Source organism: Salvia hispanica, chromosome 5 (assembly GCF_029641045.1).
Source record: "Salvia hispanica isolate PSC_SH4W2 chromosome 5, Shi_PSC_v1, whole genome shotgun sequence".
Lineage (NCBI taxonomy): Eukaryota > Viridiplantae > Streptophyta > Magnoliopsida > Lamiales > Lamiaceae > Salvia > Salvia hispanica.
In genome coordinates, this window is record NC_142696.1 from 38,427,484 (window position 1) to 38,537,009 (window position 109,526).

The 109,526-nt window shown below is 39.7% G+C and overlaps 11 protein-coding genes and 1 pseudogene across 12 annotated transcripts; 3 read left to right on the top strand and 9 right to left on the bottom strand.

The window, feature by feature from the left end:
- Positions 1 to 8,909: 8,909 nt before the first annotated feature.
- Positions 8,910 to 11,054, bottom strand: LOC125190763 (protein EARLY-RESPONSIVE TO DEHYDRATION 7, chloroplastic-like). Its single transcript, XM_048088153.2, has 4 exons — positions 9,998 to 11,054; positions 9,609 to 9,775; positions 9,323 to 9,407; positions 8,910 to 9,232 (listed from the first exon to the last, which is right to left on the bottom strand). The coding sequence occupies exons 1-4, from the start codon at positions 10,852 to 10,854 to the stop codon at positions 9,040 to 9,042; spliced, it is 1,302 nt and encodes a 433-aa protein (XP_047944110.1). The 5' UTR covers positions 10,855 to 11,054; the 3' UTR covers positions 8,910 to 9,039.
- A 3,469-nt stretch (positions 11,055 to 14,523) lies between these two features.
- On the bottom strand, positions 14,524 to 17,202 carry LOC125187999 (subtilisin-like protease SBT1.6). The gene has a single exon (XM_048084712.2). The coding sequence runs from the start codon at positions 17,144 to 17,146 to the stop codon at positions 14,837 to 14,839; it is 2,310 nt and encodes a 769-aa protein (XP_047940669.1). The 5' UTR covers positions 17,147 to 17,202; the 3' UTR covers positions 14,524 to 14,836.
- An 813-nt stretch (positions 17,203 to 18,015) lies between these two features.
- Positions 18,016 to 18,561, bottom strand: LOC125189384 (uncharacterized). Its single transcript, XM_048086666.1, has one exon. It carries the CDS (start codon positions 18,559 to 18,561, stop codon positions 18,016 to 18,018), a length of 546 nt encoding a protein of 181 aa, XP_047942623.1.
- A 10,472-nt stretch (positions 18,562 to 29,033) lies between these two features.
- Positions 29,034 to 32,633, bottom strand: LOC125188698 (Plasma-membrane choline transporter family protein). Its single transcript, XM_048085702.2, has 3 exons — positions 31,402 to 32,633; positions 30,085 to 30,430; positions 29,034 to 29,464 (listed from the first exon to the last, which is right to left on the bottom strand). The coding sequence occupies exons 1-3, from the start codon at positions 32,535 to 32,537 to the stop codon at positions 29,201 to 29,203; spliced, it is 1,746 nt and encodes a 581-aa protein (XP_047941659.1). The 5' UTR covers positions 32,538 to 32,633; the 3' UTR covers positions 29,034 to 29,200.
- A 4,734-nt stretch (positions 32,634 to 37,367) lies between these two features.
- Positions 37,368 to 40,081, bottom strand: LOC125190939 (peptidyl-prolyl cis-trans isomerase CYP21-1-like). The gene is made up of 7 exons (XM_048088364.2): positions 39,789 to 40,081; positions 38,815 to 38,893; positions 38,506 to 38,553; positions 38,373 to 38,396; positions 38,109 to 38,291; positions 37,939 to 38,014; positions 37,368 to 37,849 (listed from the first exon to the last, which is right to left on the bottom strand). Exons 1-7 carry the CDS (start codon positions 39,885 to 39,887, stop codon positions 37,672 to 37,674), a joined length of 687 nt encoding a protein of 228 aa, XP_047944321.1. The 5' UTR covers positions 39,888 to 40,081; the 3' UTR covers positions 37,368 to 37,671.
- Positions 40,082 to 61,081: 21,000 nt separating this feature from the next.
- Positions 61,082 to 64,119, top strand: CR4 (crinkly4). The gene has a single exon (XM_089058051.1). It carries the CDS (start codon positions 61,191 to 61,193, stop codon positions 63,906 to 63,908), a length of 2,718 nt encoding a protein of 905 aa, XP_088914177.1. The 5' UTR covers positions 61,082 to 61,190; the 3' UTR covers positions 63,909 to 64,119.
- Positions 64,120 to 64,252: 133 nt separating this feature from the next.
- On the top strand, positions 64,253 to 67,080 carry LOC148926794 (endo-1,4-beta-xylanase 5-like). Its single transcript, XM_089058052.1, has 7 exons — positions 64,253 to 64,793; positions 64,896 to 65,049; positions 65,122 to 65,294; positions 65,378 to 65,479; positions 65,559 to 65,705; positions 65,860 to 66,498; positions 66,605 to 67,080. The coding sequence occupies exons 1-7, from the start codon at positions 64,671 to 64,673 to the stop codon at positions 66,938 to 66,940; spliced, it is 1,674 nt and encodes a 557-aa protein (XP_088914178.1). The 5' UTR covers positions 64,253 to 64,670; the 3' UTR covers positions 66,941 to 67,080.
- Positions 67,081 to 67,148: 68 nt separating this feature from the next.
- Positions 67,149 to 69,157, bottom strand: LOC148926795 (Pathogenesis-related thaumatin superfamily protein). The gene is made up of 3 exons (XM_089058053.1): positions 68,773 to 69,157; positions 67,885 to 68,551; positions 67,149 to 67,632 (listed from the first exon to the last, which is right to left on the bottom strand). The coding sequence occupies exons 1-3, from the start codon at positions 68,840 to 68,842 to the stop codon at positions 67,356 to 67,358; spliced, it is 1,014 nt and encodes a 337-aa protein (XP_088914179.1). The 5' UTR covers positions 68,843 to 69,157; the 3' UTR covers positions 67,149 to 67,355.
- A 4,079-nt stretch (positions 69,158 to 73,236) lies between these two features.
- On the bottom strand, positions 73,237 to 74,331 carry LOC148926796 (uncharacterized; annotated as a pseudogene).
- Positions 74,332 to 79,830: 5,499 nt separating this feature from the next.
- On the bottom strand, positions 79,831 to 83,837 carry LOC148926797 (Pathogenesis-related thaumatin superfamily protein). 2 transcript variants are annotated; one of them, XM_089059575.1, is made up of 4 exons: positions 83,498 to 83,836; positions 82,713 to 83,406; positions 80,216 to 80,316; positions 79,831 to 80,116 (listed from the first exon to the last, which is right to left on the bottom strand). In XM_089059575.1, exons 1-4 carry the CDS (start codon positions 83,562 to 83,564, stop codon positions 80,112 to 80,114), a joined length of 867 nt encoding a protein of 288 aa, XP_088915701.1. In that variant the 5' UTR covers positions 83,565 to 83,836; the 3' UTR covers positions 79,831 to 80,111. The 2 variants fall into 2 exon arrangements, with proteins under 2 accessions (XP_088915701.1, XP_088915702.1); XM_089059576.1 differs by lacking the exon at positions 79,831 to 80,116 and having other exon boundaries at positions 80,211 to 80,316; positions 83,498 to 83,837.
- Positions 83,838 to 90,749: 6,912 nt separating this feature from the next.
- On the top strand, positions 90,750 to 93,706 carry LOC148926798 (auxin transporter-like protein 5). The gene is made up of 8 exons (XM_089058754.1): positions 90,750 to 90,981; positions 91,090 to 91,275; positions 91,374 to 91,486; positions 91,577 to 91,760; positions 91,844 to 91,941; positions 92,598 to 92,805; positions 92,884 to 93,141; positions 93,240 to 93,706. Exons 1-8 carry the CDS (start codon positions 90,823 to 90,825, stop codon positions 93,504 to 93,506), a joined length of 1,473 nt encoding a protein of 490 aa, XP_088914880.1. The 5' UTR covers positions 90,750 to 90,822; the 3' UTR covers positions 93,507 to 93,706.
- Positions 93,707 to 94,101: 395 nt separating this feature from the next.
- Positions 94,102 to 95,093, bottom strand: LOC148926799 (cold shock domain-containing protein 4-like). The gene has a single exon (XM_089058755.1). It carries the CDS (start codon positions 95,011 to 95,013, stop codon positions 94,402 to 94,404), a length of 612 nt encoding a protein of 203 aa, XP_088914881.1. The 5' UTR covers positions 95,014 to 95,093; the 3' UTR covers positions 94,102 to 94,401.
- Positions 95,094 to 109,526: the final 14,433 nt, after the last annotated feature.

The following is a 109,526-nucleotide window of genomic DNA, read 5'->3' on the forward strand; positions in this document are numbered from 1 at the left end:
CACTTCTACTTCATTTCTTCGCTAGACTGTTTCCTTCAGCATCTCCTGGATCTAACGATTCTGTCACACACCTGGCTTAGAAACCGTGTTAGACCCAGCAAAATGTAATGCTTTTCACTATATAACCGATGCATGAAATTATCTCCATCCCTCCTTGACTTCTTCCCCAAAGCTCTCCTTGACTTCTTCCTCCAGGTTTGCTTCCTCTAGCTTATTTCCTTGACCATGACCCCAAAAAAATTGAAGACGCCAGACTCCTAGGTCAAGGTTAGAATGTAAGGCATTGGTTTCCTTTGGAGTCTGGTGCTTCGAAAATATTTTTGGAAGATTTTAAATTGTATATACTCCATTTTTTGGATTTTCTTTAGTTAGCAAAGCAATTAAACTATTTACACATTCCCTTTGAGTATCCTCGAGATTCCCTGGTTCAACACATATTTTCAAAAATGTCAACCATTTACTTGACCCAGGAATTCATCGAGAATACCTCCTCGTCCGTCTAGGCGATAGTAGAGAGCGCGTGTAGTGGAACTTCGTCCACCACACACAGCTCAGAATTATCCCTATAGACTTTCACTCTATGACCATTAACAAGAAAAGGGACAGAGTTAGAGGCACTTCCCTGGATCTCCACTGCTCCGTTTGCGCGGAGGCCGACGACGGTATATGGGCCGATCCATTTAGACTTCAATTTCCCTGGCATCAGCTTGAGCCGGGATTGGAAAAGGAGCACCTTCTGTCCCACATGAAGTTCCTTGACTCGGAGATTCTTGTCATGCCATAACTCCGTCCTTTCTTTGTACCACATGGCAGACTCAAATGACTCCAGCCTAAGTTCCTCCAGTTCTTGTAATTGTAACTTCCTCTCTTCTTCGCAAGCTATAGGTTTCATGTTCAACTCTTTCACTGCCCAGTACGCCTTGTGCTCAATACCCACAGGTAAGTGACACATCTTGCCAAACACAAGCCTGTAAAGCGACATTTCGATAGGCATTTTAAAAGCAGTTCTGTAGGCCCACAATGCGTCACCGAGCCTCTTGCTCCAGTCCTTCCTTGACGGATTAACTGTCTTCTCCAATATCGCCTTGATCTCGCGATTAGAAATCTCCGCTTGGCCATTAGACTAGGGGTGGTACGGAGTCGACACTCTATGGTGAACACCATATTTCTTCATCAGAGCCTCGATGGTGCGATTACAGAAATGAGTTCCTTGATCTGAGACGATGGCTCGGGGAACTCCATATCTGTTGAAAATATTGGCCTTCAGAAATTTTGCCACCTCCTTCGATTCACATGTTGTGGTGGCCTTGGCTTCTATCCACTTAGACACATAGTCTACTGCAACCAATATATAAGTGTTCCCACAGGATGATGGGAACGGTCCCATAAAGTCCATTCCCCACACATCGAAAATTTCGCACACGATCACCGGGACCTGAGGCATCTCGTCCCTCCTTGAAATTCCCCCCGTCTGTCGGCATCTCTCGCAACACTGGCAAAACTCAAAGGCATCCCTATTTAACGTCGGCCAATAAAAACTGTTGTCCAGAACCTTCCTTGCTGTCTTCCTTAGTCCAAAGTGACCTCCACATGCCAAAGTGTGGCAATGAATTAGCACATCTTTTTGTTCCCATTTGGGAATGCAGCGTCTAATCACTTGATCTGAGCACATTTTCCACAGGTAGGGGTCGTCCCAAAAGTAATATTTGGCTTCGCTTTTAATTTTCATCCTCTGGGCCCGGGAAACTTCGTCTGAGCTTGGCACCTCTCCCGTGACCAAGTAGTTGGCTAAGTCAGCAAACCACGGTTCTGCGTTAAGTGTACGCTTCCCTTTATCAGATTCTCCTAGACCGGTTAAAGCCAAAACTGCTTTTCAGTCAATTGGTCTAGGAAATTTCTCCAGAAAGTACAAATGTTCCTCAGGGAAGGCATCAGGTATGGCCTCTTCTGTTTCCCCTTGATATATTCTGCTCAAGTGATCGGCTACTCTATTCTCCGTTCCTCTTTTGTCTCTCACTTCCCAGTCAAACTCTTGCAAGAGCAACACCCAACGGATTAACCTCGGCTTAGACTCCTTCTTAGCCAGTAAGTACTTTATTGTTGTGTGATCCGTGAAGACTATAACCCTCGACCCAAGAAGGTAAGGTCGGAATTTTTCAAACGAGTATACGACAGCCAACATTTCCTTCTCCGTGGTGTCATAATTCTTCTAAGCCTGATTCAGCGTCTTGGAAGCATAGAAGATCACATAACTTTTTCCATCAATTTTCTGTCCTAGGACAGCTCCCACAACAAAATCACTGGCGTCGCACATTATCTCAAAAGGATGATTCCAGTCTGGCGCCCTGATAATTGGTGCTGACACTAACCTGTCCTTGAGCAACTGAAATGCCTTTTTGCATCCTTCGTCAAAGACGAATTCCACATCATTGTGCAACAAATGAGTGAGTGGTTGCGCGATTTTCGCGAAATCCTTGATAAACCTCCTATAAAACCCTGCGTGGCCTAGGAAGCCTCTCACCTCTTTTTGGTTCGTAGGGTACGGTAACTTTGATATCACATCTACCTTTGCTTTGTCTACTTGTATCCCTCTCTCAGAAACCACGTGACCCAGGACAATGCCTTCCGTTACCATGAAATGACATTTCTCGAAATTCAATACTAAATGCTTCTCTTGACATCTCTGTAACACTAGATCAAGGCTAGCCAAACAAGTATCAAATGAGTTCCCATATACGGTGAAATCGTCCATGAATATCTCAATGCATACTTCCAGCAGATCCAAAAAAATGCTCATCATACACCGTTGGAAAGTTCCTGGTGCATTACACAATCCAAACGGCATTCTTCGGTATACATAAGTACCAAAGGGGCACGTGAACGTGGTTTTCCCTTGGTCCTCTGGGTTAACGTAGATCTGGAAATAGCCACTGTATCCATCAAGGAAACAAAAATACTGTTTGCCAGCCAGTCTTTCTAACATCTGATCAATGAAAGGTAGGGAGAAATGATCCTTCTTTGTGGCTTCGTTCAACTTCCTGTAGTCGATGCACATCCTTCACCCCGTCACTAGTCTAGTGGGCACCAGCTCGTTCTTTTCATTCTTAACAACCTGTATTCCAGACTTTTTAGGTACCATATGGACAGGATTGGCCCACTCGCTGTCCGGAATGGAGTAGATGATCCCTAGAGCAAGCAATTTTAACACCTCCTTTAGGACCTCCTCTCGCATGTTCGGATTTAGTTTCCGTTGTGCATCTCGATGAGCCTTCGCACCTTCTTCTAGACGAATGTGGTGCATACAAAGATCCGGACTTATTCCTGCCAAATCCGAGAGAGTCCACCCTATTGCTTTCTTGTTTCTTTTGATGACTTCCAACAACCCTTTCTCCTGCTCCTTGGTCTGGTTACTGTTGACTATTACTGGGAATGTCTCATTCTCCTCCAAGTAAGCGTACTTGAGGCCTGGCGGAAGTTTCTTCAGTTCCTTCTTTGTTCCATTCGTCTCCTGGGGCAAGGGATTTTTGTCTGCAATTTCTGGTAATGCCTCCTTCCCAGACCCAGGAGAATTCTCCAGACTAGCCACGTGAGCCGATCCCTTAGATTTGGCTGACTCGGGACTTCTGCAAAACTCCATGATGGCCTCCGTGAGTTCCTCATCTGTCAACTCCGTTGTGTTCATTCTGCACACCATCCTACGACTTCTCTGTCAATTGAATGGCTCAACTCCGAATTGTCAATTTGTTCTTGTATCAATTCCGTCTCAAGATATTCTTGGACCAGGGGGTTAATAACATCAATAGCATACAGATTCTCAACATCTAAAGGCCTTTTCATCCCCTCATCTATGCTGAATGTATATTTTTCCCCATTATAATCCAAGCAAATTGTTCCATCGAAGACATCGATAGTGGTCTTAGCAGTACGCAAAAATGGTCTCCCTAAAAGCACGCCACTAGACTCAGCAGACTCATTATCATTCATCTTGATCACATAAAAATCAGCAGGATATAGAAAATCATGCACTTTAACTATGACATTTTCCAACACACCTTCAGGACAAATGCAAGTTCTATCTGCTAACTGGATCACTACCTTGGTAGCAACCATCCTTACTCCAGTCAATTTCTTATAGATTGAAAGCGGTAAAACATTGATGGACGCCCCTAGATCACACATAGCATGCTCAACCTTGATGTCCCCTACAGAGATGGGTAATGTGAACATACCTAGGTCGGTGCATTTTGAGGGCATCCTTCTCTTTTGTATCACAGCAGACACATTCTCCCCGATCACAATTTTCCCGTCTGGTTTGGTCTTTCCTGCAATGAATTCCTTGATGAACTTGCTGAAAGCAGGCATTTTTAGGGCTTGCAAGAATGGCAGGTTGATTTCCAACTTGCTAAAAATCTCCATGAGATCTTCTGTATCATCCTTCTTTTTCTTTGCTTCCCCTCGGTATGGAAATGGTTTTGCTCGCTTTACTGCATTTGTGGAAGTCCCAGCCTGGGTTTCACCAACTTCCCTGTTCCCTTCCTTGCTCACTGCTTCAGGTTCTGGGTCTAGGAAGAATGGGTCTCTTGGTCGAGGTAGGGATCCCCCTAAATCTCCCTTCTGGAGGTCATCCTGACCAAGGATTTCCCTGGGTCTAGGGCTATCCCCTTGATGCGTCTGACGTTTTTCCCCTACACTATCCTGCATAAGTACCTCCTCGTCAATTTCCAAAGTCGGTCCCTCATAACCCCGCCCAGATCTCAAGGTGATTTGACTAATGTTTGCTCGGTCTGGTGGTTTGACCGTGGCAGGAAGTTTCCTTTCATTTCCCCGCATCTCATTCAAGGAAACTGCGATCTGGGACAGTTGCTTTGCCATCATGTCCATGGCGGCTTTATGTTCAGACTGAGCGTCTTGCAATTTGTGCACCACGTCATTGTTGGATTGCAGGTTATTCTGCATGAACTGCTGTGAATTCACTAGGTCGTGGACCATGTCATCCAAACTCCTTTGTGGCCTGGAGTTGAATTGATTAAAATTCGGTCCTTGACCTTGGTTCTGACGATAGTTCCCTTGATTCCCTTGATGGTTGTTGTACTGGTTGCTTGACCCGTGATTCCCTTGATGATTCGGTTGGGAATTCTGGTAATTCCCCTGGTTATTTCTCTGGTGAGGTGGCACATAGGAGCTCCGTGGATTGTTCTGATTCTTATTTCCCCAATTAGTATGGTCCTGATTCCTGTACCCCAGTTGCAATTGCCCCTCTTGACCTTTCCCTGACCAGTTGGACTGCCTCTCCGGAGGGTGTGCATAATTCGTGAGCTGAAGTGGGGATGACTGACCTTGATCATGGTCAGTCCATCTAAAGTTTGGGTGAGTCCTCCATGGAGCATCCCTCTGTCTTCCTTGGTTCCAACTTTCGTCTGGATTCCAACTTCCCATCGAATTTGCTTGAACTTGGCATTCCCCTTCACAGGGCTGACTGTAATACGGCTGAAGTTGCCTTTCTTCTGGACCAGGGGGTTTCTCATTTTCTGCTGAAGCATGCGGATTGTATTTCTCAATTGCATTCAGCAATGCTTTCTCCAGTTTATCGATCCTGTCTTCCACCTTCTTGTCATCTTGTTCCGTTACTGCATTGGCTGACCCTCTCCTCAATATGCTTCGCGGGTCCTTCTTCGCCTCAATCAACCTTCCCGAAGTTTCTCTAGCTTCACTTGCTTTATTCTTGGTAAGGTTTCCCCCGCTCGAGGAATTCATCAAGTCCTTTGATTCAGGATTTGCACCTTCGTAAAACAGATAGTAGGTCTCCGCTTCTATCATCCTGTGGTTCGGACAAGCATCCAGCAATCCCTTGAACCGGGACCAATAAGAACTCAGAGACTCATCATATTCCTACTTGCACTCCTGAATCTCCTTCTTCAAGGCATTCGTCTTGTTGGAAGGGAAAAAATAATCCAAGAATTTCAGCTTGAAATCTTTCCATGTGTTAATCGAGTCTGGCGAAAAAGCCTCAGTAGCCAAGTATTGGCTTCCCCTTTGAGGGCAAACGGGATTGCACGTAAACGGTAGTCCTCCTCAGTCGCCTCGTTAGGTCTCTTTTGAATGCTGCACAACTTACTGAAATCGTTTAGGAATTCGTAAGGACATTCGTTCCTTCGTCCAGAGAATGTGGGCAAAACTCCGAGTACATTTGTCTTGATATCAATAGACCTCCGGCGCGGGTTTGAGACTATGGCATGGGCCGGCTCACCGTCTAGATGCGCGGTGAGCGAGCCTATTTTCGGATTGGGGTCCACTATGTGTGCCATATTCACGTCCTCCTCTTCCTCAGTCTCGGATTGCTCAGTTTCGGTGGACGACTTCGGATCCTCTTCTCCTGATGAGTTCCACTCCTTCTCACTTTCTGATTCGAACGGAAATGGGTCCCTCGTCCTTAAACCTGATCTGGTGGTGATGGTAGACGTAGATTCCTTGACTCGCCACTTGTATTGGCCGCTCCCTGACCCAGATGAGCTCGCCCAACTTCCAGAATGGAAGCCTGCGTTCATAAACTGTCAAGGAGAACAAAATAACAGAAATTAAAATATTTACACCAAATCCTTAAACGCAATAACAATAAACGTCATCCTTCCCCGACAACGGCGCCATTTGAAGAGACGACACAACTAGTGTGTGGGTGGTCACTGTGTGCACAGAAAAAAATAACATGTTCCTAGGTCCAGCAAATCCGCTAGATCACACGGTCTAGGAACTCGTTGGTCGTCGGACACACAGAGCACTCCTTCAAAAACCCTCAACCACTTTACTAAAACCTAGCACAGGGAAGTAGGGATCGATCCCACAGAGATGGATGCGTAATAATCATGCTCAAGGATTAGGGGATTGTTTTTTGGTTGGCTGCTGCCACGCATTTTTTTGGGTTGAGGAAATTAAACTTAAACTTTGGATTTTAAACTGCTACGCTAACAGCTAGATCTAGGCGAAACAACAAAAGCATGCATGAAAACTAAACCGAACAATCACTAGATCTGAGAAACTACTCTAATTACCTAGATCTGGAAAATAAACTGACGGTGGGGACCATAACTGAAAAAACAGAGTACGGACGAAAAGCTGGAAAAACAACTAATTAAGGTACTAACTAACAGCGACATCATCTTCTCCAACCAATTTGCGTAAAAACTCAGAAGAAAACAGCATGAGCGAAATCGGAACAGAGCAGACTGGGTTTAAACAATTTTAATGAAGAACAATTAAGAACTAAACAGATCTACGGATGCTAGACGAAGCAAAACAGAAAGCAAACAGAAAACTCAAAATCCATGCATAACTTGACTTCCCCTGTTCAGATCCAACCTCGGACGCTAAATCCACTCCGCATCCAAGCATCCGACACAAACTCCAGCCAAAAGAAACATTTCATAACTTCAGATTTAACCAACAACCTCCGATCAACAATAACACCACAGATCTACAGCCAAATTCCCAGATCGAGCACTAAAGTAACAAAAACAGAGATCAACATGCAACTTGCCGATATAAAAACTCTCAACAGCAGGATCAACGTAGATCAACACGAAATAACACAATTATAACGAAAACTAAAAAGTGCATAGATAATCAGTAACATCAACAGCCAAATCGACTTCCAAAAGTGAAGTTCGAACGAAATAGAGTGCAAAAGAACTGAAAGTAAATCGATTGTATCTTCGCCCTCACGCGGACGGTGTTACGACGGAATCTCTCTGAAGAATTAACCCTTTGAAACCTAAAACTACCTCAGAACTCCCATTTCCCAAGTGTGTGTTGTGTGAGAGCTAAGAGTGAACGAAAAGAGTTTTTTTTTTTGTGTGTTGCATGCTCCTCTATTTATAGGCGTTGAAGTGGGGCCCAGAGAGGTATAGATAGACTTTGTTGCCCTCAGCTATTGACTCCCTTCTTCAAGCCTTCTTTTCCTTAGATTATGCTCACTTCTACTTCATTTCTTCGCTAGACTGTTTCCTTCAGCATCTCCTGAATCTAGCGATTCTGTCACACACCTGGCTTAGAAACCGTGTTAGACCCAGCAAAATATAATGCTTTTCACTATATAACCGATGCATGAAATTAGACTTATCAGGGTCCCACCTTCCACTAACTCATTCCACTCTTATTTCATTTAAAACTAATATATATAAGTGGGATCTCTATTCCACAACTTTTTTCCACATCCTTTTCTTAATATTCCTTAAAACCCGTTCTGTCCATAACTGGAACTCCTAATGGCGGACGGAGGGAATAAATTCTTGTGCTAAAACTTATTTGAATTTCTAGTAGGCCGAACGTATGTGAAGGCCCACAAAATACAAATCCTACAAGTGCCATTGATAAAGTAGAAAATAAGTTTTGGAGTATTTTTTTGGTAACTACCCTAACTTTATTGGGCTTTTAAATAAAATTGACTTAATACCGAGCTTTTCACCCAACTATAATTACATGCAGTATTAGGATTACTACTGTTGATGTTTAATTGGGCCTGATTCCGGAAAACCTAAACAGTACTAGTAATTAATTATATAATATTTTGATATTTTCTCAATTCTAGTGACGAATATTTCCAGATGGTAGTACATGTCTGAATTTGTTAACATGATGTTTATATCATAAAAATTTAAGAGTTGACTGACTAAGTATATTAAACTATATATACTATTTAAGTAGCCAAACATTTTATTCGCATAATATTATCTGTCTACCTTTTCATACATAAATTTTATATTATAATCGTCATTAAATTGCAAGATTGACTAATAATTTACCATACTCAGTAGTTTTCTAGCAAGATTAATAATTGACCATACTTAGTAGTACTAGGTTTTTCTATTTTCACTTGTTTTTCCAGAGACAGGTCAACATGTAACAAGAAAGCAAGATTCATGACAAGAAACACCTCTCCATTACTATGTAAAACAAGATCATACACATACATGGCATACATTTTTTATCCTAGCAAAGTAGAAAATCCATGGATCAAAAGCATATCAAGTAACATAACATGTCTGATCATTTCTTCTGTTTATCCTTCAACTTAGCAGCATTAGCCTCGGCGGCAGCAGCCTTGACAAAAGCTGAAGGTTTCAAGGCGCTTTTCGGGTTGAGAGCTTTCCTTAACTTGAACACAGCCCATGCCGTCCCAATGGCGTGGCCTGCAGCGCCCAGCCCATCATGGGTTGCCTCCGCTGCCTGCTCTCCATATCTGCAATCAATTTCAAACCATCAACACCTCTCCTATTGCAATACAATACAAACTAATACAGTCTGCTATTTTAGACAGTAAAAAGTTTACTTTTGTGAGACGAGCTTTGTTGTAACGACTGATGTAGTCGACATCACATTCTTCCCAGAAACCTCCACGGCGTCAAAAACCTTATCTGTAATCAACACACAAAAGGGTAAATTAAGACATACTAAAAGGGAGTATATAATATCACAACTCATAAGTAAGTTAACCACAACTTCCATTTCTCTGAAATATCACATTACAAATTACAACTATTGCTATCTCTTCATCTCTATCATAGAGATACTCAAAGATATAGATAAGAAAAGCAAGAGAGAGAGAATGAACATACTGAATCCATCCAAGGAAGCAAGAATGATCTCTCCAGGAAGAAGGCTGAAGAATTTCTTCCCCACTGCAGAATTCACAACTGAACTAGTAAAGAAACCAGAGACCTTCACAACCCCCGAGAGCAGCCCAGTTGCAACCTTCTCCGACATCTTCGTCATCTGCTTCACCCTGCCAACCATGATCAACTTCATCACCAAGCAATACACACTTGTACATACAGCATTACTATCAGTACCACAAGTACACAATCCCCAAAATCCCAAATATTTCAACAATAAGCAATACAGAGAATTGAATGCAAAGCATTATACACAAAATCAATCTTGAAAATCCTTTTTTTTAATTAAATTCAAAGATTAAAGAATTGAAATGGAAGAAAGAAACTAGTACCTCTTTAATCTCCTCAAAGCTTGAGGGCTAATCTCAGAGCTTGAGGCTTTCCCCATTCTCTTAGTCAAGAATTCATTCCCCCATTTGAGCCTATCGACAGTGACATCTCCACACCACAAAATCCCCCTCACCAGCTGCCCCGACCCGGCCGCGATCAGCTTCGCCACGCTCCCGCTGTACTCCTCCACATTCGGCGCCAGCGTGGTCCAATACGCGGCGGCGCTCTTCTCCACCTCCTCCTTCTTCTCCCCCTTCATCTCCTCCGGCGACACCTCCCGCGCCACCGCCCCCCACCACCCCTGCTCCACCACCGCCGCCGCCTTCTCCACCTTAAACGCGCTGAATTTCTCCAGCACCGCGTCCAGCTCCCTCACCTTCCCCTCCTGCCCCTTCGCTGCAATCGTCAACCCGTAATTCAACAGATCTTCGCCGTCGTTGGCAGCGGCGGGGACTCTGAGGCTGAAGAAGTAATGCGAATCGTCGAGCTTGACCGCGGCCTCGTCCCGCGCGAGGGGCCACTGGATCTGATCCCCGACGCGGGCGAGCGCGGCAACGGCGTTGCCGCCCTGGAGGAGCTGCACCACCGAGAAATCGCCGGAAGCGAGCTCGACGCTGCGTTCCTTGTCGATTAAGTGGACGATTGAACCAGGGATCGAGACGAGGACTTGCTCCAAGGAGTCGAATTCAGCGGGGGCGGCTTTTTCATCGTCCGTTTCTGGGAATAGGTTTTCGGCTAATTCGTGCATCTGGATTGTTGGATACATGGATGAGGAAGTGTTTTTGGGGATGAATTGAGAGTTGGATTCTGGATTGGTTTGATCAACTTGAGGGTAGAGAGAAGTGCGCGACGAAGACATAGTATTAGTTGGGATATTTGAGAATTCTGCTTAATTTTGTGGGCTAATTCTTCAATTGAGTTTGAGTTTGAGTTTATATTTGTGGAAATCTTAGGTATTAAGAGAAGTAATGGGAAGTCGGTGAGGAAGAGGGAGACACGAAACACACGCAGTCGCCGCGGCGGTGCACTGCTACTGCTTAACGGTTTACTAATTTGTTTCTATTCAAAGTATTTGCATTTTTTAACCAAAACTCAAGAAAAATAGTAAATATTACTCCACCAATGGTATCTGGATTATATTTAATGCTTTAACAAGTTAGATTAGTGTAAGAAGTTAATTGACTAAAAAGGTTAGATAAGGTCAAATGAATACGAAGTTAAATTAGTGTAACTTTTTTATTCACTTATTCAAATAAGTTGTTTGAATTATCTAACCCAACTCTATTTACAGCTCATATGTAATTTGATAATTGTATATTAATAAGCTGACTACACATAAAATAATTAAGTAAGTAAAAAAAAATGGTGAAAAGATATAGTATCAAATGAAATTAAGTCTTTCACGTAGACTTCTTATGATATTTATTTTTATGAGATAGTGGAAAGCATTTGTTTAAAGACTTTTTTTCTAGTTTCACTTTGTAGTTTAAAAATACAGAGAAATCGGTATCATGAGCAAAAATAATAGAAATGGTTTGTGTTGTTGTTTATTGGTGCTTGTCTTAATATCATGGAATCCGTTGAATCTATTTTGTTTTTCTAACAAGAAAGTGAGAAGCAAAATATATTACAACTATTACTGAATGTGGAAGTACTCCTAATTAAGGAAGAGTGTGTGTGAAAAAAATAAAATACTAGTAGTAGATTACTTAGAGGACAGTCGAAGTAAACAACGTGTGAGCACACATACATATTGCATTTGCATTAAATATTTGTCTGGGAAATTGTAAACATTTGACCAGGCGAATCTCAACTCTCAAGATAGACTTGTTTTTAATAATAAAAAATATATTTTACTATAAATTAGGGTGTATAATTATCATGGTATTTATTTGTGATTTTGTAATTATTAATTATGATTATTTACCGTCTGATTACGGTATGCTATTGGTTTTTAATATATTTTTTCAATCACTATAGTTAATAGTATGTCATTTTGGATTAGTGTATACTATGTTAAGCTTCAGGTTTTCAAAATACTGGTCATCATATATACTATATGATAAATTCAATTAAAATAATAAATTTTATGATGATTTACAATTACGAGTGAGACTTGAAAATTATTGCGATATAAAATACGAAAAATGAATCCTTAGTCCTGGCTCCAAGAAAATATTAAAACGGTGGTAAAATCAAATGCTTCCACCATCGAAGTGAAAATTAAATGTTTGGTATGTTCAAATGCAGGAAATTGTTATGTGACATTAACCCAAGATAATCCACTTCAGCTCAAAATCTTAATGATAGTAAAGGATGTTTATGCTAAATGAAAATGGCCCAATTATAATATAAAATCATTGGCCCATTATAAAAAGTTAGTACTACTCCATTTACAAATGTTAGCAACATTATAATCGAGTTTGTGATTGATGTTCAACCCAATCTGTTCCGAAGCCCAGCCCGATTTCAGATAACTGATAGTATGAGGTATAGTTGCAGGCCCGAAAACATGAAAACAAATTACAGTATCTAACTCTTTCATATAGCAATTTATTGCCATATATGTTACGTGAGCATCATTCTTATATGATTCACATTTAAAGTTATTTTTTATTTTATAAAATTAGATTAAAATTCAATCTGTTAATTTATTCATTTATGTGAAGTTATAGAAAAAAACATATAAATTGAGTATTAATTTTTATGAATTTTATAAAATTAAAAATATCATTAATATTTTTTAATATATGAAATTTAAAATAACAATTATAAACGTGCATCATACAATAATGGTGCTCAAATCAGATATGTAATATATAATTTCTCTAACAAAATACAGGAAAAATTGTATGTTACCGTTTTGAGATAGACTCATGATTTAGTGACATATTTGTAACCTTTATTAGCATATCTAACTAAAAATATGTCATTAGATATGAGTTTGGATTCAAATGTTGACGCATCTCATGATAAGATAGCTAAGCACGAGACTATTTCTTCTGAACTAAGGTCCGAGTCGAACTCGAACTCGAACTCATGCTTTGTTTGATTTTGAATTGATAGAAGTGCATTCCTAGTAGAAGGGCAACATCTTTAGCATGAACGACATATGTAGTTGGTAAAGTCATACTATAAAGATAGTAACGTGGCATGATTATATTAAATTGTCCCTACTAATCACACACTAGTTTAGTTTAATTTTATTTGGTGAAAATGCTTTTCTGATTCAAACTTAGAATCTAAGGGGCTTTAAGTAGGTAAGATCATGTCTGCTGCATTTTAAAGCATATGGTACATATATAGTTGAATACTGTCTTATTATGGCCACAAATTTTGTTAGATATTACAATAGAGAATATCTAATATCCCTTAATTACATATTGAGTACCACAAGAAGGTCCACTTTCGATTTTATGTATGAAAAAATAAAGTGATGCACTACTAAATTTTCACTAATTAATTGAAGTTAAACTCCAAAAATATTTATCCATACAGGCCGGAATCAATATTCAGTACTCTGTTTGACCAAGAATAATAATCATTGGAAAATTTTGTAATATTTGATGTTCAATTATGGCTAAAAAGTTGTAAAAATAGATATATACACTTTTTATGACACAAGTTAAAGTTATATATTTGGAATATTCTAAAAAAAGAACACTAAGTCCAATAGGAGTGAGTGGATTAACTAATTTAACAATACACGAATATAAGTATTAAATTAAGAACTTCGCATAATTAAATCTCGAGGAAGGGAATATAATGCATAAATTCATTGGATGCTGACTTCAAACACTTGTGCTTTTTCAATAATGCTTTGCTAAATGCCCTTATCATTTAACCCCTCTTTGGCCCCCTATAAAGCAAGTGGTAGTACCTTCCTTTAATTATGATGTTGGATCACAACTCACAAGTTCACAAGGCATCTTAATGTGACCTATCATACAGAGGGAATAGAAAACTTAAAGAAAAATGAAAGTTGAGTTGAGGTAGTACTATCAATTTGTTAATTATTAGTACTATTACTATATTATTAAAAGCCAAGAAAAAAAATGATCAGAATTTTGAAGTGCAAAATCCCTAGTCAAGTTGGGAAATTTTGTGTCCAATCAATGTATTTTGATGGAATACAGAACTTCCAAATCGAATTTTGTAGTAGTAAAATGAAACCAAAGATTTGCAATCCATCAACTGAATCACGTCACATTATGTTACTCTTAGGTTAGTAATTAATGATTCTTGCCATAGATGCATTTGGCCTATCACAGATTAGTTATCCTAGATAAAGCAATTTCAAGATATCTTTATCCTTTTAGTATGTGATACTTGAAGCAACATTAAAATAAAGAAAGTGTAAAATTAAAGAAAGGAGAGATCCAAAGCTCTTTATGATATTATTAGATGGTATGCTATGTGCTTAAAGCATTGTGTAGTCCCTTTTGAGGTCGAAATCTTCCCATTCACAACATATACTTTGTTGGTAAGAAATTGTAATATTATCACATTTCAAAGAAAAGAACAAACCTACAAAATCATTGCAGAGTCATAGATATATAATCCTTGAATGTAAAAACCATCAAAGAGCAAGAACTACTCAATTCTAGCACAATAAGATGATCCCAAAACAAAACATATCATCTATAATCACATCACACATTCTAATCAACTCAAACAACTTCTTAAGTTCAAAAAACCAAAAACAAAATTTACAGGCAAATATTAAAACATCACACTAAAACCAACCACCTCCCCCTTTCTTACAAGAGTGAAATTCCACCTTCAAAGATCATGCCTATGATCAAGATTTCTCACAAGAGTGAAATCCCATAATTTTGATTTCACAAAGGTTCGATTTGAGTGACAACAATGGGGCTTCTCACCACATGCTTCCCATCCATCCAAGAAAGAGCCCCAAACACAGCACCCGAATCATCCAACACCAAATTCTTGCTATCAATAGTTACAGTAACATAGTAACCTAGCTTCTTCACCGTCTCCGAAAACACAAGCTTCCATGGCTTCACGCTAACCCTAACGCCCTTCGGAGGCTCGATTTTAACTCTATACACCGCGTTCGCCTCCTCCCCAACATTCGTCACCATTCTAAAGAACGTCTTGCTCGAAACCCCACTCTCCCCGCTCGGGAACAGAGCCGCGATTGAGGGGTAGTTCAGATTCCCGGGCGACGGCTTCCTCATCGGACAATTCACCGGCGTCCGGGTGATCACCTGAATCGTCTTCGGCCCATACTCGATCGCACACAAGAAATTGACGTAATCCTCATTTGTCATATCGTACACCAATCCGGGATCCATAGCCCGATCAAGATTCATATGGCCAGCACCAAAGTCGTAGGGCGTGGCGTGTTTATTGCTCGATTCATCGAGCATTGGGTTGCCGGAGTTGTCAGTCAAACTCGCCGTTGTCATCATTGCTGACCGGATGGCGGCCGGACTCCAATCAGGGTGGGCCGATTTCAGCAAGGCCGCTGCACCGCTCACATGAGGGCAAGACATGGAGGTCCCCGAGAGGATGTTGAACTCGGACCTCCGGTTGTCGGAGTCCAGCCCGGTTGGGCCGACGGCGTCGGTCCAGGCCGCGAGAATGTTCACTCCTGGGGCGATCAAATCGGGCTTGAGAATCTCCGGGTTCAGCCCGTTCGGCCCACGGGACGAAAACGAGGCCACAACCGGAGCCGGCTTGATTCCGATGACCGTGCCACGGAAGCTGATCGTGGCGGTGGCCGCTGGATTCGAAGCTAAGTAAGTCTTAATCTCGTCGCCCTCGGTGGAGCCCACGGCGCAAGCCGGGATTAAATGGGCGTCGCCGACTAAACCCTCACCGTTGGATACTCCGTTGGTGAGAATCATTCCGACGCCGCCGGCCTTCTTAACGACCAACCCCTTGGCCACGCGAGGGTTGCTGCCGCGGTCGCAGATGACGATTTTCCCCCTAACTTCGATTGGATCGAGTGAATTTTCCATGCAAAGTGAAGCAGAGAGCACTCCTGATTTACCAGGGTAAATTAATGGATGCATTTTGCCGTTGAGCGGCACACCGGAGTAGAGAGAAACACCAGAGAATTTTCTCCCATCGCTGAGGATGACGTCAGCGGGGAAATCACGATCAATTGTACCGGCGCCGACGGTGGTAAGCCAGGGGGCGAGGTTAGTCACCGACATTCCGTTAGGGCCCTCGTTTCCAGCTGAGGAAGAGACGAAAATGCCCCTTGAAACGGCGCCGTATGCTCCAATTGCGATTGGATCCAGATAATAAGGGGAGGATATCCCCTCGCCGCCGCCGATTGAGATTGAAATTACATCCACGCCGTCGTTCACAGCGGCGTCGAACGCTGCAAGGATATCGGAATCGAAGCATCCCGCCTCCTTCCAGCACACCTTGTAGACAGCGAGGCGCGCCTTCGGCGCGACTCCTTTCGCGATTCCGGCGGCGTAACCCTCCATACTCGCTTTGAAAGCATATCTCCCCGCCGCGGTGGAGGCGGTGTGCGTTCCATGGCCGTCGGCGTCTCTCGGCGACCTGAATTCGACCGTCTCGTTGATTCCACCGACAAATCCCCCAAATCCGGACGCCGCTTGGTGACCTTTGTCAAAAAACCTAGCTCCGACGATTTTCCGATTGCAATTCCTCCGGTTAAACCTCACACCAGCTTGGCACGTGCCTCTCCACCGCTTCGGCACGGGGCCTAGGTTCAGATCGGAGAAGCTCCTCCTCTCCGGCCAAATTCCGGTGTCGAAAACCCCAATTATCACATCCGAGCCGTAATCGGACTCCGACCACAGTCCGCGCTGGTTCCGGAGGCCGACGAACTGCGGCGAGCGCGTTGTGTGGAGGTGGCGGCGCTTGTCCTCGAATGCGGAGAGGACGGAGGGGTGCTTGAGGACGGAGGAGGCCTGGAAGTGAGTCAGCACGGCGGAGAAGCCGTGGAAAACGGTGTCGTATACGTGGAGAATGGCTGCGGGTTCAGTGAACTCCGCTGTGTACCAATGGTAGTGAGTTGGAAAAACGGACGGCTTCGATGAGCTGTCGACTCGGATGATGTAAGTTTTAGCCGTCTGGTCGGCGTAGATTTGGGTGAGGAGGAGCAAAGAGAGACAGAGAGTGAGATTTATGGCAGTGGAAGCCATTGATTTTAGAGAGAGAGTGAGGCAGTGGGATTTTGAACGAGTTGAAGACCAATAATGCGTGATGTATAAAAGAGAGGGAGAGAGAGAATCATTGTCTTAAATCGAATTAAGTTTTTAATTAATATATGAAATTAGCCGTTAATTCGGATATTTTAGGAGATTAATTAATGATTAATTCTACTTTGTGTGGGGAATGTGACATAATTTTGTTGTGGCCAGGACTGACTTTAGTCAGCAGATATTGCTGCGGACGAGGCGGCCTTTTTTTTTTTTTTGGGGGGGAAAAATATAAAAGGCCCGAATTTAGGCTAATAATTTTTGAAATGACAGAATACAAAAATGATTAATTCTTTTGTAATTATATTTTGGTCGTATTGTAGTAGGAGTATATTTAATTTTTAAAACAGCGGATTTGTTTAAATTTGTTCCAATATTGATGGAGGTATTGTTACTGAGAGCATCCACAGTAGCCGAGGACACTTCTTGGACAAGCCACTTTTTTTTTTCCTAAGCCACTTCTGATTTGTCAACGGCTAAAAAAAAAAGTTTTCACAGCAATAGTAAACACTTTTTTTTGCCACATTTCATTTTATTTTATTTTGGTCCACAGCATTTCCCGTTGGCTACAAATCTGATTTCTGGTCCCTCCCCCCGGCACTCATCATTGAAGAGAGGCTATGACTGAATAACGTAGATGTCGTTGTTCGAACCTGCAACACCGAAATACGCATGTCAGATCCGTAAACGGTAGTCAGCAACGGCTTCCAGAATCATCGATGGATGTTTGCTTTTGAAACCAGTTGTGAATTGGCCTTTCCACGCCATTGGGCAGTTTTTCCACTCCCAATGCATGCAGTTGATGCTCCCCATCATCCCTGGGAACTGTGCACCGCTCCGTGCATATCTAGTAGTCTTTGGCACTCATCAGATGTTGGCTTTCGTAGTAACTCCGGACCAAAGACATTTTGGATGCCCTTACAGAACTGTCGGAGCACTTCTAGGCTAGTCGTCTCACCCATCTGTAGGTATTCGTCGAACATATCAGCCGGTCCGTCATAGTCAAGCTGCCTAATTGCAGCGGTGCATTTCTGAAAAGTAGACAGCCCAATCCGGCCAGTGCAATCACTCCGGAGGGTGAAGCACCTGTACCGCGCCGCCAATGTCGTCGCTATATGGGTGAAGAGCGGTCGCGACATTCTGAAACGCCGACGGAAAATCTCTGATGAGTAACGGGGGTTATCGCCAAAGTAGTCTGCCATCAGCCGTTGATGCGCTCCGGAATGGTCTCGTGTGATTGTACGACGATGGTGAATCGCACGAGGGAGCGCCACCGCCGCCTCCACACCCTCGTTGTCGGCTTCCTTCTGCACCTCTTGAATCAGAGAATCCCACGTGTCATTCCACAAATCATCCATTTTTAAATAGCAATAGAATCCACAAAATTTAGAGAGACAAAGTAGGAATAAAGAATTTGAATGGTGTGAAAATAACGAGGAGAATGGGGTGTATTTATAGGCAATTAAAACAAAATTAAAAAAAATGAAAAAAAAATTGGAAAGTGTCCGCCGCGGCGAATGCGCCGCACAATAGACAGCTGCGCCTATCGGCGCGCCGCCTCCCCACCGCTGCGTCCTCGGCGTTTGCTCGCCGATGGCCTTTCCGCGGCCTCATACCCGGCTAAGCCGGGGCGCCCGCTTCTTCCACTATACATCGCCGCGCCGTCGACGACTTCGGGGCGGGCGGCGCGCCGCCCCTACTGTGGATGCTCTAAGAGCATCCACAATGGGGTGGAGGATAGGCCAGACGATGCATCCTCCGCCATTGCAGGGGTCCGGACGATGCGTCCTCCATCCTCCGCGTCCTGTGCATCATCCACGGACTATGCACACATTTTTGCATCCTCCGGACTATCCTCCGCCCCATTGCAGGGGGTAAGAAGGATAGTCCGGACTATGCACACATTTTTTATTTTTATTTTTTTTTTGTATTTTCTTCTATATATATCACTAATTTTTTTTACTTCATTTCACACTTTTCACTCCGTTCTCTTCCCCATCTCAATTTCTCTCTAAATTCAATAATAAATTCCGACGATGATCCATTTTTGCAAGCATAAAAAATAAAAAATAAATATTGACAATAGGATTTGCCTTTAATTTGTGGTGTTTTTATATTTATTCTTGCTAATTGATATGTTTGCAAACATAAAAAAATAAAAAGCAAATACTAGTACAAAATAGGAGTTAAAACTATAGGGCAGACTTTAGGGTGCCCCACTGCAAGTGGAAGGGTAGGAGGATAGAATGATGATATGGAGGAGCATAGGGCGGGGTTTGGGGCGGACTATGGATGCCCTAATATGTTGGTAATACTACTTGTATATACATTATAATTATTGCTAATATTTTTTTAAAAATTAATGATTCTATTTACGATTTTTGTATAATGTGTGTCAAAGAAATAACATTATTGGTAGTATCAGCATAATTTTTGTGTTTTTGGTTATGTAATGAGTACTGTGATTAGAGTTTACGTTGCTCCTATGGCTTGATGGAGCTGACATAATTACTTCCACAGTTTCACTCAAATTTTTCACTTTTTATTTTTAGTTTATCACACTCAAAATATTCACTTTTATATTAATAAATAAATATTTATCTTCCATCTCCTACTTAAAATATCCAATTACTTAAAATATCTGCTTAATAATGTAGACATCTTAAATATGACAGAGGGAGAGGGAGTATATTGATTAACAATTTTAAATTGAATCGCATCAGCATCAATTAATTCGAGTGATTAATGTGTGCGGTTTGTTTTTAAAATAGGAACTTCGAGTTGTATCAATCAATCAATCGGTTATTTTATGTACATAGTCAATTAAATGTAGAATAGACTGTAATTTTATTAATGATAGATAGTCAATTTTAATTTTAGAATAGACTGTAATTTTATTAATGATAGTCTAGATAGTCAATTTTAATTTTAATTTAGCGGAATAGAGTGTGCATCTCAATTCGCATTGCAATGTGATAAATGTTAGTAGTAGTAGTAGTAGATTATTATAGGCTCGGAATATTATTTAATGCAAATTAAAATTTTCAAAGGGGCTGAAGACTCTGCACGTGATTAAAGTAGAAAAGAAAGTCTTAATAATAGACATGTAAAGCAAAAAAGAAATTGTCTTGAAAAAGGATAAAAGCACGCATTAATTTATGCCCCTTATTTTTTTGTAAAGTGGATGCAAGTTAGAGTGATGCATGGTTAAATTAAATCAGAATCGTTAATAACCTAGCTAATTGATATAGTTAATGGTTTGAAATTGGAACCACGGATTAGGTGGTCTGATTACTAAACACTACTTGAGCTCAAGGTGCAAATGCCCAACTTCAAAAATAAAAATAATTTAAAATTGTTTATACATGTTCTTAAAATTTCATCATATATTTTTGTTCCAATTTTTAGCTCAGCTCCAGCTGATTTCCGTTCCGCAAATTTCAAACCACGGATGAGTGATTATTAAATATAATTAATACATTCGAGTATAAGCCGAAGATTTAAAATATAAAAAATGAAAGCTTTGATCAATAGTATCAGGAATTATTTTCATGATTAGTAAAATTGGAGTAGGAAATTTTCTTTTATAGTGGGACCCGTTTTATTATTATTTTTTTTTTAAAAGAAAAGATGAATCATTGCATATATTAACATAAGTACTATAAAAATATGTTAAATCTATAGTGTGTTAGTATCTTTTAAGGTCAAAAATTGTAAAAGAAAATATGAAAGTTTAATCAAATTCTGGTCAATTTTATAATTTTTAATATAATTACTTTATATTACTATAATTTTGATATATTTTTTAATTATCTCATCAATTTAGATTTGGAGAATAATTATGTATGATTTGTATGCTGGAATCTAATTTTTTTTTCACAAATTCGTATATTACTCACTAGAGTTATTGACTTTCATATGAAAAATATAAAATATTGTTATAAGGGTCGGCTAAAGTATTTCAGTTTCTAAATCATAGTACATAATTTTTCTCTAAATCTAAAATTAAGAGATAACTAAAAAAAAGTATAGTAATTTATTGTTTTTAAAAATTATGGGATTGGCCAGAATTAAACAATATATCATGACTTTGATGACAATTCCTCCTTTTCTAAAAAAAGGCAATGTGAAATTATTTAGACTTAGTACTTTAATCCTTTTTATCGAGGAGAGAAATTTAAAGTATGGATAAATTAAATTTAATTCAAGAATATATTTATACCCCTTCCCTATTCAGCAACTGATTCAATTATTTTGAACATTTAATAAAGGTGTGCTGTTGTCACAAAATTAAGCATTAATTCGATCAGTGTAGAAATAGATACAAATTTAATGTATTAATAAGGTTGAAAATGGCCAATTTATTATGATATGCTTGGAATATTATTTCAACATCTGGAGTTATTGCTGGCGTTACCGTGTCATCATTCTGGTAATTCTCACGTCTAACTTTATTGAATTTGAAAACTATCTACACAGAAAAAGACCAAATAATTTCATCAATAAATATCTAAAATATCTATGTTACTCCCCAATAAATCAGAATCTAATTGTACCGTCGCCGACAATTTATAATGGTTACTTTATAGTTTATACTGGCAGAGAAGCTAACTTTTGTAACAAAGAAGGCAATATTAAACCATTTGTAAAAATATTTCCATCCACTATACTTGCATAGATTTTAAGTACAATATTTGCATGAAAATCACTAGTGATATTAACTTTTTGAATACGGTTTTATCGCGGGTTAACTTGACAATACTTGTGCAAATTTTATTGAGAGCCTTTTTTTTTATCCTTTCACCTAATTAACTTCACATATTGCTAAGTATGCATTGTAATAGTTGGTTAGTTTTACCCATTTATATTTAACTATTTCACGAATGCACATCAAAAGTCTCTAAAATAAATAAATGGTAAAACGAGATCAACTTAGAAGGTGTTGATAATAATAAAACTTGCGTTTCCGGGTCCGGCCATAGATGCTTAGATCAATGGCGGACGCAAGAATTTTACACTGAAGATTCCAAACAACATAACCCAAGAAAAATGAGTAATAAAAAAATTAAACAAGAAAAATTGGAAAAGATAAATTTTTACACTTACAGGATTCAAACTCAGGCCAACAAGAACTCAAGATTTATAGCCCAACTACACAACCACTTGAACTACTATTATAATTGAGAATTTCACATGTACTCCCTCCGTCTCAGATTAAGAGTCACTTTTTGCCATAAAAGTCCGTCCCAGTTTAAGAGTCACTTTTAGAATTTTCCATATTTGGTCATACAATTTTACCCCATTCTTCATCAAAATTACATAAAAATGTCATTATCTACATTAAAATAAATCAATACAAAAATCAAAAGTCAAAAGGGACCCACGTTCAACTAACTCCACCATCTCACTTCATTTATTACACACTCTACCATCTCACTTCATTTATTACACACTCCACTATCTCACTTTATTTATTACACACTTCAACTCTTTCTTAAAATCCGAACCATAACAATAAGTGACTCCAAATGTGGGACGGAGGGAGTAATATATACAGTACTTGCATAATATGAAAATTGGTGGGGTTTCTAGTGGCTCCCACCTTAACATGTAGGTCCGCCTCTAAGTTAGATGGAAGTAGAATTTGGAATAAGATGAAATCGAATTAAGTTTCTAACTGCATTCTCAATTCATGATGTTCCCACGAAGCCAAAGCAAAACATAGAATAGTTTTATACTAACCTTTAAATAATGTGCATTAAATCAAAGTTTGCAATTTGTAGGCCTGCGTAAACTATGTATGTGATGCCATGCTGTCTCTATTGATTTATAACTAAAAACTAATGTGAGTATCATTATCATTAAACAAATTTATTACGCACAACAATTTGGTTGGTGTTGAGATATTTTTCTAATTAATTGCAGCAATCTTGGACCTTGGCTAATAGGCAAGATTAAAAAAAATAATAATAAATACTACTACTATGGAATGATAGAAATTCAATTAAGTCCACTTAGGGCATCCACAATGGGACGCCCTAAGCGACGCCTAGGGATGTCAATTTAGCCCGAACCCGATGGGCTAGCCCGAATAGACCGGTAAATTTACAGGGTTAGGGCCGAAAATCTATAAACCGATAGGAAATCGGGCTAATCGGGCTAGCCCTATCGGTCTGCCGGGCTGCCGGGCCAGCCCATTGGGCTATGCATAAAAATTCTAAAAATTAAATATGTGAGTTTTAATGATTTTCTTACTCTTCCACTTTCAATTGATTAGTATTTAAATCACCGTTTCTATTATTTCACTTTCACGCATTATACACTATTCTCTTCCCCTCTTTTTTTCTATTTGTTATATGTATACATTTGTTTAAAATTAAAAAAATACTTTTTGTGCTATGTTTATCAACATCGTGGGTGTAATATGTCAGTACGAATAAGATGTACTGTACTACCAATTTATTTACATAATAATATAATGTGTATATGGATAATGGAGATGTATTTGGTTTATAGTTACTGCAAATGAGAATCATGAGATGGCTTATATAGCATATACATTATGATTTATGTGTATGTGAATATAATATGGGAGTATCTTAGATTTTTTAGCTATCGCTTACTGGAGAACAAAATTAATATGGGAATCATGAGATGCCTTATATACATTATTTGGTTAGGCATTATTTCAGCTTTATGCTATTTAGACATAAAAGGAATTTAAATAGTCAATAATAGCTTTATGCTATTTAGACAGAAAAAGAATTTAAATAGTCAATAAATTCTATCCTTTTTTAGTTTAATACTCCAGTAATTACTTTATTACTAAACATATGTCATTGACTGCATCTTAATGATATTTTGGACATTTTAGTTAATGTATAATTATTAATTACGCTATAATTTTGTGCTAAATATATGTGATGAATTGATTCTATATTATTACTTGATTAGTGATTAATTTATGTTAATTATATTTTTATGTTGCAGATTTATATATATATATATAGATAATATAATATATTGATTTATTATAAAAATATAGATATAGATTTCTTAAAATCTAAATTAGTGTTATAGTTAATTATTTGCTTTAAATTTGATTAGCCCGCAGGGCTAGCCCGAAACCCGAAGGTTTAGGGTTAGGTCTGAAAATTTAGAACCCGATAAAATCTCAGCCCGATAAGCCCGCATCCGATAAACTCGGAGTCCGAATAGGGATGGCCCGAAACCCGTTGGGCTGGCCCGATTGACATCCCTAGCGACGCCCTAAGCACCGCTACGTCAGCATTTTATCCTCCTCCTATTCCACCTGCAGTGGAGCGGACTATAGCCCGCCCTAAGCGACGCCCTAAGCATTTTACTTCTATTTTGTATTTATATTTTTATGTTTGCAAATGTAAAAAATAAAAATAAACATATAAAAACAACACAATTAAAGGAAAATTCTAAATTTACTTAATTAAAAAAAAGTTACAAAATAAGAAATAAAAAAAAAGCACTAAATACAAAAAAGGAGGCTAGTCTAGAGAAGTCCCAACTTGCGGCTGAGGCCATCGATCATCCGCTGGATGCCCTCGATTTGAGCCGGGTTGGTCGCCTGCATGAGGGCGGTGTGCGCGTCCAACAACGTCCGGTAGTCGGAGGAGGCCGCCAAATCCGCGTACGCATGGGCCGCAGTCGAAGTCGCGGACAGCGTCGAACTCGGGGCCTGGTCAGGCGGCGCGGCGGAGGATGATGTGGCTTGCCCTTGCCCTTGGCAGCCTTGACGCCAGGGGGACGCCGGGAGGACATCGGTGTGCCGGAACTCTCATCATCGAACACCGGACTGTTGAGGTCCATTGGAGACGCGCCGCTATCGCTACTTGTATAATCAGCGAGGGTGAGCTTCGACGCCCTCCTCCTCGCTGCCGTCGATTGGGGAATCACATCACCAACGAACTTTTGCTTGTCCCTCAACAGCACCCAGGACTGGTAGTGATTGAAATTGCCGTACAATGAAATGTACGACTGCATCGCTTTGTCCCGCACATCCGCGAGACTCTCTCCACTGGCCTGCTCCCTCTCGCACTTCTCGTACTCCCCCGCGAACAAATTTACCTGCTTCTTTATTTGATCTCAGTGCTTGCGGAGCTGCTCCCCGTGGCGCTTGTACGCGTAAGCCGGCTTGGCCGCGTTGTATTTCTCGGCGATGCGCTCCCAATACGTAGTCACCTTCTGGTTGTTGGCGTACACCGGATCCTCCGAAACATCAATCCAACATCTCGTCAAGATGATGGATTCGGGGTCGGAGTAGTTCGTCATTCCCGGGGCGAACTCTTCACACACCTCCGTCGTAGGCAACTTCTGGGCAGACGCCACGGCGGCGGCGACGGAGGGGCAGTGGGGAGAAGGCTCCATGTCGGACAGCTCGTACGAATCGGTGCTGAAGTCGGGATCGTACTCGGCGTTGGTGTCGAATGGCCGGTATTCGTCGGGTTCTGTACCCGGCCATCGTGCACCATCGAACATCGGACTATTCGGATAATCTCCGGAATCCATTTTGCTTGAAATGTAGAAAATGTAGTGAATTTGAGAGTGAAGAGTGAAGTGAAAAAATGAAGTGAAAAATGAAGTGAAATGAGAGGAATATATAGGTTTTGAAAATTTAATAAAATTAAAAAAAAAACGGAAACGCGTCGCATCGTCCGCGTCGTCCACAGTGGCAGACGATGGGTATCCTCCGATCGTCTGCGGATGATAGATAATCCATCGTCCACGATGCTGCAGTGGCGGATGATGCATCGTCCACCCCATTGCAGATGCCCTTATCATTTCTAAATCGACTCCAATCTTGGATCTTTTAAATCGTACTTGTGGTAATTAATTCATCTCTCTATCTCTATGTAGTTAATTTTATAGTACTTTATATTTATAAAAAGGTAATTCAGTATGACTAGTTCTCTTATCTCATGCTAAGAAGTAAGAACGATACCATTTTAAATTTTTAATGATCGGTTGAATTTGGCACATGACTCACATGACATTCCCAACAAATATAGCAACTTCATTTAATAGATTCATTTTCATGAAACAATATCCTAAACTTTTGTTTATAAACTGTCAGATTGGAGTACTTAGATTTATTAGAATTCTCACCCACATGCCACAACAAACTTGCGAGCTCAAACTAAACTAGCAAGACAACATCATTTTCATTAATTGAAAATTGCTACGTTAACATTTCTTACCAACGCGTTAATTTTAATTTCGACAAAAATAGAGTTGGATGTAAAAAAATTCAACGTCAGGTATTTAGATTTTTTTTAAAATATTTAAGAACAACGATACAAAATTTTATATTACTAGAAAATTATATTATTGTATAGAAACAACATTGTTTATTTTGCTTAGTCGAATTTGGTTTCGCATAAGCGCTTTCAAATACTCTTGTAAATTACTTATCAAACAATTGATTTTTCTGATTTTGCAACCGATTAGGATCTTCATATTGACATGATTTGATGATGTTCTACTTACATGCCATTATCGGACGTCAATCAAAAAGGCGTTCAATTATAGGTAGTGAAACGGTGTCGTATCAGTTTCATCCCATTTCTCATTTTTTTTCTCGTTTCTCACTTCCATTTTATTTTTTCTTAATATAAAGTCTAATTCAAACAAATGAAATTATTTTATTTAGTATAATATAGCGTTGTTTTGCTGCCTAATGTAACATCGTTTTGATTGACGTCCGACAATGCTACGTAAATATATCATCAAACTATCTATGTAGGAATCTTGATTTATTGTAAAATCAGACCAACTTAAATTTTGATTGCAAAATTAGAACAATCAATAATTTAATAATTTCCATAAAAAATTTAAACTTATATGCAAAACTAAAATTCTGGAGTTTACACGTAAACTATTTATTTAAAAGGTGTCTTATTGTTACAAATAAAGGGCCACTCACCTGCAAAATTCATGTGGACGACAATAATGGGCCTACTTTAAGCTCTCATTTTGAGATGATATTGGGCCCGTTCATTTTTATAGTATTGATTTTTTGCCGGTTATGATAATACCTAACTTACATAGTCATAGTTTTTTGTCTTCTTATTAAATATATTCCAAAATTAATTGTGACTATGGTCTCTTGTCAATGTACTTCAGTTTTTATTTATTTTTCCTTCGTGGAAAAGGAGAGATTCAATCAATCGTTTTATGTTTTCGGATGAGAAAAAATTCTCATGAATATAAAATTTTGTTGTTAATGATGTTGGTTAACTATTCTCTTGAATATAATATTTTGTTGTTGATGATGTTGGTTAATTATTTTGCATAATAATCAACATATGTGTGGATAAAACTTAAGATTGAGATACATAATAAACCATCACATGAGTTGATCTCTGCCCAAATTCGTAAACCCCAAATAATTTTGGATCTACAAATGCACTTCGGCCTAACCAATCAATTTTGACGCCTTTTGCTCTATTTAATCCAAAATTCGACTCAATATCGATCAATAGGGAGTATTAGCATTGATTTAAGGTAAAAAAAAAGAAGGTGGTTTTATTGTATGTTGAATCACAAAATTTCATCAAATTTTGATATGCTTCGAAATTTAAATGAGAAGTGATGTAGTTTTAAAAATTCAGAAGTTCTTTGAGATCAAAGAAGCTTCTTACAGCATCTTGTACTCACACTTTCCACATGAGAAGGTTCTTCTCCACCTTTCAGACAGATGATGGAGTTCACATATTTTTGTATGTTTTGGTTTTTGACACACATTGAGTTACTCGTAAGGTTACTCATTTTCCCTTTGGAGAGTTTTATCTCATGGGTTTTTTTTCCGAAAGGATTTTTACGAGGCCCGCCTACTCTGTGGATTTAGATGAGTGGCTTGAACTGTGATCGTTCATTTTGGGGGCTTGCCCTGTGTTGTTCGTTTCTTGGTCTTTATCATGTTGCTTTGTACTAGCCAACTTGTGGCTATTTCTCTTGTACTTCCTCAGGTATGCCCGAGTGTATGATGTAAACGTTTGGTTTTGGTTCTATTTGGTTTATTTATTCATAAAAATAAAATTAAAAAATTCAGAAGTGTCACACAATGTTTCTTCAGAGCTTATGTTGAGTTAAGTTGGCGCACACTTATAAATTTTTTGTGTTGTGAATGAATATTGCGACAAATATATATTAATGTGACGATGCATCGATTGAGCACAAGAAACTAAATGTTGTGATTTGTCATTCAAATTAAAAGTGCAAGACAAAAAAAAAGAACTATTCTTGATGATTTTATAATAATTATCTGGAAAAAAATTTGAGAGTGCCTATTGCTGCCTTTAGCACCATATATTCGTCACTGTTTGTAAATTTATGTGTGAGAGTGATATGATCATCACCAACAAGGAACGGGATAGATCAAATGGATGTTCATCCAACTTGAACAAAATTAACAACCTGAATGGTAGAACGTCGTCATAGACCAAACGAGTATGATCATTCATTCAATAAATTAGATAAATATCTCAATGAATGGACAAATTCAAGTGAATAAAATTCACAAAAAGTTACTATTAATCAAAGATAGATGGTCTCTAATTTTCATTCAACGTGACATTTATATTGGTAAACAACGTCCTAAAATTTGGTCAATAAATTTTCATTTACTTTCAAAGCAATTAAATAAATAATTTTAAAAGACAATCAAAACAATTTAGAAAAGCTGTACCAATGCATCCTCCACCATGGCCCTTTCAACTTTAACTAAGTGTCTAACCATAAGGAATTAACTGATTATCGTAATTTCAAAATATGGTTAGTTTCAGAACAAAATAGCATCTAAATCAAAAGATGCAGAACCTTTTTTTCCCCCTTTTTTATTGTTAAACAAAGCTGAATACAAGGTAGAATCTCAGATATGCACAACTTGCCATTAAACTGGCTAGTATACCTCCAAGCAAAATAAAATTACAGATTGTACAACAGAGAGACGACTAACTTGACCACTTACACCACGTTCGTGGTTCTAGGAACGAAACCGGCCCTATGACTTCTACTGATTGGGAGGTGAACGTACACCTCATGGACGTCTTGTTTATAAACCTCCCCCCGATCCCTGTCTATGGCGTAGCACACATACACGGTGTCGATAACATTATCCAACACATGAACGAAGAACCCCAGGACCACCATCAGCAAGATCCACGCCACGAAAGCAATGAAGTATGCATCATCGCCAAGATGCACTGCAGCTTTTAGAAGAACACAAACCTGTGTTTTGATCAAACAAACGTGTTCTTAGCACTTTTCGATAACGATACGAAAAAACAAGATTGGGAATCATGGCACCATCACAAGTTGAAGGACTAAACCCAATTCTTCAAAACAAAACACACACATAAATACTTATAAGATGATATGTTTGTGCATTCTATATACATCAATGAACAATCCATGACACAAACATATACAATTTGCAATCAATTTATTTCCAGTAAGATGTATAGCCTACTAAGTTTTGTTGTGTTTAACGGGTAGGTCCAAACCCGAAATGAGACACACAGTAAGCCTAAATACTAACTCAATATTCTAGTTTAGGCATAATTCGCAGAACAAATTTGCATATAATTGGCTGCTGCAAAGCTAATAGGGACGCAAGTGCAGTTTATGGCTGCCGAAAACAAGTACACAAATTTGTTTCCAACAGTTTATAGCCATCAAAAACTTCAAAAATTACTGAGACACTTCTTGCAAACACAACCTCAAGAACTGAAACAGACATAATTAAATGTTTCATTCACTCAAATACTAGAAAATATGGATTTGATCCATGTGACTTATGCATTCAATGACACTAGTCACTATGACAATTGACAGGAGATACAACTTACCAGTATGGCATATATTGCTGATAACACGAGGACAATTCCAGAGAGTATTCGAGTGGAAACAGTTTCGACAAACACTGCTGAGAGAAGGTTCCGTTTGAGAAGCTCATAAGTCATCCTCGCAGCACTGCAGTATGCTTCACCAGTTATGGCGGCAAAGTTAATGGTGAACTTGTTCAGAAAATCAACTGCCGACAACAGGGCATTCGCACAGCACCGCAGAATAAGATTGACGATACCAGATGCATCTTCTTGTCTAGCATTATCAACAATGGAACGAACGATTCGAACTATAGAGATGAGTAAACCGGAGAAACATATAGTGCCAAAGGAGGGACCAAACGCATTCCTTCAATTGTAAAGAGAGAAGTCAGAAATGCAAATAATAAGTCAAAACAAACACTCATAATTTGGGAAGCTCATAATTTGGTTAAGTAGAGAGTATAATATTTCTACAATCACCTGCCAAAGGCTAGTAATGTCTTAGAAGTTACCACTAAAGCACAATATGCACACACAAAAGAATTACACGAGTGTTAGAAAAAGTAGCTCTATGGGGTTTAATCAAATGGTTGAAAGGTCAAAAAGAGAACATCCTTTTATTTACTCTTTCTCTAGAAATGCTACCATCAATTAAAAAGAATAAGGTTTTAATCAGAAACTAATACCAAAGTTTGCTTACAAATATTATTAATGAATGAGAAAGTACTTTCTGGGTCAGGTAAATACTTCACTTTTACTGTGCTGTCTCTCAAATATCGGAGATTTACACACACATAAGGCCACTTTGTTGCTAACTAGCCTAGCGTAGATATTATACTTCATTTTCTTTAGATCTCTAATTTCAGTATTTCACGCATCAAGTAAAACCCAGCCTCCACGGAAACAATAAAGACTTTTTTCAACACCTCAAGCAACACATAGGATCCTATTTCAATGGGAACCTGATGAGTGGATCCACCTACACACACGTCTTGCTTTTACAGCTATATCGGGAGTTACTGCACGCAGTGCATTAAATGCAAGACAACATTTAGCTCAAGATACTATACCCTTAAACATGTGGCAACAGATTTACTAATGCATTCCTAAAGACTATTGCACTATAGCAAGCTCTCTCTCCCTCCTTGTTTCTCTCTCTTGATAACACGAAATAACTGAAACTAAAACAAGCTCCAAACATTTAGGAATCTATTGCAAGAACGTAGCAAGGCAATAAACTAATCATGGGGAATGAAACACAATAAGCATGCATCTGATTAAACTACACACATTGAGCAGTAAGTAAAGAACTATACACACTGAGAAGAAAGTAAACACCTCAAAGAGCTTCGTATCCCATGCTTTGGCGGAGAGTCATCCTTGGAGAAATACCACTGTGCAATAGTCCCACTGATCACATACACTTGAGCTTCCACCATAATAGTGGCAGACCACAGCATAGTCAAGATTGCCAATGTGTAATAAGCAGGCACCCAGCTATCCTGCTTCCACACACAAACATACTCTCCATGCTCTTCCCGTGGCACAATTTCACCATTCGAGCTGGAAAACACCAAAAACACAACAATCGGCACATAGCACACGACCAGCCCCAGAGTCAGAGCCGGAAGAGCCCCAAACAACCCCGAATTCTTCAACAAAGCAGTAGACGCCACGCCAATAACTTTCACAGTCAGCTCAATTCTATGCCAATTCACCACAAATATCCACACAATCACACCGATTATCAAGAACACAAAAATTAGGACAACAATCCGATAAGCCAAAGGGAAGGCCTCACTGCAGGTGGAGCTCACGGTGCAAGCAACAAACCAGTAAACATTCACGAAAATAGGAACAATCACGAAGAAGGGAAGCGAGGCATAAACTATCTGCTTAGTGTAGTGCTTGAGCAGCAAAAGCACCAAGAACAGAAACGGCACACTCACAATTAGAGTCACTACAAGAGTCCAAACCAAGCTCTCCCACACACTCGAATCAGTAAAATTCACAAAATTCACCAAATCAAACCTGCCTAAATGAGATGAAATATAAACAAAATCAGCTACAAGATTCAAATTTGGGGAAATGGAGCTGTCCCCGACCTCGAAAAGATTCGATTTTGACGAATTTGAAGAAAAGGGCCTAGGGCTACGGACATGGACGGAGACGCAGGAAGAGGTGGCTACGTCGTAGGCAAAATAGGAGATGTCGTGGCGGTGGGGGTTTCGGTTAACGGAGGCGAAGATTCCGAGGGCGAAGGTGGAGAGGAGGAGGAGAGAGAAGAGGATGAGAAAGGGGAGATCTTTGAGGGGACGAGGGCCGTAATTGTAGGAGATCTGAAGGAATTGGGATTGATCTTCTTCAGCTTCGGAGATGGAAGCTATGGGTGGTTCAAGAGTGGGATATGGTTTAGAGAGGAGGGGCTGCGTGGCGGCGGAGTCGTGGTGGGGGTCCTCGGGGGTGGTGTCCATGGCGGCGGCGACGCGGCGGAGAAGGCGGTGGTGGTGGGATTGGATTGGAATGTTTGACTAATAGCTCACCTCTGTGACATGGGAATTGGGAATCGGCATCTCATAGTTCATCTAATTGATTTTTTTTTACTAATTGGAATTTTACTGCAAAAAAAAAGAAAGTAAAATAATAGTAGTAGTGGTGGCGAAAAGGGTTACCCGCGGGTATTCGCACCCTACAAGTCGGGTACTCGTACCCGATTTTAGCCAAATTTGTTGTCCCAATACCCGCCCTGCGACATATCAGGATGACCCGGTACCCGTGTTGGGTATCCCGTACTCGACATTGCGGATACCCATACCCGACCCGAAATCCTAGTAAAAAAATTGAAAACCACAATAACCGTCAATGTTCCCTATATTACTTTATTAATATCGATGGTAAACGTTAAATAGATTGAGAATAAAAATGAGGGGACACTCTATAACTAGTTTCGGTGAGTTTTCAATTGTATGTTCATTGGAATATAAAAATATTATAGAAGAAATCTTAGATTATATAAAGTACTCTCACCGTTCCACCTTAATAGAGGCATTTCATTTTCTTCACTCATTTTGGAAAAATAATAATATATATAATCTTTTCTACATTATTATCTCTCTTACTTTATTTTTTTCTCTGTTCTAACTATTTATTTTTAATTTTTCAAAATGAGTGCATATATAGCTATTATAATTTTACTATTTACCTTTTTTTCTCCACTTTAACTATTTGAAACACCTTTATTAATATGGAATGGAGGAAGTATTAAAAGATGAAATATGACTAATGCTAATACTAATACTAATACTAATACTAACGGGTATTATCGCGACTAACGGGTATACCCGCGCGGGTAGTGGGTATACCCGCTACCTGCAAAACTCTAAAACACTCTATCCGATCCCGCCCCGTTTCCCGTTATCGTCGGATAACGGGTACCCAATACCCGGCGGATAGCGGGACGAGATGAGAATTACCCATAACCCGCTACCCATTTTGTCACCCCTAGATAGTAGTAAAAAACTTACCGGGGGTAAAATGATTTGTTTGTCGTGGCGAAATTTTTGATGAATTGTTGTGACGGGAGTGTTATATTGCTAACTTAATGCTTAATTGTTAACTACAATTCAATAATAGCCATTAGATATTCAAATTAAAGTCCTAAATCATCAACCACGAAATGTCAATACGATCAACAAAAAACATCAATAAGGCCATAGGATTAATTCTAAAAAATATCAATAGGGGTATTAATGTCAAGTTAGTTATAACTAACTTTTAAAAGAAATCCCAAAACTTTAAATTCATATAACATATATCAAATTAAAGATAATTTTATAAGGATTCCAACGATATACTACATGCATATGTTCCGACGTCAAAATTTGAAAAAAAAAATCTAGAATTTTCATATTTTTCGTACACAGGTTAATGTCAATGCAGCTAAGATAATATGTCAATATAAAGCATATACAATGTCAATTACACGTGGCAAATTATAGACCACACGTTTTCTAAAATCATATGGCCTTAAATTAGTTGTAGTTAGCAATTGATCACTCCCCTTGTTGTGTTTATCTATAAATATATAAAAGGTGACTTTTGGGAATAATTACATGAATGTCATTGATAGTATAAAAAGTTTTTTTTAATATACTTATTTTATTATTTAATTTAAATAACTTAAATGAAATATTAATACCATGACTCTTCATCTTTTTCATGATTGACTACCCACTAATGACATTCATTACCACTTACCCACTAACTTTCATAATAATAATGCTTTGATAATTCTATTTCTCCTTAATTTGTTGCATATATAGAGAATTCCTCCAGATTTTGTTGACAAATTTGGTGAGAATATTCCGACAAGATGCAGGATAATGCGAGGGGAAAGAGAGATGAGTTGGGAAATTGATGTGAAGAAAGTGAATGATTGTTGGTTTTTGAAAAAGGGTTGGCCTAATTTTGTACAAGAAAATTCCCTACAAGACGGTGATTTTCTCACATTCTGTTATGTTCCTCCCCTTTTTTATCTCTTCAATTATTCAATTTCAATCGTTTTTCTATGTGCTCTCATTATATTCATTTTGTTTTATTGATTTTTGAGCGTTTGTATTTATACACACATTTGTGTTCTGACTTTGCAATGGCGGGATGATTTCGAAGATGGAATTTTTAATTCTTATTTTTATAATTTTAATTGTGTGTGTGAACTGTGAACTGCATATGCTTTTATGCTCTGTTTACCTTATTTTTTCTTTTAATACTGCTACTTTAATGGTTGATCATCAATCGTGTTGTTTATGTATGTTGTTCTCCTTGCAGGTCTTTATGGTGGAAGTGATGTATGTTTTGAAGTGTCGAGCTTAATTATGTGATTATTTTTTCTTTTTCTTCATGTACTATTGTAAAGTGTCGAATGTATAAATTTCTCATATAGTGCTCTATATGAATATTAGTTTGGTGGCAGCTCTTATTCATTTGTCTTTCCTGGACATGATATGGGTGGTACCAGCTACACGGGAAGTAGGCGATGCGGGGTATGCTATTAGGGTATGCAACCAGTTTTTTAGTTTTTCGGCTAAATGCATGCATATTGATATCGGCTGTATATTCCATGCTATTTTGCTATATTTTTGTTGATGACTTTGATCGATTTGGCTATCTTCTGATATATATTTATACATTGTTTTTATTGACATGTGTTTGTGATTGATCTTTTGTAGTATAGATCTAAAAGTGATTTAAATGATATGTGATTTGTGTGCAATTTTTAGTTTATAAACTTATTTGGTTATATGAGTTTTATTGGTACAATAAATTGCTATGGTATAAAAGTGATTTAAATGATAAGTGATTTTATATTTTGTAATAATTATTTTTTATTTTATTATTTATGATTTCAGATTTCATGATATTTTTATGAATTTATGTATTTATAAAATCATTTTCCAGTATAAAATAAGTTTTAAAAAAAAAAAAATGGGTCATGCATCTCACGTGTGATACTAGTATTTATTAAAAATGGAGTAGTATTTTCTTTTACGCTATATTATCCTAGTTCATAATTACGATATGATTGAATAAACTAAATGCAAAACCATATGTTTCGCAATTCGGATGATGAAATTGTGAGATTTGAATCCCACTTACCGGTCACAACTCGGAATGGTAGATTTCAAATCTCACCTACAAGTAAAAAAGTGAAGGTAATCAATAAAGGAAGAAATAAACTTATGCTTGCAAGAGGATGGTTTATCAAGCATCAAAATAAACCGCCCATAGGTAAAGACAAATATAACTAGGAACAAAAAGTATATTTTACTATCTAATGATACAGCATAGACTTCGGGATATAGTAATTCAATAAATCGGTTTCTTTTCTCCATTTATTCTAAAATATTTCAAGAATTTATGTATTTGCCTCGGCAAACTCAAGAGATGTAGAATAAATATTTAATTTCATATACTTTGCATCCATGTTCTCAACACACATCTAATTTCATATACTTTGCATCCATGTTCTCAACATTAGTTGCACGGAAACACACGAGATTTATGTATTTTCATACTATTTCACGAGTGAACTCTCTGATTAGTCCCTAATTATTTAGATTATGATTCTACAGATCCATATTAGAAAAATAAGCATCAGATAATCCTAACGTTTAATATAATCACAAATACAATGTTTTTAGCCACTTTTAGGATGAAAATGCTCAAATGGCTTAAAGGGCATTTGGCAATTCCTAAGTACGCTGATATATGAATTTTGTCACATTTTTATCAGCAACTTCTTATGTAATTTCCTAATAAATTCTAATGCTTCATACGTGATTAAAGTTTTGTCATTATCTGCACATAAAAAAATTTCTTATATCCCTTTATTTCTAGTTAGTGGCAACAATCATGTAGGAAAAGTGAAGTTATTTATGCAATAAAAAATATTTCACATTTAATTAAGTGATACAGTAATGATTTTCTTGAAAACATTGACATACATATTATTTCATTATATATCATCGAACTAATTTATTACTCTAAGCCTAACTTTAAGGCGATTTTTATGATTGATAATTTATTGAGAATTTTAATTTAGCTCAAACTGAAAATTTTAACATCATATTATGAACTTTCAATCTTTGGATATAAATTTGCATAGTTTCTTGCCACTCATGATAAAATTGGAACATGAGCAATATTTTAAAAATATTCAACCATGTAATATTAGCTATTTAGTCCTTAGAAGAATTTTTTTTAATTAATAATAGTATTTGAAATAAAGAAAATGTAAATTTATAAATTAATACCGTAAAATTGGGATATTTTCATAATAAATAAAATTGATCCGTAAAAAACAAAGAAAAATGAGGGAAAATAGAAACAAGGAAAAATACTGAGTTTTATAAGGAAGAAATGGTCTCATTTTATTATTTTTATATTAATTAATGATAAATCTATATATTACTATAAAAAAATTAGAAAATCTAAACGATGACAAAATTTTAATTAAGTGTGAAGTATCAGAACTTATTAAGAAATTACATAATAAATTGCCAAAAAAAATGTGGCAAAAATCATATATTAGCAGTATAATGGAGTGACAAAAATGCCCTTAAGGGTGTTTTAGTCCGAAAAAACATCATTCGTGATTATATTAAACGTTGGGGACATATTAAAGGTACACGGTATCACAATCCAAAACGTTAGAGACTAATGAGGCAGTTTAGGATGTCAAAATCCATCTTGTCTCCGTAGCATTCGATGATGCAATAAAAATACTAGCATACGAGATTGAGCAATTAGAGTAGGAGTATAATTTTGAAGATGGTTGGGCCATGAATTTGGGCCCAATCCAATTTGGTTCCCCCCGAATACATAGACCATTGGGCCGACCCATATAAAACCACCACCAAACTAGACTAGAGATTCTAAGACACAACCTATTCAACCACTCAAAAAATTCAAGGAGGAGAGTTCTCTCTTTGTAATAAACTCAGTCGTTGCAGAGCAGTTTCCGATGCAAGTGCACCATAATATATATGTATAAAAAGGCAGGTTGAATAATACTAATGAAACCAGTCCAAAAACTTAGGAAAAAATATCTTATGTTACTGAAATTCTACTTTCCTCATCCCATTCGCTCTTTGGAATTTCCCCAGAATCTGATATAATTACCTTCTTCCTCGGCTTCCCGCTGTAGGTTCCCGCACTGCCCTCGATGGCATACACCGTGTCCATCCCGTCAACCACTTTCCCAAACACAACGTGCTCTCCATCCAACCTTCATAATCCCATACAAATGTGAACACTTTCCATACTAAGTATTGCATGGTTGTAACGAACTATCAATGAATGGTTACGACGCCTTACCAGTAAGCCTTGACCGTTGTGATGAAAAACTGCGATCCATTAGAATCAGGCCCTGAATTCACCATGGCCACGATGCCTGCATAAAAACGAGACCAATGAAATGGATGAGTCAGTTTGCACGACAGTGAGGGCGTATGTTTGAGATGCATAAAAAGAGGTCGTCATTAGACCTGCGTGAGAATGCTTCAGCTTGAAATTCTCATCACGGAACGTGCCACCATATATAGATTGATTCCCTTTTCCATCCCCAGAGACGATGTCTCCGCCTTGAATCATGAACCCTGGTATGATACGGTGAAATGGAGTTCCTTTATAGTGCAGAACTTTACCGTTTTTAGCTTTGCCGACCTCCCCTGATTCAAGAAAGAATGATGTTTGCGAAGAAGATTGTAAGAGGGAACCTCATAATCAAAAGTAACGATAATCTTTATTACCTGTACACAGTGCCCTGAAATTCTCTGCACAAAAAAATGAACTTTTCAGGAACAAAAATGGTAGAGTCAAAAAAATAAAAGCAGGCGGATAAACATGTAAGATTTTCACAAAGTAACAAGATCACTCTATTACCTACAGTCTTCGGCACAACATCACCATATAAGCCAATTGTAATTCTCCCTGTGGATATTGAGGAGTGAAATATGAAATAAAGTCAAAATTAAGCTACACTCATAACAGTTCTGTCCTTCGGAAAATAGAACGAAGGACAGATGCGCAAGTGGAGAGTTTTCTGTGTAATATATCTGAATAATGGAAGGATCCTATACATGCTTCCAAATCTTGCAATTAAAAGAATTACAATCTCCATAGTTGACTCCTCCTTACATTTGACTTGATTTTGGAAAGAGCGAATATTGGACAGAGTAATAAGAAACATACCTATGCGCTGCTTATCTATGTCGACATCCATAAACACTCTATGGGTGATTTCATACAACTCTTCCACCTCTTCTACCCCCTGCAAAGAGAATATGTCGAAGAAGTTAAAACCATTGTCAACAAGGAGCAAGTAATAAAGTGTAAATTCGATCGGGTGAAATTCAAGAATCAAGAGCCAACATTATTTGGTTGTCAATAAGGTTCAAAACATGAGGCACAACACATTCTCAGCAGGGCCTCCCTTAAACATCAATCCATATCTTAGAAGTCAAAACAATCAGCTAAAGATGAAATGAGACAAATCATAACATAATAAATATATCAACAGAATCTATCATGAAAACACTCACACTATTCTTTTTCAAGACTTTGAGACAATCGTCTACAAGGTACAACAACATGAGGCATGCCCCAACATACAATCTCAACATAATCACCCGAAAACATCAATCCATATCTTAGAAGTCTTAAGCATTTCAGTTGAAGGTGCAACAAGACAATGCATAACATAGCAACACAAACTATCATGAAAAGCAAAACTCTATTTTTTTTTATCAAGATTTAGGAAATACCTATCCTCTTCAACTTCTCAAGAAGCAATGATACAATGCACATTATTTCAACCAAATTATCATAAATCTAGTTACAAATCCTACTTAAAACAATCTCAATGTAACTAGAACATAATAAATCGATCAAAACGCTACAATAAATAAAGTGTTTCGCCACTTACAGTACATATACAAAAACATTAGCCAAGAAAGTTAACCCCTTTACCATTTACTCAATACATCAAGAATCAAAATTTACAGCTCTTCCCCAAAATCAATCCATGAATTGACATAAAATAAATTACCCAGATGAGATTAGATCGAAGGATCACAAAAGAAGCTGGATAAATGAGAAATCCCCAAAACAAGCAAGAATCTTGAAAACATCTTAAAACCAACGAGAATAGTGAGCAAAAACTTGACCTCTTTAGAGAAGGAATAGGCGAGAAATATCAGAAGTAATGCCGCGAAGAAAATCAAAACATTCTTGGGCTGAAACAACGCTGAGATCCCTCGCCCCATCTCTCAATCGATCATATTTCAACAAGATTTTTCACCATCCCTTTAGAAAACGCCTACAATATTTTTGGGGTACTGCACGAACACGACTGTAGAGTGGCAGCTGGAGCGATCGACCGAGGAGATTGCAGGAAATTGGAGTAGTAGACGCAGTAAATTATTCTTGAGTATTTGCGATGATGATTTTCTTTCACCTAATTTGTTTTTAACTGTCGGTGCACATAACCTAATAGCCTAAAAGTCAAAAAAAAAAAAATCTTGTTACTTTCTGCTACATCCTACTGTCATTAAATTCGTTTTGAGAGTATAACTAAATTTTTTACCTAACTTACATTATACTACTAGCATCAATAATTTGAAACTAATAAATAATTCGAAACTAAAGTCTAAATTTAGTTCCTTATATTTTTCTTAAAAAAACTTTTTAATGTTATAATATTAAGTGTGGTATTTTTTATTCAAAATAATGGAGTATTAATTTTGTTAAATTTAACGGCTAAACATGTGTTTTGATCAAACTAGTGTTAAGCCATATAATTTTAAAATAATGATTACAAATTATAAATAATTAAAAAGAAGCATGGTCCTTTGTCCTGATCTAAAAAAAAGATTTCCTATCCCTCACATAATTTAATACTCCATTCATTCCAAAGAAGATGAATATTCACTTCATCGTCATTTGGACCACCAATAACACCATCACCAATTGATGCAACCCAAGAAGCAAATTCATTAAATTTTGAAGCTTCATCACCAAATTGAAAACAATCCAACATAGAAAACGATTGACCCTTACTTTTATTAATGTTCATTGCATACGACTAACCTACTTTTTGATACAAATACCCTCATTTTTAATCAATAGCAGTTAGTCTATAAGTAATACCCTATAACTTACACATAATAACGGCTTACAAACTGACCACCTCCAGATTTGAACGTGTTGCAGAAATTGAAGGAAAAAGTGTATGACTCTATAATAAATCCGAACGTGTCAAACAAATTGGAGAAAAATGTGTATGAGTCTACAACTAAAATTATCACAATCAATATCACTATGTGAAGCTAAAAGGGAAATAAACAGAGTTAAATGTATACGAAAAAATTATCACTATCACTTTCTGAAAGGTTTTAACTGTTGTCTACAGTGTGTTCAAAAGGAAATAATAGGTTCCCTAGGTCCAGCAAATCCACTAGATCACGCGGTCTAGGAACTCGTTGGTATCAGGAAATCCTGGTCGTCGGACACACAGAGCACTTCTTTCAAAAACCCTCAACCACTTTACTAAACCTAGTATAGGGAAGTAGGGACCGATCCCACAGAGAAGGATGCGTAATACTCATGTTCAAGAATTTGGGTGTGTTTTTGGTGTTGGCTGCTGCCACGCATTTTTTGGGTTGAGGAAAACTAATTAAACTTGACTTGGAAATCTTTAAAATTCCTAAGCTAACAGCTAGACCTAGGTGAAATTATAAGAGAACGTTGCAAAGGAAATTAACTGCTCAACACTTGATCTAAGAAAACTACTTTACTTACTAGACCTAGGAAACAAACTGACTGTGGGGACCATGACTGAAAAAGCAGAGTACGAACAAAAAGCTGGCAGAATAACTAACTCTAGTACTAACTAACAGCGACATCATCTTCTACAATCAAATTGCGTAAAACTCAAAAGAAAATCAACATGAACGAAATCAAAACAGAGCAAACTAATTTTAAGTCAAATCAATGCATAATCAACGAAGAACTGAACAGATCTGCAGGCGCTAGACGAAGCAAAACAGAAAACAAGAAGAAAACTCAAATCCATCTAACAACTTTCTTTTCTCACTCCGAATCCAACCTCAGACGCTAAATCCACTCCGGATCCAAGCGTCCAACACGAACTCCAACCAACAGAAACACTTCATCACTTCAGATTCGAACAACAACCTCCAAACAGTCAATAAACCACAGATCTATCACCAAATTCCCATATCAAACACCACAATATCAAAATAAAACAGAGATCGACATAATACTTGTAAAAATAAACTTCCAGCAGAGAGATCTACGTAAATCAACTTGAAATTCAACTACTAAACGCAAATCAACCAAAGCGAAAAAATAATAAGTATCATCAACAACCAAGTCGACTCCCAAAAGTGAAGTTCGACAGCAAAACGAGCAAACAACTGAAATTAAGAGAAATTGTATCTTCGTCCACACTCGGACGGTGTTGCAACTCCGAAACTTCTAAAGAAAATAACCCTTCGTACCCGACTACCCCAGATCTCCCATTCCCAAGTGTGTGTAATGTGTGTGAGCTAAGAAGAGAGTGAAAAAAGTGATATGATGTGCGTTGCATGCTCTTCTATATATAGACGTTGGAGTGAGGCCCAGCGAGGTATAGATAAGACTTTGTTGCCCTCAGCTATTGACTCCTCTGTCACGCCTTCTTTTCTTTTAAATCCTGCTCACTTCGTTCCTTCTTTGTTCGTTCGCTAGACCATCTCCTTCAACATTTCCTCGATCTAGCGATTTTTCTTCACACACCTGGCTTAGGAAACGTGTTAGACCCAGCAAATTATAACGTTTTTCACATATAACCGATGCATGAAATTATCCTTATCAAACTGCTCACACTTAAACCATACTTGTCCTCAAGTATAAAGACAAGAAAAGAAAAGAATAAGGCGAATTTCAAGCAAGGTTATCTCTTGACCGACTCCTAGACCTAGACACAAAGAAACACTAAAAAAAGTTTAAGAAAAACATACAAACATATAAACACATATACATGAACTAGCTTCAACTTTTAGGCATCCGTCCCCACAAGATTAAGGTCAATTCAATAGGTTGCACTCCTCCAAATAGGCATTTTCCCTTCCTTTACCTAGCCAATATGTCAGCTTGTCAAGATAGCCTTCTACTTACCCGATTGTTGGATTCACTCGATCACTCATTCCTCACCAGGGATGTTAGGATTGATTCTCTCTTAGGTTAATGCTACACCACTGAAGCGTCGGGTTATGAGAGTTCCTCCTTCCTGGGTCAGGCTATTATCATTCCTGCCTTCTAGACCATTTCCCTCTGGACTTCGTCCAGCTTATTCCTCCTCTTTTCTATATATTTTTTCCTTTTTTTACACATTTTTTTCCCTTTTTTTCTCTTTGGACTTCGTCCAGCTTATTCCTCCATTTCTCCTCTCTTCTGGACTTCGTCCAGCTTATAACGCCTTACCCTGGACTTCGTCCAGCTTATACCTTCATAACCCCATTCCCATTTTTTTTTCTCCTTCACAGCTCTTCTCCCTAAGCATTCAGTGGCGGCCCTTAAACATGTGTTAGCTCGAAGTTATTTAAGGCTTATAACTCACTATTATAGTAGGGCTTCACAACTAAGTAAGTAGAGGCATCCTCCATCGTTCTCACTTCACTCAAATTGACTAGGCTTATTTAAAGAAAAAGCTTCTAAGTTGAAATGCCTCCTATCTTCAATTACTTTCACTAAGGGAATCATGCCGTATTGTATTCACTGGCTCATGCGACAACACTAAGACTTACAGACTTTTAATATGCAGACAAGGTAATGCATTGACTCCTCTCCCCCTCCCACTTCACTCAAGCTTGTCCCCAAGCCATCGTCGTGAAGGGGGGAACAAAGAGATCAATGCAAAATAACAAAACAGGGTACAAAAACAAAAACTTCTCACACTTAGACCAAGCATTGGGCTAAGTGGGAGAAAACACAATAAAACAGGAAACACAAACTTCTCACACTTAGACCAAGAATTGGGCTAAGTGTGAGAAAAAACACAACAAAACAGAAAATAAAAACTTCTCACACTTAGACCACGCAGTGGGCTAAGTGGGAGAAGACACAACAATTATAAAACACATGTAGATAACAGGAATAAAAATAAAAAAAACTAAAGGAACGAAAAATAAAAGTTACTTGGTCAAGAGATGGTGGTTCACTTCTGGGGCTGGCTCCCTCGAGAGCCAGACTGGGGCGGGATTCCGGGTCGGGTCACTTTTACTTTCTTCTTTGCTGGCTGCTCCAGCTCTTCTTCCTCCTGTGCTGCTTGTTCGGGTACTGGCTTCCTCACTATAGACTTTGGTTTAGGTGGGGCTGGAACTTGCATGGGAACGGCCGGGGGGATCAACTGCTTGAGCGATTGCTGCGACTGCCTGACGGAGGGACTGTTCTGAGTGGGCTGCTTGACTTCACTGTTGGACCCAGGAGTTGTCCTCGACTGGGTCAAGGGGAGCGTCTGTTGCATCCACTTTAACATTTTCATTGAAAGCTCCACCGCTTCCGTCATTCGCTCATTCTGTTTGGCGCACTTCACCGCCAAATCAGCAATGTTGCCCCTCAGGGTCTTCACTTCCTTCCGATTCCCCATCAATTCCTTCCTTATCCCACCAAGCTCCTTGATCATTTCTCTCCTTATCAACTGCATTTCATTCTTCACGTCCTGGACTTCCTTGCGTAGCTCTTCAAACTCTTCACTTGGCATGGCTTCCCCGGCTTCCTCCGGCTCTGCCTTCACCTTGTCTCCCAACGAATAGAAGAGAGTCTTGGTGCCTTAAGTCTGCAACAACCCCTTGTTGAAGAAATAATCAACACTAAACACCTCTGGGGGTTCGCACATGACTACCAACGGAGCGGTCTTGGCAATTTTCATTTCTATGTTTCTCTGGAGGTAAGCGCCGATGAGGTGGCAGGTGTACATATGACGCCCAGGGTTGCTCGTCATTTGGTGGCACGCCTGCGCCAGCCAATATCCGAGGTGCACCTTTACACCCTTCGCCATGCACCATGTGAAGTAGAGGTCGGTAGTGGTTAGAGCTGAATTCGCGGTACCCATCAAATTATAAATGACAAACGTTTGAGCAAAGCGGAGAATCCGGTCTTCAATGTGGGAGGCCTTGGAGTAGCTGGACTTAAACGTCCCCGACTTGGGGTGCGTGACCAGTTCCCATGCCGTCTGTACTTTGAAACCAGGCGTGTTCTTCGGCACTCCAACCATCCTATTATTCCACGCCCCCTCTTCATCCTCGGCCTGGGTAAACAACCCCATCCGCAGAGACCACTCCCGAATGCTCATCTCATACTCATCATTAAAAATCCTGAATGTAATAGAATCCGCGTCGAGATCAGTGGTATTCTTTAAACGAAAAGTGGAGAAAAACTCCCTTGCTAGATCCGCTGGCACCCTCTCCTGACTGTGCTGCAACAGCCACTCAAATCCTATCGCTTGGATACAGGCGCAGAATTCCTTATCACATGCAATCATTTTAAGCTCCCTCGAGCTGTACTGCTTTCCTGACTTGGCCATCTTCTCGGCGCTACACCTCTCCTTGTACACTGCGATCCTCTTTTGGTCGTCGAACTGCCTCATCTCCTCTAGCAATTCTTTAGTCAGCCAGACTTCCGGACGTCCTGGAATCAGCTCTTCTTCAGCTGCCTTAGAGTCATAGCTGAGTTCAGGGATGGGCTCGTCTTGTTCCTCGACAGAGGGTTCCTCGGTTACAGGGGAAAGGGTCTCCTCGACCTCCTGGACGGAGGGAGCTTTCCTAGACCGGGTGGATGAGGTCGCCGCCGCTTTTCCTTTCCTTGCCCTTTCCTTGACCAAGCGGCGCTCCTCTGCCTCTATTGTGTCAGGAACGAAGTCATCGACTTCGTCGAGAAGGCTCCTCCTGGTGCGCCTCCTTTCTGCCCTCTCATCAACCTTTGGCACATCTTCCTCCTGGTCATCAACCAGGTCCACAATCAGTTTCAGCCCTCCCTCGGGCTCCGGTACTCCGGTCGTAGGTAGATCTGATTCCTCTAAAAGCTTTTCCGGGGTTTCCCCCTCACCAACCAACATCGGGGTTGCCCCCTCAATATAAATGGGGTTCTCCCCCCTGACATCTCCTGGGGTTGCCCCCTCTTCCACGAACTCAGGGGTCGCACCCCTGAAATCAACCGGGGTCTCATCCCCTGTCTCCATAGGGGTTTCCCCCTCTGCAACTTTCTCTAAAATAGGGGTTTCCCCCTCAGCAGCCTTCTCTAACACAGGGGTTTCCCCCTCAATCACATTATCCACAATAGGGGTTACCCCCTCCGCAATTTCATCTAACACAGGGGTTTCCCCCTTACGAACTTCATCAGAAATAGGGGTTTCCCCCTTACGAACTTCATCAGAAATAGGGGTTTCCCCCTCACAAACTTCCCTACCCTCAAGATTAGGGTTCTCAGTTTCTTGCTTTTCTGTCTCCACCATGGTCTCGTCGTGAGTCGGTTCATCACCCTCCGGCCGTTCGTGTGGGGCCCCCTCTTCCTCCGCTTTTTGTGAAGCGGTTTCTGCATGTTGAGATGTAGAATCTCGCGGTCCTTCTTAAGGAAGATTCGCCGGTTGTGCAGCCGAGTCTGCCGGAATCGTCAGTGGTGGGACGACCGGTGCAGACGGCATCAGGCTAGCGGCGAATAGGGCATACACCTCCTTTGCTTTCTCGACGCTTCCCAATTTCTGCGTCAATTCCGCCAACAGGGTCGGGTCGTACACCGTGCTTTGTGAACTTCCGGTGCGTTGGGTAGAATCCATCGGTGCAGATATGAAAAATGAGAGAAAACTGGTTGAATTTGGTTAGGGTTTAGTTTCTAGAGAGAGAGCGAAAGTAGAGAGAAGGGAGAGTGAATCAGATTTTCGTCGATTTGGGGATAATTGGAGAGGGAAGGACGACAGTTGCTTTTCTGATTGAAAGATGGTGCGGTTGCAGGCATGATGTAAGCAACCGTACAACTTCCATAATTATCGGTCAGATTTTGAAATTCAAAATATCTTTTTCCCTCCTTGATTCCTTCCTCCAGACTTCCCTTGACTTCTTCCCTCGGGTTCTTCTCTAGCTAATTCCCTCGACCATGTCCTACATAACAAAGAAATGAAGACTCCAGACTCCTAGGTCAAGGTTAGAGTATAAAATATCGGTTCCCTTTGGAGTCTGGTGCTTCGAAAATATTTTTGGATTTTTCTAAGTTTAAAAAGCAATTAAACTATTTACACACTTTTTGTATTTCCGAGATTCCCTGGTTCAGTTTGTATTTTCAAAGTTGTCAACTTACTCCTTAACCCAGGAATTCATCGGAAATATCCCCCGTCCGTTTAGGCGATAGTAGGGAGTGCATGTAGTGGAACTTCGTCCACAACACACAACTCGGAATTATCCCTATAGACTTTCACTCTATGACCATTGACAAGGAAATGAACAGAGTTTGGAGCACTTCCCTGGATCTCCACTGCTCCATTTGCTCGGATGCCGATGATGGTATATGGGCCGATCCATTTAGACTTCAGTTTCCTGGCATTAGCTTGAGCCGAGACTGAAAAAGGAGCACCTTCTGTCCCACATGAAGTTCCTTGACCCGGAGATTCTTATCATGCCATAACTTCGTTCTTTCTTTGTACCACATGGCAGACTCAAACGACTCTAGCCGAAGTTCCTCCAATTCTTGCAATTGTAACTTCCTTTCTTCTTCGCAAGCTATCGGCTTCATGTTCATTTCTTTCACTGCCCAGTACACCTTGTGCTCAATACCAACAGGTAAGTGACACATTTTGCCAAACACAAGTCTGTAAGGCGACATTCCAATAGGCATTTTAAAAGCAGTTCTGTAAGCCCACAATGCGTCCCCGAGTCTCTTGCTCCAGTCCTTCCTTGACGGATTAACTATTTTCTCCAATATCGCCTTGATCTCGCGATTAGAAATCTCTGCCTGGCCATTAGACTGAGGATGGTAAGGAGTCGAAACTCTATGGTGAACACCATATTTCTTCATCAAAGCCTCAATGGTGCGATTACAGAAATGAGTCCCTTGATCTGAGATGATGGCCCGAGGAACTCCATATCTGTTGAAAATATTTGCCTTCAAAAATTTTGCCACCTCCTTCGATTCACATGTTACGGTGGCCTTAGCTTCTATCCATTTAGACACATAGTCCACTGCAACCAATATATATGTATTCCCACAAGACGATGGGAACGGTCCCATAAAGTCCATTCCCCACACATCAAAAATTTCGCACACGATCACCAGGACCTGAGGCATCTCGTCTCTTCTTGAAATCCCCCCCGTCTGCTGGCACCTCTCGCAACATTGGCAGAAATCAAAAGCATCCCTATTTAGCGTCGGCCAATAAAAACCGTTGTCGAAGACCTTCCTCGCTGTCTTCCTTGGTCCAAAGTGGCATCCACATGCTAACGTGTGGCAATGAATTAACACACCTCTTTGTTCCCATTCAGGAATGCAGCGTCTAATCACTTGATCTGAGCACATTTTCCACAGGTAAGGATCGTCCCAAAAGTAATATTTAGCTTCACTTCTAATCTTCATCCTCTGGGCCCGGGAAATCTCGTCTGAACTTGGCATCTCTCCCGTGACCAAGTAGTTGGCTAAATCGGCAAACCATGGTTCTGCATTCAGTGTGCGCTTCCCCTTATCCGATTCCCCTAGACCGGTCAAAGCCAAAACTGCTTCCCAGTTAGGTGGTCTAGGAAATTTCTCCAGAAGGTACAAATGCTCCTCGGGGAAGGCATCGGGTATGGCCTCTTCCGTTTCCCCCTGATGTATTCTGCTCAAGTGATCAGCCACTCTATTTTCCGTTCCTTTCTTGTCTCTTACTTCCCAATCAAACTCCTGCAAGAGTAACACCCAACGGATTAATCTCGGCTTAGACTCCTTCTTAGCCAGTAAGTACTTAATCGCCGCGTGATCCGTGAAAACTATAACCCTTGACCCAAGGAGATAGGGTCGGAATTTTTCAAACGCGTATACGACAGCCAACATTTCCTTCTCCGTGGTGTCATAATTTTTCTGATCCTGATTCAGCGTGTTGGAAGCATAGAAGATCACATAACTTTTTCCATCAATTTTCTATCCTAGGACAGCTCCCACAACGAAATCGCTCGCATCACACATTATCTTGAAAGGATGGCTCCAGTCTGGTGCTCTGATAATTGGTGCTGATACTAACCTGTCCTTAAGCAACTGGAACGCCCTTTCGCATCCTTCGTCAAAGACGAACTCCACATCATTATGTAACAACCGAGTGAGTGGTTGCGCGATTTTTGCAAAATCCTTGATAAACCTCTTATAGAACCCTGCATGGCCTAGGAAACCTCTCACCTCTTTTAGATTCGTAGGGTATGGTAATTTTGATATCACATCCACCTTTGCTTTGTCTACCTGAATACCCCTCTCAGAGACCACGTGACCCAGGATAATGCCTTCAGTCACCATGAAGTGGCACTTCTCGAAATTCAACACTAAATGCTTTTCTTGGCATCTCTGTAACACTAGATCAAGGCTGGCTAAACAAGTATCAAATGAGTTCCCATATACAGTGAAATCGTCCATGAATATCTCAATGCATACTTCCAACAGATCCGAGAAAATACTCATCATACACCGTTGGAAAGTTCCCGGTGCATTACACAATCCAAATGGCATTCTTCGGTATGCATATGTACCAAAGGGGCACGTGAACGTGGTTTTCCCTTGGTCCTCTGGATTAACGTAGATTTGGAAATAGCCGCTGTATCCATCAAGGAAACAAAAGTACTGTTTGCCTGCCAGTCTTTCCAGCATCTGATCAATGAAAGGTAAAGGAAAGTGATCCTTCTTTGTGGCTTCGTAAAACTTCCTGTAGTCGATGCACATCCTCCATCCTGTCACTAATCTGGTGGGTACCAACTCATTCTTTTCATTCTTAACAACCTGTATTCCAGATTTTTTGGGCACCATATGGACAGGACTGACCCACTCGCTGTCAGGAATGGAGTAGATAATCCCTAGAACAAGCAATTTTAACACCTCCTTTAGGACCTCCTCTCGCATGTTCGGGTTCAGCTTCCGTTGTGCATCGCGATGAGCCTTCGCACTTTCTTCTAAACGAATATGGTGCATACAAAGATCCAGACTTATTCCCACCAAATCTGAGAGAGTCCATCCTATTGCTTTCTTGTTTCTTTTGATGACTTCCAATAACTCCTTCTCTTGCTCCTTGGTCAAGTTGCTATTGACTATTACTGGAAATATCTCATCCTCCTCCAAGTAAGCGTACTTGAGGCCCGGTGGATTCAGCTCCTTTTTTGTTCCATTCGTCTCCTGGGGCAAGGGATTTTTGTCTGTTATTTCTGGTAATGTCTCCTTCCCAGACCCAGGAGATTTTTCCAGACTAGCCACATAAGCTGATCCCTTAGATCTAGCTGACTCAGGGCTTCTGCAGAATTCCATAATGGCCTCTGTGAGTTCTTCATCTGTTAATTCTGCTGTGTTCATTGCTGCACACCATCCCACAACTTCTCTGTCAATTGAATGGCTCAACTCCGAGTTGTCGATTTGTTCCTGTATCAATTCCGTCTCAAGATATTCTTGGACTAAAGGGTTAATAACATCAATAGCGTAGAGATTCTCAACATCTAAAGGCCTTTTCATCCCCTCATCTATGCTAAAGGTATACTTTTCCCCGTTATAATCCAAGCAAATTGTTCCATCAAAGACATCGATAATGGTCTTAGCAGTACGCAAAAATGGTCTCCCTAAAAGTACCCCACTGGACTCAGCAGACTCATTATCATTCATCTTGATCACATAAAAATCAGCAGGATATAGAAAATCATGCACCTTGACTATAACATTTTCCAACACTCCTTCAGGGCAAATGCAAGTTCTATCTGCTAACTGGATCACTACCTTGGTAGCAACCATTCTTACCCAGTCAACTTCTTATAGATCGAAAGTGGTAAAACATTTATTGACGCCCCTAGATCACACATAGCATGCTCAACCTTGATATCCCCTAGAGAGATGGGTAATGTGAACATACCTGGGTCAGTGCATTTTGAGGGCATCCTTCTTTTTTGTATCACAGCAGACACAGTCTCCCCGATCACAATCTTCCCATCTGGCTTGGTCTTCCCTGCAATAAACTCCTTGATAAACTTACTGAAGGCGGGCATTTTCAAGGCTTGCAAGAATGGCAGGTTGATTTCCAACTTGCTGAAAATCTCCATGAGATCCTCTGTATCATCCTTTTTCTTCTTCACCTCCCCACGATATGGAAATGGTTTTGCTCGCTTTACTGCGTTTGTGGAAGTCCCAGCCTGGGTTTCATCAGCTCCCTTGTTTCCTTCCTTACTCACTTCCTCAGGTTCGGGGTCTAGGAAGAACGGGTCCCTTGATCGAGGTAGGGATCCCCCTAAATCTCCCTTCTGGAGGTCTCCCTAAACAAGGATTTCCCTCGGTCTAGCGCCTTCCTCTTGATGTTGCTGACTCTGTTTCCCTTCACTAGCTTGCATAGGCACTTCCTCATCAATTTCCAACGTCGGCCCTTCATAACCCCGCTCAGACCTCAAGGTGATTTGACTAATGTTTGCTCGGTCCGGCGGTTTGACGGTAGCAGGAAGTTTTCCTTCATTCCCTCGCATCTCATTCAAGGAAACTGCGATCTGAGAAAGTTGTTTTTCCATCATGTCCATGGCGGCTTTATGTTCAGACTGAGCATCTTGTAACTTGTGCATCATGTCATTGTTGGAGTGTAGGTTACCTTGCATGAACTGCTGTGAATTCACTAGATCATGGACCATGTCATCCAAACTCCGCTGTGGTCTAGAGTTGAATTGACCAAAATTTGATCCATGACCTTGGTTCTGACGATAGTTTCCTTGATGATTGTTGTATTGGTTGTTCGACCCTTGATTTCCCTGATGGTTATTGTACTGGCTACCAGACCCTTGATTCCCTTGATGATTTGGTTGGGAATTCTGGTAGTTTCCTTGGTTGTTTCTCTGATGAGGTGGCACATAGGAACTCCCTGGATTGTTTTGATTTCTGTTTCCCCAATTAGTCTGGTCCTGATTCCTGTACCCCAGCTGCAATTGTCCCTCTTGACCTTTCCCTGACCAGTTGGACTGCCTCTCCGGAGGGTGTGCATAATTCGTGAGCTGAAGTGGAGGTGGCTGACCTTGATCATGGTCAGTCCATCTGAAGTTTGGGTGAGTCCTCCATGGAGCGTCCCTCTGTCTTCCTTGATTCCAACTCCCATCGGGGTTCCAACTTCCCATCGAATTTGCTTGAGCTTGACACTCCCCTTTGCAGGGCTGACTGTAGTATGGTTGAAGTTGCCTTTCCTCTTGACCAGGGGGTTTCTCAACTTCCACTGGAGCATGCGGATTGTATTTCTCAATTGCATTTAGCAGGGCCTTTTCCAGTTTGTCGATGCGATCTCCCACCTTCTTGTCTTCTTGATCCATCACTGCATTAGCAGATCCTCTCCTCAATATGCTTCGCGGGTTATCATAGGCCTTCTTTGCCTCGATCAGTCTTCCCAAGGTTTCCCGAGCTTCACTTGCCTTATTTTTGGTAAAATTTCCCCCGCTCGAGGAGTTCATCAAGTCCTTTGATTCAGGGTTTGCACCTTCGTAGAACAGATAGTAGGTCTCCGCTTCTATCATCCTATGGTTCGGACAAGCATCCAGCAGCCCCTTGAAACGGGACCAATAAGAACTCAGAGACTCATCGTATTCTTGTTTGCACTCCTGAATCTCCTTCTTCAAGGCATTCGTTTTGTTGGATGGAAAAAAGTAATCCAGAAATTCTAGTTTAAAATCCTTCCACGTGTTGATCGAGTCCGGTGGAAGCCTTAGCAGCCAAGTGTTCGCCTCCCCTTTGAGAGCAAACGGAATTGCTCGAAGACGGTAGTCCTCCTTTGTTGCCTCGTTGGGTCGCTTTTGAATGCTGCATAGTTTACTGAACTCGTTCAAAAATTCATAGGGGCATTCGTTCCTACGCCCAGAGAAAGTAGGTAGAACTCCAAGTACATTCGTCTTGATGTTGATCGACCTCCGTCGTGGGTTCGAGACTATAGCATGAGCGGGTTCACCGTCAAGATGTGCGGTGAGCGACCCTATTTCCGGATCGGGATCTAGCAGATGAGCCATATTTGGGTCCTCCTCCTCCTCGGTCTCGGAATGCTCTGGTTCTGTTGACGACCCTGGGTTCTCCTCTGTCGACGAATTCCACTTCTTTTCACTTTCTGACTCGAACGGGAATGGATCCTCCGTCCTCAATCCTGATCTGGTGGTGATGGTAGATGTAGATTCCTTGATTCGCCACTTGTATTGGCCACTCCCTGATCCAGATGAGCTTGCCCAACTTCCAGATTGGAAGTCTGCTTTCATAAACTGTCAAGGAGAAAGAAAATAACAGAAATTAAAATATTTACTCCAAATCCTTAAACGAAATAACAACAAACGCCATCCATCCGGCAACGGCGCCATTTGAAAGGTTTTAACTGTTGTCTACAGTGTGTTCAAAAGGAAATAACAGGTTCCCTAGGTCCAGCAAATCCACTAGATCACGCGGTCTAGGAACTCGTTGGTCGCAGGAAATCCTGGTCGTCGGACACACAGAGCACACCTCAACCACTTTACTAAACCTAGTATAGGGAAGTAGGGATCGATCCCACAGAGAAGGATGCGTAATACTCATGTTCAAGGATTTGGGTGTGTTTTTGGTGTTGGCTACTGCCACGCATTTTTTGGGTTGAGGAAAACTAATTAAACTTGACTTGGGAATCTTTAAAATTCCTAAGCTAACAGCTAGACCTAGGTGAAATTATAAGAGAACGTTGCAAAGGAAATTAACTGCTCAACACTTGATCTAAGAAAACTACTTTACTTACTAGACCTAGGAAACAAACTGACTGTGGGGACCATGACTGAAAAAGCAGAGTACGAACAAAAAGCTGGCAGAATAACTAACTCTAGTACTAACTAACAGCGACATCATCTTCTACAATCAAATTGCGTAAAACTCAAAAGAAAATCAACATGAACGAAATCAAAACAGAGCAAACTAATTTTAAGTCAAATCAATGCATAATCAACGAAGAACTGAACAGATCTGCAGACGCTAGACGAAGCAAAACAGAAAACAAGAAGAAAACTCAAATCCATCTAACAACTTTCTTTTCTCAGTCCGAATCCAACCTCAGACGCTAAATCCACTCCGGATCCAAGCGTCCAACACGAACTCCAACCAACAGAAACACTTCATCACTTCAGATTCGAACAACAACCTCCAAACAGTCAATAAACCACAGATCTATCACCAAATTCCCATATCAAACACCACAATATCAAAATAAAACAGAGATCGACATAATACTTGTAAAAATAAACTTCCAGCAGAGAGATCTACGTAAATCAACTTGAAATTCAACTACTAAACGCAAATCAACCAAAGCGAAAAAATAATAAGTATCATCAACAACCAAGTCGACTCCCAAAAGTGAAGTTCGACAGCAAAACGAGCAAACAACTGAAATTAAGAGAAATTGTATCTTCGTCCACACTTGGACGGTGTTGCAACTCCGAAACTTCTAAAGAAAATAACCCTTCGTACCCGACTACCCCAGATCTCCCATTCCCAAGTGTGTGTAATGTGTGTGAGCTAATAAGAGAGTGAAAAAAGTGATATGATGTGCGTTGCATGCTCTTCTATATATAGGCGTTGGAGTGGGGCCCAGCGAGGTATAGATAAGTCTTTGTTGCCCTCAGCTATTGACTCCTCTGTCACGCCTTCTTTTCTTTTAAATCCTGCTCACTTCGTTCCTTCTTTGTTCGTTCGCTAGACCATCTCCTTTCAGCATTTCCTCGATCTAGCGATTTTTCTTCACACACTTGGCTTAGGAAACGTGTTAGAACCAGCAAATTATAACGTTTTTCACATATAACCGATGCATGAAATTAGCCTTATCATCTTCACATATGAAATTCAACTTCATATATCTTCAAATAATACTCGTGATGCATATAGTTCTTAAACAATAGATAACATCTTAGTAAACACAATATAACAATAAAATCAAAAGTATCGTCAACCTCGTCATTCTAGACTTAAATATCGTGGCTCTAGAAAATACAATGTATTGCCCAACTTGTACTTTTAGAACTTGATCAACATGAGCAAGCGAATACCGAAATTAAATTTTCACAATAAGCATATTCACTTTAGCTGAATATTAATTCAATACATGAGATTTTCACAACGAATATATTCAATATTTCGTGAAATCTAAAAAATGATAGGAGTAAAAGTCTTTAACAACAATATACTATCTAATAATAAATCAAAGTCTTATTCAAATCTAACTATGTATATATTTATTTATAAATTATATATCTTAAATATTAAATATAAATAAAACATTATTAGTATATAATTTTAATCTATAAATATTTGCAATATACCAAAGTGTAATAAAAAATATTTAATAAATTAAATCTAAAAACAATAAATCAAATTCTAACTCAATTCTAAGTATTCTTAGAGTTTCTCCAAACATTTCCACTAAACAAAATTCATTTTAATGTAAATGTCAAATGAAATACTATAATTTTACTTCAATCATTTACAGTAAACTCAAATTTTTTAAAAAAATCTCTATATTATTCCTTTCTTATATGGAGCTAACTATCTATCATAGTATTAAGTTTTAGTGTACCATTAGAGATGGTCTTAAATAATTTAAACATATATATATATATATATATATATTGGTTTTAAATAATTTAAACATATATATATATATATATATAAATTATATGGCTTGAATATCAAAGAAAATATATAACAAAAGAGTAATATAAATATATTAAATAAATAAACATATAGATTTAAATTATTTATTTAAAAATAATTTAACTTTTTAGAAAATATATTACACAAAATACAATAAATTAGAACACTAAATTTTAAAGTATAACAATAACAATAATATTTTAACATCCAAATGATAATGATATTTAATTAAATAAAAATATTAATTAATTGTTAAATTCTATACTACTTCACTATTACAACCCAAGTAATATCATTCATTAATAGCCCAAGTTAGAGCCCAATAGTAAGCAATAGCAATACTTTATGAAACCCTAACTAAATGATGCGCCACTTTCTCTCTCTCCGCCCTTATTGCCTCTGTCGTAGCTGTGCATCCGGAAGCGTCATGCCGCCTTTACCACCATACCTTGCTGGAAGCGTCCTCTCTTGACCGCCCTTCCGCTCCGGTGAACCTTCCTCCTGCCAACTTGCCCGCCTCGACGTTATCCATCCTGCACAGCCGCCATCGTCAACGTTACCAATCCTGCTCAGCCGCCGCACCGTGGCCGCCGACGTCACACCTCTTGTACAGCAGCGTCGCCGCAGCTTCATCTTCAGCTGCACTCATCGCCTAACCCACCGGTGCTGCCTCCGGCCAATCGCCGCAGCATCTCCCTACAGCGGCGGAGAAGGTGGATTTTCTGCAATTGAAGGACTTCTTTAATAAAGTAAATGAGAGAAAATTGGCTTGAGAGAGAAAATTTTGTTAATGGAGTTCTGAAGATCTTGCTCGGTATTTATAGAAAAAAATGGCTCCATTTTAGAATTTTGAATTCAAATTTTAAAAAGTAATTTGTTCTAGTAATGTTAGTTTTGCATGAAGCATGTCAAATTGAAAGTTGGTGTTAAAGATCTTCTTCATAAATCGAGATTCACAACCTTCTTTACTAGTGTCTTATAAATTACAAATCTTTTTGGAATATGTACCACCTTCTTCTTCTTCTTCTTGTTTCACACTAATCAATGCACTTAAATTTTTTTGGGAATACGTATCATGCTTCACACGATAACAATTTTTTTTCCACTTCATCAACATTTTTTGTTTTATTTATAGAACTCACAATTTATAATTAAAATTTGTTGCCCAATGGATGTGTTTCCCGCCTAAAATGCATTAGAGTGGCAGTTTGGTGAATATCCATACAACTGCCGCTTTAAATAGTATAGATTAGTGATCTAATTAATTTAATATTATAATTTTTGACTTATAATATAAAAAAAAATTAAATTGAGGCGGAGATGTGTGACATTAATAGAAGCGTTATGTATAAAATTTTATAAGAAATCTTGTAAACGACACTAAGAGCATCCGCAATGGTGCTTAGGCCAGCCATTCTCTTCCCTGCCACGTCAGCAACACTAAAAAAATCACCTGCCACGTCAGATTTATGCCAGCCATAGGCCAGCCGCAATAAAAACAATTCAAAATATATTACATTTACGGAATTAAAATTGCGATATACGGAATTAAATTTACGACACATATACGGGAAAAATAAGTACAAAGATTTAAAAAAAAGTACATGATTTTTTTTTTTAAAAAAAAGGGCTTCAACACACGAGCCCCGCCACTCTCTACTCCTCATCGCCGTCGCCGTCGTCCTCGTCGTCGCCGCCGCCGTCTCCGCCGCCGCTGCCGCCACCCGTGGTATCTGAGCCCACGTCGGAACCCCCCAGCCGTGACCTCGCGATCTCTAAATCAGCACGCATGCTCTCGAGCATCTCGTAAAGAAACCTCTTCTCCATGGGGTCAGTGGCGTTCTTCCACTCTCGGAAGACCTGTAACATCTGAGCCCGCGTTTGGTTACGCGAATGGAGAGTGTACTCGAGTGGGACGGCTGGGAGGGCGGAGGACTGGACCTCGTGGGGCGATAGGGGGGATCCGCCCCTCGCAGCCCGCTGCGCCCGCTTCTGTCCAACCGGGCGGGGGCGACCAGTAAATGAAGGAGGGGATGGAAACTCCTCAGCATCCGGGGGGAGGTCGTGGGATCCGCCGCTGCTGCCGCTGTAGTCGCCGCTATAGTTAAGTCGCTGCTTCTTCGGCCACCCAGCGTCGCACCCTGCCCGAAACTTCTCGGAGTCCTTCAACAACAAGAAGCACTCCCAGAAGGTGAACTCCTTATACTTCCCCTCCAAGGGGAACTGACTCGCGGCGATCCTCCGGGCGTCGTCCTCAGTCTGCCCACTTCTGAGCTGACGGAGGGCGTTGGCGTACAAATTCGCAAAACGGCCCACCGCGGCCCTGGTGCGCTCCCACCCCTTCCGGACCTCCTCGTTGCTGAAGTCCTTCCCGTGCGGGCAGTGGCTCTTATAGGCAGCCCTGATCTTCGCCCACATGTTGACGACCCGCTGGTTGTTCGCAACCAGTGGATCGTCGCACACCTCCAACCACCCCTTGGCCACCGCGGCGTACTCATCCTCCGTCCACTTCCTCCGGCCAGTGGCAGCGGGCTGCGATGACTCGCCGACCGCCTTGCCCTTCCCCTTCCCCCTCGTCTTCTTCTTCGGCGCGGCCGGCGTCGCTGGAACGGGAGTATCATCGTCCCCGAGATTGATCCCCATATCATGCAATGACAGAAGGTCATCGCCAGAGAACTGCGTCTCCACCAGGGTCGACGTGTGAGACGAAGGCGTCAAAAAATCAAGCGAGGGCCGATATACCGTGTCCCCTCCCGGTGACCCCTGCACCCCCCCCCCCCCCGGCATCTCCCCCCGCCACATCATCCCCATCATCTGCTGCTGCATCTGGGGCATACCCCCCCACCCGGGCGCTGACTGCCCGCCGCCCGGCATACCCCCCTGGTTCCCCCCCATCCCCCCCCCCCCCCCCGGCGCACCAGCCATCATCCCCATCATCTGATTCCAAGGGATGTTAAATCTCGGGCCCATCTGCCCCCATCCAGATCCCACGGGTACTGTGGGAGTCTGAGAGCCGCTCGTCGCCGGACTGGACTCGTTGTTGTGATCCATCACTCGATGATGCTCTTGAACAGAAAGTTAGAGAGAAAGAAAACTCGTTAAAACAAGTGGTGCAAATGAAAACGAAACGAAAATCGCGTTTATATATGATTTAAAAAAAAAAATTCGAAAATCGGCGCTGGCCGATCGGCTAGCGCTTCGGCCAGCGACGAGCGATCGGCCAGCCCACGCCGATCCGCTCGCCGAAATCGCGTTTGCCGATTGCAATGGTTCGGCTAGCCGATCGGCTAGCGCGACGAATCGGCTAGCCGATCGCTAGCCGACCATTGCGGATGCTCTAATAAGTAGTAGTACTATGGACCTACAACATCAGGAAGTCAAAAGAAGATGACTGTAGAACTCACAAAAGATTTGACTCTATAGTCGGTTAATTTTTCGACTTTGTTTAAGATTTTAATTATTTAATTTTTAATGAATTTCATATTTAAATATATTTTAGTCAGAATATATGATAAATAAATTAAAATAAAGATGATGGACTGTGGGTGTCATTTCTTAACGTATGGTACTCCCTCCGTTTCATCATAGTTGAGTCATTTTACTATTTTGGGAAGTTTCTTCATAGTTGAGTCGTTTTCTTATATGGTAATTTTTTCCTCTCTCTTACTTTATTCTCTCTACTTTATTCACTTTATACTTTATTCTCTCTACCTTTTCATCTCTCTTACTTTTTTATCTATTTATTTAATACATCCAACATTCATTTCTAAAACTCCGTGCCGAAAAGTTCCGCCTCAACTATGAAGAACGGAGGGAGTAAAAAAAATGGTACACAATCCTAAACCCATGAATGATTTAAGAGAATGAACGTTGCTTTAAATTTGATGACTTGAAAATGCACTTTGCACATTTAGTGTGATTGATTAACCATTCTATCACTATGATTTGACAACACAATTTGAAGCCTACACCTGCCATTCGAAGGGCAGTATTGCAGCATACCACGGCCCATCAATCACGAAAATAAATTCACAAAAAATGCCTAAAAGCCCATGTTATGGTGTCCCAGCCCATACGTCCATTTTTCTACTACTATAAATTGCTTCCGAACATGGCCAGAGGCCAGAGCCTCACATGAAATACAGTTAATCATTTGATTTTTATAATACTCCATTATTTAGTATTTAGGATTTTGATGATCTTGGAAAGTAGCATTATTTTGTATTTTAGCCTTTAATTAATCAGATTAATACCACAAAAAGTCGTCCCGAAATCCCGAGAAGCTCAACCTTCACTCCAATCTATATACAAATATTATAATAGAACTCTATAAACGACAATTGCAAAATCGCAATTTCCTCTTTTTTTTCCCGAGAAACATTGAATAAGTATTTATTAAATATTGGGAAATCACACTGGGCAAGTTTGATAATATGATTTTCTCACATTTTAATTTAATTATTTTTCATTGATTTTAATATAATCACACGTATCTAACGTGTGTAAATATTGCTTGATTTGATTCATAAGATGCAAACATCTATACATATATTAAAATGTTTTGCATTTTGATCAACTCTCCAATCTTTTTTCAGCAAATAATTAATCGGCGATTTCATATGTCAATATCCTATTTTGGAGTAATATGTTACTAATACACTCTATATAATTGCATTTACTCTATTTAAAAACGTACTAATAAACACTATGGAAGACTAATGTCCAATGAGTATGTTAAATGAAAACAAAGAAACATATATCCCATAAGAAACAGAGAAACACATACACGCATAAAAGATGGAATGTTTGAGCCCACGGACTATATATAGTAGATCAATCTACCATAATCAAAATTAATGACACATTTAGAACCTAATTATTGATACAATGTGGCAATTTGTGACATTTATTATTACGGTAAACGAAATAGGTAGGATTAGGTTTGTAATTTTGTAAACCAAATGCGACCATGTTCTCATCATTAATTGACAAAAATCTTTCATTTTAATTTCTAAAATATATACAAAAGAAAAAAAAAAGAGTAAGATCCAAGCAAAATTTCATAATTATCCTAAAACATCATCATGTCTAGGAAGCTGTACAAAATAATACAAGTAACTAAATTGTCAATTTTATCATATTCTTATTTTCAAAAGATTATAATCACCTAGTCAAGTACTACAATAAATGCACGCATTATCCTTCATTATTTGCCCCATAATTTGAAAGTTTAAATGGAGTAGTAGTAAAAAAAAATAATTAGCATCATTAAATTCACACTAGGTCGCCCCACTCAATATTTAAACATAGTATTAACAATTAAATTTTCCAGGCAACTGACAATTGTACATATATTTTGTAACACCTTATAATATTAAATTCAAAATAAAATTCCTAAATAACGATTCTAGTTTAGATGAAACCCGAAAAGGGAGCATTAAATGTGAGCGTGACATCCAGCGGCACCTGCATCCGCTTTAATATTTTTTGATTAATATCGACCGTCAGATCATCAATCAGATCAAAACTAACCGTCCGATTCATATTAAATGCTCTCACCAGCTTTCTCTCTCTCATCACACACACAACACACAGCGAAGCAACTCCAGCCACCTTCACCTCCTCCTCCCTCCAAGAATCAAGCTCACAGCTAAACAAAAGGATAGAGGTTGAGAGGGAGAGGGTGAGTTCAAGAAATGTTTTTCATTGATAAAAATGCAATCTTTTTGCTGCTTCTCTCGTGCTTATGCTGCAAAGTTTCGAGCTTGGGATCAATGTCGTCAGTCGCCATATCCTACGGAGAAAATGGGCCAGTTTTCTGCGGCTTAAAATCTGACGGCTCCCATCTCGCCACGTGCTACGGTTCGAATCCTTCAATAATTCATGCAACGCCGGATCACCTACATTTCCTCGGCCTAACCGCCGGAAACGGCTTCGTCTGCGGTCTTTTAATCGATTCAAATCAGCCCTTTTGCTGGGGGAACACGGCCTTCATTCCTATGGGGGTTTCTCTCCAGTCTTCTAGAAATGCAGAGTACATTGAAATCAGCGCAGGAGACCACCATTTGTGCGGATTGAGGAAGCCCTTGTTTGGGAAGATGAGGAACACTTCTTTAGTCGATTGTTGGGGCTATAACATGACAAAAAGTCACGATTTTGATGGGCAGATCCAGTCGATTTCAGCTGGCTCAGAGTTCAATTGTGGCCTTTTTGCTCAGAATAGGAGTGTTTTCTGCTGGGGTGATCAGACTAGTAGCAATGTGATAGGATTGGTTCCAAAAGCTTCTAGGTTTAGGACAATTGCAGCTGGAGGGTTTCATGTTTGTGGGATTTTGGAAGGTGCGCATTCGAGTGTTGAATGTTGGGGTAGAAGTTTGGATCTTGAAATGGGGATTTCTGTATCTTCCTCTGTTATGTATGCAGGGCAGCTCAATGTGGATGCGGCACCGGACGATCCTATGCTGTCTGTGGTTGGGGGGAAGTTTCATGCTTGTGGGCTTAGGAGTTATGATAGGAGTGTGGTTTGCTGGGGTTATGAGGTGGACAGGAGCACGCCGCCGCCATTGGGGGTGAAACTGTATGAGATAGCTGCAGGGGATTACTTCACTTGTGGGATCATAGCTGAGACATCTCTACTGCCTGTTTGTTGGGGTGCTAACTTCCCCTCTGCTCTGCCTCTGGCTGTCTCTCCTGGGGTCTGCAAGGTGGGGGCATGTGCTCCTGGCTACCACGAGTTCAACAATGCCAGCGCACCTTGCAGGTCCCAGGACTCCCACATTTGCGTCCCCTGCAGTGGAGAGTGTGATGGTGAGATGTATGAGGTGGTTGGGTGCGGCGGGGACGTGGATAGGCAATGTGGGTACAATTGCAGCAGCTGCAGCTCGAGTGAGTGTGTCAAGAATTGCTCCATGGTGTTTGGTGGTGGTGGTGGTGGGATCAGGAGTGAGAATCTTTGGTCTTTGCAGTTGCCTATTATTGTTGCAGAGATTTGCTTTGCAGTGTTCTTAGTGAGTGTTGTGGCTTTGACCTCTGTTATGTATGTTAGGTATAAGCTGAGGAACTGTAGATGCTCCATTGACTCCACAAAAGGCAGTGGGAGTGGCAGCTCTTTTAGGAAGGAGAGTGGCAAGATTAGGCCAGATTTGGATGAGTTGAAGATCAGGAGAGCTCAAAAGTTCACCTATGAGGAGCTTGAGAAGGCTACGGATGGGTTCAAGGACGAATCCCTCGTGGGGAGGGGGAGCTTCTCGTGCGTGTTCAAAGGGGTGTTGAAGGATGGCACCGTTGTTGCAGTGAAAAGGGCGATCTTGTCCTCTGATATGAAGAAGAACTCGAAGGAGTTCCACACGGAGCTGGACTTGCTTTCACGTCTAAACCACGCACATTTGCTCAATCTGCTAGGCTATTGTGAGGAGGCTGGTGAAAGGCTTCTTGTGTATGAGTTCATGGCTAATGGCTCTTTGCATCAACACATTCATAGCAAGAATAAGGAGACGAAGGAGCAGTTGGATTGGGTGAGGCGTGTGACGATTGCTGTCCAAGCAGCTCGAGGGATTGAGTATCTGCACGGCTATGCTTGCCCTCCAGTTATTCATCGTGATATAAAGTCTTCAAACATCCTCATAGATGAGGAGCACAATGCCCGTGTCGCTGATTTCGGCCTCTCCTTGCTCGGGCCTGCAAACAGCAGCTCGCCACTTGCTGAGCTGCCTGCTGGGACATTAGGATATCTTGATCCCGAGTATTATAGGCTGCATTACCTCACAACGAAGTCGGATGTGTATAGCTTTGGTGTTTTGCTGTTGGAGATTTTGAGTGGGAGGAAGGCCATTGATATGCAGTATGAGGAAGGAAATGTAGTCGAGTGGGCTGTCCCTTTGATCAAGAACAACGATGTCGAGGCCGTTCTTGATCCATCATTGAAACCTCCATCTGATCTTGAAGCCCTGAAACGGATTGCCAACATTGCTAGTAAATGTGTGAGGATGAGAGGGAAGGAGAGGCCATCTATGGACAAGGTTACAACGGCTTTGGAGCGTGCACTTGCACAGCTAATGGGCAGCCCATGTAGCGAGCAGCCTATACTCCCGACTGAAGTGGTGTTGGGGAGTAGTAGGATGCATAAGAAGTCGTCTCAGAGGTCGGGGAACCGGTCCACCTCAGAGACGGATGGGGCAGACACGGAGGATCAGAGGATCGAGTTTAGGGCTCCATCTTGGATCACCTTCCCTAGCGTTGCTTCCTCGCAGAGAAGGAAGTCATCTGTCTCCGAGTCTGATCTTGAAGCTGCTAAGAACATTGAGGTGAGGAACACAGGGAATGGGACCACGGTTGGGGATGCGTTGAGGAGTCTGGTGGAGGAGATTGGCCCGGCCTCGCCTCAAGAACACTTGTACTTGCAGCACAACTTCTAGTTCGCGTTGGATCAACGCACGTTTAAAATGGCGTCTCGTTGTCAATCAATGACTAACATGGAATGGAAGTGAGTCTTGTAAATTAGCTCTACCCTCTCAACTAAGCATGTTATGTTTTTTCCAAAGCTTTTTGAGCTAATGTCAAGACTCTTTACTTCCAAATGGTAACCTTTTTATGGTAATGTGTATGTATGCATCAAGATTCATTCAATATCTATTGTGTCCACTTATATTCCCTGATTGCACAATACTAGTAGTAAATATCACAAGATGTATGATCAGTCTTAAGGACTAGCTTGTTTCCAGACATGACTTAGTATCGAACCTTTTACATCGTACAGCAGATGGCTTGCCACGGTGCAGTGGATCGACTAGCTTCAAAGAATAGTTTGCACAAGATGTTAGGCAACATGTGAATGAATAATTGCTTCTATCCCTCATTTAAGTTATATATTGTCTGAGTCCTATCAGTTTAGACCATCCAAAAACAGCAACAGACAATTTAAGCAAATTTTCAAGTTACAGATCCCTATAAATTCCAAAATACTTGGCAACATCATGTAGCTAATAAATCAATAATGAGTTCTTGCCTTTATACTTTTTAAGGTTTGTTCTTGATCACAAGAACACCTATTTATCACCTTGTTCGGCACCTCATTTTCTCCATATTTACCATCTTCGATCTCGTGTAAAGGGTTCACCAGATTTTTAAGTTTGTTCATTCGAAACCACTTTGGGGTGCTGTCAATTAAGGTTGAGAGCATGAAAAGTTTATTATTTGTTTTGTTATCGGGTTTCTTTCTCCTTCTCGGAGCTACTGCTACTGCCAAGACTACTAGTTTCTCGGAGGAAGGCCCTTCCTACGATTATTCTGCAAGTATTGAGGTAAGCTTGAATCCACCACTTCACAATACGAAACAAATTAAGTTATATGATCTGATCATCGTTAACATGCTGTATATGCTTGTTTTCTTTCATGTATACCAGTGCAAATCAGCACCAGATAGTCCGCTCTACAACGGTGGTGTCATGAAGAATCAGACTCTAGGAATGAGAGGGCGCCGCCACTTCAAAATCACGATGAACTCCCCTGCTTTCACCTTGAGCAATCTCACCGGTGATACGATCTATGCCTTCTCCAGTTGAGTTCACCCTTTCTCACTTTCTAGATCCATCAAATTGTGATTTTCTAAATCATGGTGTGATCAAACAGGTTGGGTTAAGATTTCTGGTGCAGATTCGGCCGCGATAAAGGCGACCCTAACGACTGATAACATCACTTTTGCTTGCGTGGGAACTGTGATCGCAAGGAGCGCATGCTGGTCGTTTCTCAAAGGCGGATTCAGCCTCGACACTCCTTCAAACCACGCGTTCATCTACTTTCAGGTCCTTCGCGTTTAAGAGATTATTGTGTCATTGGAATTTAGACTATGTAAGCTTTAACCTTCTGTTGATGTACAAATTTGCAGAATTCAGATGATTTCCAAATGAATGTATCAGTTTCCAGTGCTTCTCTTCAGCCATTTACATATCAGGAGTGGAATGCGAACCAGCAAAAAATGATAACCACAGTATGTTTCTCTACATTCTTAGACCTAAAAAACAACGTTGCTTCGAACTTTCAACATGAAAATATCAATATGGATGCAGGAAAGAAAACGCGCTACCATACTGCACGTATCGGATGTCGATGGAAAGAGGCTGCAGGGTGCCAGTGTCGTTTTAGAGCAAATCTCTCGAGATTTCCCATTCGGATCCGCCATTGCAGGGACCATCCTTGGGAATGTGCCATATCAGGTGAGTGTGTTTATTAACATCACATTTTCTAGTACTTGTGTAAGATGGTCTGAATGGTCAAGATTCGTTAGGTTGGTCTATATTCGACGGTGTTTGCTGGTTTTTGGATCGTGATTTTGAGAATGTCATACATAAGATTCTTTTCTGGTTGCAGAATTGGTTTGTGGAACGATTCAATGCTGCTGTGTTCGAAAACGAGCTGAAATGGGCAGCAACGGAGCCTCGACAAGGAGAGGTGAACTACACGATCCCGAACCAAATGCTTGAATTCACGCGCAGAAACCAGATCACGGTGAGAGGGCACAACATCTTCTGGGAGGACCCGAAATACACGCCTCTGTGGGTTCAAACCCTACCAACACCCGAACTGAAATCTGCGGTCAGCTCGCGGATACAGAGCCTTGTCTCCAACTACAAGAATGAGTTCGTACACTGGGACGTCAACAACGAGATGCTCCACTGGGACTTCTACGAGCAGAGGCTCGGCCCCAACGCAAGCCTAGACTTCTTCCTGACGGTTCAGGGATCAGACCCCCTTGCTCGCCTCTTCATGAACGACTTCAACGTCCTTGAGACCTGCGATGACACGAAATCGACGGTCGATCATTACGTCTCGAGGCTTCAAGAATTCGTAGCGGCCGGGGTAGTGATGGACGGAATCGGACTCGAAGGACACTTCTCTGCTCCGAATCCGGCCCTGATCCGCGCTGTGCTCGACAAACTAGCCCTCATCGATCTCCCTATCTGGCTCACGGAGGTGGACATCAGCAAGAAATTCGATCAAGAAATGCAGGTTTGTTGATTTCTAACCATTCAAATTAGGTTTTTTTCTGTGTTCGTGTCGAAAATTGTCAGTCCTATTTGTCGTACATAACTAACTTTTCAAGAATTCAATTCAGGCCAAATATTTAGAGGTTGTTTTAAGAGAAGGTTTCTCACACCCTTCTGTCAATGGAATCATGCTGTGGTCTGCATTGCACCCCAAAGGATGCTACCAAATGTGCTTAACAGATAACAATCTCAAGAACCTCCCGGCCGGAGACGTCGTCAACACCCTCCTGAAGGAATGGCGGACCAGCGTGATCAAGGGCAAGAGCAACGACCATGGTGCCTTTGGCTTCGTGGGATTCCTCGGCCAATACCACGTCGCTGTCAGCTACGGAAACAGAACCGTGCACACGACGCTGTCTCTCAGCCGCAGCGACGAAACTAAACATCAAAACATTCAATTGTAGATTGAATGTTGCAATTACAATAAAGATATGGAAAAAGCAACATTATTGAGATATTGTTCATTATATGATCTACTATAGCAGACATAACGTAGAAGCTATGCTTGTGATTGCGGCAAAGGGACCAACTTTGCTCGGACACATTTTCCACACATTCACACATACTTTTGTGTTTGTGCATTGTGATATTATAATTGGCTACACCAAGATATTTAGTATAGGAAATAAAACCCAACACACTTTACTAGGAAACATATGAAATACAAAACCACTACTACACAACATTAAATATACACAATTCAAGAAGAAAAGGACCAAACCCCAAAGAAATTAGAGCTAAAATAAAATAAAAAGCTGGGATTCCCAGCTAACAAAAGCCAAAACTTCATTCCTAGAGAAATGTGGGCAGCCCAGTATCCTAGAGAGAGAGAGCTGCAAACCCTAAAAACAAAAAATTGAGAAAAAGAAAATGGGTGCCGCAAGCGGAATTCCCCATGGCCAAACCAGCCAGCCAAGATCCATCTCCCATCATTTCTTGAGACCCTGACCCTGACCCGGAGTCCGACACCGACCCGGATACTCCGAAACTGGACCCGCCCATGTTCGGGTCTGACCCTGATTGCGACGCGTCTGTAATAGTTGCTCCTGACCCTGTAGTTGTCGCTGTTGGCGTGGGCTCTTTTGATGATTTCTGACTGCAATTATTGTTAAATTAAAATTAAAATATCTTCTAGATTATTTTGGTGAAACATTTAATAATCCAACTGCGAAAATAGACTAGTTAGGTGACGAAATCAATCCAAGACTGCATTTTTATATGTAGCGACTAGCAGTAAACAAATTTTTCCTAGATACACATACTATCTTCTTCCTAATAATAGAGACTAAAATAGATTGAGCTGAAAATCAACAAAAATTAAAGATACAACTTAAGAAATTTTATATACCTGGGCATGGAAGGGCAAAAGGTGATGGTGTAATCGGCGGCGGAGCAGGTGAAGGTGCTGGTGGGGTCGTCATACGCGTAGCTGTAAGATCTAGGGCACACCGTCTTGAACATCTGCGAGTACACCGACGGCCTGCATGCCGCGGGTGAGTTGAACGCGCCGCTGCAGCAGTACTCCGGGCTGCCGAAGGCCTCGCACGCGCTCGTGCACGCCTCGCCGCCCTTGACCCGGAGCTCCGCCGGGCAGACCCGGTTCAGATCCGTCACGCACCCGGTCGACGCGCACATCCCCGACCCGCCGCTCGCCTCCACGATCATCGGCAGGTTGTACCCGTCCACCAGGCTCACGTCGTAGAAGTCCAGCCCGCCGCCGAGGGTGAATTCGGCGAGCGTCGCCGGCGGGGCCGCCCCGGATCCGTTGCATTCGGTTTCGCCCGAGCCGCAATCGCCGGTTCGGCAGGAAACCGGGCCGGAAGAGGGGAATGTGCAGCCGGTTCGGCCCCAGAACCGGCCGGACCAGCCGGTCGGGGCGGTGAAGGAGCGGGTTGAGTCTTGTGGGAGCTCGAATCCGGTGCTGTCGAGCCTAGGGCTGCCCGCATTTGCGAGTACACCGGGCCATACGGTGTACTCGCATTTGTTCACGAATGTGAACGTTGCTCCAAACGCAACTATACCAAACAAGACTCAAAAAATTAGTAAATTTTGTGTGAAAGATCATACATTGCTACCAAAACTGGGAAAATGGGAAACCCCATGTATAAAAATTGAATCTTTAGAGAGAGAGATTTCACACATTGTAACAGAAACACAGAAAATGGGAAAGCCGAAGGCATTAAATCAGAAGCCATGTAAAAAAAAGTGAATCTTTTGGGTTGAGTAGTGTTTTTACCTGTAGAGAAGATGATGAGAGAAATGAAGTAGCTGAAGAGGAGGGCAGAGCAAGAAAAAGGGAGATCCATGGAAATATGCCGTGCTTATTATAAAGCGATTAGGTGAAATAGATATAGGAGGAATGTAAGAAAGGTTAGAATTTGTGTGATTTCATTGTCTTTATGTGAGATACAACTAAATAAAGAAGAAATGGGCGAATATATACTTTAGTAGTAGGATTATTATATTTTCAGAATGAGATTAGAGTGGGGAGTGAGTGGAATGAAGGGGCTGCTGCTGCCGGCGGTGGGGCGACGGTGGTGGTGGTGGTGGTGGTGGGGAGTGTGACAGCTCGGATCTGAAAAGGTTGTGAAATGGAAATAGAATAGAGTGAGAGGGAGAGTGTGTGGGTGTGGTAATAATTATGCTATCTAATTGAAATATTATAAAATTCGGCATAATTTAGTCCGTTGAGGGAATTTTAAATATTCTACTATGTCAATTAATATAATCCTACTGTGTTTATGTAGAGCATCTCCTTCCGTTTTCCGTGCACTTAGCTAAGAGTATGGAATTGGGCTCGAATCCACTTTTAATCCTTGTCCTTAGGCCATTCGCATCGCAGACGCGATGCTGTCTCGGTCTCGTCTCGACGAGACGAGACAGGATCGAGACAGCGTTGCTACGCTCGTCTCGTCTCGACGAGACGCGACATCTCGTCGCGCGACGCATGCCGACGAGACGACGCGCGCGGCTCACGTGGCGCGCGCTGGCGGATGGCGTGACGCCCGCGAGTGGGCGTCGGAATTATGACGTAATAATTTTTTTTAATTCGAAAAATTCGAAAAAAATAATTTTTTTTTAAAAAAACGGTCGATTTTTAAAAAAAAAATTCTTTTATTATTCTATAAATACTCCATTCCTCTTCCATTCTCCATTTTACACACAAACACTACACTCATCTATTCTCTTCTCTCCAATTGTTGAAAAAATGTCCTGCGATGGAAACTCCAGCGGCGGCTCCGGCAGGTGGCGTTCCGGCGTGCTCGACTTGAACTCGTTCGACGATTGGGCGAGCATGTACAACTTTTTGGGTACTCCCGGTTCGTCGCCGGGCACCCAAGCCTCGACAATTCCGCCGCGTACCAAACACCACATTTTGATGTGGATGCATACTATCGTCCCTCCCCCCAGAGGTACGGACAATCGTCGGAATTATCCCAAATTTCGGAGAACTTTTTGCCGCCTGAACGCACTTTACCTGACTGGCCAATAGCAATAGGTGGAGGCTCCGGCAGGATCGGCGTCAATGCCGAGGAGGAAGAGGGCGACCACGAGGTTGTGGGGGACGGCAGCCGTCATCCATACAGCCAAAAGGAGACGTTGGCTCTGTACGACGCTTGGATCAGCGTCTCGTACGATCCTGTCGTCGGGAATCAACAAACCCACAAGTATTTTTAGAAAAAAGTCACCGAAGTTTACAACGCACGAAGGTCGAAGAACACCTTTGCCCGCAACGTGAAGATGCTTCGCAGTCACTGGGACTGATGCGACAAAGATGTCAAAAAAATTTGCGCGATATACAGGGCAGAAGAGGCGAATTATCAAAGCGGAGCCAGTGGAGCCGACATTCTGAGAGCGGCGTTGCGGGTCTTCAAAGACGACGTCGGTAAAGATTTCAAGCATGTCGATGTTTGGTCGCAAGTCCACCACCTTGAAAGGTGGGCTGGCGGTGTCGAGTCGGGCTCCGAACGCACGAAGCACACGGCGCGTGGCCACTAATCGTCTAGTGATGGCGGTGAAGGCAACACCTCACGTGAGGGCACGCCAACCGATGATGCAGGGGGGTCTTCTTCCGGTTCACGGCGTCGGCCGCAAGGGGCCAAGGCGGCGAAGGCGGCGAGAGCGAGGGGGGGGGAGAGGGAGAGGGAAGGGGAGGGGCCGCGGTGAATCAAGCCAGGCGGGCTCGGGCTCCGGCACGGACACGGGCTACAACAGCCTAATGTCCATGTACCTGGTCGCCACGATGGCTGACACTTCAAAAATGAATCCTCACCAATTTGAAGCCCATATGGACGGAATTGAGCATTTGAAAAGCTCAACTTGGTATTCGAGATCGATCTAACTTGGGTGCACCGCCGACTTCGGGGGATGATTCGCCGGCGGAGTAGTTTTAATAGTTTAATTTAGAGTATTTTAATTATGTATTTTTTTATTTTTTAGGATTTTAAATTATGTATTTTTTTATTTTTTAGGCTTTTAAATTGTAATTTTTATTTCATTTAATGAAGTGTGTTTTTATTAATTGAATTTGTTGGAATTAAAAATAAAAAATGAAATTGAATGAATAGTTAAGGGATGGGATGGTTAAGAGATGGAGGGATGCAGGTGATGTCTCTTAGTTAAGAGATGAGCTGAAAAGTACAGTGGGGCCCATGAATAGTGAAGAGATGGGACGGTTAAGAGACAAATAAGAGACAGGGATGCGGATGGCCTTGGCTAAGACCTAAGAGCACAACACCCGCATCCGTGCTCTTAACTAAGGACAAGCTCAAGGGTCCCACCATTCTATTATTCAATTTAAATAAAAACATTTCCACAATATTAAAATGCATTAAAAATACCCGGAATATTATTACAAATTATAAAATAATTAAAAATTACATAATTCAAATCCTAAAAATTAAAAATACCCGGTATTCTTGTTCTTCGCGCTCCGCTTCCGCAATGAGATCGGTGAAATCCAATTTTGAATTTTTTAGTGAGGGTTTGAGTGAGAGAGGAAGATGTAGATGATTTAATACTATGAAAAAGTATGAACGAGAGATAATTTGATGTGAAAAGTGGATGATGAATGTGTGTATTTATAGATGATTTTGGGATTAAAAAAAATAAAAAAATCCAAAAAAAACGTCCATAAACGGCTCTATTTTTTTGGGAATAAAAAAATATACTCCCTCTGTCCCATTAAAAATGAAACGTTTTCCTTTTTAGTTTGTCCCATTAAAAATGAAACGTTTTTTAAAAATGGAAACAATACTCTCTCTACTTTTTCTTCTCTCTTACTTTACTCTCTTTTCATTAACTCGCAAAACAACACTACCTAAAAAGAAAATTCACAAATGTTGTATATTTAATGGGATGGAGGGAGTAAATTTTTTTTTTTATTTATATTATTTTGAATTATTTCCAAAATTTTTTTTAAAAAAAAAAGAAAAATCAATTTTGCCAACGGCACATGGTGCCACGTAGGACTGCTCAGCGGCACGGACGGATGAGCTTGTCCTTGCCAGCAGCACAGACGAACGGACGGCATTCCACTAACTGTTGCGAATGCTCTTACGTAGGTATTTTAATTTTACTCCAAATTTCATTGGATGAACTTGGTTGGAAGTAGTAGTGAAGTTTGGAGTATACGAGTATCTCTTCATTTCTTTCGTAGTCTTCCTGATCAATTTTATAATATTGCTATTATTTAGTACTCATAATTGTATATGTCAAAAATTATATTTAGAATACGCTTAACATCCACCAAAATTAATTTTATTCTATTTCTATTAATATGGCTATCATTTTTTTACTATATAGTAGTAGTATTTTTTTTTCTATTTCTCATATTCATTGAACATTAACTAACATAGCACTTAAACAATTTTTTTCCTATTTTACACTTTATGAATTTATATTAAAAAATGTATTTCCTCCATCTTAAGGTGGTTGAGACGTTCTTTTTTTCACTCATTTTGAATAGATGATAATAATATATACAGAGTTGTTAAAGTAGATAGAGAGAGTAAAATAAAAGAGAGAATTATATACTCCCTCTATGCATTAAGTAGGCTCGTATTTTACCAACTTATTCAACTGACATTTTATTATTATAAAACTATATTATATACTTATAAGTGAGACTCATATTCTACATATTTATTCAACATATTTTTTATATATTTCTTAAAATTCGTATCAAATCAAATAGGATTTATATTTTGGGAAAGAAGAAGTAAATAAAGCTTTTCAATACATTGTTATGTCTTACTAATTTTATTTTTCTCAACTTACACTATATTTATTAGTATATTGTTTTGAGATGGGTATAAAAAATTAACGACTCAATTGAGATGGAAGGAGTATCTTCTATTCTTAAGGTCATCCACATCCGTGTCTCAGTACCATCTCTTAATCGTCTCATCCTTTAACTATTCATGGGCCCCACTGCATTTTTTACCTCATCTCTTAACTAAGAGACAGTACATGCATCCATCAATCTCTTGACCATCTCATCCCTTAAACTATTCATTCAATTTCATTTTTTATTTTTATTTCCAACAAATTCAATTAATAAAAACACATTTCATTAAATAAAAGAAAATTATAATTTAAAATCCTAAAAAAAAAACACATAATTAAAATCTTAAAAATAATAAAAAAGACATGATTTAAAATACTAGAAATTAAAAATTGCACACTTAAATTATAAAAACTATTCTGAAGGCGGTGGCGGTGCACTCAAGCTAGGTGGAGGCGGAATACCAAGTTGATTTGCCAGATACTCAATGCTGGCAAGATGGGCTTGATATTGGAGAGGCGTCATGCAGGAAGTGTCAGCTATCGTGGCGGTGAAGTACATGGACATTAGGGAGGACGACGGCCCTTCGGAGCCCGCCTGACTTGATTCGCCTCGGACCCTCCCCCTCCCCCTCCCTCTCCCTCTCCCTCTCCCTCTAGCCGCCTTCGCCGCCTTGTTCCCTTGCGGCCGACGTCGTATACCAGTGGAGCTCCCTGCATCGGATGTCAGGAACTCAACCTCTTGTGAGGCGTTGTCTTCCCCGCCCTCACTAGACGAGTATTGACCACCCGTCATATGCTTTCTGCGTTTCGAGCTCGAGCCCGTGCTGGAATCGACACTGCCAGCCCACCTATCAATATGTTTGACCGTTTCCCAAATATCGGAAAATTTGAAATCTTTACCGGTGTCAGATTTAAAGACTTGCAAAGCCGCTCTCAGAATGTCGGCTCCACTGGCTCCGCTTTGGTATTGTTCTGCTTCCCTCTTGTAGATCCCACAAAATATTTTGATATCACTGTCGGCTCGCTCAAAATGAGCGCGAAGCATCTTCAGGTTGCGGCTGAAGGCCCCCTTCAGTTTTTTTTGCGTTGTATACTTGGATGACCTTATCCCAAAAACACTTGAGGGTTTGTTGATTCCCGAGGATGGAATCGTTCGACATGCTTATCCAAGTGTCGAAGAGAACCATTGTCTCCGCTAGTGTGTATGGATGACGGCCACCGTCCTCACCGCCCCCCACCGCCTCCGAAGTGTGTTCCTCCGGAGTTTGTTCCTCCGAAATATCCTCCTGGGATAATCCCTGCGTTTGCGTGCTCCTCGGACCGGTGGGACGATAGTATGCATCAACTGGAAAAGATGGTGTTTGGTACTCCAGCGGCGACGAGTCTTGGTGGACGGCGACGAACTGGAACCGGAAGCACCCAGAACATTGTACATACCCCCTCAGTCGACAAACGCGTTCAAGTCGTAGATGCCGCCCTTGCCGCCGGAGTTTTCGTCACTTGACATTTTTGCAGAAATTGGAGAGGAAAGAGAGATGATAGAGTTTGTGAGAGTGTAGTGTTTGTGTGTGGAAAAAATGGTGGAGGAGTTGAGTTATTTATAGATGAATGTGGGGGAAAATAATTTCAAAAAAAAAAACGGGCAAAAGTTTTTTTTTTCAGATTTTAATTATTTTTAAAAAATAGTCTAAAATCGACGCCCACTCGCAGAGCCGGCGAGTGGGCGTCACGCTCCAACCGCTGCTCGCCACGTGGCCGATGCGCGTGGCGAGACAGCCCGCCATCCACCCCTGCCCCGAGCTACGAGACACGACAGAACACCCATATCAGCGTCTCGATGCAGTCTCGTCTCGCCGGGACGAAACCGAGTCCGCATCAAGATGCGATGCGGATGCTCTAAGACTATTGACAAATTGATAGCGTAAAAAGGAGTAGAATTAATTGTCACTGATTATGTTTCGGCCGATGAAAAGAAAATTGGAGTGATGTATTTTTGGTCAACCATGTCCAAGGCCAATGGGCTATGATCAATGTTGGTTTTTCAGAGCCCATACTTTTAGGGTGTGAGTCTCGGAAATAAACTTTACTCTCTCCATTCTATAACACTAGTTTTAATATATAATTGATAAAATAAATAAGAAGTAGGAAGTAAAAGTAATTAAACTATTATTAGTAGAGAATGCGTCTCACTTTATTAGAGAGAAAAAAAAGTATTCAAATTTAGAAATTGCATATTCTTCTGAAAGAGACTAAAATGAAAAAATGCATATTTTTTTGGGACGGAATTAATATTAATCAATTCACTCAAAAAATTATTACTGTATTTGCTCTGTCGTAAGTATATCACTTCTAATACTCGGTATGTAGTACTACTCTCTCCGTTCCATAGTAATGGAGGCGTTTCTTTTCGGCACGGAGATTAAGAAAAATTATGAGTAAGTAGAGAGAGAATAAAGTGGAAAATGAAAAGGATAGAGAGATGAAGAGAAAAAAAAGTAAGATAGAGTAAAATAGGTGTGGGAAAATGTGTTGACTTTTATTAAAAAGAAAATGACTTTATTACTATGGAACGTACTAAAATGACAAAATAACTCTATTAGAGCATCTCTAAGGGGAGAGATAAATAGAGAGGTAAACTAATATAACTACCATAGTTACCTTTTTTCAATAAAAAATCATTCTCCAAGGGGAGAGGTATTTGAGAAGGTATTTCCCATTTTGAAGAGGTATCTTTACCTCTCCATCAATGAAGAGGTAAAATTTTATAACTACTATATTTGCCTTCTTCTCATGAAAAACCATTCTCCAAGGAAGAAGGTATTGAGAAGGTATCACACTTTATGAATTTTTAATGCATTTTGTACTATTATTTTATGTTTAGAAAATCATTTACCTTTCTATATACTCCCTCCGTCCCTTGTTACTCGCACTCTTCATTTTAGGCCGTAAATTTGCGATTGATTTTTTCGTGTAATAAAATTAGAATTTTAAGTGTAATGAGACATCACTTAATAAAGGACCTCTTAACTTAAACTAACATATTAATTAAATGCATTAATTCTAACTTAAACTATAAATAGTGTAAGGAGTTTGTGACGAGCCGAAAAGCAACAGTGCAAGTAACATGGGACGTAGGGAGTATCTTTTTTCTTTGGAGTATGTTTCTTTTTGAAAAGGTATATTTTACTTTTTGAGAAGATATATAGATGATATACCTTTTCTATATACCTTCTTCCCTTGGAGATGCTCTTACTATGGAACGGACGGAGCAGTACTCTTAAGATAATACTAACGTTTTAAGGGCATCCACAATGGTGGTCCTCTTGGGCATGCCCAAGCCACCATTTCTTGGGCATGCCCAAGAAACTTGGCCCTTGCCCTCAAAACTTGGCCACCACAATGGTGGCCCTCCGGGCCACCAATTAAAATTATTTTCTTAACTTTTTTGATATATTTTAATTTAGCTAAAATAAAAATTATTTGCATATAATTATTAAATTACATAGAAATAATTAAACTAAACTAAATTATAACAAAATTTTCGTTGTATTATAATAAAAGGAAAAATTACACAACGAAAATTTTCGATACAACGCGAACAATAAAGAGAACCTCTATCACGCTGCGCCCCCTCCTCTACGGTTCCAGACCTCTTCAACCAAATCAGCCTGCAGTGTTGAATGTGATATTTCACTCCGCATATTGGTGAAGCGCTGAATCAAGTATTCATTACTGCGTGGTACACCCATCTGCAGAGGAGGGGTTGCAATACCGTGACTTGTGCTAGCACCATCTTCCGGTGCCCAACGCTCTGCACTAAAGCCTTCGTCTTCTATTATCATATTGTGCAGTATGATACACGCAGTCATGATGTCCGCGACATCATCTTCGTGCCATTGTCGAACCGGACACCGTAAAATGGCCCATCGCGATTGGAGGACTCCGAAAGCCCGCTCAACATCCTTCCTAGCACCCTCTTGTTTTTTTGCAAAATAGGTCTGCTTCGGCCCAACAGGTTGTCGGATCGTCTTGACAAACACGGGCCAGCGTGGGTATATTCCATCGGCCAAATAGTATGCCCTGTTGTACTGCGTGCCATTGGCCACGAAGCTGATCTGCGGACCCTCACCCCGGGACTCGTCATTGAAGAGATGCGATGATTGTAGAACGTTGATGTCGTTGTTCGACCCAGCGACACCAAAATACGCATGCCAGATTCGCAAGCGGTAGTCAGCAACGGCTTCAAGAATCATCGTGGGATGTCGCCCTTTGAAACCAGAAGTGAACTGCCCCTTCCAAGCCACCGGGCAGTTCTTCCACTCCCAGTGCATGCAATCGATGCTGCCCATCATGCCCGGAAAATAATGCACTGTCCCGTGCATATTTATCAGTCTCTGGCATTCCTCGGCCGTCGGTTTCCGTAGGTACTCCCCTTTGAAGAGTTCTTTGATACCCTTGCAAAACTGCCTCAGCGTCTTGAGGGCAGTCGTTTCGCCCATCTGTAGATATTCGTCGAACATGTCAGCAGGCCCGGCATAGGCAAGCTGCCTAATTGCGGCCGTGCACTTCTGATATGTCGACAATCCGGGTCGACCGGTGGCATCACTCCGCAAGGTGAAGCACCTGTATCGCTGAGACAAACAATCCGCAATGTGGATGAAGAGTCGTTGCGACATTCTGAATCGCCGACGAAAAATCTCCGGCGGATAACGGGGGTTGTCGCCGAAGTAGTCTTCCATCAACCGCTGGTCGGCTCCGACATGGTCACGGTTGATAAACCGGCGACGGTATCTCGGCCGAGGGATGGCCGCCGCCGCCGCCGCCGCCAAAGCCGCCTCCTCCTTGTCGGCTTCATCTTGCACCGCTGCAACGAGTTCTTCGAACTCCTCATCGACCAAGCGCTGAAAATTTTCATCGTCGGAATCCATGTTTTGAATCTTAAATTGAAATCAAGTGGAAAGAGTAGAGTTTGGTTTGGGGTAAAAAAATTGGGAGAGAAGGGATGAATATATTAAAAATTTTGGAAAAAAAAAAATATTCGGTGGGCAGGGCCGCGGCTCTCGGCCCTTGCAGTGGCGGGCCGAGCCGCCTGCCCAAGAGCCTCGGCCTGGCCGAGCGCTCGGCTCTCTCTCGTCCACCGCCCCGAGCCGCGGGCATGGCTCGCCTCAGTAGTGGGGGGCCGCGGGCTGCCCAAGCCCGGGCCGAGAGCCGCGGCTCCCCCACTGTAGATGCTCTAAGTGCTTTAGCCAAAATGTTGAAATTATTTTTATTTGAATTCGTTTTATAGGGATTTAAAATTTTAAAATTTATTCCTATTTACAATAAAGTTCATTTCCCCGATGGTCAGTTTTGGCTCGACTTTTTATGTGCGTTGATTGCGGTAAATATGGACTATCGAAACCTAAATAAATCCCTTTTCTATATAAATATTTGCCACTCTCGAATTTTATTGCTCTGTACATTTACAAAATGTATAACAACTTTAACCACCAAAAGTACTGATGAATCCCCTATGCTTAAAACGTGTATTTTAAATAAAATATTTATAAAATTGAAGCCTAAGAGAGTTTGGAGTTATATCTTGTTTCCTGAACGCCAAATGAATTATAGTATTATACAATTTTCATGAACATAGAAAGTACAGTATACAATTTGTTTACTGACGTTTTAGGCTTTTAGTTGTCAATAATTGTAAATTATTATAGAATAACAAAGTAGAGTATGTTGGAAATACGAATACCTTATAGATATGAACACATGCATATAATTTAAAATTAATCATCATTTGGATGTTTAACTGGTTTTTTAATGGGTCCCATCTTGACCAGAGTTCATGTGAATCGAGTGAATGATTGTTTAGAATAAAGTGGAATTAGTTTGACATATTATGCAGCTAGGGCTCACCTCCCACGACCACAAATACCGTTCCACAAACTTTACAACTATAAAGTAACTTTGACAAGGTTTTAGGGAATATGTTTATGCAAAAGTGGAATATTTTTTTCTCTTGTCTCTTCCAATAAATTGTTATGTTTAGTGAAGTGATTTAGTTAAACAGTCAATTAAATAAATGTTATCTAATCTTTGACTTTCCCATGCAAATGGTACTTGATATTTATTTTATATCATTTTTAATATTTAGTGACAAAAATAACTCTAGATACCAAATATGTGATTTTTTTGTTATGGAGGATATTTTTAAAATTTTCCAATAAATAGTAGCAGTACCAAACATGTGATTAGTATTTTATCTTCATTTCTTCTTTCTTTTTCTCCTTAGTTTATGTTTTCTCTTTTCTCTTTTTTTTTCTTCTTCTTTCTTTTTTAGTGTTTTATACATACATCTAATTGCATTCATAATATAAATCAAGAACAAAACACATAATTAAATTAATTAAATATTTTTTATTGAATTATTTTATACTCATTTTAGGGTTGAAACACCTAACTAAAAATATTGAACTTTTTATATCATTATGAATACAATTCACAGCTATATTGGTTAGTTATTAATTTAATATAAAATAATAATAATAATAATAATTATTATTATTATTATTATTATATAGAATATGTGTGATCCATAATTTAAATATTATACTATTAATTTTAACCAGTTTTTAGTATTATAACAATAATTAAATATAATTTTAACTATAATTATAATTAAGTAGTATTAAATTAATTTATAACATCAAAATAATAATATTAATATTGATTAATAATAATAGTATAAAGAGTGAGAAGAATTAGAGATGATATTATAATACTATCACTTTTGGTACTTAGTTTTGTGTATGCCCAAAATAATCTAATGACACAAATGTAAAAATGTATTTGTTTAGAGGGCATTTTAGGGAGAAAATTGTATCAGGTACAAAAAATGTGATTTATAAGTACCAAAAATGTTATAAAATAAAGATCAGATACCATTTTTATGCGAAAGTGAAAGATCAGATACTATTTATGTAATTCACTCATCGCCAATAAAGAAAGAGAAAAGAGGTTTGGGATTTGAATCATCAACAATTCTTCTCAATTAGCGACTGCAAGTTTCTCGCGTCAAAAAATTTACTTACACAAACCGAACAACGTAAACAATAAGTCGATAAGGTAGCATAGCACATAACATTTCTAATGCCTGAAGCGTAATTTTAAGAAAATACAAAAATAACTATTCACAGAGATGCTTCATATTCATATGCTTGCATCATCTCATTGGTGAGGTGATCTTCAAGCACGTAGTTCGTTACAAATTGATCATTCTTCGTCTACTGTGATTGCATTTCAGCCTGAAAGACCGCCCGGTATCAGATATACAACTCATGAGACCAAAAATGTCGATAAAGTACTTATAGAAGGAGCCAAGGAGAGCAATTGAGGGCTTTAACCTGGTAATGACAGCATGGTGCGGCGCCTCCCAACGTACATCATAGTTTTGTTCACTAGAGGCAGCTGTGCTGATTCCTTCCGTGTTGCCAGAAATTTCATGCTGCAAATAACATGATATGCACGAACCCTTTAGCCCCCGTTTTCATAGGCAGTCTTGACACATGATGCATATTTGCAATATCGAAGTTCAAATGCGACATAGAAAAGAAAAAAAAGAGAGAGAAAATGATGAAGTAAACTGCTTCACTGCATATCAAATATACAAACACAATTCAACACTATGAAGGAGAAAACTTAGCCAATGAGTATAGTACTAATCAATTTTACAAGAATTCTGTAACAATCACAAAACCAATAGCAACATGAGCTATTTAGCTCGCAATTAACTAAATCTCTACTTCGCAATTCAGCACCAACAGCTCAGGAAAAGCAGGGGAAAAGTTGCAACAAGAAAGGAGAAGATATCATCAACTTTCCCATGTATAACAAGGAAACAGGAGAAAATTAAGCAACGGCTGCACAACCAGTACTCCGTTCAACTTAATGTTTATCTAGAATACTTAAGCACTGTTTGGTAGAGGAGTTATGATTAGGAGAGCTCAGATAAAAAAACGTGATGTGCTATCTTTATTGTGGATAATAAAGTAACATGGTATATTGTTTGGTAGCTGTGCTAAAATATTCAGATAGACAACAAAAAAACGGTTTCGTAAACCAAGTTTGACAATGTTAACCTTCATAGCTTATGGAGTATGACAGATGATTATGGGATTTTAATCATCATTCCCAAATCTATTTTAAGCCTTGCATACTACTCTGACTTCCTACAACCTTCAATCCAATTTTGTACAGCAAGTTTCTTACCAAAACAAAATTTTCGTCTTCAAGAATTCAGTGAACATAAAACAGTAGAGTAGATCACCAATGAATTGCTGAGCTGTATAGCAATGCTCTCCAGCAATTACGAAACTCATTCTGGAGGTGCCCTAAAATCTAATACAGGCCATATTGATTTCCACATTACAGAAATCAAACTTACTTGTTATAAACAACAGAGACCGTATCAATATTGAGAGGATTCTCCAAGAAAAACTTCAACTTCGATGGCCTCTTCGCGGACGAAAATTTGATCATATCCAACCAGCATTTTGCAACATTGCCCCAAAATTGCTTCGTAATCGAACCCTTCCAGTGGCTGCCCCTCCATGGACCTCCACATCTGCCGGCTGCAGCACCTCGCGGCTCACGCCGAATTTTGGCCACCTTGAAGCAATCCCCAAGCTTCGATTCAAGAGAATAGGATGAGATTTCGCCGGAGACAACGAGATTGAATATGTCATTTTCTTCTTAGGGAAGGTTTAGGGACACTCCGGGTTAGGGATTACAGAAATCGGAATTGAGGAATGTGTGGTGCGATCTTGTTCTATGTCGGCGTTAGATTTTGAGATGAATGATTGTACGAGATCAATGCCAAGAACCCAAGGAGGTAGATGAAAGAGGCGAAGAGGGAGAGAATGACGATGAGTTTAGAGAGGGTGAGAACGTGGAGGGGGACTAGGCTGCGGATTTTCAACATGGGAACCAACTTGAGGAAATCGAATTCCCTTACAGCCTAGGGCTGCGGAGGAGGAATACGCAAGAAGGAATGACTGGAGTTTGAGAGGTTTCATGAAAGAGAAAGGAGAGGCTTCATTGGAAAATCCATCATCAATCATGACGGTGTTATGAGGCAGACAATGTATCATAGCTCCCCCACCCGTTACCATTCCAAAAATAATGTTTGTTTTTCAATCTAGCAAGCTTCAGCAGGCCGCTGATTCAACACTGGTCGTCCGTACGTAGTATCAAACCTACCAAACATATCTAGTCGCCAGATAGCTTCACTATCATAGAATTATCACCCCTACCAAATGAGGCCTTAGCAGAACTAATCTCAGGCAATGCGGAATCATGAAAATTATTAAAAAAACATGCTTCTATTCTGTTTCTAATACTACTCAGCATCAAATGCAGCAATACACTTGAACATTTCAAGGCAAAGACGGTGTCCAGACTCTCAGGCAGCACAAATTTCATTTATGAACATAGCAACAAACCGATTCATGAATCCAATACAAATCCTAAATACATTAATCCAAAAAACCTTCTTTTTCCTTAATCATACAAAGCTCTCAGCCTAAAACATGGAATTTCGTTACCATGAGCTTTTACACAAGCTCATCACTCCACCAACTAAGTTGACTACTTTGTCCTCTAAACCAACTAAGATCACAATATTATGGTTCCTCGCAGAGGAGGATAAGTTCATAAACCAACAAATAAGTCAAGACCACAAAAGTTGACATAACACAAAGGGGGAAAAGTTGACAAACCAACAAATTAAATCACATAACACAAAATTAGGGTTCCGCATGGAGGGGAAAAGTTGACAAACCAACAAACTGAATGAAAGAAATCAAAATTAGGGTTCCACAAAAGGGGGCAAATAAAATTCACCTGGTGTAAGGCAGGGGACAGAAGATGATAGTGTAATCGGCACCGGTGCAGGTGAAGGTGCTCGTCTTATCGTCGTAGGCGTAGCTGTAGGAGCGCGGGCACGCGCTCTTGAAGAAGAGCGAGTACGGCGACGGCCCGCAAGTCTCCGGCGTATTGTACGCCTCGCTGCAGCAGAAGGCCGGATTGCCGAACGCCTCGCACGCGCTTCGGCACGCGACGGTCTCCCTGGCATGCGCCACCGCCAGCCCACGCGGGCACGCGCCGTTGAGGTCGATGAGGCACCCCGTCGAGCTGCACCCGCTGCTCGCGGTTGTACCCCCCTTAGGGATTATGAGCATCGGGATGTTGTACCCGTCCACAAGGCTCACGTCGTAGAAATCCAGCCCTTGATCTCCGTTGAGAGTGAATTCCGCCAGCGTCGCCGGAGGAATCGCGCCGGCGCCACCGCAATCCACCCTCCCCGAGGCGCAATCGGCGGTGGCGCATGAGAATTTGCCCGTGGAATCAGTGGCGCAGTGCGTCCGGGCCCAGACCCGGCCCGACCACGATTGGGGTGCCCGGAGCGTTCTGGATCGCCCGCTCTTGAGAGTGAAGCCGGTCGGGTTGAGAACCGGGCGGTCGGCGCCGGTTAGTATACCCGGCCAGATCGTGTGCCGGCACCGGTTGACGAACTTGAACGTCGTCGTTTCGACCCCTGTAAAATTTCGATTAAACGAATTAAACAAATATCACAAAAAACAAAAAAAAAACGAATATAACTAAAATTAAAGAAGATGAGAGATTGCCTGAGAAGAAAGAGGAATTGATCAAAAGCAGCGAGAGGAACAGGGTGGAGAAAAGCGGACGGTTCATTGGGAAGTTTGAATTGAAGAGAAGTTGCAGCTGCTTATGCTATTCTTTTCGGGATTTTTTGGGTTTTGAGTTTGTAATAGTAAGAGATTGAGGCTTCACCATTTTAGTTTATACTTCAAAGTTTTTTCTGGAACAAATTTAGTGAGAAAGGAAAAGGTGGGAGTGGGATTTTTGGAAGGTTATGTTCATGGCTTCTTGCTTTACGCTTTACTACTTTCTCTTGTTAGAATTATGTAAATGATAAAAATGAGTATTGAAATTTCCTGAAGTGATGGATAAAACATGTTTAATTTGGTCTATTTGCGATTTTATAATATTTCAGTAACAGAAACCATATAAACCTGGCACGCACTGCAAATAGAAACAATTTATTGGGCCTTATCTAATGGGCTGAAGTTGTTTTGAGTTGGGCTCGAGTTAGACGCTTCCCTGCATCCAATATAGATCAAGCGTTAGAGTCATGGCATGACATGGTGAATGGAGAATCATTTAGTAGTAATTTATTTCAAAAAGTAATTTAATAACAAAAATAATACTTAATACTTAGTAGTAGTACTAATTTTTTTTTAGTAAGAAAAGCGGCAGAGCCCGATTACACACTAACGAACATAAGAAACACCTAATCTATCATGCATCAACCAAATACTAAGACCCAAGGGAGGGGACTATAAAACATGGACATCTTTATGAAAGTTATATGCGTAATGTGACAGAAAGTCAACGGAAAAATTTCCTTCCCTGTGCACGTGACGGCGCTCCATCGAGTCAAACTCATGTAACAGACTCTGCACTCTTCGTACTATAGATCTGCAATTGTGGTCACTTTAAAGTTCCCCACAATCATAGACACACCAGTGAAACACTCTCCACCTCCAACTTTCGAACTCGTACTCTTTGTCAATTGTAGCCCATGAAATAAGCACCAAATTTCGACAATCAAAATTGAACACACCCCAATATTAGCAACAAAACTATACCTCCAAAATTATGTAGTACTAAATTTTATTTATAAGAGTGGCGACTTTTATATACTAGAACAATCATTAAGAGTGAGACTTTCCATTCACCCCCTCTCAAAAAACTATAGTTATAAAACAAGTTGAAGTCCATGTCGTCATCAATTTCCACCTTTCATCATAAAAAGTTTAGAAAACACAATATTTACAGAATAAAAGGACATTTAGCCTATTAAAAAGGACAATATAAATTAAAATGTACAGCTAATCTTCACAAATTGCATTAGAACTTGTTCATAATTCAAATCGAAGAATAAATTGGGAGTAAGTAATGGGGGTAATAGAATTGGTATTAACACACCATTTTTCTATGCAAATCAAACTATATCCCTTTGAAAATTTATCAGTGACTACTTTCTCCGTTCCACTCCATGTGTCATGGATTGACTTAAGTTTTAAAACACGTAAAGAAAATTAATGGAATATGAGATTAATTTATCAAAAATAGTACTAGTAGAAATGAAATATGAGACGTTTCAAAATGAAAAAGTGGAAAACACAATAGGGACGAGGATAATACTAAATACAATACATAGATATAATAATTTTTTTGGAATCTTTGTTTTCCAGCCGTCGGTGCCAAAATGAATGTTTTGTATGGAATCATTTTCTCTTCAAGATGATAAGCAAAGTACATTAGTAGTAAATGTTTACAGCTTTTTCTGGATTTAATTTTGCATTCAATCCTTTGTACTATCTAAATTTCCTTCCATCAAATTCATTTCCACTTAGTGTTAGAAATTTGGGCTTCCACGTGACTAATTTAATGCGTATGACTATCTTTCAGTTGCCCAATTAAAATGATCCAATAAAGATTAAAGTTTGGGCTAAAGTGTATTTAATTGTTATGGAAAAAAGTGTAGATACCATAAAGTGATTTTCTATTTGATGAGGGACCGAATAGAAAATAAAGGGGTTTATATTTAATAGGGTTATGGTCCCCAGACGTAATAAGAACGTTCAATATCTCTTTATTCTCTCGGCAGACTATTGTGAAGGACGTCTCTGATCGTTTGGAAGATCCATAGCCGCTGCAAAGAATTCTGCCTTTCAATTCGTTATGGATCGAGGTATGCTTCCACTCTACAGTTTCTACTCCTTCTCTGTTGTTCTCGGTTAATCATCATAGAGAGTTTTGTGTAATTGTTCATTCAATTATTCCAATACTTATAACCTAAGCAAACTGAAAATCATTATTTCCTTGGAACATGGCTAAAAATCTAGCAAATTGTCCATTGTCATTTTTCATAATGTCTTAGAGGCACACATCACATTGACACGTGAGGGCATTCACAGTGGGATGGACTATACGACGCCCCCGCCCTATGCACCGCCACATCAGCATTTTATCATCCGCCCCTTCCACCTGCAATGGGGCGGACTATAGCCCGTCCTAAGCCCCCCCCTAAGCATTTTATTTATTATTTGAATATTTAAACACTACAAAAATTCATTAATCCTATTTTTTATGTTTGCAAATATATCAATTAGCAAGAATAAAAATATAAAAACACCACAAATTAAAAGCATATCCTATTGTCAGTATTTATTTTTTATTTTTTATATTTTATGCTTGCAAATATGAAAATCGTCGGAATTCATTATTGAATTTAGAGAGAAATTGAGATGGGGAAGAGAGTGGAGTGAAAGGTGTGAAATGAAGTAAAAAAATGGTGATATATATAGAAGAACATACAAAAAAAAATTTAAAATGAAAAATATGTGCATAGTCCGGACTATCGTCCTTACCCCTGCAACGGGGCGGACGATAGGCCGGACTATGCAAAAATATGTGCATAGTCCGCGGACGATGCATAGAGCGCGGACTAAGGATTGGGCCTAGGGCGGGGTGCTGCAGTGGCGGACTATGCGACGGACGATGCATCGTCCGTCGCATATATAGTCCGCTCCATTGTAGATGGCCTGAAGCACATAATTTCATATTTGTACAAGCTTTATCTATCTCAGTTTCGATTTTGACTCCAACTCATCTCGCCATTGACATGGAGTATGCTGTGGGTGGAGTGCTCTTCAAGAGACTCTGCAATGCTGGTCGGTTTCAGCGAAGACGAGATATTTTAGTTTTACCTTTCGGTGGCTTCTTTTTTCATGTTTAGAAATAGATCCGCCATAAAAAAATGATAGTCATTTAAAAAATTTGTGATTTTATTTAACTATTTTTAAAATTTATGAAAAATATCAAAACTCATCCAAAATTTATTATTCTAAAAACTTATATATGTTCCTTTAATTTATTTTAGTACACACTATATGATCATATACAATATACAACCCCAAATAACAAATATCTCCACAAAGATCTTTGATTGTATGTTCACCAACGTGGTTTTAGTTTCAATCAATTATCACATTGGACATGTTGATTATTAATTCAAAATCCAATCATTCATGTTAAAACAACTTCCACCCTATGGACCAAGAAGGGAACTCATAAAAATGATTATGCTAGTTGATGAAATGACTTTTAATCAATTATTAAGCATAGATAATGTTGGCACCAAAAGTTGTTTCAATTAATGGCATCATTTATCAAATTGCAATCTCGTCAAATCATTATAACAATACCAATGACCAAAAATTGAATTTTATTGTGAGATGTAGTAACTTTAGTTAGCATATAGCAAACATTATACTACAGGTTTGTGTTAAATTGACAACCCCTTTTAAAGTGACATCGTGACACCACTTATACAGCAATATTATAAACGCTACACAACAATATTCAATACGCTAGACATCAATCTATAAATTGCTGTCTAGCGTGTTGGATATTATTGTCCAAGAAAAATTGTTGTACAGTGTGCAACATATTGCTGGCCATCTTTTTTAACTTTTTTTTTTCTTTTTTTTTGCCACGTGGCAGCTTATTATTCGGGGGGACAGGAGACGGCCATCTCAAGGCGCATCACGACCTACGATGTCGATGGCCCGAGGTAGAGCACTCAATGGGCAGACCAGCCATAACAAGACAAGAAACTCTCAACAATCTATGCTCCTCAATCAAAGGCCTGAGGGTGCAATCCCATCCAGCATAGGCGGGTAGAGTTCACTGTCCACGTATATAAATGATTGGCTAGGAATGATGGTATGATGTTATTTTAAGAGGTGGTGACACCCTAACATGCCCCTTCTACTGCATCCCTAAACATTATATACTTATATTATATATACGTGGGTAATAAGATTTTATACCTAAGTGATGTGAATATCTTTAATTAATATGTTCTTAAATTTGGGATAGAAAATTGGATTTCATGTTCGAGATATGAAAGCACAAGCAAATATTTTGTCTACTAAAAAGAAGTATGCGAAAATATTACCCAACAAAGTCCCTTTTAATCATTTCCATAAACTTAATTACATCCCTCCCCAATGCGGCAAAGTCGCATATTTCACTTTTGAGTGTTTCTTAACATTAATTTTTGGTTAAATTAGTGTCAATTATTGTAATCATCATCAATAATTATAATATCAAAATCTCTGTATCTTATGTAACTTTGCGTGACCGTTAATATTGCACGCTAGATATAATGACCATTTTTTTCCGAATTATTGATATTCTCTTAAGACATACATATACTCATATAGTTTGTATTTAGACATATTAACCAAAACTAAAAATAAAATAAAAAAACACAGCTAACATATTTATGCATATAATCGATGGATGGAAGTTTGCTATTTATCAGGAAAAAAATGCTAAAACGTTTTAAATATGCTTAAAGTGCACACAAATACATAAATAATACACATTAATAAAAATATAATAAAAATATTTTTTGAAATTCAAAGTGGTTTATAACTTTATATTACCTGAGTCATGATCATAGAGACAGTCAAAGGGAGACAAATTTTCAGAGAATGTTTCTGGTCCCATTGTCACGGTTTATCATTTCTCCAACAAATTTCACAATCACTATGTTTCTGATGCACATATATAAAACCATAATTACATAACATGTTCATATCTATGAAACAAAATTAAAATGTAAAGGTTTATCTTTGGGAATAAAACGTACCGTATTATATTCAGGTAGATTAATTATTGATTTATTTGGAGTATATATGATCTTAAATTTCTTTATCCTTTTCGAGGGGTGGGTGAATGGTGATTTTCCTTGAAAGGTAAATCCAAAATTTTAGAATGTACCCTTCAATTTCTACACTAATTAGAGTCATAAATTAATTGACATAATCAAATTTAATAATTTCTGTCTCACACACACTTTGTCCCACAAAAATGTACTGTACAGTAATATTTATTGTCTCTGGAAGAAAAGACAAAAAAGAAAAGGTAAACATATAAGGCTGTATAAATGCATATGGGTTGTATGGTTTTGCCAAAGAAGAAAGCAATGAAATTAAAATGGAATCTAAATGATTATTTGTTGAAGTTTTGGTACAAAACATGACCTTTTTAAAAACAAGAAACACACATGTTTTTTACTTTAATTGCAAAAGGGTAATAAAGATAAAAAGTTTTTCTTTTGTTCTTCTTGTCTATCGTATAACTCAATAAACTCTTGAATAATTCCATTAAAATTTTGAAATTATATATACTTCTTCCGTCCCACAGAAATATGCACTATTTCCTTCTTAGTCCGTCTCTCAAGAATATACACATTTTAATTTTGATAATTCTTTTATTTCTAATATGAAGCGGCTCATTCTCCACTAACAATACTTTAATTACTTTTTTTCTCTACCTCTTTCTTACTTTACCAATTTTGCATTAAAACAAATCCGCGCCGAACTCAAAGTGCATATTCTTCAGGGACGGAGAGAGTATATTTTTTCTATCTTAGATTTCTAAAAGTTATGTTTTGTAATTGGTCAGAATAAGAAAGCAGCATACACATATAAGATTATTTGTATTTTCATAAACAACTTAGGAATTATAATATATTTAAAAATTACTAATGGAGTATTTTTTTTGCAATACTTATGAGTTATGAGAGCTACGTATGAGTAAAAGCTGTAAACAGTTGAAAGTATTATTGAAAAGCATGCCTGTACCATTTCATCTTCTTGAAAATAATGAATAATGATTAATAATGATAAAAGTTTATTCTCTATATCATAATTTTTTCCTATATGTTGATAATTGTCAGAACTGTACTCCATTCTTTACAAAAACTGAAGTTGCTAAATTAAAGCAATTGCAAACTCAAATGATGAACTAATGCAACTTTTTTAGTGTTCGGTTACAAGCATATAGTACTACTATTTGCATTAATTATACACTACAAATACCACATCACATCTTAGTATGAGTAATTTACATGATAACTCGATACTATATAAAACAAGTGTAATTATAATAGGAAAATAAAGTTTCTATCGTAGTAACAATGCATCATTTTATCTCTAAAAACAAATAATAATGTATGTACTGCATTGAACTAATGTGAAAATAATACTAGTTTAGGGGCTAGCTGTGCAAAGATTTGAGTAGCTTCCCTATTTTACCCCTAGGTGATTAAATACAGTAAATATGAGTATTATTCTTAGCAAAACGACCACGCCCGTTTAGCTGCAATCATTTGGTCCATTTTCTCATTATTCTCCATATTAACCCCTTATTTTTATTGTTTTATTTTATGTTCTAAAAGAAATACAGTAGTACATATCATTATGGAAATACGTAATTTGGAATGCCCCAAATATAAATATTTGTCGAAGTCGAATTACTCCACCGCATAGTAGGCTACTGACGATATTTCTCAAAATAATTAATCAATATAAATATTAGCAAAGGAGAATGGAAGGAAACAAATCATTTTTAAAAAGAAAGGAAACAAAACTAATCTCCTTCCGTGACATGTATGAAAAGATAAATTAACAATTAATCTCGGAATTAGAGACCCCCTCGTGCGGACAGGACTGTCACGCTTATACAACTAATAAACATTAAACTAATAACTTATTCATCACATAAACTTATATTTAATCAAAACCCTCCCACTATAAGACAAGACCATCATATTATCACAAATTAAAATAAACTTCAAAAAAAACAATCAAATCCTATTCTCCAAAAAAAAACACACCTTACACAATAGCGCTTTGAACCTCTACAAAAGCGTGCTTTTTCTCCCTTCCCAAAGTCGCTCTTCACCATTATTAATATTCCCCCCACCATGTATATATATAGTCACACAGGCTTCTTCAATTCATGCTGCATTGCACACTCACATTCACACTAAGACACAGAAAGAGGGATGGAGTCTTCCGACAAGGCGGCGGAGAGCGCGGTGGTCGGAAACTACGTGGAAATGGAGGCCGAGGGGAAGCCCTCAACCATGAAATCAAGAATCTCGAAGCTCCTCTGGCACGGCGGCTCCGCCTACGACGCTTGGTTCAGCTGCGCTTCCAACCAGGTTCCTAATTTTCTTCGATGCTATAGAAAAAAGATTGAATTTTTTTTGTTGTGAAAAATGCTGGGGAACAAATTAGAGCGGGTGAAGTAATGGGTGTGAGTTTTGCAGGTGGCTCAAGTGCTGCTGACGTTGCCGTATTCGTTCTCGCAGCTGGGGATGACGTCAGGGATTTTGTTCCAGCTGTTTTATGGATTGCTTGGGAGCTGGACTGCATATCTCATTAGCATTCTCTATGTTGAGTATAGGACTAGGAAGGAGAGGGAGAAGGTGGTTTTTAGGAACCATGTTATTCAGGTAATAATAATACTACAATTATTATACTAGGAATTTTTAATTTCATGTTTTGCTAATTTTGGTTACTTTTTTTTGGGGGGGGGGGGGGGGGGAAACAGTGGTTTGAAGTTCTTGATGGGCTTCTTGGGAAGCACTGGAGGAATGTGGGATTGGCATTTAACTGCACCTTCCTCTTGTTTGGATCTGTGATTCAACTCATTGCTTGTGCTAGGTACTGTTTGCTTAGAACTTCTGCTGATTTAAAACTTTATAATAGTATAATGTTTTGTGAGAAATTGGTTGATTTGAAACTGTTGTGCAGCAATATCTACTACATAAATGACAATTTGGACAAGAGGACATGGACATACATCTTTGGGGCATGTTGTGCAACAACTGTTTTCATTCCATCTTTCCACAACTATAGGATTTGGTCATTTCTTGGCCTAATCATGACCACTTACACAGCTTGGTACCTCACCATTGCATCTCTACTTCATGGCCAGGTACCAACTCGCTTCAATTTACTTCTTATTCGGTTACGACGAGTCACTAATGATAATTTGTTCGCGCGTCGTGTATAATATAGGTCGAGGGCGTAACGCACTCGGGCCCAACCAAGATGGTGTTGTATTTCACTGGAGCCACAAACATTCTATACACATTTGGGGGACATGCTGTGACTGTGTAAGACATTCAAATACTATAAAAATACTACTACTACTACTACTACTATTACAAATGCTCTGTCTGGTGGGGGTTAAAAGGTAGATTTGCAGGGAGTTTTGAGATTCTTTAAGCTTTATACTAATTTAAAAGGGACTGAACATGGACAAATATAGACATCCAGACATGGAATCAAGTGACCAATCACTTTTATTTTTCATAAAACAATTCTTTAAAGTTCAATGTCATGCCTTTTTCATGCTATATTTAGTCGTTTTCAAACACTGCCATTTCCTTAGGCGTGCTAAGGTGAAAAGAAACGCACTTTCTTGGGAACACTTTTGCCCTTTGGAGTGTGTATCTATAAAGCCTTACTTTTGTTCATATAAAGCCCTTATGATAAAATTGATGCAAGTGAAAAAGGTTGAAATATTTGTATTGATTCAATTGTAAAGCCCGAACATATATGCACTCTGTCCTAATGAGCTACGAAATGACATTACACAATAAATGGTACATATTTCTTTTGAGTAAGAGATCAATTAATGAAGAGATAACACCATCTCTAGGTAGCAAGATGTGGGGGGTCGTGTGCTTTAGGATTCAATGCTGTGAATTTATTGGGTTTTTTTCAGACAAATAATAAATGTTGGATGTTTTTTTGGTGTTGTGGACAGAGAGATCATGCACGCAATGTGGAAGCCACAGAAATTCAAGGCCATTTATCTCTTAGCAACACTATATGTGTTGACTCTGACCCTCCCCTCTGCATCAGCTGTGTATTGGGCTTTTGGGGATTTGCTGCTGAATCATTCCAATGCTTTCTCTCTCCTCCCAAGATCTCCATTCAAGGACATGGCAGTAATCTTGATGCTAATCCACCAGGCAAAATCTTGAAACCACACAATTAGTAAGGCCATTCATTGAAGCCATCTGTTAACACTATAGTTGTTTGTGGTGCAGTTTATAACATTCGGGTTTGCTTGCACCCCGCTGTATTTCGTGTGGGAGAAGGCCATAGGGTTGCACGAGTGCAAGAGCTTGTGCAAGAGGGCGATGGCACGGCTGCCAGTGGTGATCCCGATCTGGTTCTTGGCCATCATCTTCCCGTTCTTCGGCCCCATCAACTCCACCGTTGGATCGCTCCTCGTTAGCTTTACCGTCTACATTATCCCGGCCCTGGCTCACATTTTCACCTTCAGATCAGCCGCAGCACGAGAGGTAACACCCACATTAACCCACAAATTCGAACTTTTATACTTATCGAGCTCGAGATCAAGAGGTTAATTTGACCTTCATATTTAATGGGCCTAATGCAGAATGCAGTGGAGCAGCCTTCGAAGTACTTTGGGAGATGGGTGGGTGCGTATTTGATCAACATATTTGTGGTAGTGTGGGTTCTAATAGTTGGATTTGGGTTTGGTGGATGGGCTAGTATGACTAATTTCATTCACCAAATCGACACATTTGGGCTTTTCACCAAATGCTACCAATGCCTACCTCAGCCGCCTCCGCCACATTCACCTGCTGCCGCCGCTCCAATGCCGCCTCTCAGGGCCAACACCACCCATCGCCACGCCCTTTGAGCCAATGCAGTTAAATATGAAACAATTTTGTGCCGTTTTCTGAGAAAAAAGTGTGTAATTTTAGTGTAGAGAGCTTTCTTTTGGTTGTACCTTTCAAGAAGAGTCCAGAATGTTCAAGCCAAAAAACTATGGCATTGGTGAATTCACTGCCTAAATCGTCTCTAAAAGTTCCCTCGAAATACAAATTCAATTCTCGACAATTATTGATTAAAACTTGAAACAGACAAATGTTGAGATGTACATAAGAATGTTGATACAGAAGAACTCATCAAACATTCATCGCATAACCCAAACAAAAGAAAGATTTCTCTCCCAGTAAATGAAATCAGATTAATCATTTAACATCAACGTCGCTATCAAAATATTCAGATGCCAAACAAAATTGAATCGATGTTGCTTTTGTAAATTAGCTAGTTCCGACATAACATCACTAATTCGGATCAATTTGGCACATATAATTAACATATCCGAGAGAAATATATCATCAAACTATGGTGGTTTCCATCTCCCGTCTTAATCGATTTTGATTCAAGCAAGTTAAAAAACAGAGCACTATAATGAATTGAAAAACGGGCAATAGAAGAAACATTTAAAATAGAGAAACACTCAATTCATTTGATAGATTGCCAACCAACATGTTCATACATGTACGCATGTATACATTTGTGGACAAAAATAGAGATAGACCAACATCACATTCAAAATATTCAAACCCTAAGGAAACATGAGAAATCTGGGGAACAGACAGTAGAGAAACCCAAAAGTGTCTTGCCCACACCACAAATCCCATTATGCAGTACCATATGAGAAATCCTAGACCACTAGACCAGACCAGAAAACAAAGATAAACATAAACCAAGCTCGGAAACAGCTACTGACGGAATCGGAAGCAGATCTAACGGTTAGAGTTAGGGCACTCGCGAGAGAAATGCCCTTCCTCACCGCAGTTGTAGCAGCCGCCGCCACCACGGCCTCCACCGCCACCACCACCATAACGGCCACCGCCGCCGCCTCCACCACCTCCGGTCGGGCACTCCCTAGCCATGTGACCGTTCTCGCCGCACTTGAAGCAGCCGCTGCCGCCGCCGCCTCCGTAGCCACCGCCACCTCCTCCGTAGCCGCCGCCGCCACCTCCGTAGCCACCGCCACCACCTCCGTAGCCACCGCCGCCGCCGTAGCCGCGATCTCTGCCTCCTCCTCCGTTGTAGCCGCCTCTGCCTCCTCCTCCGTAGCCGCCGCCGCCACCGCCGCCTCCGCCGCGGGTGCTGCCCTGCACAGATGCGCCATCAGGTCCGGTCACGTTGGCCGCCTTGGCGCGGCCGTCGCTGCCGTACTCGACGGTGTACTCGACGGCCTCGCCGTCGCCGAGGCTGCGGAATCCGTCGGATTTGATGGAGGATTGGTGGACGAAGAGATCCTCGGTGCCGTCATCGGGAGTGATGAAGCCGAAGCCCTTCTGATCGTTGAACCACTTGACAGATCCCTTCTTCACATCGCCGTCAGACATTGTTTCCCAAACCCTAATTTCACACTCTCTCACTTAATAAAACCCCTTTCGCTCTCCAAACCCTTGTGTTCGATGGTAAATAGGCTATCACAGGCGTGGCTATTTATATTTTGTTTCGGCACGCCACGTCATCGGACTTGATTTTGTTATTCAACTGCTTGAAAATTACGAAGTGGGGTCCGTGATTTTTTTCCTTTTTTTTTTTTTTTAATAATTATCTCTACTGGGGAATCGAAGTGACGGGTGGATTTTGTCGTGGAAATCCAACGGCCAATAATATGACCGTTCGATTCTCGATTTGATTGCCATTCATTTATTTCCATCCTTTATTTAAAGAAATAATAATTAATTATACGCTCTCGGGATAGATTTTATACAAACGAATCAGTGTAGAAAAATATATGATCATTAGCTGTGGACGATAAATCACAATGGAAAAATATAATTATTGTAGCTAGATTCAAGATTTTGAGATTTTTTCGCTGGTAGTATTTTTTATTGAATAATATTTCAGTTTACCTAAACATGTTAAAATGTGGAGTGCTATTTATTTATTTTGGTTATACTATCGGTGTAGGATATCAATCAGGGATATTTGCCAAAATTCAAGATTACGAGTATAAATAACAAATTTAAAATTTTATTATTCGTATAAAGATTGACATATATACGCTAGTATACGAAACATGTTTATTTGATTTATATTATTGTATTGTGAAAGCATTTGGTTAGAGTGCGAATATCTTATTTCATTTATATCAAGGTTTTTTTCTAGGACAAAATTCACATAATTTTTATCCAAAAATTGAATTGATTTGTGTTAATATTATTCTTTGATGTTGCAATGTGAATGTAGTAGTTGCTCCAAATATATCTCCGGAAATAATTAAATTGAATATATCTACATTTGAACTGCTAAAACTATTATTAAGGGATTTTAGGATATCTCATCATTTCATTTAATATTTAAGCCCGTCGTATTATTCCTTTTTTACGGAGTACAGTGCTACAAAACTACATATTCAAATTTTCAAAATTACAGATAAGAAATGTAAAACATGTATACTATGACTCACTAATAGAGGAAGGGTGACACATAAAAAATTAAAAAATATTAATTAAATTGATTAAAAATCAGTAGAAATTTATGCGTGTTGAAATGGATATAATTGGGCACTGCACTGCCAGCTTTGTAACCAACAATCTTTTTGCAGTATCTGTTTGTGCAGAGTCTTCACGCGCAAAGTTACTGAAAGTGAAACTGTAAATTCAAAACTAGGCAGTTTCTTCATTTTGAAAAAAACCATGAAACAAGGAGTAGTATAATATTGGTCATCACACAATTTTTTATCACAATTTTTATTTAAAAAATAAAACTAAGAAATGGAGTTTATTATTTTATTTTTTTCTATTTAGTATTATACTTTATTTATTAAATTTAATTAAAAAAATCCTTAAAAAACCCAAACTAACATTTTATTAAAAGACAACAAAATACATAATTTAAACAATATGAAAATTTTTAAAACTTAGATGCCTTTTTCGAGAAATAATATTTAAGAGTCACATCGTTCCAACCAATGTGAAACAAGAGAAAATTTTGATGAATCGGAGTTATGGCTATATTTAGAATGTGTTAACGGAAAATTAAAGAAAAAACCAAAAAATGGGTAGAATTGAATAGGAGTTACTGATAAATTTAGAACGTGTTAACGGAAAATTAAAGAAAAAACCAAAAAATAGGTAGAATCCGTTGCACAAGGCATATTTCGAGTGGTGTGTAAATTTTGAATTCAAATAATTATTTTATGCTTTTAACAAAATATAACAAATAAAACTATCAAAATTTTCAAATAATTAATCTCTTGGAATACGATGTTACACTAATCATATACTAATATTATTTTATTATCATAAATAGATATAGTATGATATATCAGTATATAGAATTCATTATCTAGAGGGATGAATCAGTATGCGTTAAATCAGTTTAAACAATACAAAATTTATAATTAAAAAAATTCAAAACAAGATTATGAACAAATTAATACTACTACAAAGTTTTATTAAATAAAAAATATATAACTTTATATTTAAATAATATAACTAATCATGATATTTTAAAATTTTAAATAAATGAAAATTATGTAATGTAAAAACAAAGATTGTTAGTTAACATTTATAATAAAATATAATTATATTTAACACAGAAAAAAGAGTATAATAATCTATTTTTATTATTTTTTAATCTTTATGGGCGGCAATGTTGATGCTTAGCACTACTAAAACACCCTTGAATAATTTGTGTAATATTACTCATAACAAACTTTATGGATCTCACCCAACATTTTATCGTATTTTTTATTTAAAATTAAACTCACATCATTCCTTACCTGCGAAACGAATTCCATTTTTGGTTTTTTTATTCTATTTAATTAAAATAAAAAACCATTAAAAACCTACACTAACTTTTTATTAAAAGTCATAAAATATATAATTGAAACAATTTGGACAATTTTAGAGCTCAAACACCTTGAGATACATTATTTTGGAGCTCAAACTCTTTTTGAGAAAAAATAAGAGAGAATTTAGATGAATGTGGTTTAGATTATATTAAAGGATAATAAATGAAAAAAAAATGGGTGGAAATTCATTGTATAACGGGTATATTTCGAGACGTGTAAATTTTGAATTCAAAGAATAGAATTAATTATAATAAAATGTAAAACATTTTAAATAAATAAAATTATGTAAGGGTATAATAGTCTATTAGAGCATCCACTGTGGGTAGAGGTGGCCACGATTCGAAAACCGCCGGTTCCGGTTCGAAATCGGCGGTTCCGGTTCGTCGAAAGCTTGAACCGTAATCGGCCCAGATACCGGTTATCCGGTTCCAGTTTAACCGCCGGTTACCGCCGGTTCCGGTTCCGGTTCGGTTCCGGTTCATTTTTTTTTTTAAATCTTAGAGTTATTTAAATCTTAGAGTTATAACTTTTATTGCAATTCTATAGTAAAATCCAAAGAGAATTGATAACGATAACGATAAAGAATTGCAACTTTATTGATTTGAAACTTTGAATGTAAATTTCTACAATACAATTACAAGTTACAAAATACAACAATACAAGTACAACTTAAGTAAACAAGTAGAGAGCAAATTGAGAGAATGAGCCAATGAGGTAGAGAATAGAGAATTGGAGATTGAGAGAGAAATACTTGTTAACACAAGAATGGGGTGAGTAGAAGGGATGAAGAAGGGGGTATTTATAGATGAAAAATGGGGGAAAAATTTGATATTAAAAAAAAAAAAAAATTGAATTTCAAATTTGAAAACGGTCGAAAACCGCCAGTTTTCTGACCGAACCGCCGGTTTGTATGTCAGAAAACCGGCGGTTTCCGACATCTTTTCAGACCCTACGCTGCAACCCTACACGTCTACGCCTGAACCTAGCCCTGAACCGTCGGGAACCGGCGGTTTTGTGTCAGAAACCGCCGGTTTTCCGACACAAACCGGCGGTTTTCCGGCCTTTTTCAGCCCTATGCCTGCAACCCTAGGAACCTACCGGCGACAGCTACATATTCCCGCTTAACCGGCGGTTAACCGCCGGTTCCGGTTTCGTATTTTTGGAACCGTAACCGAACCGTTATAACCGTGAAACCGGATTTCAAACCGGAGCCGTCGTCCGGTTCCGGTTCCGGTTCCGACCCGCCGGTTGGGAACCGGCGGTTCGGTTTGGTTTGGCCACCTCTAACTAGACGTGGCCACGGTTCGTAAAACCGCCGGTTCCGGTTCATGACATGCTTGAACCGTAACCGGCCCGGCTATGACGGTCCGGTTCCGGTTTAACCGGCGGTCACGGCGGTTCCGGTTCCGGTTAATAACCGCCGGTTTTTCGCCGGTTCCGGTTCGGTTCCGGTTTGCTTTTTTTTTTTTTTTTTAAATCTTATAGTTATTACTTCTAAATTCTATAGTACAATCCAAAGAGAAATTGATAACGATAAAGAATTGCAATTTTATTGATTTGAAACTTTGAATGTAAATTTCTACAATACAATTACAAGTTACAACTTACAAAATACAACAATACAAGTATACAACTATACACTTGAATTTAAAATATAGATACAAAATTACAATTTACAAAAAATATATTAAAAGTAAAGTTGAAACAATTAGAAAAAAAAAAGAAAAAAAAGGAAAAGGACTTGAGCTCAACTTAAATTTAAATTTTGAAATTCAAATTTTGAAAACGGTCGGAACCGCCGGTTTTTGGTCAGAAACCGGCGGTTTTCTGACGGAACCGCCGGTTCGTGTCAGAAAACCGCCGGTTTCTGACCGAAAACCAGCGGTTTCCGACACCTTTTCAGGTCTACGCTGCAACCCTACGCCCTACGCCTGCAACCCTACCCCCGAACCGTCGGAAACCGGCGGTTTTGTTTCAGAAACCACCGGTTTTTCGACACGAACCGCCGGTTTCTGACCGAAAACCGGCGGTTAACCGTCCTTTTCCGACCCTACCCCTGCAACCCCACGAACCTACCGGCGATGACCATTTTTTTCCGGTTAACCGGCGAACCGGCGGTTAACCGCCGGTTACGGTTTCAAATTTTGTTGAACCGTAACCGAACCGTATGTCGAACCGTAACTGGATTTCGAACCGGAACCGTCCTCCGGTTCCGAACCGCCGGTTCAAAACCGGCGGTTAACCGGTGGGCCGGTTTGGTTTGGCCATGTCTACCTCTAACTGTGGAGCGCCCTATCCTTTGCCACATCAACATTTTTTATCTTCCTACTCATCCATCTGCAGTGGGATGCCCTATAGTCCGCCCTATAGTTTTAACTACTATTTTGTATTAAAATTTTATGTTTGCAAAAATGTCAAGCAAAATAAATAAGAAAGCACCACAATTTAAAGACAAATCCTACATTTACTTAATTAAAAAAAAGTTACAAAAGTGGAAACAAAAAACAAGTACACTACAGATAAAAAAGTCTAGTCTAAAGCATTCCCAATTGGCGCTGGAGAGCATCGATCATCTTCTTGAGGTATTGGGCTTCGTCCGGATCGTCGCATTGCCTAAGGGCGCTGTGCGTGCCCAACAACGTCCTCTACGTGGTAACCCTTACCAAATCCCTGTATGCATGTGCCGCAGCCGAAGTCGGGGTCGGAGTCAGGGTCGGGGCCGGATTCTGTGAGGTCGTCGCCTTCGCCTTGCTCTTGCTTCGCAGCTTTATTGCCAATGGGATGCCAGGAGGACACCGGTGTGTCGGAGCTCTCATCCTCGTACATCGGTTGGTTTAGGTCCATTGGAGGTGCGCCGTTGTCGCTGCTCGTATAATCACCAGTAGCGTGTTATTCGTCCTCTTCGACGCAGATGATATGGGCATAATCCCTCCTTGGAAGTTCTGTTTGTCCTTCACGATGAGCCTGGAGGAGTAGTGCTTGAACTTGTCGCACATTTATAAGCACGATGCCAACGCCTTATCGCGTACATCAGACGCACTCTCGTCGTCGCCCTGCTCCCTCAGGCACTTCTGGTACACCGCCGAGAACCAGTTGAGCTGCTTCTTCACTTGATCCCAGTGCTTGCAGAGCCTCTCCCTCCGCCGCATGTACTAGGCCGCTGGCTTGGTTTCGTTGTAGCGCCCAGTGATGCGCTCCCAGTTCGCGATTTGCCGTTGGTTGTTGGCAAACACCAGGTCCTTTGAAATATCAACCCAACACTTCGTCAAAAGAACGATTTCTTCGGGGTTGTAGTTCGTCCTCCCTGGAGCGAATTCTTCGTTCTTCTCCGAAGGCGGCAACTTCTGGGCTTTGTGTCTGTTTCTCTTCTTCCTCTCCTTGTGGGCGGAGGCCAAGGCGGCGGCAGCGGCTGCGCGGGGGGACGGCTCCATGTCGTACAACCCCTTACGAATCTATGCAGAAATCCGGTCGTATTGGGTGTTGACCTCCAAGTTGGAATCGAAGGGTCGGTATTCGTTAGGGTCTGTACCCGACCATCGTGCACCACTGTCAAATATCGGCAATCCGTCGGGACTATTCGGATTTAGGAAATCACCCGGATTCATTATAATTGAAAATAAATGAAGAGAAGATAGAAGAGTGAAATAGAAGTGGGAAAAGTGTGGTATATATATATATATAGGGGAGCATTAAGGTCCTATTGCCCCCTTAGTGTCTATTTTCTTCTTAATATCAACCATTAGATTATGGAATGGACAGACTAGATTAAAAGGGAAGATCTGATCCCGTGTTGCATTATTTGGTCGATTTGGTGCATTATGGGGGTAGAATAGGAAACAAAAGATTTTGTAGATGCGTTTCAAAACTGCAAAATCCGAGATTTCAGCATATTGATATCATTCCAATTTTGAGAGACCATTAACCTTCGTCTCTCTCTTATCCCTCAATTCCCCTCTCTTCCAAAACCCTAGCCGCCCCAAAATCAATCAGAAAAACCGCAATACAAGTCGTTTTTCGCCGTAAATATTTTCTGATCTCAACATTAGTCCATCATCTCGGGTTTTCTCCCCATTCTACGGTTTATTTGGCGACGTCAAGCAAGCCATCGTCAACAATTTCTACAAAGGGATAAATCCGTTAAGTTTTCGACCATTGATTGTCGCAGCATCTCCAGTATTTTGAAAATTCAAGGTTGCTTTCTTTTTAGTGCTTGTACAAATATTCTGTCAATTTGCAGATTTTAGTTTGGTGATGGATTTCAATTTTGATTCGCTACACTATTAAATTTAGGTTTTAGTAATTCTTTGATGAATCTACTTAGTTCTGATTTTAATTGAATGGGTTGTTATTGGGATCCAATTTTTATCAAATTTGAATCTTGAAACAGTTAATATGGTCATTTTCTGTGCATAGTTGTGTGTTTCTGTGAAATATTTTGTTACTACATTATTATGATGCATTATTTGTTCGTTGTAGTACATTATTGACCATTTTCTTGCATTTGTATTGTGTATTCATTGAGATATTGCGCATTATTGTCAATGTGGTGTATATCATGATTTTGTGCAAATATGAAACGATTAGTTCACACTGAGATCATGCATTATTTGTTTGTTGGGGGACATTATTGACCAATTTCTTGCATTTCCAATTTGTGTCATATTGAAAAATTTGCTTGATGTTGTACATTACTAAGCAGTATGTTGAATTTTTGGTTTGTATGCATTTCACGGATGTACATTATTTGGTTGATATTATGCATTATTTGGTTGATATTGTACATTATTGAATAATGGTGTCTACGCATTAGAATATAAGTTATACTCCCTCCGTCCCGCTTAAGATGACACGTTTTCCTTTTTAGTTTGTCCCAACTAAGATGACACATTTCCTTTTTTGGTAACTTTCTCTCTCCAATTAATACACTCAACCACTTTTTCTCACTCCTATTAAAATATCCATCTATCTTCATCTCTCTACTTTAATACCTACACCCACCTTCTCTCTCTCTAATTAAACACTTTAACCAATAACTCCTAAAATCCTGTGCCGGCTAAGCAATGTGTCATCTTAGCCGGGACGGAGGGAGTACTATACATTGGTTAAATTTGAATTTATGCATTATTTACTCATTTTTTAACATTAATTAGCAAGATTTGTGCATTAGAGAATACTCATGTGATACATCTCTGTGTCTTATTTTGGACAGCAACTAAGCAGCGTCGGGTTGATTTTGAGAAAGCGGTATACGATGTTCTTCCAATCGCATTAACCCAGAAGCTTGGGCATAGATTAGCCGAGGACAAAGCAGAGACTAGTACAAATGTATAAATATTTTAGTGTAATGGATTTTATTTACTCAGTAATGGACGATTTGTGTCCTGTAATGTATATGTTTCTGAGACGTTTTTGTTCTGATTTTATGAGTATTTTAACTTATAAACATAATGTGAAAATATTTCAGTGTAATGGATTTTATTTACTCAGTAATGGACGATTTGTGTCATGTAATGTATATGTTTATGAGACGTTTTTGTTGTGATTTTATGAGTAGTTTTAACTGATAAACATAATGTACAACTATTTCAGTGTAATGGATTTTATTTACTCAATAATGGACGATTTGTGTCCTGTAGTAATGGACGATCTGTACATTACTCACTGATTCGTGCACATTATTAGATACTATTAGTACATTATTTATTGTACCAAATCTTAAATGCATTAAAAAAATGAAATTTAATTCATGTTGTGGTGCTATAACCTAGCCCCATGGGTTGCTAAACCCAAGGGGAATGATTCAAACTCTCTGCCCTTTGTGATGGTTCCGTTTGTGAGAGGGTACTACAACCTAGCCCCATGTATTGCTAAACCCAAAGGGCATGAATTCAATTTCCTTTCAACATCATTCTATTCAATCTGTACATTATTCACTGATCCGTGCACATTATTAGATACTATTAGTATATTATTTACTGTACCTAGTCTTAAACGCATTAAAAAATAAAATTTCATTCATGTTGTGGTGCTATAGCCTAGCCACATGGGTTGCTAAACCCAAGGGGAATGATTCAAACTCTCGGCCCTTGGTGACGTTTTCGTTATTCGGTCAGTCTATACCCTAACCCCAAGGATTGCTAAACCCAAAGGGGAATGGATTTAATTTATGTCACACTTCAAACCCATTGTAATGTACATTATTCAAAGCTGGCATATACATTATACAACTATAATCGTACATTAATACAATCTACATTATACACTTAATATAGTACATTACTTGTCGAAAATTTATAAGTTGTAACTGACGAAAAGAAAACACGAAAATCTGTAAGCAATGGATGATTTCATGAAAATAAAACGACAATCGATGAAAAATAAATCTGTATACAAGGATGAACTAATCACAAACAAATACAGAAAACCATATATGTCAATTAAACGACTAATACAATAACTTTCTACCAATATTGGTGAATAATCAATTAAGTAACTGAATGTATAACCTTCTTGTTGGGACTACCGCAACGGAAGACACGGAAACCAAACAGGTCCTAGAACGGATCTATTTAGGTGATTATGCATTCAACTCCAATTTCATGCAATATTCATAGATCTATAGATATAACATCAAATAAACACATAATCATGCATATTCGATGTAGATTCGATTGTTACCTCATAATCCATCATTGGATTGACGTTGCTAGCTGCACCACCCTGAGATCCTTGGTTTATCGACCACGAATCTTCCGTACTATTCCCTCGTCCTTGGTTCTCCATCTGTGTGGGCGGATCTTAGAAAACCAATTAAATAACTTTGAATGGATCTAGGGAAAACCAATACAAACACCAAATTATCTAGATCTAATCCTATGAATTAGGATAGATCAAGAACAATAATCAATACCCTAATTCTCCCACAACTATGGCTCGAAAATCGAGACCAAGAGGAAGAGGAAGAAGGCGCCGATTTCTAGGCACTGGGGTTAGGGTTTTGTGTTGTCTTGGATTGTGTGCTAGGGTTTCCCTTTCATTCAATATTTATAGTGGACCTTATTGGGCTAGTAAGGGGATCCATGGAATGACTTAAGTGTTGGGCTCACCCATTAGATAAATTACTAATTAAATCAAATGACCCATGATTTAATATATTATCAATGGAATATTATTTTATTCCACTAAAGAATAATATTGCATTCCCACTTAAATCACCAAATTACAAATAACTTGGGTCCATTTTATTTTATAATATTTCCCGCGTTTAAGATTATCTTGATCCATCAATTTAATTCTTTTGTCTGCTATGTGACTAGAATTAAATTAATTCTCCAAAGAGTTTTTCTAGTTTGAAACTTTATTTATTATTCGTGGAATAAATTCCAACTGCGCAGTTTTCTGAATAATAAATTCCTCTTTCAAACACCTCTTGGGGATCACCCCTTAGGGATTTAATCATACCACACTGGGTACGCGAATTCTATGAAATAATATTCCAATACCTTCATGTTATTCAATTACTGCCACCCAAGATATCATGAACTTGAGTTACGTACAAACTCTCACATATTGATAAGTTAAAGTGGCGTTTGATTGAATAAACAATATTGATATTAATATCATAGACTAGAAAATACTAAACTTTCTTGAAATATATTCTTTCAGTAGATAGCAATAAAGAATACATTTCGGATTAGATCCTTTCAGTGCTTTACCACACCGGTGTTACTAATCTCATCTTAGGTAAAAGAGAATTATCACAAACACCGCAACCGTTCCAATAGGTAGCCAAAGCCTATCTAGGTTGTGAATACGTTTTTCTTCTTACTGGAAAACTCATGAGGAGATTCATCGAATTTCCCTACTTGACCTTCTTAGTAAAAAGCCTTAGACTTGTTTATCATATTTCAATAATAAACCATTATATTATATTATTTATTCTCATAATTAGGTAAACAAGTGGACGTGGCGTTTCTCGTATACATGCACAAGCTGACTGTACAAAGGCATGTACGCTCGAAGCATCTTTTAGTATACAAACCCCAACACTTCTTCCATTGCTGACATGAATGAAACGAGAATGAGTGAAATCTCGAAAAATGGAGACAATAATGAAAAAAAACAGATGTGTTAAATGGAAAAGAGGATTCGCGACGACAATCAAACACTGCAGATGTCTTCATTGGAAAAGAGGTTTTGCAATGATAATTCGGAGATATAATCTATCAACAAATTGTTATGGGACGAGAAAATAAAAATTGCAGATGTGTTCAATGTAGAAGACGATGATAATTCAGGTAGAGAGTGATTAGAATTGGCGTGTAAGGGCCGCAGAGGTAGAAGACGGCGGTGTCGTAGGCGCGGGCGGCGGCGACGTCAGTGGGGGCCAGATTCTAGATCTCTTGTTACAAAGTAGAACACCAGCGTCTACAATGAAGAGATAGATGAGAGAGAAAATCTAGTTTAATTTAGAAAAAAAAATAGAATCGATCTTCATTAATCATGTGTTAATATTAGAGGGAGAGATTTATGGAATGAAATAACCGATGTCTAATGGCTTCCCAAAATGACCTTTTTGAATTTTTTAAATATTTTAATTAAATACACGTGGCACTATTTTTGGGCATTAGATCTTCAAATTGTGTGGCCAAGATTGAGAAGGAAAAAGAACAAAAGATGAAAAAAGGATGTGAATACATCTCTATATAATATATATATATATATATATATATATATATATATATATATATATATATATACATTTTAGAAGAAATAAAAAAAGGAAAATGCGTTGCATCATCCGCGGTATCATCCGCGTGATCCGCAATGGGGCGGACGATACCGCAAACGATGCATGTTCCGAGGCACATCATCCGCGGACGATGCTGAAGGGGTTGGCAGCGGAAGCGCTCGTATAAATCGATTACATAATAATCCTGATCTATTTAGCAGATTATTTAGACAAATTCTATTCGCGCAATTATCACATGTATCATGCTCATAACTCAAATAAATCATGCTTTAAATTAATTAAAACCTAAAACATGTTTTTCTACGGTTTAGCTATTTTACCTTGATGATTCTCCAAATAATCGAAGATAGCTAGCGCCTTCTTCACGTGAAGATCTTCAGTACTAAACCACAGATCTTCTGTCTGGTTCCCGGACTGTAAACTGATATCAGGGTGGTCTGATCTCACCAGTATACTAGGACTTAAATAAAGAAGACGGAAAACCTATCCCTCGAAGAAGAGGAAAAATCGCCCCTTGTCTAAGTAGAGAGGGGGTCGAAATTTTTTAAGAAAATAATGTCTATTTTCCGTCTCCTTTATTTTCCTATTTATATTAAGTTACATATTGGGCTCAGACAGGGATCTATGGAAGGTTTTAGATATGGGCTCCTCCAAATTAGCGTTTTACTAATTAAATTGAACCCAATTTAATATAAGCTTATACTTGGAATATTACGAGCAACCACTACAGAAGTAATATTGCACTCCCCATCCAAATCTAAAATTATAAGTACTCCGGGTTTCCATTGCTTGATATTTATTTTCCGCGCTTAAGCTAGAAACATCCATTAATTAATTATTGTCTGCCTTTCGATATCAAGGCAAATGTGCTTGGGGTTTTGCCCACATTCTCTGGACGAAGGAACGAATGCCCTTACGAATTCCTAAACGAGTTTAGTAAGGTTTGCAGCATTCAAAAGAGGCCCAACGAAGCGACTGAGGAGGACTACCGCTTGCGTGCAGTCCCGTTTGCCCTCAAGGGGGAGGCTAATACTTGGCTGTTGAGGCTCCCACCAGACTCGATCAATACATGGAAGGACTTCAAGCTGGAGTTCCTTGATTATTTTTTCCCGTCCAACAAGACAAATGCCTTGAAGAAGGAGATCCAGGAGTGCAAGCAAGAATATGATGAGTCTCTGAGCTCTTATTGGTCCCGGTTCAAGGGACTGTTGGATGCTTGTCCGAACCACAGGATGATCGAGGCAGAGACCTACTATCTGTTTTACGAAGGTGCAAACCCTGAATCGAAGGACTTGATGAATTCCTCGAGCGGGGGAAATTTTACCAAGAATAAAGCAAGTGAAGCCAGAGAAACTTTAGGGAGATTGATCGAGGCGAAGAAGACTTATGATAACCCGCGGAGCATTTTGAGAAGGGGATCAACCAATGTAGTAACAGAGCAAGATGACAAGAAGGTGGAAGACAGGATAGACAAATTGGAGAAAGCACTGCTGAATGCAATTGAGAAGTACAACCCTCATGCTCCAGCAGAAAATGAGAAACCCCCTGGTCCGGAGGAAAGGCAACTTCAGCCTTATTATGATCAACCGTGTGAAGGGGAATGCCAAGCCCAGACAAATTCAATGGGAAGCTGGAATCCGGATGGAAGTTGAAACCAAGGGAGACAAAGGGAGGCCCCATGGAGAACTCACCCCAATTTTAGATGGACTGACAATGATCAAAGTCAGCCGCCCCCACTGCAGCTCACAAATTATGCACACCCTCCAGAGAGGCAGTCCAACTGGTCAGGGAAAAATCAAGAGGGGCAATTGCAACTGGGATACAGGAATCCGGATCATACTAATTGTGGAAACAGGAATCAGAACAATCCAGGGAACTCCTATGTGCCACCTCACCAGAGGAATAACCAAGGGAACTATCAGAACTCTCAACCAAATCACCAATGGAATCAAGGGTCTAGCAACCAGTACAATACCCACCAAGGAAATTAGGGGAACTATCGACAACCCCAAGGACAACACCAAGGTCAAGGATCAAATTCTAACCAATTCAACTCCAGGCCACAAAGGAGTCTGGATGACATGGTCCACGACCTAGTGAATTCACAGCAGTTCATGCAGAATAACTTGCATTCCAATAACGACGTGGTGCACAAGTTGCAAGATGCTCAGTCGGAACACAAAGCTGCCATGGACATGATGGCAAAACAGCTGTCCCAGATTGCGGTTTCTTTGAACGAGATGCGGGGAAATGAAGGAAAACTTCCTGCCACGATCAAGCCACCTGACCGAGCAAACATTAGTCACATCACCTTAAGATCCGGAAGGGGTTATGAAGGGCCAACTTGGAGATCGATGAGGAAGTACCCGCACAAGCAAGTAAGGAGAATGAGAGCCAGGTGTTTCAAGAAGATAGCCCTAGACCCAGAGAAGTTCCTGTTCAGGATGACCTCCAGAAGGGAGATTTAGGGGGATCTTTACCTCGAGCAGCTGATCCATTTTTCCTGGATCCAGAGCCTGAGTTAGTAAGTAAAAAAGGAAGTAGGGAAGCTGGCGAACCCCCGGCTGGGAGTTCCACAAATGCGGTTAAGCGGGCGAAGCCGTTTCCATACCAAAGGGAAGCAATGAAGAAGAAGGATGATACAGAGGACCTCATGGAGATTTTTAACAAGCTGGAAATCAACCTGCCCTTCTTGCAAGCCCTGAAGATGCCCGCCTTTAGCAAGTTCATCAAGGAATTCATAGCAGGGAAGACCAAGCCGGACGAGAAGATTGTGATAGGGGAGAACGTGTCTGCTGTGATACAAAAGAGAAGGATGCCTTCGAAATGCACAGACCCAGGTATTTTCACATTACCCATTTCTCTAGGGGATATCAAAGTTGAGCATGCTATGTGTGATCTAGGGGCGTCTATAAATGTTTTACCGCTTTCAATCTACAAGAAACTGACAGGGGTTAGGATGGTCGCCACTAAGGTGGTAATCCAGTTAGCAGATAGAACTTGCATCTGTCCTGAAGGTGTGTTAGAAAATGTCATAGTCAAGGTGCATGATTTTCTATACCCTGCTGATTTCCATGTTATCAAAATGAATGATAATGAGTCTGCTGAGTCTAGTGGCGTGCTTTTAGGGAGACCATTCTTGCGCACCGCTAAGACCATTATCGATGTCTTCGATGGAACAATTTGCTTGGATTATAATGGGGAAAAATATACATTTAGTATAGATGAGGGAATGAAAAGACCATTGGATGTTGAGAATTTGTATGCTATAGATGTTATTAACCCTTGGTCCAAGA

Coding starts and splice junctions, on each gene's coding strand:
- LOC125190763 (XM_048088153.2), bottom strand. CDS start 10,854: ATGTCTTCGTCGCGCACTTCTCTCTACCCTCAAGTTGATCAAACCAAT. Junction 9,776..9,997: donor GCTTTGAGGAGATTAAAGAG/GTACTAGTTTCT, acceptor CATGGTTGGCAG/GGTGAAGCAGATGACGAAGA. Junction 9,233..9,322: donor ACAAAGCTCGTCTCACAAAA/GTAAACTTTTTA, acceptor AATTGATTGCAG/ATATGGAGAGCAGGCAGCGG.
- LOC125187999 (XM_048084712.2), bottom strand. CDS start 17,146: ATGGCTTCCACTGCCATAAATCTCACTCTCTGTCTCTCTTTGCTCCTC.
- LOC125189384 (XM_048086666.1), bottom strand. CDS start 18,561: ATGGATGATTTGTGGAATGACACGTGGGATTCTCTGATTCAAGAGGTG.
- LOC125188698 (XM_048085702.2), bottom strand. CDS start 32,537: ATGGACACCACCCCCGAGGACCCCCACCACGACTCCGCCGCCACGCAG. Junction 30,431..31,401: donor GGGATACGAAGCTCTTTGAG/GTGTTTACTTTC, acceptor TTACAATTGAAG/GAATGCGTTTGGTCCCTCCT. Junction 29,465..30,084: donor CAGCAATATATGCCATACTG/GTAAGTTGTATC, acceptor ATCAAAACACAG/GTTTGTGTTCTTCTAAAAGC.
- LOC125190939 (XM_048088364.2), bottom strand. CDS start 39,887: ATGGGGCGAGGGATCTCAGCGTTGTTTCAGCCCAAGAATGTTTTGATT. Junction 38,894..39,788: donor CCTATTCCTTCTCTAAAGAG/GTCAAGTTTTTG, acceptor TTCTCTTTGCAG/GGGGTAGAAGAGGTGGAAGA. Junction 38,292..38,372: donor TTTCAGGGCACTGTGTACAG/GTAATAAAGATT, acceptor TTCTTGAATCAG/GGGAGGTCGGCAAAGCTAAA.
- CR4 (XM_089058051.1), top strand. CDS start 61,191: ATGTTTTTCATTGATAAAAATGCAATCTTTTTGCTGCTTCTCTCGTGC.
- LOC148926794 (XM_089058052.1), top strand. CDS start 64,671: ATGAAAAGTTTATTATTTGTTTTGTTATCGGGTTTCTTTCTCCTTCTC. Junction 65,050..65,121: donor TACGATCTATGCCTTCTCCA/GTTGAGTTCACC, acceptor GTGATCAAACAG/GTTGGGTTAAGATTTCTGGT. Junction 66,499..66,604: donor AATTCGATCAAGAAATGCAG/GTTTGTTGATTT, acceptor AATTCAATTCAG/GCCAAATATTTAGAGGTTGT.
- LOC148926795 (XM_089058053.1), bottom strand. CDS start 68,842: ATGGATCTCCCTTTTTCTTGCTCTGCCCTCCTCTTCAGCTACTTCATT. Junction 68,552..68,772: donor TCTCATCATCTTCTCTACAG/GTAAAAACACTA, acceptor TGTTTGGTATAG/TTGCGTTTGGAGCAACGTTC. Junction 67,633..67,884: donor TTTTGCCCTTCCATGCCCAG/GTATATAAAATT, acceptor CAATAATTGCAG/TCAGAAATCATCAAAAGAGC.
- LOC148926797 (XM_089059575.1), bottom strand. CDS start 83,564: ATGAACCGTCCGCTTTTCTCCACCCTGTTCCTCTCGCTGCTTTTGATC. Junction 83,407..83,497: donor CAATTCCTCTTTCTTCTCAG/GCAATCTCTCAT, acceptor GAAATTTTACAG/GGGTCGAAACGACGACGTTC. Junction 80,317..82,712: donor TGTCCCCTGCCTTACACCAG/GTGAATTTTATT, acceptor TGTTATTTGCAG/CATGAAATTTCTGGCAACAC.
- LOC148926798 (XM_089058754.1), top strand. CDS start 90,823: ATGGAGTCTTCCGACAAGGCGGCGGAGAGCGCGGTGGTCGGAAACTAC. Junction 91,487..91,576: donor CAACTCATTGCTTGTGCTAG/GTACTGTTTGCT, acceptor ACTGTTGTGCAG/CAATATCTACTACATAAATG. Junction 91,942..92,597: donor GGGGGACATGCTGTGACTGT/GTAAGACATTCA, acceptor TGTTGTGGACAG/AGAGATCATGCACGCAATGT.
- LOC148926799 (XM_089058755.1), bottom strand. CDS start 95,013: ATGTCTGACGGCGATGTGAAGAAGGGATCTGTCAAGTGGTTCAACGAT.